This window comes from Boleophthalmus pectinirostris, unplaced genomic scaffold (genome assembly GCF_026225935.1).
Source record: "Boleophthalmus pectinirostris isolate CB_2022bp ecotype Guang Dong unplaced genomic scaffold, ASM2622593v1 HiC_scaffold_1, whole genome shotgun sequence".
Lineage (NCBI taxonomy): Eukaryota > Metazoa > Chordata > Actinopteri > Gobiiformes > Gobiidae > Boleophthalmus > Boleophthalmus pectinirostris.
Genome location: NW_026570970.1, coordinates 27,754,296 through 27,867,389, shown reverse-complemented (window position 1 = coordinate 27,867,389; position 113,094 = coordinate 27,754,296). Strand labels below are relative to the sequence as shown.

Sequence of the window (113,094 nt, the reverse complement as noted above, 5' to 3'; positions counted from 1 at the left end):
AGCGGTCAAGATGGATGTAGACGAAGACATACATTCTGTGTTGGCAACAATTCCTTAGATTGAGGATTTAAAGCCGGAACAAAGAGAATGTTTGGTAAATTTTATCAAGGGAAAAGACGTTATTGGTTAAATAAAAAAAGTACCCGCCTACCGTTGCCTACCGTCGGAGCGAACGAATCGTAATGCTGCGAGGTCAGACAGTTTCCACAAAGTGAAACCATCAGACTAATGTTTGACTACTTATACTTACATTTTATATGTATGTATGAAGTAGGATATATGGAACTGAATAGCAAAATAAAAAGGTAACTAACTCTACTCTACTACTATACTGTTTTAATATATTTTATATTCAAATCCTCAAAGCCTTTGCTTTGTTGAAACATATTTTGTAAACTTAATTGTTTGTCTTTACTGCAGAATTCAATAGATCTTACTTCATATATTTGATGTGTTCTGTATCTAAAATGTAGTAAAAATAAAGAAAAAGATGAGTGAGATGGTCTTTCTAGACTTTTGACTGGTACTGGATATTTGCATTATACATCACTTCTCAGTTGTGATTTTCAGATTTTTTTTTTCATTGTTATTATTTTATAACAGTTCTGCTCACTCATGTTGACAAAATACTTAACCCACTATTTTGAAAAAGTGCTATTTGAAACTGTATAACGAGACAGGGCTGAAGACCCCACTTGTGGTTTAATTCTCGCGGCTCTAGTGCTGCCCATAAAAGAGTCATTCATTTAGCCTGTATTCATTCACAAATGGGGAGGTTAACCTTGTGCTCCTCTGACAGGGCTCACCAGTAAAAGACACTGTCTGCTACAGGCTAAGTGAGGACAGGGACACTCTTTATCACGTCTGAGCTCTGGTCTATTTGAAGGTATAATCATGTTTCTTACAGGTTTATTTTTATTTCATTTGGGGACACATTCCGAATCAAATGAGGTTTTATTGCCATTGTCAGGGGTATCAAATTCACAAACCAGGAACTTGCATCAGCATTTGGGTTCAATATAAAACAATGAATAAAACTAGTAAAAATATGAATTATGATAAATTAAAGGGCCTATAGTATACTTTTTTCTGAACTGTGTTATAATTCTGTTTCCTCATCACAAACCTGGAGTTGTGTTTTTGTTTTGTTTTGTTTTGTTTTGTTTCTTAAGATGTTTAACACAAACTCTGCATATTGAGTTTTTCTCTCAAATGGAAAATATTTTGTTCTACCTGGTGATGTCATGTGGTAATACAGGAAGTGCACCACTTTGTTTTAAAACTTCATACACATTTACCGTATTTTCCGAGCTATTAGACATGCTTTTAAGCCTCTAACCCAATCAAAAAACAACCGCACGCCCCGCAAGCCAGAGCGCCCCATACACGAATCCACTCGGGTGTCCCAGCACGACTTCAGTAAACTACAAATCCGCACCACCCGCAGCGCACGCAAACACGCACGGAGCAGACAGTGACCGCACAGCAAAAAACACCCGCAGCCACACTCATCACTCCACGCGGACGAGGAATCGAAAGGACGAACGAACCAAAAAAGCGAGTCCAATGTGCCTTTCTGAGCCACAACTGAACAACTGAGTCACTGCGAACACGCCAACAATCCAGCGGTCCCAAACAGCACCCTCCCTACACGCCACAACTGAACAAAGCCTAGAGTCACCGTGAACGCGCCAAACAAAGTCCCACTGACCCACCTAACCATTGTGTTTCGTTTAAAGTCTGGTGTGGTTTATTTGTGAAAAAAGTTTGAAAACAGACCATTTAATGACAGTGCGTCTTATCATCCAGAGCACCTAATAGCCCGTAAAATAAGGTACTAGAATTATATGGTTCATTTCAGCCCTAATCTCTAATTGCTTTTGAACGGTAAAGGCAAAATGTAGCTTTATTCATATGTTGTATCTATACATTATTATAATTCTGGGTGGACTAAACAACACTCGTTTTGGGTTTTTTTTCCCCCTACTTTTTCTACATACCTTTACTAGCCATTCACTTTCCTGTTTACAGAAAATGTTGGGGCAATTTTCACCATTCAAATTATTCTTATCTTTATCTCAGTAAGAGTGCTAAAATTTCATCATTCTGAAAGTTACAGATGCCTTCCATGTGCCTTAACCTTGTTTTATTTTGCACTTGAAGTCTGGCTGATGCTTACACCAAACTTTTACAAAAATGCAGACCAGCTCGGCGCTCCTCCTTGACAGATGTGAAGCCTTGCTAATGACCCAGGCCTAGTTAGCGCCACGGAACAATAACTGTCCCAGTGTGACATTATTGTGGATGAGAAAACTCCCAAAAACCTCCAGTATAAAGCAGCCTGTTGTCCTCCTGCTGTCTATGTCCAATTGTGTCCCCTACGGTCTCATATATCCCCTCACACCCCATTGTCCCACGCCATTGTCCCGTATCCGGATAGCTTGTGATTGGCTTAATGGTGCATTTGGGAATAGAAAGCTTCCTGGTTTTTTAACATGGGGTGCCAAGGTTCAACTTCGGCCCAAATGACTTGATTAATGGGCAAGTCTGAGGACAGAATGAGAGGGAGGGGCGAGATTGGATGAGTGTTACTTACCAGGGTAAACACTGGGCGGGAGCTACAATGGGACACAGTTTTGGGTGGAGGGGGGTCAAGCTAATTAGTCCTAAAGAGGAGTCAGTGAATGAGAGGTGGAGACAGACACACGTAAGCCTGGTTAACCCACACAATGCAGTGACTGGTGGCTTCTCAGAGTGCTTAAACATCTGTTGCTCCTGTAGAATGGTCCATAAGCTACAGGCCACACGCTCAAAATACTAATTACTTAAAAGAAGGCTATGACCCGAATAAAGGCAAAATAGACTAACAGGTTTGAACTAGCAGGCGCAATAACAAAGAAAAGTCAAAAGTGAACTTGTTTGCTCAGTTCGGCAGTTGTAATGGGTTTTGGATACTCATTTTAAATTAGTGTTTGTTAATTAAGGCAGGCTTTCCCTAGCCTGATTTATCAGTCAGTTTCACTTCATGGAAGAAGCGCAATAATGTCTTTCCGCTTGATAAAATTCACCAAACATTCTCTTTGTTCTGGCTTTAAATCCTCGATCTCAGGAATCGTTGCCAACACAGAATATATGGCTTTGTCTACATCCATCTCGACCGCTGTGCTGTACCACAAAAAGGGACCTAATCATGGCTTCACAGCTCTTCGCTGATTGGCCGGTGTGCGGTCTACAACTTCCGGGGTTCTTGCAAACCATCTAGTGTATTCTGATTCCTGATCTAGTCGCTGGAGGGAAATGAAATTCAGCGGAGGCACTAGGTGGTGCCAGCCTGGCTACCTTTTCCCATGTATTTGAGCAAAATGTGTCTTATTCCAGCACAGATATATTGTATAAGCACTTGAGGTCAAAATTAGTCAGCTATCTGCACCTAATTATAAAGTGTCCTATTGTCTGATAATCAGGAAGTGCACTCTTATCATTACTGTGATGGCAAAACTCTCCTCTAGTCTTGCTGCAGTGAATAATTAAGATGCTTGAAATGGATAAGGTAAGTAAGGACCACTCCAAACACTGAATTTCTGTTTTTCATTTTTTTAAGACAGTAAAAGTCTGATGCAGCACCATTAAGTATATATTCTCTTCTGCACTCATGTGGTAAGGATGTAAGTCCCTCTGTTGCAAGGTTTAACTCTCTTCTCTGATTTCCAATGCACTTAAAATACACTGGTATTTATTCAATATTGTTAATAGGACCTGCTCTTGTCATAGAAGGTCTACAGTGGTCCAAAGGTATTCCTCACCTATCTTATGCATTTCTAGCCAGACTGGTGCCACCTAGTGCCTCCACTCAACTTAATTTCTCTCCAGCGACTAGGTCAGGAATCAGAATACACTGGACGGTTTGCAAGAACCCTGGAAGTGCAAGTTTGGGCACTAGCCAATCAGCGAAGAGCTATACATTCTGTATTGACAATGATTCCCGAGACTGAAGTTTTAAAGCTGCAATAAAGAGAATGTTAGCCCCGTTAGCGGCACATTGAATATGTCATGACCAAATAGCAGCGATTGGTTAAATGAAAAAAAGTACCTGCCTACCATAGAACGAATAAATTCTAATTCTACGAGGTCAGGCGGTTTCTACAAAGTGAAACCAGCTGATGAATCAGGCTAATGCATTTCATGCATCCTAATTATTCAAAACAATGAGTTTACAAGTGCCTTTCACAACCTCAGAGACCAGAGCAGAGTTTTGATGCACCATAAAGCTAACAACTAGCATGCTAACTGTGCACTTCCTGATTCTCAGACAATAAAACACAATGTAATTAAATGTGCACACAGCACACAGTGGATTTTTTCATACTGCAAGGGCTGCTTATACAATACAGATGTACTTGAGCTTAAATACATGGAACACAATTGACTACAGGGCCTGTCATTTCACACAACAGATTTGCCTATGTGGTTTTGGACAGACCCTCCCCTATCTCACTCTGACCCCACTCTGAGCCTTATCTTCTGTAGTTTTAATCTAGTCGTCATGATTCTCCTGTGTCACACAGGAGACAGCTCAATTAGCCTTGTGCCGAACAGATCCGCCCACCAATTCACACTATTCACTGTGGAGCTAATCAGATCAGGCCCTGCTGCTGCTGCTGCTGCTGTTGGTGGTTGTGGTGGTGGTGAAGGGGAGTGTGTTTTACATGTGCAGATATGTGTCTCCGGACATAAGTCTTCATGACACCCCTCTACCTCTCTACCTTCACTATGCCGCTCCCTAAAGTAATTGTGTTGTTGCATTCTCCAATACAGGCTGGGCTATTCAAATCCTGTGGTCATTACTTAAAAGGGAAGGTTTTGACTGAAGATTTACGATGCAGAATTTAAATATGCATAAGTAAAATGGAAAATACCCGACTAGTCTGTTTGGGGAGTCAGTTTTATTACAACGATATATTTGTGACACACTTTTTATTCAACCCAATTCCCATATTATTTTTCTGTATTATAAGGCTGCTTCAGTGAAAGGTCAATGTGCTTTTGTCAGTCCCAAGTTCAGTAAAATAAAGAATTTTGATCTGCATATTTTAAATAATTACTTAAAGACTTTAATGTATTTATTTATTTCTCCTCCTGGCCCTAAGGCTGACTATATCATATATATGTTTTTACTGATAACAGAAAGTAGAGGAACACGACAATGTCCAACCAGACACAAGGAGAACATGCAAACTCCATATAGAAAGACCCCATCCAGACAAGGAATCAACCGCTTCTTATTCTGACACTGAAGTGCAAACCACAATGCCCCAATCTCACACATATTAAGACAAAAATGATGCTACCTAAACACCTTTGTTACATTATTATTTTGGAATAGGACCCTTTGCCAGTGGTGGAACGTAATGAAGAAATAGTAGTAAAGTCCTGTACTTAAAGGGACAGTTCAGAGTTTTGGACATAGGGTCTCATTTTCCTAGTGAGACAGAGTGTTGGAGATGTGTGGAGACACTTTTTAAAATATTCATCCAGTCCTTGTATTTGCAGAGGTCGCTGGTGCTAGGCTAGTGCATGTCAATGGCCATAGTTAACCTGCCACTAAAAACAGTCTTACGCACTCCACAAAACACCCAAAGCAAATCTATTACTACACCAGACTATCGATGTAAATGTCTTTGTTGACAGAAAAATGTTTGAAATAAAACTAACCTTGCATCGCATGAATCTTCGCATGTTGAGGCACTATTTTCTCATATATCAGTCCACTGCTGCCAAGCTTTCTATCAGGAAGTACAACTCTGCCACTGCTCAGACATAAATCCTTCAAAGTTGGTTTTACTTCTAAAATTATTCAATCAACACAGACATTCACATCGATAGTCTGGCGTAATAATAGATTTGCTTTGGGTGCTTTGTGGAGTGGGTAAGACTTTTTAGTGGCAGGATAACTATGGCCATTGACATGCACTAGCCTAGTACCAGTGGCCTCTGAAAATACAATACTTAATGGAATATTAAACACTGTGGCTAACTAGGAAATGAGGTCCTATGTCCAAAATTCCGGACTGTCCCTTTAAGTATACATTTTAGATATCTGTCTTTTACTTTTTACTTCACTACATTTTACAGCAAAGTTTGGGAGTCCGTGCTTAGACTGCTGCCTCTGCGACCCGGCCCCGGATAAGTGGAAGAAAATGGATGGATGAGAGCAGGTATATGCACTTTCTAATCTACTACATTTTTAACATGACTGAAAAGTATAAATGTGTTTCATTAGTGTATAAAACTGCTTAAAGACATTTTATTTTTGATATGTACATAGTTTAAGCAAACAAAATATACAAATAAACACAACTAGGAAAAGATGATCGAAATTCAGCACAAATCTTTATCAAAATCATCACATTTGAAGCTTTATTAGACCACACGTTTACTACTTACTTTTATTAGATAACACTTTTACTTTTTACCCTTTAAGCACATTTTTAAACAAGTACTTTAATACTTTTACTTTGGTAGATTTTTCATGTGATACTTTTACTTATACAAGTATTTTTTGCTCTGGTATCTGTACTTTTACCTAAGTGCTGAAACTAAGTATTGCTTCTACCACTGCTCTTTAACCGTTACATTTGTCTAAAGTATAAGAATATTAACACATCAACTTTTATGGAAATTTGAAATCTCACTAACAAAATTGTACTAAAGATCTTGAAATGTATATTAAGTCTTTAAGTTTATAGTAAAGGCGATACAAGTGCTTGCGATGTCTCTATATGTACTGCTTCTTGTTTACATTTTACCAGTGTTGTAAAGGTTATAATAGGTTGAGGCTAACGTACAGATTAGCTCAGGTCTAACCCACTGAAAAGAGGCGGGGCTGACAGGCTGAGGGGCGGGGCTGTCACCGCTGATAGATGTCACAACACTAAACATCACGTTTCATTTCCCTAATTGAACCTCCGCTGCTTTATTTGAGCCCTCCAGCTTCTGTCGCTGCTGCCAGAGTCCTTCAGCGAACTGAGATTGCCATCAACAATCACTGGATTTTAATTAGTATCACAAACGTCTAATCAAAAACACTGGTAAGAGCTATTAGGCTGCAGAGGAGACACGGGGCACTTGTTAATCATGATAACACTGTCCCACTCAGAGACATAGACACAATCAAGTTTAAGAGAGATTAAAGGGTCCATATTACACTATTTTCTGTTCTATGTTATAATGTTTCCTCATCAAAAAATATTCCCAGAGTTATGTGTGTGTTTTTTTTTTTTTCATTCACACAAACCTTGCATATTTAGGCTCAGTTTTTCTCTCAAATCGAAAACACTGTGTCCCACCTTGTGATGTCATGTGGTAATACAGGAATTGCTCTATTGTGTTTCTAAATTCCATACACCTTCAGTATAATCATTTGGAAAATTTTAGCCCTGGAATTTTCCCATCTCTTCTATACTAAAAGTTAAGGTAGCGGTTACCCTTAAAATCTACCGTTTCATGATTATCACAAGGTGGAACAGAGCATTCAGAGATTAATAATGCAGCATTAGCTTTGATGAAGGCTCACAAGGGCTCACAATAGTTATAGTAGTAGTAATAGTAGTAGTAGTAGTAGTAGTAGTAGTAGTAGTAGTTTATTCGGTCATTTTGCAGCAGTACAAAACAAAACAAAACATAGACTACAACCCCATAGATCATGACCGAAAGGGTTTAGGCTGAAGTAAAAGGTACTTATAATGCCTAACCCTATTAAACAATGACATAATAGGACCTTTAAATATATAAACTACCAGTCAAAAGACACATTTTCCCATTTATGTTTCTTTTTTATATCCATTTGCATTGTAGATTCTCACTGAAGGCTTCAAAACTATGAATGGACATATTTGAAAAGTTGTAAACAAAAGATAAACTCAAAATTTGTTTAAGATAAAAACAAAGAAAAAAGAAAAGCCACTCATATTATTTTTTTGACAATGCACACCTGTCAAGTGAAAACCATTTCAGGAAACTTCATCAAGAAGATCACTGAGAGAAGGTCAAGAGTTTGAAGCCCTGCCAACCAACTTTTTTTTTTTAAATGATCAATGTATACTGCGTTATATATTTCATGTTTTCTGGATGTATCTAAATGTAGAAAACAAAAAGAAAAACTAAACAGCGGAGCGTGTCCAAACTTTTGACTGGTAGTGGAGTTTTCAAGAGTTTCTGGAAGTTACATAAATCAGTGTTTCCCAAACTTTTTTTCTGGGGACCCATATTTTAAAGTCACAAACCTTTGCGACCCAAGTCAATAGATATTATTTGTAAATCACAAAATAAAGGTGGATTTGGCCATTACTGAACATTAATGAGGATATTTTTTTGTTGACTGAGTGATCGTGTCTCTCTGAACAATTAGTATTACTCAAATTTTAAACAATGAAAAACTGTCATTGAAGCAGCAATAAAAGGATCTATAAGTTGCCTATTTGGACATTAAATGTAGACCATTTCTTTTTCTTTTCAACATTCAATTGAACCAGCAATAATGGAACAAAATAGTTAATAAAATAATTACAAAAAGATTAGAAATGATACAAAACAAGATTAAGATTGTAACATTTCTAATGAGATAGGTGGGTCTGTCTGCATTTTTATAGCACGTTCCAGTCCAGGGTGCGGGAGGAGAGCACAACAGCAGATCAAGTGCAACATTCAGTTTGTTTCTGTGCTCTGTCTTCATTTTTGTGAGCACAGAAAATCCCAATTCACACATATATGTAATAGTGAAAGGAATAAGCATAGAAGTACTGGCCCTACTGAGGACAGGATATTCTGACCAAATACTAATCTAGAATGACAATAAGGTCACAGACCCATGTTTACAATTGTATATCACAGACCTACATGCAGATCTTGACAAGGCAACCCCCCAAAAAAAATCTCTTGTAACCCACCTGACCCCATACTAACAAAAAAGATGCACTGTAAAATCTCACAAACCTCTGACTTTGTTACAAAACTGAGTTACAAAAAGTAATATGTGATGTGTAATTTTGACCAGGAGGTAGTTGTTATATATTTACTCAAGGACATTTGAGTAACTTTTTAAAGAAATAGTCCTGTATTGAATAATTTTCTGACACTTTCACTTCTACTTGCGTAATATACTGTATTTTACACTGTAACAGCACTCTTTTGGCTACTCTTCTCACTGTGAGTAGATTTACAAGTTACAACAGCTTTATTCTGATAATATTTGATGAATGTGAACATATAAATGAACATATATTTTTTCTGTTTTCCTAATTTTGTGGTCTGTTGTTTGAAAATGCCAGATTTGTGCATTATTCACAGCCAAATACACCAGCTTTGAATTAGAAATTGGATGTTATCCTTGTACGAAACATGTGGCCGTTGGTTTCACCTTTGTGTGCCGCCGTGAACAGTTTGTTGAGTCTAATGTGTGTAAATGGGCAGCTGATGATGTGTACAGATATTTGTGTTATCTGAAGTTCAGACACAGGTGCAGAGCTCACACCAAACCAGACCACATCCAAACAAACCAATCACTCTCTCACACCTGGGCACACACTGACACTGAACTGATAAAACTGGACTTTAGATCACGACAACTCCAAACTTTGTTGTTGTTTTTTTAACCTGTTATTATTAATCAGTTTTAGTAAAATTTCTGTCTAAAACTAGGACTCTATATCACTGGCTAAAACTCCAAAATTTTGGGTGAATGCTCAGTTAATTTGAATGCATTTTTTCAATAAATGGTGAAACTGAATTTTTTTAAATTGCAATTTGGAATGATACAAACTAAATATCCACTTTAATTATGCTATTTTCTTTTCTATGTTATAATGTTGTTTCCTCATCACAGATATACCTGGAGTTGTGTTTTGTTTCATTCACACGTTTAACACACAAACACAAACAGATAATACTCAGTTCCACCTTGTGATGTCATGTCATAATACAAGAGGGGCATTTGGATGATTTTAACTCTGAAATTATTTTCAATGTGCGCTGAACTGAAGGTAAAAAGTAACATGAAAACTTCTGCTTCATGACATCACAAGGTGGAACAGAGCATTTTGAGTGATTCAGAGTAACTCAAATGTGTGAATGGAACAAAACACATCTCTGGGTATGTTTTTGATGGGGTAACAACATTATAACATGGCTTACCGACGGTGACATTATAGTGGCAGTAATTCTGACATAAACCTATAATATAAATGACATTGGTTCACAAAATCCAAGCAGTCTACAATTCAGAAGCCTTCATATGTGCTTGTATATCCACAGATGGCTTTACTCCTCTCTCTCCCCTCCTGTCCCGGACCCCTTCATAGACCTATTGACGTGGTAATGGTTGCAAAGTGATGAAGCCATTGAGTGCCGCGGTGACACAGAGGGTGAGACAGAGGGTGACACAGGGCGACGCAGGGCGAGCGGGGACACCAGCTCTGAACCACCCACAAGCACCCATTAATCAGTGTCTGGACTTGCCCTCCTCAGTTCAAGACCTGGGACTATACAGCGAAGTCAAGCCCACGGAGGAAACCCAAGGCAATTTTATCTTTCATGGTGAATGTTGGTTAAAGGTCCACATCGTGCTATTTTCAGATCTATGTTATAATCTTGTTGCATCATTACAAACATACCTGGAGTTGTGTTTTGTTTCATCCACATGTTTAACATTCAAACCCTGCATATTTGGCTGTGTTTTTCTCTTAAACTGAAAACATTCTATTCCACCTTGTGATGTCATGTGGTAATACAGGAAGTGCTCCTTGATGTTTTTAAACTCCAGACACCTTCACTAGAATCATTTGTTTGAATATTTTTAGTCCTGGAAATGTCCATTTCTATTGAACTATGTGGAAAAGGTAGCTGTTAACTTGAAATTTACCACTACATGATATCACAAACATTTTGAGCTTTGGAGATATAGACAGTCTAATAATGCAGCTCAAATATGTATGAACAGGTATGTTTTTGATGCGATAACAACATTCTCACATGGTTTAAAGCTCACAAAAGTCAATTTTGCGTAATATAGAACCTTTAAACCAGGCTGTCGCCACCTAGTGCCTCTGCTCAATTTCATTTCTCTCCAGGGACTAGGTCAAGAATCAGAAAAAACTAGATGGTTTGCAAGAACTCTGGAAGTTGTAGACCACTCACAGGCCAATCAGCAAAGAGCTGTGACGCCATAATGTCAAACTCAGGCGTTTGTCTGGGTCTCTTTTGTGGTACAGCACAACAGTAAACAAAGCGGTCAAGATGGATGTAGACGAAGACATACACTCTGTGTTGGCATGTATTCCTGAGATCGAGGATTTAAAACTGGAAGAAAGAGAATGTTTGTTGAATTTTATCAAGGGGAAAGACATTATTGCCCTTTTTCCTACGGGATTTGGCGCATCACATACGTCATGACCAAATAGCAGCGATTAGTTAAATAAAAAAGTACCTGCCTACCGTCGAGCGAATGAATCCTAATGCTGCGAGGTCAGACTGTTTCCACGAAGTGAAACCGGCTGATGAATCAGACTACCTTTAAACAAGGTGTAAAAAAAAAAAAAAACTACAGCCACTACATTACAAATAGAAAATCTAATATGCATAAGTAGAGGATACCTGCAGGTAGTGCAGATGGCATTTTATTGTCTTTTTAGAATGTGAGAGATCCTGTAGTTCTAGAAGCATAAAGTTTGAACAAGATCAATTTAAATGGAGATAGATGCTATTTAAAAAGTCTCTCGTTCAAGTTCACTTTTATTTGTTTTGGATAATATACTTAAAAACAGTGTGTGTGCTGTGTGCCTAAAACTAGTACTGGAGATTTTTTTTAAATATATTGAAAGTTATGAAAGCTTATATTTTGTTTCCTGCTATTCTGTATTCCCAAGGCACATCTCCCCAAAACATCTCCTCCGACTGGCAGAATAAGCTGCTTATTTAAAAAGCCACAAAACCACAATTTTCAATTTCGAGGTTAATGGTTTAAAATGGAAGGTCAAAGGAATGAATTTTAAGCTAAAACCACTACAGCCCACCCACCTTCATTCAGTGATCAGGGATAGGGTAGAGCTTTCATTGAAATAAGCCATGGATTTATGCCAGAGTAAATCACAAGACTATAGCTGACACCTACATCCAGAGTCCATAATGAAATCAGGCCTGACGCTCAATACTCAGTCAATACGGTTAACTAACTCTCCGACAGCTCACCGAGTGCACACAGCGTGCTAATACAGCCAAGGAAAACCACAAGTCCAATAATCCATGATAAATTAAAGGTGTATTATGTAACTTTTCTGGTAGAGGAAACACCACCAGCTTGTCTCCGTGGAAGTGTATTATTATTATAATTATTTTTTTATTTAACTTTTATCTAATCTGGAGACTCCCATTGAGATCACTTATCTCTTATTCAAAGGAGGCAGCATCCATCCATTTTCTCTCACTTTATCCTGGGCTGTGTTGTGGAGGCAGCAGTCTAAGTAGAGAAGCCCAGACTTCTCTCTCCATACACACTTCCTCTGGCTCTTCCGGTGGGATCCAGAGGCGTTCCCAGGCCAGCCCAGAGACATAGGCCCGTCAGTGTGTTCTGGATCTTCCCCGGGACCCTAGGAGCAGCAACTCTAATCAGAGCTCCTTGTGACTTAGCTCCTCACCCTGTCTGTAAGGAAATGCCCAGCCACCCTGCGGAGGAAACTCACTTTGACCGCTCGTATCCATGATCTTGTCTTTTCTGTCATTACCCAAAGCTCATGACCAATGGTGAGAGTAGGAACGTATAGAGAAAAAGGAAAATCAAGAGCGCTGCCTTTCAACTGAGCTCCAGCAAAGACCAAAGAGAACACCAGCATACATTGAGAAAATCACAAGAGTTTGATGGACAGAGCTCATTTCCTTACCATTTCCAAACCTTTATACAATAAATTAAACAGACATCTTCCTTCTAAGGAACCAGTTCTTCCAGGCCGGTCAAATGTTTCACAGTTTCTCATTAAACTTATCTTTCACTTATTGACAGGAGTTTTAATTGCCCTAAGATACCCTAAAATAGTACATGCATATTTATTGAGTAGGGTAAACTCTCTATAAACCTTACCCGGAAATTATTGTGTTTCCTCTTGACTGATGATGAATGGGGTGAATTTAATACCTTACTGTGGGATATTCCAAGTAAAGCAAATGTTCCATACTGCACTTTTAATGAAATAAATGTACACATAATTTATTAGTCAAGATAAGCTTTAAAAAATCTAACCAGTGGGGATATTACTCCTTTGTTGGTGAAGAGTAAATAAAAGCTGTTGAATTTGATGGTGTGAACTCTGATCTTATTGACGGCAGTAAATCAAGGTGTTGGAAGCAGCGATGCTAAATGTCCAGCAGAGAAGAATAGCCACTTCCTGGTGCAATCATATTTACCTCATTTGGCTTTCCCCTCAGTGACCTTGAAGGGCACAATGTAGCAACTGTGTGAGAGGTTAATGTGGAACAAGAATCTTCTGAAGAGTAAAACATGTGTATTACATTGTACAGGTGTTTCTGAAACCTTCTGAAAGTTCATCATGCACCACTGATGATTGTCGGCTAATCTGTTGTGTGAGAAGATTTGATTTGGTTACAAAACTCATTTGAACTTGCAACTAAAAATGAAAGCAACAAAGAAGAAACAACCTTCCTTTGCACAAGTACTGATTCTTATTTTTGTTTTTACCATTTATTAAATAAATTTCTAATTTGAAAATCAGTCCATAAAGTGCACTCACATTGCTTTTGTACTCACGTTCAAATTTTACTCTTCACTGCCTCCAAGTGGTGGTGGCGTGTAATTACAGAGAAAAAGGTTGCTATTCAAAAAAAAAAAAAAAAAAAAAAAAAGGTGACATTGTCAGACTGGAAGATGTTTTCTAGATCTACGAATTAGATTATTATTTAATATATTAACTAGTGTAGTTGCTTTAACACTTTTATAGCTGATAAAAATACAAACGTGTATATTTTTCAAAACTACAAAACTAGCCTTGTTGTGGTATTTCTGCAAACCCATATACTCTGTGGAGTCTTTTTGCTCCATCATTATACTGTTCAAAATGTATAATTTTCTGTAGAAGGTAATGTGCTATTAATCCCACTAGATGTCGCCAGAGTTCACTTCATCGCCACTCAGAGAACGGTTCCCCTCCCCCTTGAGAGAAGTTCAAGAGGTGAAGATTTGATTTATTCATTGCAAGTTTATTTACAATGGATCAAAGAAAAAAATATACACGCCTAAATTTCCTTAGTCTAATTCCTCTGCAGCTGGCCACTACAATTGCTGAACCATTTTTTTTTTTCTATTTACTGCTTTACAGTGTTGATTTGCTAAATCGTGGCCCACCAGCGTTTTGTCCATCTATGTTATGCTGAAAACGATTTTGTTCCATGCACTCACTTTGCGCATTACGCACATACCCACCGGGGGAACCAAAGCCGGGCCCTCCTCTCTTTCCCAGCCTGCAAAGCGGTACGTGGGAACGGGCTTAGAAACTTGCGCTCCGTAAACGCGAGGCTATTTTTACCGCTCTGAGCTCAAACCGAGGCCCGGTCCCTGGAGACCTGTTGCCGGCAGCGCTCCCCAAACAGGCCGCGGAATTTAACCCGGGACAGCTCAATCCCCACACGTGATGGAAAACATCTGGAGCAGCTACAAGGCGCAAATGTCCGCTGATAAATGAAACCAACGAGGCGCAAACGAGAAGGAATGTGTGTGATGTGACTGTGAATTTACAAAATGTGTCCTTTATTTACTGTTAATGTAAAGAGATATGCAAAAGTTCCCACAGGGCATTGAAAACCTGAGTTGATTACACAAATGGGTCCACTGGGAAGAATTTATTCCCTGGACAAACGTGCAATTGGTCCAATTAGTTTATAGATTGGGAAGGAAAGGCTTGAAAACTCAAATAGCAAAAAAAAAAAAAAAAGAGAAAGTATAAAAGTGCATTGCCATGTAACTTTTCTGTTGTCTTGGAAGCTTGTCTGCATGCATATGTTATGGGTTTGTCTTGAATGTTCCACTGTATGGCATTATATGTTCAAGGATAGAAACAAGCAGGTGATGCCATCAGGCCGCGAAGAGTTAATTCTGGCTCAAAGTAAGAATGTATGTTTTTCAAATTTCAAATTTCTCTTCTCTCTCCATGTAGACATAGCCAGGCTGGCGCCACCTAGTGCCTCCACGCAATTTCATTTCTCTCCAGCAACTAGGTCAGGAATTAGAATACACTAGAATCTAGTGTATTCCATCTAGTGACTAGATGGTTTGCAAAAACCCTGGAAGTGCAAGTTCGGGCACCATTCAGTGTTGGCAATGATTCCCGAGATCGAGGATTTAAAGCCGGAACAAAGAGAATGTTTGGTGAATTTTATCAAGGGGAAAGACGTTATTGTCCTTCTTCCTACGGGATTTGGGAAAAAGATTAATATACCAGTTAGCCCCGTTAGCAGCGATTGGTTAAATAAAAAAAAAAGTACCCAACTACCGCCAAGCGAACAAATTCTAATGCTGCGAGGACAGTTTTTTCGAAGTGAAACCACTGATGAATCAGGCTAATGTAGACAAGCCTCTCACCAGAAAAGTTAGTCTATGCCCTTAGAACAGACATGACTTTTCTAATCTATGAACTAAATAGTCTATAGTTTACATAACTTTTAAATGTAAATCAGTGTCCGTAAATGAACCCTATCATAACTGCACAGCATATTTGGAGACTATAAGAAGAGAGACTTTTCACATCAATATATTTATTACATATTTAATTTAAAAAAGATTACTTGTAAATGTTACACTGAGTTCTACTGAAACAAGTCCATATCTGTCTTCAGCACAGGTTAACATTAGGCACACGAGAATGCAGACATCTTTGCAACTGCAGCACTTTCTCAAATACACAAGAAGAGATAGGAAAGAGAAATGGTCATTCTTAGCAAAAAACTGCAACTGTGCAGAGCTGTGGTACAAATATTCAAAAGTAGCATTCAGAAAGTAGTTTTTTTTTTTGTTTTTTTTTTTATCAAAGTGACTTGAAAACAAAACCCATTTAAAACCCTTTATACCTAATTTGACTGTGTTGATCCCTCGCCAAAAATGTTTTAGCAAAATGTAAATCTAAAATTGTTTGCCAATTGCACAAGAGCATTACTGGCAATAGATCATTATTGCTGGTGTTGCAATACTTATTTTAACTTAGAGCAGTTTCAATTCCATCTCAAATTGTGTTCTTTTTTAGTAAAATATCCCAAAATCAACACCCAATTTCAAGAATGTTTTGAAATGTACACTTTATCATATCCCATTTTTTCTCAGATGTACAAATCTGAAGTTGAAAACACTACAATTTCATCAAAAATCACCTGAATGATAACATATTTTGGCTTTTGCTTTGTATAAAGGTGCATTGTGTAACTCATGGTGGAGGGTCCATTAAATGCTTTTCCATGGAGGTTATTGCTTTGTCTGGAATGTTTCACAATATGGCATTAAACCTTTCTTTGTTCACATAGACCAAACCAAACCAAGTCATAGGTTAGATCTGTGGAGAGGCAATCCTGCTCACAGTCAGCTTGACAGATTTTCTAGGTAATTTTGAGCTATAAAACCACCTGTAATAGAATACATATACCAGTAAAGTAGAGTAGTTTAAAGGGACAGTTTGGAATTTTAGACATAGGGCCTCATTTCCTAGTGCGCCAGAGTGCTGTAGATGCGTGGAGACACTTTTTGAAATAATCCATTCAGTCCTTGTATTTGTAGAGGTCACTGGTGCTAGGCTAGTGCAAGTCAATGGCCATAGTTAGCCTGCCACTAAAAACAGTCTTACCCACTCCACAAAACACCCAAGGCAAATCTATTATTACACCAGACTGTCAATGTAAATGTCTGTGTTGACAGAATAATTTTAGAAGTAAAACCAGCCTTGCATTTGAAGGATTTATGTCTGAGCCGCAGCGAGTTGTACTTCCTGATAGAAAGCTCGGCAAGAGCGGACTGGTATCACCTAGCACCTATCTTACTGACTCTGTAATAGTTTACCTGCAGCTGCCATAGTAACACATAGAGCACATGAAGAAGCCTGTTCCAGATATGGCTACGTTCATATATCACAACTAACTAGAGCAGAGTAAAATTCTGCTGCTGCTGCTGAGAAAATAGTCCCTTAACATGTGGCGATTCATGCGATACAAGGTTAGTTTTAGCTCTAAAATTATTCTATCGACACAGACATTCACATCAACAGTCTGGCGTAATAACTGATTCGCCTCGGGTGCTTTGTCGAGTGGGTTAGAGTGGGTTTTTAGTGGCAGGCTAACTATGGCCATTGACATGCACTAGCTTAGCACCAGCGACCTCTGCAAATACAAGGACTGGATGGATTATTTCAAAAAGTGTCTCCACACATCTACAGCACTCTGGCTCACTATGAAATGAGGTCCTATGTCCAAAATTCTGAACTGTCCATTTAAGGTCATACTGGGGAACATTCCAGTGACATATCCATAGAAACAAGCAGGTGACGGCCCCCCAAACAAAAAGTTACATAGTACACATTTAAGCTAAGGTAAAGCAAATTTGTACACAAAAAATACCATGATTTGTCCAATTATCCATTTGGTCTTGCCTTCAGAAGCACACATAAAGGTCACATAGTCAAGCGTAACATAGTTAAGCTGCAATATTTATAGTTTCACAAACATAGCTATGGAAAGGTACATAACTTGCATCTTTGTCCATGCCAGATATACAGCCAATGTACAGCTAATGCACAGTGAGCGCTAAGGGTCGGTACTGCCTTGGTCTACTACAAAAGATATCAAAGTTTATTTATTGCACAAAAGAAATAGCCAGAGAAAAGTTCCTAACTGTGCACCAAAGTCTTCAATACAAAACTTGGAAGCTAATGATGTAATGGAAAAATCGGGTACCATTGCCTATTCTGGTCAACTTTCCACAATAATAATCCACTTAAGGAGATAGTTTGGCATTTTGAAAATGTGGGTCTTGCTTGGGTAGCTATTTAAGCAATGTCACGGAGGCAAAGGGTTTCTGGGTAATGGAATGACTAGAAAGTTATTTGTTTTTTTTTTTAGTTTGACAAATTGTGTTCATAGCTCTACGTACAAGGAATACAAGAAGCCTATGTCTGGGTTTATGTTGACTTTTCTAGGCACAGTTTTGAGGTCCATTCAAAAGATGGTGAAATGTTTTAAATTTTTAAATGCTATAATTTTCTGTAGGAATTTTTCATCGCTCTGAAACCCATGAAGAGTGCAAAATGTTGATCCAGTAGACCCAATTTAACAAAATACTGAACTGTCTCTTAAAGCATCTTACAAAGGTGTGTATAAAAATAATTTACAGTGATTAACTAATGTTTTCAATCTTGGCATTGTTGAGAAAGTGGAAGTTTGTCACGTGTAGTGTCAAAAACGTAAAAATCAGCTGTTTGAAAAGTCTTGGCAACAAAATAATTTATTACTCACCTACAGTATGTGGTCTATGTATCCTATATATTCCACTATACAGTCAAATGACACTTCACAATGGCACATACGTAGGAAGAGCAGGTACAAAAACTGGTGGCAAAATAACATTGGTGCTTTTCAATGGCCCACTGTGCTTTGTTTATATAGAAAATAGAACATACAATCATTTTTTTCCATGTCGTCCTCTTTTGGTTTAACCGATGTGAGAAACAAGTGCAGTGGACTTTATAGATATTGGACCTGACAGGCGTTGCCCCAAAAGCTGCTGGTTCATCTCATATTTGAGGGCGCCAAGTCTGAAATGCTAAATAATGCAATACTTGGGGCCAGTTGAGGCTGAAGTGTGTCCCATCTCTTCCTCAATACGAAGATAGTACAATTATTACAATATTTTTATAAGCACATCACCCATTTGAAGTTGCCTATACTGCAAAAAGGAAAATTTGTTTGTTAAAATGACTTGAATTCAGATTATTATATTTTATTAAATAACTTTTGAGAAATTTTGATGAGATTTTTTAGATTAATCATCTGAATATTGAATCTTTTATCATTTTTATAATTTTGAAAAATAAATGTTTACCCCCCCAAACCACCCTTCAGATAATTTTGACTGAAAAAGGGACCACATTATGTTGAAACTAGAGAAATATATTCATAGTAGTTAAAGATGCATTGTGCAAATTTTCTGGTGGAGGGTCACCAGCTTGTCTCTATGGAGATATTACTGCTTTGCCTGGTACCTCATAGTAGGACATTAAACACATCTATCTAGCATTTATTCATCCCAAGTGCTACTATTGCTCAAAAATACAATAATTCTCACTGTGACTAGTGGCAACTCTCCACAGGTCTGAACTGTACTTGAGCCTATAATTGCCTCGCTTGAGATATATAGGTTTAATCTCCACTGTGGAACATTCTAAACAAAGCAATAATATCTCCATGAAGACAATCAGGTGATGGACCCTCCACCAGAAAAGTTGTGCAGTGCACTTTTAAGCTTCTATGTCTAATAAAATAGTTGGTCCTTTCTTTCCGTGTAAAGCATCTCTGAGTGTCCATAAACATGCGATACAAGTTTGATGAATTAGTATAATTGCTATGACAAGAAATCACACTCTGTCATATCAACTCTTAAAAAATAATATTCTGAAGTCAAGTGAGTTGAAACTATTCTGAACCTTCCTTTTTATAGCAGTGTAGAAAACTAGTGGCATGCAACCTTATATCAGGGCCTCCTTTGCACATAGTGGCACATGGCAACAACTACAGTGGTGCCATCTGATAAGAAAAGACTCAAAGGGAAAAGCAGCTGGTCTATTATAAAGTTCTTGTTTGGCTTTTGGGCGCAGGGAGGTCGGCCAAAATACAAAGTGTGTATCGATTGTAATGGCCCCTATCTGTGGGACAGGGGGGAGGCGGCGTCTTTAAGCAGCTGTAGTCGGAACAGACACTTCCAGAAGTCTGTTATTTTTGCGTTTACATGAGACGCTGTTGCCGTTCTTTGGAGCTCCCTGAATGAATTTAACGCACACTTTGTCCTGTTTGAATTGCACCAAAAACCTGTAACAAACAAAGGAAAACAGATTAATATGAATCAATATTGGAAAAATATCCAGCATCCTATAATGTTGTTATGGGCAAAAATAATATGTATTTGGTTTGGGGAGACATTTCAAGACCAATTTTATGCAAATCTCAAAACAAAAACAAAAATGTAGAAAGTCTCTGTTTATCATAATTCCAATTCTTTTATCTAGACATTGTTTTAAACACACGGACACATTTTGACAGGGTACATGTCCTTTAGATAACTATAATATCAGTGTAATTCATATGACCTGCCTTTAGTGAAATAATCCTTAACTAAATAAACACATACTATGAAACTAAAACATTATGAAATGCATGGAAGTTATGAAAAATAAAAAAGGTGATTTAATGTAAAGTTTTAATGTGGATCTTACTCGTCTGAAATGTCGATATTGAGCTGCTCCATGTCTGCAGCTGTGGTTCCAACGCGGTGAAGTTTTGTGATGATTTCAATCAAGTGTTCACTGCTTAGTAAGAAATCACCTTTAACAGCTGATGCAGCACCCTGGGACAGAAATACACAGACATACATGCATTCACAGTGTTAAATGTGTTCTCTGGGGTTGAGTGAGGATAAAAGAACTCTTGCACTGAAGTCAACAGGTTGTATAACACAAGATTTCCTGTTTACCATCTATCCATTAGCTGTAATATGAACAAAAATAAAGCAGCGAAAAAAGTTACAGAACCAGGAAGTATCCAATTTGCTTCATAAAAGGAAAGTGCAGCTTAAATCCACATGTCAAAACACCACTTTACTGTTAACAGGGCCAACTCAAGCTAAAAAAAGACTTTCACCTCTTTAAGTTTGAGAGCAAAGAAGCCATCACTCTGTGTGCTGACGGAGACACTGGACACATCTGGTAATGGGACACTGGCTTTGACCTGTCCTGTTTTCTGATCGGCCAAAACCACATTCTTTTTGGTCAGGAGGAAGATCCGCGCTGTGCCCTGAAAATGGGTGACACAGAAATGTTAATAAAATAACATTTAATATGCATTAATTTAAATACCACTGAAGGTAGCACTAAGCCGACTGTAGTACTATTATCATATTAAATTGTACACACACAGTAATTCACAACATACAAAAACATACAATACTTGAAACAGCAACCTGAACCCTGGACGGTTGAGGGATTACACTGATATTTAAACTACCACAAAGAAATAAAATGCAATTCAAATATAAAACTATTTGTTTTCACTTTGCAGCCTCTTGGCAGAGTTGGCCACAACTGAATGGTTGTTAAGAAAAATTACATTTCTGTGCTGTACTGAGGGCACTCACTGCCAACTTGGTCCTTGTTATCTTGGCCTAGGTCAGAGGTATAATACTCCCTACAATAGAAGCCTAGGACTAAAATGTCTTGAGGGTTTATGTGTCTGGGTGCATGATCCTGTACAATGATAAATACAGTTCTGTGTTATAACTCCAGCAACATTCCTCATCGTTAACTCTTGTGCTACTTTATTTTATGCTTCAACAATGGTGACCTGGCACACTTTTTATGTCAGACGTCCTTCCTCATTTAGATTAAACGAAAATTAGAGACTGCAGTGAGCAATGTGGATAACTTAAACAGTATGTGCTTGGACAAATAACAGCTTTCTAGTCCTGAGAAAAGCAAAATCCCAAATGCTCCCCAATGTTGCAAACAATGCATGATACTTATATCAATGTTTGTAGATGTTTAGAATACCATAGGGACATGCAGAACATAATAAAATGCTTCATAAATCGATATGTTTGTATTAATACAAAAACGATGAACAAAAATTAACGCAAATTTCATCTTCAAAACCATCACTGATTCATTTCATTGTGGGAAATAACATATTAATATGATGCAGAAAGACATAAGCTTTGTGTTCCCAGTGTTTGATGTTTAAAACAGAAAAAGCCTAAATTATAAATGTCCCCTGTTCAACGCACGTCTGCTGCTTGCTGAACCAAAAACACGCTGTTGTTAAAATGTCAAACAGAGTTACTGCACTATTCTGTAACGTGGACTTAATAGACTTTGTGCTCAACTTGGTGGAAAAGATCATTGCTCCTGGTTCATTTAAAAGACATTTTAAAACTGTAATGTGTGGATCATTTGGTGGCATTACCTTCCCATTGGCCCGGTTGATCTTGTTGACCACATCAGCCAATAGGACTTTCTCTTCCACCGCGTTGCTGAGTTTCTGGTACTTGGGGTTCTTGGTGATCTCCAGGTAGTCTCCTTTGAATGGTTGGCTCACACTGAAATAAAGTGCACATACATTACTTGTTATGCACAAAAATATGGTTTGTCTAATTGTTGTGTTCTTTGGCCTTGCACACATAAGTCACATAGGGTGAAGGTTAAAGACTGTACTTGACTATTTGTGAAATAAGAGACTGAATGATATCACCTATCATTTTTTAAAAGGCATTTTGTTAGATGAGAAGCATAATAAAACAAACACCAGGTACAGACAATTTACCAAATCAGACACGATTGGATGAGAAACATGCAGAAACAAATGCTTATGACTATCCCAGACAGTTTCTTTCTCATAATTCAACGGGGACGTGAACTGGGCCAACAATTATTCCTCAGGTTCTTCACTAGTGTGCACATCCTTTAATAAAAATCAAATAAGAAGTTGCACTGATGTAATTTCAAAGAACTAGCATTTTCAATGTTGATAATTTATGTACGCTTTTAAATGAGAATATCAGTTTTGTTAGTCCATTTATCAGCAGTAGAGAAATAGTTGGACTTTATACATTATACTACAGGAAGAGCCAGAAGGCCATAATTTAAAGGTTTAAATAAGATCCAAATCCATTTGAAATGTACATAAATATAACTTATTCTGTTGACAAATTTCATTTCAGTTAAAATGCACTGTGTGATAAAATAATACAACTACAAATGCCCAAATGCCCAGGGAAACAGATTTTGTAGACACAACTTCTACCTCACCTGATTTCACCTTCCTGTGCTCCCAGCTACAACAGCATACACAGCATGACTGGGATCTTTAATATTGACTCATGAGCAAATATTTTTTAACTTTTGCACCATTCAACTTGACACAATCTTATAAAAGTACTCAATAGAGATGTTGATTTACCATTATGTATTTTGGCCCACACCCTTCCCCGTAGTTGCATACCTGCTTGGATACAGAGCTTTCTTATCCTTGAAGATCTCACTGGCCTCCAGTTTCTCCTCGTAAACCGCCCTCTTCTCCTCCGTGAACTGGCTCCTGTATTTCTTGCACTGAAAACAAAGACATGTAATTGAGATTTGGACTTTTTTTTTTTTTACATTTGGTAAGGTGCGTGAAGTCAAGGTTATGCTAAATCAAGAAACAATGGAAACAAGTAAATTAATACATATGCTTAATTATATTTAATCACATTCCAGGTGAAGGCAAAGGCCATAACAAGTGTGGCCAATCCACTAGAAAATGCACATTTAAGTGAAACTGTTGATGTGCTCAATATGGATTATGTTAATTTAAAATACATAGATGTTTATATTATGGAAATCAAATCGCAGTTTGTCTAAAAATGGTTCGAGTCATGTGTTGCTGACCCTCCAGAGGTGGAAGATGCGGCGCAGCTCTGTGTGGGTCTGGTCCAGGAAGAGGTAGGGTCTGCTGGGCCAGCTGCTGTCGATAGGAGACATGGAGGGCATGGAGCTCCTCAGGCCCAAGAAGTACTTCTGAATCTACAAACACACAGATTTCATCTCATTTACACCCTCTGCTTGACCTTTTGTTCCATTTTGTACAACTTATCTTAAAAAACTAGATGTTCTTGTTTCCTTTCAATACAATATCTTTCACAATGTACAGCTGGTTTTCAAATAATGTAGATTTAAAAAATCAAAACTCAAGTCAGATTTAGAATCAATATTTCTGCAATTATTGACTTGAGGTCTCCACTATACCAGAGATATGTATTTTTTCCTATTCATGGGCTTCAGCTTTCTGTTAAATGATGCCATTATGAGAAAGTACCATATTTGAATTGTTAATTACTATTTTATTTTATTACGATTTTCTGAAACCTATAGATAGGTTAGCTATATATAAATATAAATATTACAGTAATAACAGGTTCTAATAAAGTAGACTTGTTCTCTTAATTTTGATAATCCTTAAGACTGTCACAACAACACATTTTGAAGTGCAATATGTTGCTGAAGTGCTGAAGCTAAATGTACAATATTGTTAAAAATTATGATCTGCAATAAATAAATAAATAAATGCACAGCAGAATTAAACACTTCAGTAGTTAGTTTGTTTCTATAATGAGCCATAGAACTTATTTATTCAACCATCGACAGCTAAAATCCAATCAAATCATCTAATCAAAAGTTCTCTATTACTACAAACAAAATGTATCCTTGATAAATACTGTCTCCTAAAAGTTATTTTTCCATCCAACATATATTGAACAATAAGTCAATATAGTAATTATTGCGTCGGGCCCAATAACCCTTCTGAAAAATGTCAGACTATGGCTTTGGCACTTTAACATTTTAGAACAAAAAAACAAGTTATTGCACAGGTGAATCCTACTTACAATTCGCTGGATGACAAAGTCATAGATCTTCTTTCCTGCATTTGCCCTGAAGAATTTCCTGTACTCTCTGCGCACCTGTTACAGCAAAAACATTAAACAAAACACATTCAATCACCAGCTTATGCCAAGTACTGCAAGTTTATAAGAGGCCAAAAAGTTATAGAGCAACACTGAATGAAATATGGCGGTTTGGGAGACAGCTACAAAACGGACATGGGGTTAGTTAGTTACAAACATTGACCAACACCTGCAAGAAACAAGGCACACTCCATGCTGTGAGAAATAATTGTAATTAAAATGATTGCTGTCAAATTAATGAGCGAAAGGTCAATAGTGTTTATCATGTTGACCCAAATTGTAGAAATTGAGCTGTGAACAGGTGCAGTGGTTAACATGTTGTGGTCAATTATTATAATGAAAAGATTAACAAATAAGCAGGCACATAACAGATGATTACATAAAGCGGGACACACAACTCCTAAAAATACACAGAAATTAAAAAGAAATTAAAAGTGTTGCAACAATTACGAGTGGGCAAATACGTAAAACTGCTGGAAAATGGGTTAGTGGTTGAGCATTGAGACAATGCGAGCAGATATAAAGTTGAAGAGGTGAGACAGGTTGATTGACAAGGCACAGACTCACTCAAAATGGTAGAATTTATCTGACAAAAATATTGAAATGTAAGGCTAGACGTGTAGACAGTTTTGAAAGGTGTCAAACTATATTTAAATACATTCTTGCTTTCTATCAAAACCTAGAAAATGTGTGGTTGTCAGTCAAATAAATATCCAATAGTTGTGTTTCTGGCCCTTGTCTGTTGACCTGAAAATATTGAATGTTTTCTAATGGGCAGAAGCTGTAGATAGACAAATGAGTGAATAATATGACCGCATAAGAGGTTTCAGGAAGTATGTAGCTTTTATTATTATATGGAGAAGGTCTGAACGCTTAATTATAGATTAACTATATTTGATTGTGGCAATATTTACCCAATGGGCTGTAACTTTGTAATATATCAACTCATAACTGCATAATACATCAACCATTATGACAAGGTGACATCTTAACAACCTTTTTCAGTGGCACAATATGTTTTTTATACTTATAAATGGACAGTGGCCATTCAGCTGCAAGGTTTATGGGGGTATAACTAGTTTAGTCTGGTCTAGTTTACAGCCAACTATGAGTAGAGAGACCAACTCACTTCGTTACCACATGCATATTTTAAGTCTTATATATTCACTTTTCTTATATTTAACCTAAAACATGATAAGTCCTATAAAAAAGGTTGTTTGATTGAAAATGGCTTCATGGTGAGGTAGTTTGTATAAAGAGAGGAGAGAGAACAGATTATGCAGAGTCTGGGTGGGTGGCATGCTCTGTAATGGGCGAGCTGCAGATTTGGAGGGGGTACCTGGAGTCCCTGCCAATAGGCCCAAATGACAGCGACCGCATGCCTACGACGGGCTTCCTCCTTCAGCCGCCTCAGCTCCCTGCGTGCCTGTGCCGAGAAGGACCGGAGAAAGGCGGGGGGAAAGGATGAGGAGAGGGAGAGAGATTATATGTACTAAATGTACAAGTTCAAATCGAATTACAATACCAGGAATATGTAGTGTCATTGTGGTTTGTTCAATACTGAAGACTCGTTTATCAAAGCTACGTTATTTACAAGTGCACGTTTCTGGTGGAGGGTCCGCCATCTGCTTGTCTCCATGGAGATGTTGTTGCTTTGTCTAGAATGTCCTGGTATGACATTAAACGTATCCATCTTATATTTGCTCAAAACCATGAGTTTTTATTGATTAAAAAATAAAATGGGCTCACGTCACCATAGATCTGGCATGTAACTTGGCCCTGTGGCGTTACCCGTTGTTGCCGTAGAGATAAATAAGTTTAATGACATACTGTGGAACATTCGAGGCAACATCTTCATAGAGAAAAGTTGGAGACAGACCCTTCACCAGAAAAGCTACACAATGTTGGGTTTCCATATATTTGGGGACATCACATTCATTTCCTTGAGTGATTCTAAGCTTAAATCATAGTCCTTACTAGGGATGGGCATGATTAGTCAATTAATCAATAATTGATCATTAAGAATTTCGTCAATTACATTCATTCTTAATCGCCAAACCGAATGTAGGTTGCTAAGGAGACGAGGCTGCATCTGACAGCGCAAACACTGGAGTTGCAGCCTCACAGTCCCACATTTTGGCTCTGGCACACCTCCTTGGAGATCACTGTATCACTCAGTGAGTGCATTTCCATGCACATCAGTATCCTGGTTTCGTCATGGTGCATGTAAATGCAGTATCCCGGTTACTGCAACATAAAGAGCTGCACTAAACCTGCATACGTACGACCTCTAAAAACATGAACCATCTCCAACACGATATATGCAAAGAACAGACTCACCATTAGCATCAACATCCCTCTGTCAAAGAAAGAACACCTATATTCCACTGACTCGTGTCCTTTAGTCCGACAGAAGCTGACCGCATCACCGCACAAGAGTCGTTTTTTTTTTCTTCGCTTAGTTTATGCAAATCAGCCATGCGGTTTTAAGTTTTGTTTCTGTAAGACTTGTACAAATCTCAAACGGACTGATGTTGCTCTATAGTGGTTATGGATTATATGTCCTAAGGTTGAGTTTATTTATGCAGATTAGTAATAATAATTATGATAATTTTAATATAAAACATTAATGATGAATTGAAAAATCGATTGTTAATTCTCCCGACAATCAGTTAAGAAAATTTAATTGAATGCCCATCCCTAGTCCCTACTTGTCTAACCTTGACCTATTTTATCCCATATCTGAAGTTTAAACATTATAGTTGATATAATTATGTACGATTTACACCATGGGGGCTGATTTTTTCCACATAAGAGAGACAGGTCCCCACAATGTGAGGACAGAACGAGACCATAAATTAGGCGTTGTAATGATTAGCTGTTAGCACGGTTGTTCCTCTTTTAGCACTCCTCAGTCATTGCAAGTAGTTCCTGGCTGTGCTGCTTTTTCTCAGCTCTTGTGTGAATGTGTGAGAGAGTGGAGGTTATCTGACAAGAGTGCTCCATCATTCCCCTCAGTCGAATCACCCACACCGCCCCCTGGAGGTGTTACGGGTCACTGAACGTACAAAAACAAAGTTGGACCCAGTGACTGAAACATAGAGCATTTGTAGTGTTTTGGCTTGTGTGTGAGAATGGAGTGACACACTGGGTTAAATGTGGCTTGAATTTGAAAACCAGATAAGTGGTCCAAAGGATAAAAGACGGATTTGAGCCAAGCATATTCAAAAGTCTAAAAGTCATTGGCAGTATGTAACACTTTTTGGTGTAGGATTTAAATGCAATAGGCTTTGAGAAAATGTGTTCTGAAGGTCAAGATATAAACACTGTAAATTAATTCATATTTACTTTTAAAATAAAAAGTCTATTACACCCAGTCCTTTTCAACTACAAAATTGTACTTAAAATTGTATGCTTTGAGGGGTAATGTAGGACAGCTTTCTTACATGTTTCTCAATACTTATATACAGTGTTCCTTCGTTTATTGTGGGGTTATGTTCTAAAAATAACCTGCGATAGGTGAAATCCATGAAGTAGTCAACTTTATATTTTACACTGATTATATCTGTTTTAAGCCTGTAAAACCCCTCACCACACACTTTATACACTTTTTGCAGACAGGACAGTTACAACCATTTTTGCATCCTTCTTAAACTTATTGCTGTTCCGCACCTCACGGAGGTAAGCATGGCAATTGCCCACTCTAGCTTTGCGGACACCCTGCTCGAGGTTCTCTCTCCAAGTCCAAGATTAGTCCTGCTTTAGACCTGGTTTAGTCCTGACCCACCCGTGTGTAATTACTACCTGCCCACAATACAATTTCATACACTGTCAACAAAAGCATGCAAAATTGCACTAAAAAAATCTGCGAAACCGTGATAGAGCGGTCTCGCTGTATACACTACCACTTATTAAGATGTATAGAGATGCAAGATTTGAATGGTAACCACACATTTGGACAGAATTTCTTTTTTTTTTTTATCTTTATAGTCTTCAGTATTAATACTTTTACTACACAATGATCAATACATATTTTATTGGTCCTGTAAATGAACACTGCACACAAGCTTTGGCACGTCACTCCATTTACCTGGATAATCGCTGCAATAAAATAATAGTTAGTAGTGGTTAAAAATATGAACAAAAGTTACTCATGCTTATGTTACGAGATGCAAACTACTGAAATCCAAAACAAAAACATGCACTTATTTGGAGGAGAAAATAAATCATGCAGAGAAGAGTCATGCATGATGGATCCTGATAGCAAACCTGTGCGGGTCTAATGGCATTTTTACCTTTATATTATACAATGACTTCATTATTTAAAAGGTGCAGTATGTAACTTTTCACCTGCTGCTTGAAATGTTCCACAGTATGGTATTAAACTTATCATGTACTTATTCAATTATAGTTTCAAATATTCCTTCAAAAACAACCTCACCAGCTTGATTCCATGGAGATACACATGTTAAATGCCATACTTTGGAACTTTTCTAGCAAAACAATAAGCAAAACAGTTAGCACACCCTCCACGAGAAAAGTTACACAATGTACCTTTAAACCTGCAAGGGCAAGCTTGTAGTTATTATATAAAAAAAGTGTAAAATTTCACTTATGCATCAAGACTATAATGAATGAGCTACAAACTGGATGACTCATGGATCAGATGGGTGTTTCTGAATGGGTAAAAATGATGGGAATGGGGTTCGATGGAGGCGGCGAGGCACTACAATTCAAACCAGCAGCTCCTAAATACCTTGGTGCCCTGCCATCCGGCCCATATGACCGACACGGCATGCTTATTCCTGGCTTCCTCCTTCAGCTGACGGAGCTCTCGCCGGGCCTGATGGGAGCGCGGTGGAGGAGGTTAATTTCAGTGGCAATCAGCAGTAATTGTCAGGTTACTTAGTAGGAGCGGGTAGGTGTAAAATCATTGGACATTGATGAAAGGCGAAGAATATTGAACACAAGGTAATGGTTCAGATGGAGACTCATAACAGGGCTTGATGGGCAGGTATGATAATTAGGACCACATTTGTGCAGGGTTATGGAGATTTTCATTATAGATATTTTGCATGTAAAAGCATATTTACACAGCTTTTAACAAAACAGGAAAAAGTGTGCATTTTGCACAATTTTATATTTTCTATCCTCACTTATTATATCAGGAGCTCACCACAGAAATAAACATGTTAACAAGATAAAATGGAACTTAATAGATGCCACAGTGGGGAATTTCACTATTTAAAAGGTGCACTTTGCATCTCTTCTGATTATCTCATCTGCTAAATGCTAGTATCCAAGGAGAGGTTATGCTTTACCTGGAATGTTCCACAATATGGCATTAACCATATATTGTCTACATTGCATTTATTTTAATTTCACATATTTTCATTGCTTAATAATACCTTAAAAACATATGTTCTTACAATAATCTATTGTCTCTGAGTTTAAAGACATTTTGTGGAACATTCCAGATCAAGCGCTTATATATCACCATAGAAACAAGCAAGTAACAAACCCTCCACCAGGAAAGTTACATAGGGCACCTTTAAGGTAACTCCAAATACACAATTATGTGTGTTTTGTTTTGCTTTTTTGTTTTTAATGGCACATACCATACATATTTTTAACCTTAATGCTACCATCTGTAAGTCTATTTGATAGTTTTTACCAGTAGATGACCAATGTAAAACCTGTTCCCTCCTTCTCTCTCACCTGGCCTTTGTTCAGTCACCTGAACAAAACCTCACTCACTCACTCTTCTGTCAGGCCAAAGCTGGCACACTATCAGACAGAAGTAACATAGTCATATATAGTCAATATCTAGTGGAGAAGTGTGATAATACAATAAGGGTGGGTGGGTCAATCTAATCTAAACAGATGGTAGCTTGAAGTCTAAACAAGCATACCAATAGCATTATATTTAAAGATGGTTCAGATGTAAGGCACATACTGTTGTTGAATTTAGAAAAATACACTGATAGTACAATTATAATGACATACATACACACACAATATTGGGACTGTGGATAACAAAGGGGTCACTACTCTATTCAGATTGACAGACTGTTGGCACTGATCCGACAAAGGACAACAAGGTGGGATGGACTCACACTACAGACTACAAATACCTTGGTTCCCTGCCAGTACGCCCAAATAACTGTCACAGCACGTTTATTCCGCTTTTCCTGTTTAAGTCGTCTCAACTCCATTCGAGCCTGGCAGGAGGGAGTGGTAGCAGAGTGTGGAGGATTTGAGAAAGGATAAAGGATAAAGATGAGTTTTTAGAGTAAAGTCGAGTTACGTGATTAGAAAATAGAGTAAGACCATAGGAGAACAGTAGCATTGGTTGAGAATACACAGATGAGGCAAAATACTATGTCCACTGGGAGAAATGGAAAACACAACTAAAATATTTTCATGCACTGCAAAAAACAAATACCAGCATAAATTCAAATTAATAGAATGAATTAAAGAATTATTCAACCCCCAGACTTGTTTGTAAATAAGCCTGGTGGTTGTACGTTTTGTTCCTCTGGTAAATAGTCACATTTGTAGAGCACTTTTCTAATCATCGAGTCTCTTGCTCAAGTACACAATGGCAGTATTCATGTCAATGGGTGTGTGAATGAGGCACTAGCAACTTAGGCATTGCCACCTCCAATAGCAGTATTTATCAGTATAAATGCTGGGAGGTTTAGCCAATTTGTGTAACTTTAAACTGTTCAAGTAATTACTGGTTTTGCAATATAATTATTTGTTGCAAATGGGTTACAAAGTACCCAGGTGGTCAAAGTGTTATGCTCAATCTGTGTATAGTAATACTGTTGTGTTAGAAGAAGTGCATACCATAAAAAAGTAATATAGATACTTCAGGAACAGGCTTTCCACATTTGAGACCAGTATCAAAACTAAATTCTTCTTTTTCATGCATCCACCCTTCCCTCTGATATCGGATGTTTTTTCAGTACCTGTGTCCCATGCCAATATGCTGCAATTGTGGTCACCGCCTCTTCACACCTCTTTTGATACTTGAGCTCTCTCAGGAGTTTGCGAGCCTGTAGTAACAAACAAAGAACATGTTTTTTTTTTTTTTTCGTTTTAAAGTTGAATTTTAACATGCATAATTCATAGGAGCACATACCTGCCATCCTCTAGTGTAAGACTGAACCACTGTGGTAGCACTCTTGATCCTCTTGTACTTCTTTTGTTGCTGTGACACAAAATGAAAAATATAGATTGAACAAAACAGCACAATTGAATAACACTTCTTGCAATATGGGCAAATGGAAATTAGGTGGCACAGAAGTCTTATTTTACTGCTGATTTTGTCCTTGTACCAGTGGTTGTACTAGTTTATAAAATACAAGAACATCTTTTCCTTTAACACAGTTAAACAGTTTTTATCCTGATGCCGTGAGACAGATTAATTCTGTCAGAAAAAACACTACAAAACAGCACTGACTTGGAACGCACTTTAGAAAATGGGGGCGGGTTGACATACAATATTTTTAACAATTTTATTCTTGTTATAACTATTTATTCTTATTATAACTATTTGTTCTTATTGTTATCTGTGCTGCTGTTGACCTGGACCTGAGTGCATTGTTTCGTTTCTGTGTATTTTTTATACTGGAATGACAAATAAATTTGATTCTGATTCTGAACACTATAGACCTTTAACAGTGATTGTCCCTATAGAGAATGTTATTGCTTTGCTTGGCTGTTCCCACAATATAGTGTTATCCAGTCTTGACTTTATAGTTTAATGATTTTATTTTTAATCATGTTTTCTTTCTATGAGCAGGTCACCTCTCCACAGATCTGACTTGTAACTTGACCTGGTGGCATCACCTGCTTGTCTCGAAGAACAATACTTTTCAGCCAAAGCAAAACCATTTCCACAGCATTATATCTGCCTGAAGAGAGGAGATAACTACACTTAAACTACTCTGAAACTAACACCACTTGTTTGCAGTTTCTGTTTGTTAGCGAGCTCTATACTACACTAATTGGGGACTGTGCCTGAATCATATTAGCATAATCATTCAGGCCCCTGATGGGTGCTTTCACACCTGAGCCTGACCAGGGTATCACAACTGTTTTCTTTGTCTCGATTTAGGTCTGAGGATGGAGTTGAAAATGGAAGAAAGATGATGTCTGAGCCCTCCATTTCTTTTCAAAGTAAAATTCACAAGTAGGTGTATTGCCCTATATAACTGTACAAGGCAGTGTCCACCAGCAATCTGACCAAAACTGAAGAAGCAGCTTGGATGAGCTGCAAACATATTCAAAAAATAATAATAAATCATATGAGGGATTTTACAAACACCTGCACAGACCTGATAAGACTTGGTGTATTTCTTGTTTAGACACTAACCTCGTTAAGTTCCTGTTTGTCATTAGTTATTTATCCATGCATTTTAGACTTGGCAGTTAACTACTTGAAACTACATTCCTCTATCGTTTGAAAGGTCAAAAGTCCTTAAAATGGTGCCAGTAACAATAAACCCATGCAGTCCACTCACTGCGTATCTCCGGTACCAGGCAGCCACTGTGATCTGACTCTGTTTGAGAAGCAGGAAGTGTGTGCGACACTTCCATCCTCTGTAGATCTTCTGAATGAGTGTGGCCAGGTCCTCCAGGCACTGCTTCCTCCGCTCCTCCAAAAAGAAAAGCTACAGCACAAAACACAATAAAAGGACATTGTTTAGTTTTACAGCAGACAAAAAAGGACAACTACCAGGCACATATCTGTAAGCAATCTGCTACTGAGATTCCTGTTTTTTTGGAAACAATTGCTAATTAATCAGCACTCTTTCTAATCCATCTCTGAACTGCATTTTTTGGTTTGGACCAGTTAAGTCCTGATTATGTAACCAGGACTAGAACTGATTCTGGATACGTCCTGGTTAAGATCCTGTTGAGTCCAGGTCAAAGCTTAAAGTCTATGTTGATGTGGTGATGTGGGTTTAGTCCAGTTTTTGTGCCAAGTTTGGTTTTGTGCTGAATGTTCTATGTTTGATCATTTGTTTTATAATACAGTAGTTATTTCCCCTTTTCTCCACTTCTTGATAGTGTGATCATTATTTACACTTCTGGCATGAGGCTGAACTACTTTCTTCATTGGACAATACAACTTACATTGTTCATCTTTTGTTGGCTCTGAATGACTAGCTCTATACAGACCACATGGTATAGCAGCATAAATCAGTCTACCCTTCTATGGATTGTGATAAAAATACATGTTGGTTGGTAGTTAATCAAGAATGTGACTGCATTTCTGAACAGTGAGTGCCAAGCTATTTTCACATCACATACATAACCAAAACATTTTTCTCTTATGTTCTATAACTTTCCATATTAGGTGCCACTTCAAACTCTAGTGGCACTGTTACGTAAGACTTTCAATGAGTGTTATATCATTCAAGTCGGCTCCATCTATTCTTTCTCTGCACCACCTCCTGCTAAACTCATCACAGCGGTTTTCTAATGTACATGCATATGAATAGTGTACAGACGCCCTCCCTTCTGCAGTGCATTTATGTGACTTGCCTGTTACATCACTCCTGTTCACTCTGCTCATACTATACCAGCCTTTTCAAGAAATCTTGTCATTTAAAAACCAAATATCCTTACATAATACAGATATAGTATTTACAGTAGATTAGCCCATCAGATAGGACACATAATTACAAAACTCCTATGAGATCATGCTATTCTGGGTTTTGTTTTTGCTGGTTTTGTGCTGAAGTCCACTTAAATGCTGGAGGCCTCAAAAGTGAGTTATTTCCCATGTACAAGAAGGCACAGATAAGTGAAACCATGTGTTTTGTGAGTAGTGGTTGCATGCTAATTGCTGGAGTGGGGGCTCGGAGCATAGCCCACCCGGCTTCACAAACATCGTGAGAACAGTACCCAGCTGAGCACACTGGACAGGGCTTGATAAATAACAGTGAACAACAGATGTCAAGACAAGAAATGTATGTGGGATTTTGAGGTACTGAGAGGGTTGGTTGGATTAGTTTAGTCCTAGTTTAGTCATGGGTTTGTTTTAAGATCTTTATAATTTCTTTCAGTACTGACAAGTTAATACCTAGTTTATCAAATAGTATCTGAATATCTTTTTAAAACCCTATAATTAAATGATTATCTTGGTTTAGTTTTTAGACTGTATTGTCCTCATAGACTAAGTTTCCCTCTGCATTTGACTGCATTTATGCTTTTGCACTGATAAATTCAGTTTTAGACCACATTAGCGCCTAGATTATATTTGCTCCTTCTTCAGATCTGCTTTACAGAGTACTGGGTGCAGTTTACTCACAGTTCTGGGGTTCCTAATAAAGATTTTGGAGCGGCCGTAGGAAAACTCCTCTGGATTGACTTGGAGATCTGTCATTAACACCTCCACGCCTTCCCTATAAAAGGAAAGAAAAGCTGTTAACATAATGAGGCATATACAAAAAAGGTATCTCTTAAAAGTAAATACAATGCAATGATGAAGTTTATTAGGGCTGGGTGATATGACAGTAAAAACTGTATCATATTTCCCTCCTATTGGTCAGCTTCATGAGTGATAGGTGGATTTGAAAATACACACGATGATTTAGGCTCTAAAAAATAGTCTTGGCTTTTTTGGCACATCACAAACCCCTAACGCTATAATTTATTTATAAATTTAAAAAAATGAACTCAGCATGTCTAGATCCAATAACAAAGACAAAGCGCTTTCAAATGTGTTTCATTCATTCTCAAGTCATTATAGTGATTCCAGCAAGTCAGCGATGCCTCCAAGTCTACTGATATCTTGATCCAAACATTCATAATATTTGTTTTTTCAAGATCTGTTTTGTCTAAAAAAAAAAACCCCGAAAAAAAACAGTAACACAACATTTACTAATTGTTTGGTATAATAAGTATGTATTTGTCATGCATGATAAGCACAAAGGTCTCTAGCTGAATAAAGTACCCACATTGGAGCAGTAAAAGAGGGCAGGCAAAACAACAGTGCATGAATAAGGCTGATCTCAATCTCTAACCAGGACGGGATGAGACATACAAGTGGAGCCAATTCAGATCAAGTTTGAGATGAGGAAGAAAAGTCAAAACATGCCTTGTATAGGAAGGAGATGTGTCACTTTCCTAAATAATCGTATGCACTGAGAATTGTTTTTAAGAAGTTTCATTTAGACATGGGAAAGTAATGTAAAATATGTGCACACTGTTTAAGAAAAGATTGTTCTTATGTTAGCCCAGCCATACCCAGCCCTTTGCAAACTTTGGATGACTTGGTGGTAAATGAATTGCACAATTAATACCAAAAAGAACTAAGTAAACTAAAGCATTACACAATGTTATACTAAGGCCAAATTCATTTTTTTCATTGCATATTGAGACAGATTTCAAAATAGATGTCTAGACAATATTCTTTCCACTAATGTGTTTGAAATGAATCACAGACAAGCACCTCGATTACATGGTGCACCTCTTAAAAAAACAGATTCCACATGGCCGCTTTAGAAATACTAACACTTTCCCCTCACTATTGACAGTTGTATTTCTTCTCACACTGGTCTGGAGAGAGTTATATTGGAGGCTTCTTTCTGGAAACAGGCCTCCAGCTCCTCTCGGTCACACCTGGGACTGACCACTCCATTAGCCTCGGTCACTGTGTCAATCCTATGGGACCAACTGTGTTACACTTTACTGTTGTTAAAGGCAGCTGCCAGCCATTCACTTATTTTCACACACTTTTCCCCAAATGAAACCTCAGAGTTCAATGCATTTGTTTAGGAAATGGTACAACAAATACCACAACAAATCTCGGGGAGCAGGCCTAAGTCACGAAGAAGACAAACTTGCCTATATTTAATTTGGGAAAAACAAAATAACTTTCAAACTTAACACAAAATACCTTTCTGAAGTAACAGAGAGGAAGCAAGGTTTTACTCATGACAAAATGGTTCATCCATAATTAGAGGTGTGCCAATTCTCTCTGGAAGAGGGTTCACTATCTTCTTGTAAATATGGAGATGTTATTGCTTTGCCTGGAATGTCACTGCATGGCATTTAAGTTATCTCTCTAGGGAGACAAGCAAGGACAAGTTACAGATCAGATCTGTGGCATCCCCGTTTAGTTTTTTGAGCAATATGCACATGAAACTGTATAAATGCAAACTAGATAAGTTCAATGCCAAACTGCAGAACAATCTGGGTAAAGCAATAACATCTCAATGACAAGCAGGTGACAGACCCACTTCCAGAAAAAGTACATAGAGTACCTTTATGGAAAGTGTGTTTTGACATAATATGTCTTGAGTAACACATGAGCAGTGTTTATATAACCATGAAATAAGACTTGTTTTTAATTTGAGTACAAGTCTGGGTACTACATGTTTAATATTTGCATTTACCAGTGCCTTAGAGGGGGTAACACCTTCCAAATCTTTCTAGATAGGACATCAAATACAGGTACTGATTTGTAATACTGACAGTAAAAGCATTAAACATATACTAGTTAAGATTCTGGAGTATCTTGAAACTAAAACAGAAAATATGGGGACGCAAAAGTTAAATACAGCTACTTAAAACAGTTAATCAGGGTATACATGGCAGCTTCCTGTCATAGGTAATATTTTGAGGACTTTTCACCATTGAAAACATACCATATTTTGCTTTAAATAGTTAACTGCAATGTCAATGGTCCCATTTTTTCATCATCTGTCATACGGCAACATTTTGAGGACCATTCAGAAGATGGGATGTTATGTTTTACATTGTTAATTGCAATGCCAATTGAAGTACAAACATCTTACCTGGCGGGCCCTCTCCAGTGGGGCCACGTGCGTTTACAGAGCATCTTGTACCTCTCCAGACAGGGTTCATAAGGCTGTCTGAAAGCATAGCCCGCCCTCCGCACTCTCACGTTCTCCATCAGACCCAGGTAACGCACTTGATGACGAACCAGAGAGTCAGTGAAAATGTGAGACGCTTTTTTGTCATTGGGCTTGATACACCTGGACAGAAGAGGGTGAAATTACATAAGCATCCATACTGAAATGAGAACAAAATTAGATATCTACTGAATAGCTTTAGAAAGGTCCTGATCCATATTAATCAAGTCACATTTAACTGTATAGCATATTTAAAAACAACCCCAGTTGACCAAAGTGGTGAATATCCAACATTAAAGCCAAATACACAAAATAAAACAGTAAAGATTAATTTAGGCTAAACTAAAAATCTAAAATTTTAGAAATAGTTTAAGACTAATGGATCTGAAAAAATAAATTACATGTTTTTGTGGTGGAAATTCCAGTCATTCGTGCAGAAAAGTGCTTTTTTTTTTGACATCACTAAGATTTCAAGCCATTTCCTTAGTTTGAAATTGAGTTTTTAGTATTAGTAATTAGCAGCAATTATTTTTTGTATTAAGTGTTGAAGCAAATCATTCTGGAATGTCAATTAATTAACTATTACTAATTAATTAGTAAGTTGCAATTCTCACTAAAAGTAGCAATGAAATATTTCCTAAAAAGTTCAGTTTATTTTGGACTTTATATATAAAAATGTCAAAAAGGTCTACGGCATGGTATTGAATACAGAGTAACACAGAAATGTATACCTGATGTAGTTGGGGTTCTTGGTCAGTAGGTTCTTCATGAGCGTCCCGACTGAGTGTCTAAACTGGAATCCGGCGGTGGGGGGTCTCTTCAGGTTGACTTTGGCTGGGTTTCCCTCTGGAAACAGCTGCTTGATCAGGCTGTGGTTGGCCTTGTACATGGCCTGGGACAGATCGCGATACAGCAGGTCGTTGTTCTTGTCTACAAAGCCTTCGACTCTGTACAGCACCTAGAATAGAAGGGAAAAAAACAACAACAATAGACCACTTAAGCTTTTTGAATACAGGCATTAGCACAATATAATACAATAGCTCTAAGGTTATCACCCAATTACCTGAGAAATACAATGAGGCTTTGTGGCTCGAAAGTATTTCAAATTAAGCAGTTTTTTTTTTTTTTTCTTCCCCCCCCTCATTTTCGATTTTTCATTTTGAGTAGGTGCACTATATCATTGCGAGGCAGAACCAGTATATTGGTAGAAATCAATATCAAGGGCTTCTAGACAGTATTGGTTCATATTGGTTCATATGGTCTACTTTACGAACACAAACAGTGACTCATTGCACAGTTTCAAAGTGGACTGCAAGAGGAAAAGGAATACAGAAAAATCAGTGCTTTACAATAAATGAAAAAAATAGTTAACCCCCATAGTGTACTAAAAACAAGCTAAATAGTAAACTGGTATGACAAATTATACTTTCTGCTTATTGTGACATCAAAAACACATAAAATAAATTACAGTATTCAAACTGAAACAGGTTAAAGATTGAATAGAGGCAATAATAGATGTATAAATAAAGTGTATAACTAGTAATAATAATAATATAATAATAATAATGTACAACCACGCTTTTCACGATACTGCAAGATGCTAACCACAAGAACTGTAACTGCATTATTTAAAACTATTTTGTGTGTCTTTTCCAGTACCTTGCCAGCGTAGTGTTGGATCCTGAAGCAGTTGTGTGGCAGGCTGTGGTCAGTGAGGAACTTGGAGTTTTTGCTGAGGCGGCTCTCAAAGTGCTGGTGTTCTGCACAGACTGTGTTCAGTTTGTCCAAAAACGTCTCATCTGTCACTGTGCCGGGACGCAGACACTCCTCGTCAAGCATCGCCAAGATCCCATTCTGGTTCTGGGCAAAGGAAACAAAAATTATACAAATTTAGTTATCATCAAAAACGCAAAAAAGGGCTCACCGTTTTTTGAACATAAGGCAACAATAAACTCAATTTAGCATCTACGTCAATGCAAATGTGCAATATAAACAAATAGCAATACAGCATAGCAAACAATTTATTAATATTATTTTAACATTGACTGATTTTATGTCTGTGTCCTTTTTAACATTTTTTTTTTTACACCAGTCAAACACTAAAAGCATTTTGGATTGCTTAATTCTTGTGTGCAATAACAACAAATCTTCTTATGACTATGACTAGTATTAAAATGTGCAGAAAAAAAGAGGACTATTGTTGTTTATCTTTAATGCATGGGTTTGTCCATCAGATGACCTGTTCTGGAAATTTGTTTCATAATGCAGACAACATCAGCCATAACATTGTGACCACCTGCCTATTATTGATGGTTATATCTTGACTAGTTTCTATACACACAAACAGTAACTTCTTGAGCAACACCCAAAGCAGTAGCCTAAAAGGAACCAGTTGGACAAGCAAATGACAATTACTAAATTCATGCTTGACCGATAATCACAACGTATAATAACAACTCATATCCATTATAATTAATTATGTTACGCCAGAAAAAATAATTACACAATCACATTCTAATGCACTGAGTGGATACTAGAAGAATTGCTTTGTTTGTATCTGCAGATGTCAGGGCTGACTTACATTCTCAATGAGGTCGCAGATAATTGCATTGTTGAAGTATTCGATGTTGGTCCACTCAATGCCCTGTAACAAAAGAGAGAGGTCGTGTTTTCAGTGGTTTGCGATGCATCTTCAGAACTAACAAGAAAGCAGCATCAGGTCCATTAAAATGAAGTAGTACTTGTAAAATGCTTGAGGATTTATTTCAAGATGTTACACAAACCTTGATCAAATATTATCAGGAAAGAAAGACAGCAGGCTTTTGTTTATGAGTGGGTACAGTCAAGGCCTTAAGCAATCATGTTTTAGATTACAGTTTGATATGGTCGTAGCGCAATCAGTAATTCCTATCATTGCCAGTGTAGCCCATGAATGGGGCTCTGTGTCTTAAAACCATGCAGTGGCCACATGTTTACGACCTTTCAGGAATACTGTGGCACACTGTAATAAGATTAATTTTTAAAGAGCATGCAGTTTGGGTAAATCATTCAATCACTGACTTGCAATATATGACTCTACTAGTTTAAAACGTTCAAACCAGAACTGATTGTTGTTATTTCAAGTGAAAATTGAAAACTGCCAGTGTGGAAATATTCGACCCGGCAATCATCTAATTGCAGTCTTGTTGTGACCATTCAAATTGCTATTTAAGTCTGGTTTAATCTATCAAACCCATTTTGTCCAACTCAATAGTCTTTAGCCGTTTTAAAGGGAATTGCAGTTATTTTACAAATTGTACAGCTTTAACCCACTGATAACTGTCACATTTTGAGTCAGGGGTACAAATAAGCAGAGCCTGTCCTGATGGAGGGACCAGCCAAATTCCTGATTGGTGTCCCGGCCTGTTCTCTCAGGGCTGTGGTATTTTCCCATGCAGTGGACTGGACAGGGGCCAGAGGGGGGGCTGGATATCGTCGTGTGGTAGTGATGTTGAGAGGGGCGTGGGGGTCAGCTCGTGCACTTAAGATACATACACACATGCGGGGTCCATGTGTGTGGTGGGGACATTACATAGACTTGTTTTCATTACCGGGATCTAGCCCAAACCCAGCCTAAATCTAACCTAACCTAGAAAAGGCCAACATAATGATAATACAAAAAATGTTGTTCCCAAAACTGTTGTGCTGATCACTGGCATATGTGATATTAAGTATGTAATCTAATTTAGAAAGCAGTCAGAAAAAATATCTGCCACAAAATGTCTTTTAGTTGATTAGAATTTAGTTTGACATTTAAATGTTCTCATGGATTGTGTGTAAAATCCCTCAGTTGTCCAGATAGAATCATGGCAAAAGGAGAGATTCAATTTGTCAACTGGACAAAAGTTTATTGTGTCCAGCTGTAAGTATTGCTTTTGGGATAGTGAAATGATACGTCAATATCATCCATCCACCCCTACCTAATCTGTACTGGGCTGGATTACATATAAATATTAACAAAATCTCCAATATCATTCTTTATTCTTTATTCTTATTATACTCCATTCATTATTCAAAGTACAATTCTGACTGTTATACGAGAGTCCATTTTGGCTTTGTAACTAATTTACTTATCTGTTGCAACACTAAAATTTCCCCATATTGGAGAGATAAAACATTTTCTCGTATCTCATATATGCCTGCAGAAAGTTCAAGTCCCCACATTAGTTATTGACCTTGTACTGTCTCACACACACATAACTTTGAAAACAAACAGAAGTTAAAGGCCCAGGGACGGGACGGGACGGCTATTTAGGTTTGAGCCTCAATGAGGGGCCACTTCCATCCCTAAAGACCACAGAAGGGACAGACAGAAAGCAGAGAGGGGACATAGAGTGCAAGTGACACCAGCTCAGGGGCAAGAAGATGATTTTGGGTGAAAAAGTACAAAAGGTTAAATAGACGCCACATTATGGGTGGGTTGGCGTGATGGATACAAGTGGTGACATAAGAAACTGTTATGTACACATCTGGGTACAATAGAAAATGTGCAAAGAGTTACAGTGGGTCTGCCTCCCATTGTGTCAGATTTTAATTTAACTTTTGACTAAACTTAGTGACTTTGTATTGTGACATGTTTTGTATTTGCAAGTATCACCTCTAAATCAAGCATTTAACATGACTATTCCAGGTCTAATCTAGGGTTAAACCAGGTCTAACGGTGGACAACATCACTTCTGCTATAGCTCTAAACAAGAAATTACACAAAGGAGGACACAAATGTAAATAAATGTGGCCATGGAGTTATAATTTTGATAAGAATGTTCAACAGTGTGTCATTACAGTTTTCTATCACCAGGTCAAATCTGTGGAGAGGCCACCTGTTAAATGTAAGCATGCATGTTTTTCCAAGCCATTAAAATGCAATTACACCTACAATTTAATAAATGCAAGATATAATTTGCCTCCTCGAAGACAAACTGGTGGTGGACCTCCCACTAGAAAAAGTTACATAGTGCGCCTTTTAGTTATAAATCACTAACATAATCAGTAAAGAGTGGTTATGAGATGATAGCATTAATCATTAAACAATACTAAAGACAAAAGCTTCCTAAATTAGCTTAATACATGTTTTTAATACATGATTTTAGTTTATTATATTTGGCCATTAAAAATTGTAATAAAGGCTGGGCCATATTAAAGCAGTTATTCGCTTGCCCATAGCCAACAATGTAATATAAGCTTTCCCGTTTTTTATTTGTACCTCTCTGACGTACTCCTCCTGCTCCTCCCTCAGCGTGAGCTCGATGAAGATCTGCTGCAGTTTTTCGTTGCAGTAGTTTATGATGAACTGCTCAAAGCTGTTGTCCTGGAAACACCACCGAAAGGAAAAGCATTAGGCACTAAAAGTGATTTATAATTAAAAGTTACAAACATAATTAAACACCCAAATTATATTCAACTTCATAAATCAAATGATTTCCCTACCTTTACAATGAGAGGAATTTAAATTTAATTAGAGTTAATTGGAAATATATATTTTTAATTTTGCCCTCTGGATACAACTTTGATTCAATTATTTATGATTAAAATGTCTTCCCAAATGTTATACCATGAAAGTATTGCTTTGATTCTGTGAGGATTAAATATATGGCATCTTTATCTGTAGGGCTACATAACTATAGTCCTTGTTCAGTTTTGCATGATAGTTAGACTTAACTATGGATGCACTGATACAGCCTTTATACTTCCGATACCAATTTCGATACTGTAACCTTAAGTATCTGCCGATACCCAAATTGGCCCAAATCAAGATCCAAAAATTATGTAACTTATTTAATTCTAAACTAAGTACAGAACAACTGCATAAATAAAAGATAAAACATCATGCCACTTGTATATATACAATATTCAGTGTATGTAGTCAACCAGAATATCATATGAATGTATATAATATATGATATATTTCTAGGATCAGCAACGATATCCAATAGCAGTATCAGACGGGTGCAGTAACCATTTGATTTAAAGAACTTATCTAAAAGTAAACACTTTTACGGGGCCATGAGTATAATTAAACCATTTTAAATCTGCAATTCCAACACAATACCACAGTTAACCATTGTATCATTACAATCAGTGTATTTCTTTTATTTCATTGTTTCATTGTTAACATTGTGACCCATTATGGCCAGTGAGCTTCTAGTCTGATGAAAGCTGAATTGATGGGTTAGAAAAGCAAGTTAGGTTAGACACTCTTACACAGTGAAGAATATACAAGTGTATTTTTCAGATCAGGAAATAGATCAGGACATAAAGTTGTTAATGTTAAGGGCTTGCCCTCCATTTCCTTTTACTGAGAAATCGCTATGTCTTCTTCACTCACACACACACACAAAATAGCAAATTGACACGTCTACAGCCAGCTATAGATCCCAGTGGCAGCAAAGACCAAGCTAAAATACTGTCCAACCAACTCGAAGCGTCATAAAAGTACAGCAATAGCTTCACCTTTTTATGGCATACTGTTAATAATAATTTAAGGAAGTAACAAACAGGCTGCTGGCGTTTTTTCTGTAGCTCTGTTGACTCAGTGACTTTATGGAAAGAGGGTGAACCATAAAATATGATAGTCATATTTTAAATCCATGTTTTATGCATTGGGAGTGGGGGAAAGAAGAGACGAAGCGCTGACCATGCCTACATGCTCTTGTTGCGTTCATACAAGAATTTAAATGGGGCAAATCCTTGTCTTGTTATTATCATGTCAACACAAAACTGGTGTAGTTGGAGAAGCAACTACATGGAGAGGATAGCTTGAGACAGGCTGTTCTCATTCACATGCATTAGTCAAGTTTACAAAATAGCATCTACTTCATCTATAAAAAAAACTAAGGCTGGTCAATTTTGGAATCAGATTTTTTCTGACAAGTATTCATGCATTTGAGCTTCCTGTTGAACATTTTGAGGACTTTTGACTACATAAGTTGTTATATTTTGTTTTGGATTGTTAATCATTACGGAAACGATGCTAACTTTTAATCACTTTGAAACCCATGGGTCGTAACTGCTATTTGATTTACTATGTATTTCTCAAAATATCAATTTAATTAGGCAGTGCACATTTTAAACTAATGCAGGTAATACGAGAAGATTCTATTTGATATTTTTGTGTTTGTAGGCCATTCAAAGATAGTGAGGCTGGTGCTACCTAGTGGCTCCTCTCAATTTCATTTCCATTCAGTGACTAGGTCAGGAATTGAAATATACTGGAATTTTTGCAAGAACCCCGGAAGTTGTAGACTGCACACCGGCCAATCAGCTGTGAAACCAAGACGTCAAACTCAAATGCCTGTCAGGGTCCCTTTTGTGGTACAACACAACAGTAAACAAAGCGGTCGAGATGGATGTAGACGAAGCCATACATTCTGTGTTGGCAACGATTCCCGAGATCGAGGATTTAAAGCCAGAACAAAAAGAATGTTTGGTGAATTTTATCAAGGGGAAAGACGTTATCGCCCTTCTTCCTACAGGATTTGGTGCATTACATACACCATGACCAAATAGCAGCAATTGGTTAAATAAAAAAAGTACCCGCCTACCGTCGAGCAAACGAATCCTAATGCTGTGACGTCAAACGGTTTTCATGAAGTGAAACCGGCTCATAAATCGGGCTAATTCAAAAAGCAATTTCAATGAACTTTGATTAATCTTATAACCCTAATAAAACCCTTTCTCATATGCTGCACACCAGGAGTCCTACAATGACTTTACTACACAGCAAAATTAAACCGCAAAGCATGCACACTGCAAACAGGCTGGCCAGGTGTTACTTACTCCGTCCTGGTGACAGACACAAAACAACAGTTACAAAAGACTTAAGAGTGAGTGGGTGAACAAGCAGGCATGTCAAAAATACACAAATACATGAAGGGGAATATATAGAACAGGCAGTATATGTAATTCAAGTTTAATAGTAATGAGTGACTTTTAAAACATTCATAACATTACATATGGCCATGGTCAAATAATATAGCAGAAGATGTTGGTGAATTAAAAAGAGTGTAAAACTTTTTAGATGGAATAAAATCAGTTCAGTTGTTTCTACTGGACAAAATTCAACAACAATATTCATCACAATCACTACATTTGAAGCTTTATTAGACCTCCAAATCTGCAAAATGCTTTATACTCTTATTTCATACTTGTACATTTTTAAACAGGTACTTTACTACTTTTACTTAAGTAGATCATTTCATGTGATGCTTTTACTTTTTTGTCCTGGCATCTATAGTTTTGCTAAAGTACTTCTTCCACCACTGCAGGAAAGGGTAAACTAAACTGTAGAAAAGTGTACGTCCACATTTTGCTTCCAGAAAATAGTAATGATTATGCAATTTGTAATTTTGTTGTCCGTTTCCTGCATGTTTCTAATTCCTTTTATATACACTACCAGTCAAAAGTTTTTCTAGTTATTTATTGCATTTAAAGTTGTTCAAGTCCAATGAGTAACTTGAAATGGTACAGAGGTGAACTGAACAGCCAGAGGTTAAAAAAAGATGAAAGATAAAAAGTCCAAGCTCTGCCAAAACTGCCTCAGGAATAAAGAACAAGATGATAAGCTTGAAAACATGGAGTGTCCAGCACAGTGTCTAGACTTAAGCCCCATCGAGCTGGTTTGGAATGAACTGGACAGAAGAGAAAACCAAGCAACCTACAAGTGCCACACATTTATGGAAACTTCTGCAACAGACTTGGGAAGAACTTTCTGAAGAATATTTGATTTATGTTGTAAAAAGAAGGAGCCACGAGTGTGTTCAGCTGTTATATCTGCCAAAGGTGGACACGTTCATGAATCAAAAGTTTGGAATATGTTTTGGTCAACAGTAAACAGTAAACAGTAAAAAAAAAAAAAAAAAAAAAAAAAGTGTGGTGTTCTAAAACTTTTGACCGGCAGTGTATAATTTAAGATGTTTATGCCTCCCCATGCACTGTTTCAGATGTAATCTTTTTTGGAAGACTAACTTTATACAAAATACACACATTCTCCAATGAAGTCTGCATATTAGAAGGCCATAATTTTATGTCTGATTAGCAATCAGTGCTTATATATACGTACTATTATGCCTTACCTCAAATATCTCAAAGCCATAGATGTCAAGCACCCCCATTACTTTGTGTCTGGTTTTGGCCTGGGCCTAAAGAGAGAAATTATACTTCAATTATTCACCAAAGAAGAAACACATTTTGAAACCATTTTGAAAAGTAAAAAAAAAATCATGACTTACTTTGATGCTTTCATTGATTCTTGTAACCAGCCAGCTAAACAGGCGGCTGTACAGGTTTTTGGCAAGAGCATCACGGGCGTAATAAGCCTGTATGAGACAAATGAATATTAATAGAAGTACTACCTACATAAGAAGGTAGTCCATGAGTGCATCTTAAAGGTTCTATATTACCCTTTTTCTCTGATCAATTTTATAATACCGTTTCCCCATCAAAAAAAAATAAAATTTTGTATGTTTTATTTCTTTCACACTTCTGAGTTTTTCTCAACACTCTGTTCCATCTAGTGATGTCATGTGTGCTCCACTGTGTTTTTTAAGCTCCATACTTCACTAGAACAATTTGGATCATTTCAGTCCTGGAATTACCAAGCTCTACAAAAGGTAAAAGGTAGCTTGTAGACAGACTAATACAGGATTACTCAAACATGTGACTGAAAGAAACAATACAAAACAAAAACAAACAAACAAAAAACAGTTCCAGTTATGTTGAGGAGATAACAGCATAATAATATGTCTTAAAGCTTACAAGACTAAATTTTGTGTAATATAGGACCTTTAAGTTCATAAAAATAGTCAAATTAAAATTGTTCTTTCCATGATGTAAACAGTTTTAATCAAATTTAAATTGACAGACAAGAACCGGTCTGGCAAGTCAACCAAATTACGTTTTTTATTTCATGAGAAAAAATTAAGATGTTCCCAGTGGATTTCAGTTTGGTTTCTAAATGGCAAGGGGTAAACAGCAGTTTATTGAAATTTGACATATGACATCAGATTACTATCCAAAGAATGCAATATATTTTAGTTTACACGTTATTCTATTAAAAAAAAAACAGGCAACTAATGGTATTTTGAGGAAGAAAGTATGACTAAAACACATTTGAGACCAATTTTTTCTACAATACAAATACATCAAATCATTAAAATAGCCAACATTATGATGATAATTCTAATAGCCATTTTCTCATTATTGTTGTCAGATTATGAACCTTAAACCTATCAAGTGCACTGGGTAAAAACTATCAGCCCTTTTTAGTTTTAAATGACAGTCAAGAACAAAGGAATCTTCATGGAGACATTTCAACAAACAATACATTTATTTATACTAGATCAAATCAACCCATAAACATCTCTGTCTAAACAGGCTATAGTCTGTCACTTCTGTGTCTGAACCAACCTCTTAACCTACATTCGATTTCCAGGAGGAATGTTGCTCATTTATAATAGAGAGCTTTTCCTTTAGCACTGACTGGATGTGATTCGGCAGCCACTGAACCCAGCCAAGTGTAAGCAATGGCCCTTTATCTTTCCACTCTGTATGTGTGTAGCAATGCATGAACTGTATATATACTATGTGTGGGGGAAACAAGGTGTCATAAGTAGGGCAGAAATGCATTGGTCTTATGGTATTACTCTGCAAAAATGTATTTTCAGGTTAATGGTGTAAGGTAGAAGTTTCATCATCTGTCTAGTGCTCTGATGATGTGAACATGCCTGAATCAGCCATTGATGATGGGGATGCACTGATCCGATAATATAGCTTTAAGTATCTACCAATACTCAATAACTCAACTACAACTAGTCAACTGAACTGATATTTGGAAACAGATATATGATCCAGCAAATTCTGCGTTATCGATGCTGATATCCCTAATTGATGATACTAATAACAACAGGCACAAATTGTTCATTTTTACATTATTTGTTTCAGTTCAAGTCAATCGTCCAATCAAAAAGGTCCTTGTTTGGGGTTTCCAGATTCTGTGGCTGAATTGTAACATGGGATTGAAGTAATGTTTTTACATGCATGCACACTACTATTACTTATACTTTATTATTTGAGTAACTTTGAGGTACAGTTTTAAGTGGAAGAACACATTTTGCTTTTGTTTAGAGTGCAACAAGACTTATTCCTTTGGCTATTTTAATAACTTCTTATCTTTTAGAGTGTAGCTTAGTTGTGAAAAATGCTAGTTTGGGCTGACCTGTGCCACATTCAGAGTGGTGGACACTTTCTCCATTTTGGCCTCCACTGTGCGGTAGCTGAAGGCTCTCTCTAGAACAGACTGCTCGATCCCCAGCAACTCACACATCTCCTTCAAATCTGGAAAAAAGAATAGTGAAATTTGAAATACTGATTTAGAATTTTAAGGTTAGTGAGATGCTAAGAGAAGGAAGTCAAATGCAGTACTCAGCCACTCCATGTATTGGCTTAAAAGTTTCTTTTGTTACTTTGTACAATTGAGTTTTTGTTAAAGACTATAATTAGCAAATAGCAAAATTATATATTATGTTTTGCCTGTATTGATACAAAACATTATGATTTTCATTACAATGCTACACAAGTTTATACAGCGTGTACTTTTGGAAACTCTGATGCAATAAAAAACTTAAGCAATTAGCTTCAACTTTCATATAAAATGTATTAAATGACACTGACTAGGATGCTCTTAGGTCACAAATTAAACATGATTATACACTAACAGCTTCACGCTTGACCTGGTTTGGTTTACATTTGATCCCAGTTCAGTCTGGTTTTTCACTAAAAACAAAAATATTGGAAGACCAGATAAAAAAAACAATAATAGAGCATAGGAGTGGTTCTTTACATGGGACAGATCACTGTTTCTGTTATGGCAGGAAATATGGAAATGTTCCATTTGCCTAAAGAGAACAGCAGTGGGAGTGTTGGGGCAAACAACCCTTGTCAAACAAATCATAAAATCAAATGTGTTTCGTGACAAAAAGGCAGAAGGCAGTAGGACAGCCACCACCAACAGGGGGCAGTGCTATCTCCACATCAGTGTGACCACTGACTTGAAAGGAGGATTCAGGTTCAATGTTTTGTGTGTATGCTTAGTGTTAGATGAAGTTTGTAGGTTTTATTTTCAATACTGTTAAAGGTACAGGGTGGAACTTTATGGAGGTGGCAGGTCACCTGCATAATTCAAGGAAACAAAGTTAAAAGCATATTTAGGAAATTCGGTTTTATGGAGATAGATATGTTTTATGCCACACCGTGGAATATTATAGCAGAAAGAAGATTTCCATGGAAACAAGCAGGAGGAGGCCTATAGTGGCCTCATCCAGCCCAGCTATGAATCAGGTTTGTGGAGATGCAAGCCTGCTCACTTTAAGGATGCATGTTTTTCTGTTTTTCTGTGTAATGAGTACAAAAATAAATAAATACATAAATCAAGAAAGGTTTCTATTTCAGTCTACTCTTAAATTATTCTATTCTATGTGAGGTACAAAGTATGTCAGAAATGCAGACATTCCTATTATATCTATGCCTAAGCAAACATGGATTTCAGTCCAAAACTATGAAAAATCTCTTCTACATACTGGAAATAAACTGACCGTTTTTGTCCTTGATGCGACTCTCGTCGGTGCCATTACAGCGAGACTCTGGTTTGAACTCGATATTTCCTAGTTTTAAAACTGCAGCCACCAGCTCGAGAACAGACTGCATCTCATCCTCCATGAAGCCCACGATCTGCATGGCATTCTGGGAACAGGGAAATACACACGGAATAAATAAACAAAAAAATTATGTAGGGCTATCAATTTGTCACATTGTAAAACATTCAAGATCCAGTTATTTAAAGGGCCCATATTACACAATTTTCTGATCTAAGTTGTAATGTTGTTTCCTCATCAAAAACATGCAGTTGTATTTTTCCAGTTTCATTCACACATGTTTAACACACAAATGTTGTGTTCTTCTCTCAAACAGAAAACATTCTGGAATTGCCGATCTTTCTGAACTAAAGGTAAAAGTAGCTGATAACTTGAAAACTACCAATCCATGACATACAGGAATGTTTTTGATGAGGTAACAACATTATTACATGGCTTAAAGCTCACAAGAACCCATTTTGCATTAATTATTTGACAGAAATTCACCCATAATTATCTTTTGACTAAGGTTTACCAATATTACATTTAGCACAAGTTTTCTACATTGGAAGTTTAAAAATGTAGTTAAATGCACTTATTAGACCCTTGATAAGCACAAACATTACAAGTGACTTATACGTGCCACTGTTTGACCTGGCGGCACATATCGTTGCCAAAACCACCATTGTATAGTGGAAATGTTCCCTTGTTTAGTTTTTCCGGAGTGGAAAGACAGCTGTACAAGTGAATAGCCTAAAACCCGGTGGGGGTGACAGGATAAACAGGAAGTAGAGTTTATTGGGGAGAAAAATCCAGGAAATAGATGTGTTGTATTCAAGTGGTGTTACATAAGGACTCTATAGTTTAAAACTGAGTGGAGGGCAGGTCAGAATTCTATGATAGAAAATGTTTAATCCATAATAATCGTCTCTATCTGCATAAAGTAAGAAGTTTAAAATCTGTAGCATTATTCAATCATATATGCAACTGTAAAAGACAAAGGACTACACCACAACTTTAATATTGGAACATATTCACTGCAAAAAGTAAAATTTTGTTTAAAAAAAAAAAAAAAAAAAGTATATATATTAAATAAAAAATACTTGAAATAAGGCATTTTTTATTTTTATTTCATTTTTTTGTGGTTGGTTTTGTTTTGTTTTTTAAAATATGAAAATACATCAAGTTAAGCTTAAGTTCCAAAAAAATAAATAAAACTATTCCATTGGTAGGTCAAGTCGAATCTACTCAAATTCAGGAAAATATGCTTAATCAGAATAATCTGAATTTACCTAAATATATATATTTTTGCAGCATTGGAACTAAATTTACATAAAACATTAGTCTTTATTAGTCTGAGTTTTAGTATTACCTCACCCTTAGAATAACATTGACCTATATGCCCTCTATGTGTAATTTTGACAGCAAACGTTATAATGTAAATACGCCTCCTGGATGTAGTGTCATGTGACTGTGACTTGTGTCTGTTCCTCTCCCTCAGACACCACATGCTTTACTTTAGAGCATCAGGGAGGACACTCAGAGCACGTGGACTCAAAGAGACACAAAAAAGCCTTGTTTTAAAGCAGGAGGATGGAGTGAAGGAGGAAGCAGCTGCCTTTTCTCAAGTGGTTTTCCCCAAAGACGAGCTCCAGGCCTCTGTACACATGCCCCCTGGTTTGTTATATGTTGCAGATGTTTCCTTATTGCAATGTCAGCAAATACAATGTCTAAATTTGTGATAATATGATACAGCATTGGGACAAATATTTTCGTTTAGAATAGTTGTTTAGGTTTTGATCAAATAGTACACAAGTAGAGAAATATTTTGGGTGAAGCAAAGGTAGATAGAAAATGAAAAATGGTCCCAATTTAATAACAATAATGTGTTTGATATATATACTACTTTAAAAACTCACACAATACATTAATTCTAGGCAAAGTGTTTGAAGAGTCTTGCCTAAAGACACAACAACTGCAAGCACAAGGGCCTCTCCTGTCCCACTTTCCCTTTCGAATTCGTAAATATTAATAATTAGACATTTAATTATACACACATTTTATATAGCAGTTTTCAAGACACTTAGAGTTTCTAAAAGTAACTGTGTTCCAAATGTGTTCAATCCTATCAAATCATAATGCACAGTTTAATTGCCGATTAGGTTTCTCATTTCTTGCAGCTCCTCCATCTGTTTAATCAATACAAATCTGCCTCTTTGAGCTCAATTTTAACCTTACTTCCTGCGCAAAGTCCCCTGGTTTGGTAAACAGGTGTGAGGGAGTCTGTTTTCATAATAAAGAGGAGTGCTTTGTGAGATAAAAGAGGAAATTAAAGTGTATGGATTTAGATTAACCCAGCATGAGGCAGCAGCAGCTAACAGCTAAGCTCTGAGTGTGTGTGTGTGTGTGTGTGTGTGTGTGTGTGTGTGTGCGTAATGAGATTTGACTTTCTAACACACTGGCCGAGGTTTAGCACGTCTAGCTAAAACGATTTACTCAAACAATATGGGGTTAAGGCTGAATGCAGGTTAGTGGTACAAGGTGGGTTCAAAGCAAGAGCAAAAAGCACTGAATAAAGTTGCTTAAAACTGTTTACATATAGCAAGGGTAAATCTTTAAAGCTGTACTCACCAGATAAAGAAAAGCATTTAAACAAAGTGAATATTGAAGTAGTGGGACACTGCATTTTCAAATTAAAGTGCTGGAAGCCCTTGTGTCATTGACTGTAAAGACTGTAGTGCTGTATGTCTGCTGACTCAAATAAAGCAGTGACACAATATGGCAAATGATTTGATTTTCTCATTCTGATCTATCACAATTTTTTTATTTAAATGTACTAAAACAAATAAAATAGCTTCATCTCCTCAACTTAAACAATACAGACTTTTAATCATTACTATTTAATGCAATTAAGAGTCAACTTTCTTGTTCTGCCATCTGCAATTCTCTCCAAACCTCATGCTTTTACTAACAGAGGATTGGTTGTAGACCTTTGATTACCACTAATAAAAAAAAAAATCATAATTAGTGATTGGATGTTCATTTATTAAAATTCCAGCCCATCTGAAAAATGTGAGATTCACTGGTGACTAGACTCACATCTTCATAAAGTATTGAAGTAGTGCTCTGGATTCCATGCAACTGAGAGCGCAGAATGATTGGCAAATAAACTACAACATCTTATGTGTAAATCTGTGTATCATTCGTTCATTCATTTTTGAAAATAAAACCAGAAATAAGAAAATGAAAAAACAACTATTTTCTTCATTATTTGTCTCGAAAACAAATAAAGATTCATTTTTTTCAGTTATCAATTTTCCATTTAAATGATTAATTGAAAAAAAAAAAAAAAAAAAAAGCATAACGACCGTTTCCAGTTTCCATTAACTAAACTACGATGCCGGATTTTTGCATCGCATACGGACTGAACCAGGACCAAATTAGGACTAAACCAGGACTAAACCAAGTCCAGGACCAGACTGAAACCAGACCAGGACCAGACCAGGACTCAGACCAGGACTGAGACCGGGGCCAGAACTGAGACCGGGACTGAGACCGGGACCAGAACTGAGACCATGACTGAGACTGGGATCAGACCAGGACTGAAAATGGTTTAGTCCTGGTTCAGTCAATTTCGCGGTGCAAAAGTCCAGCATTGCAGTTCTTATTTTGGTTTTATATTGAAAAATGAATGAACGAATGATAAATATATTTGGGTACCATACAAAGAATTTGTTGCCAAGTCCTCAGACCAGATTTTTGAGGGCATGTAATGTAATGTAATCTTACTGCCTTTTGGTATAACTGCATGCTCGACTGTCTCTTCCATCTTAAGTTAGCAGGCTATTCTCCTTTACCTATATATAACACTTACTCTGACGGTCCTAAAGTTGGCTGCATCGTCCAGTCCATTGACCGCTGCAGAGTCCAGGCTCAGATAGTTGTATTTACTGAAGTCTCTCTCCAGCTTCAGTTTCTCTGCGACACAAAAACACACGGCATGTGGTTATCGTTTCAACTCAATTTGTGACAATTTAGGTGTCATTGACTTTACATGCACTACTGCTCGTGTGGGAATTCACTTTTACCTCAAAGTCTTTACAGATAAAACCCAACCTTGAACTTTTTTCAGATCTAAGTTGCTTTGCGCAAATAGCAGGCTTCTTTTAAATTGTGGTACAAATTTGTGTAACCTTGAGGGCATTGTCACTCCTAACCATTTCAGTATATGTAGTCATAAAGCTGTGGGTCTTTGAACATTATTGCGGTAGATCAAATGGCGTCCTTTAAAAGCACCTGATATAGCAGCTAAGAAATCCATTCTCCTCACGAATGCATGTGTCAGATTTCATTAGTGCTAGCATTAACTACAACTGAATCAAGTCTGTGTAATGTAGCAACGAGGAGTGAACAACCAAGGATAAGACACTAAAGGGTGTTAAGTGTCTTTTCCGTAACTATATCTTAAAATTTCTTTTCTTAACCATATTGGTCCTAAAAATGCAAATGTTTGTTTCAAAATGTCAAAATGTATAAATAATTGCAATATGCATTTGACTAAGTATGCACCTTTTATCGTCAATACATTATATGTTAATGGTGCGCAGTATAATATTTCAGGTGGAGGGTCCGCCACCTGCTTGTATCCATGGTGATGTTCTTGCATTACCTGGAAATGTTCCATATATGACTGAGGAGTGGACATTTATTCAATTCGAGGTATTTTTATTGCTCATAAATACCTGGAAAGACTTTCCAGGCAAAGCAGATAACATCCATGGAGACAAGTTGGACAAGTTTCAAATCCTCCCTCAGAAACCATACAAACAACATAGTCCTCCTTTAAGGGATTTTCTGTAAGAATTTTTAATGTCCCTTTGCCATCAAAATGATATTATTCAACTACATAGCTGTGAATGTAGACAAAGCAGAAGAACCCAAGACTAAAGTAAAAGTAAAAAAGTAAATGGTCACAAAATGTTTCATTTGATTTGGACTTGTTTTGTAATGAACAGAGTTTGTCACATGTGTTCATTCATAAATCCACAGTGTGTATATGGAGCATAGCAAACACAGCGAGGCAGGTTGAGCAATGTGCTCCTTTGTTCTGGCCTGTGTTTTTGAAGCAGGAAGAATGGCTCACTAATGCATGAGACATGTGCTGCTCCAGCTGCAGGAAAGCCCAGTGTACGGACAGAAGATAACATCAGGACAAAGAATGGCACGCTCACTCAGATGAATTATAGTAAAATGCTAAATGTTTCCAATAGACATAAAAGAGATTCAAATAATAAAATTGTGGCACATTTTACACAGTGGGTATTGCATCGAGTTGTTTTTACTTAAACCACTGTATTGATCTTATTAATTGGTGAAAATATAGTCGTTTTCATTTTTGCAAATCTTTGGATACTTTTTGTGTATTACATTAGTTCTATTGACATTTAAATGATTTCAGTTCAATGAGGTTAATTTCATAAAACCCAAAATCAAAACATGATGCCCATAAGACTTCACATATGTTTTATTTAACCATGAGAAAACCAAACAATGTAAGTACCCCAGCCCATCTTTTGAGAATTACTGATTAGGTGGGATTAGATCAATAGAATTTTATACTACATGTGTGCTGTTGTCTTGTGTTGTATTGTCTTACTGAGAGTGTCATCTGAGGCGCCAGACAGAAGCTGGTAGAAAATGTGGAAGTTCCTCTCTCCTCTTGGCTGCTTCACAACACGAGACTTCTCCAGTAAATCTAAATAAAGGAATGACAATATAATGAATACAGGACATAGAGTGAACACAATAAACAATACCAAGGAAAAAAGTACAGAAATCTATATTTAAAAGCAATGTGAGAAGATGCAAGGAACAGTCTCTATATATACAGTATATTAGGGCCCAAGCAGTCATTTATAGGCACTTTTATTTCAGGGCTAAATGCTCTATTGATTGAACCACAAATCCCATACACCTCAGTGAAAGAGGTACTAAAAATAAGCTTCTAAGTACTTAAAGATAGCTGGTCCCATTGTAAAGAGTCTTGACCAAAAATATATGGATTCTAACTTCCTGTATGCAACATTTTTTACCCCATTCAAAAAGATATACATTGTCTTAAACTGTTAATCGTTACGGGCGATGGTCCTAGATTCTCAGCATTCTAAAACCTATGGATATACAGATACAATTCCAGTATCCCATGCCAAAAATGATTGAAAATGTCACCATATTAGAAAGTGTCAATATGAAGAAAAGAATCCATGAAAATATAAGTGCTTAGAAATTAAAGTCAATTTGAATCTTAATCCATTTTTGTTGGATAATATTTCCATTCTTTAAATTACTCTTATCGGTTTCTCTAGTGAAGGGGCGAGTGCTTATATATATATATAGAGAGAGAGAGAGAGAGATACAGTAGGAAGGACACAAGACATAAAATGAACAGGATCTCCGATGTCAGCCCTTTTGTCTGGGCAGCTGACCAAGAGCAACAACTCACTGATTAAAACGGCAACCTTTTTTTTTTTAAACCACATTAGGGTAACTAGCATTAAATGATAGACCCAATATATGAAGTACTTTATTGGTTTGTAAAAATAACTGACTTCAATAAAATATGCTGTAGTGTATATGCAGCAATTTTATTAGCAATTCAACAATTTTTAAGTTAGAATTTGCAATCCAATTTTTTTCCCTTGTTGAAAAGTAAGGTCAGTGGATGCTCTGGGAATGCTGGTTAATCTGCGTGGATCATTTTCTAACTGTTTGTTGGTTCTTCAAGGCGACTGCTGTTTGTGATACCAAAAAAATAAATAAAAAAGCGCAAAAGCATGTCTAATCGTGCGTTGCAACTGCTTCCATATAGCACCGTGTCTGTAGTGGATAACACAAAGAGGGAGACCCCATCCTGTCAGGTTTACCACAAAGGTCCAGTCTGAAGGAGAGGCCCCACTGGCCCCTCGTCACATAAGTGGTCCCAGAGCATCAATAATAAAACAAGTATGACTTTAATACATTTATCCAAGAGGTGGAGGAGAGCGATGGAGGACAGTGGTCAAGAAGAAAGGGCGCTGAAAGATTTACAAGCATGTCTTAGTGCATTTGGACATTTCTAACAAAAGACACTTGAGGAAGATATATGTACGTTTGTAGGTGCCATAAAAGCATGATTTATTGGCTGAAACTTGTAGAACAGTGTTAGGGTATTTATGCATTTTTGTGTGTGAAGGTTATAAGCTGCAATGTTGATAAACTCTTAACAGAATTTTGTTCTCCAGAAACAAGACATCAATAAAATGTGTGAAATTTTTTTTGTTGTAGGCACTAAACCTGATCACTATTATTGAAAAACATTTGTGATTTTATCTACACTACACTAACAACAACATTCAAGCATATTGTCTTGCACATTGCCTTAATATAAAATGACTTGATCTCACATGTCTGGTAAATCCCTTTAGTCAAAACATCTCTATTTTTGGAGATGATTTATTCCATATAATCAAGGTACTTCCTGAAACAAGCAGAAACATCTTAATACATTATGAATAAGAGCCTTGTCAGCATAAAATCTCCATTGCATTTTTAAAGCTGCTGTGAAGACGCATAGCCACAATATTCTATTTGAACAGTACATACGTACATCTATAATCTGAGTTGAAAACTTAAAGGAAACCCCCAGGGCTTAAAGAAGATGTATGGTTTTTTCTTGTTCATAGCTTGACACATCATAATTTAAACTACAATATTAATCTTAAAACACTTCATAATCATATCTGGTCCATTGACTTTATGGTTAAACTGCTGAGCTGCTTTACCGGAAGTGCTTCCTGCCTATGGATACTTGCAATTTACGGGGTAGCAAACAATGGGTTTGTTTAACTTTTGCCAAAATTGCTACAATCAGGGAGAAAATGAAGCAATGATCGAATGCAGTACAATAAAGATAAACATAAACATCCATAAATAACTCAAAATACAACTTGAGTTAATGATGATAGATAAACTAATAAAACATAAAAGCTTAAAAGCTCTTAAAGATCAGGATTTAAGTCCGCTTTAATAATGAACTGAGCAGTGACATGGTGCTCTCCATCCATCCATCTGTCTGTGTGTCCCGGGGCAGTCAGTCACATGTCAGCGGTCACTCTTTACAGACTGGGGCTTGTGTCGGGACAAGCCAAAACACAGAGGTCCAGTTGTGTGGGACACTCTGCTCCTCTCTTTGTCTCTGTGACCTCTGGCACTGTCCAGCAAACACGCAACTATGTGAGTCAACACGAGACTACAACTGCATTCCACATACACACTGTTTACAGCCTTTTATCTGACTTTAAAGACATAAGTGATAAGAGTTCAATTGTGATAATCAGATAAGAGCACTTTAAAAATGTTAGACAATATAGTATTTGTGTAGCAGTATTTTCAAAAGCCAAATATTATTTTTTTAGTTTTATAATTATATTTCTATCCCTCCTTCATAACTTCCACTCAAGTATGTTTTCACTGATAAGGTGCAGAAGATGGTAGTGGAACTGTAAAAGTGACACTTTTTTTGCCAAGAATATATTCAAGGATAAATGATTCACACTCAAATGACGCCATAAATTCATAAATAGTCAATCATAAATAAAACAGACAGAAAAAAGGAAGCTGCAATTCTGCTATGAGAGTGTGCCACTAAATCCAATGTTAAACTGGCCCACAAAATATGTATATGAAAAATTATAACTAAATTGTAACTATGGGTCGTCTAGAGACCAGTTTTAGATATTGTGATTATCACTTTCTCATTCAAACTCCATAACAACCTCACAGAGTCAAAGGCCAAAAGATTTATCTTGATGGCATGTAAACAAAACCAAAAACGATGGCATAATCGTTTATCCTTAATCCTTAAGTTTTGAAAAGTTATTTCCAGGACAATGGGGCATTTTCAGCTCATCTCTTGGTAAACTCTGACCAACTACTGACCTCTTCCAGTAATTCCAGGATTTCCCAGGACATAAAGGGGATTACCATGAGTACATCAAATAGCCAACACTGTATTGTATTGCACTGGAGAGAGCAGACCAACATAGAAGCATATTTTGAATGGCAATGCAATTGCACTTACAGTTACTGATGACTCCGCCCAGAGGATCTCCCTTGAAGTCAAACTCGATGTCCATGTACTTCCCCTGTAAATGAAATCATACATTAGAAAACGCAAATAAATAATTAATCATTTTTAATTAAAAAGTTTGCAGCTCTGTCTAATATTGTTGTATCTGTTTCTTCTGAGAGTTCATGCTTCACTGTGATTGGTTAAATCCACTTGTCACTCACTTGCATCATGACAAAAGCTAGCCAGTAGGGGGAGTGGGCGGGTACATGTTTGAGCTAAACCTTAGTGGTTCTCTCTTATGAATTTAAAATGCCTTTATTGATTTTGGCATTTCTTAAAACAGACCTGAACTCCAATGGCCCATTCACCAAAAAAGCACCTCTTAACTATTTTTACTACTTCTCATCAGTGCCTGGAGGTCCATGCTCTTTGTTATTGTCTGTGCTTGATAAAAACAAATCTGTTCTTTTTAGCTTTTGACCAAAAATGTAATGTCTTCTTAAGTGTATTTTGGAGATCTGCATGTTATTTCATTACTTTTATAATTATTGTTGCATACTGCACTCTGATCAAGGGTTTTAAAAGTGAAATAGAAATAAAGTTGTAATGTACTGGATTGCAGCATCGACACAAGGATCAGATTACCATCAGACTTTTATTGTTGCATTGCCTGTTTCATATTCAAAGCAATCATATTAAGACAAGTTGGTATTTATGATAACATCGGAATTCAGTGATTCCCATCTTGCAGAGCCAAATAAGTGACCCATGATGCATACAACAACATGTGATGCTGAAATGGGGCGTCCAAATTGGGAAAGCCCCCGTCCGGCTGGTTTCCTTTTAGTGGAGTTTAATGTGGCAGCAGGAACAGAAAGTCCTGTTCTCTGATGTCACTAAACTATTCAGCCAAACTCAGTCCTCCTCCACCCTGCACAAGAGAGAGCTCAGTGCAGTGGGCCAGCATAGGTTCATTCTGAGTGGGTTGTGCTTCTTGGGAGGAACTGGTTCAGAGCACAGCAGCTTCTTCTAGTGTGTTTCAGTTTAATTATAGACCCGGTATAGACCCGGTATAGACCCGGTATAGACCCGGTATAGACCCAGTTTAGACCCAGTTTAGACCCAGTTTAGACCCAGTTTAGACCCAGTTTAGACCCAGTTTAGACCCAGTTTAGTCCCTTTAGTCCCATTTCAGTCCCATTTCAGTCCCGTTACAGACTTGGTTTAGACCTGGTTTTACAACAAGATTTAGTAGAACTCTTGAGGTGACCTGCAGTGAACTGGGTGGAAGCCATTTTTTTTAAACCATATCCAACAGAAAAAATAATGTAAATCTCATAGCGGTATAAAAGTTAGCTGAATACAGAAGTAAAATTTGAGTAGTAAAAACATCACAAATAAATAATAATTGTTAAACTGCAGTGCCCAATGGAAGCACACGTTGCAGTAAACATCACCACAACAAAAAGACGGGATCTTCGATGGATAACTGTAGATCACACGAGCAGAAGATTTTTATTCATTTGTACCAAAAATGAGTACACAACACTGCTGAATCCTAGAAAGAAGTTAAGTACAGAGCAATAGGCGTATTGCCTAAAAAAAAAAAAAAAAAAAAAAAGCAATATGGCGTCTTGAGAATAAGTGATTAAAGATTGCTCAAACATGCACAAATCACTTCAAAACAACTTTGAAAGGGTAAATGAGAAGTTATAACATAGCTGAAAGTCAATTTGCATACTAGGTCTACTTTAACTTGCGTTATTTTCATCACTCACAAAACCAGCATGATCATTTGTTTTCACTTTTCACCCTTATCTGTCAATGTTTGTTAACTTTGAAAAGGATGACACAGAAGAGGACAAAATGTGCTTTCTGTTCAGATTTTTGAGCACAAGTTGTTTAGTTTATGTTGGCACAGGGCCACGTCAGGCATGAACAGGAGCACAGAGTAAAGGTCCTGGACTCTAAACTGCATGTAAAGACTATTAACAAAGTCCACTTCATATGAGCTGCTCTCATTTATTACATACACGCAGTAATGAGAATACAGGCAAGGTATAGTGAGAAAGTATTGGAAAGAAAGAACAAGGAGTGTATTAAAAGTCTCCAAAAGTGTGTAGACTTCTGTAAAGGTCCTGATTTATAATGGTAAGGGATATAGTTGATGTCTAGACGTGGATTTACATTTTCTGAATGTATTCATTATTTGAGAACAAAGGATAACAAGGAACCCTTCATAGACTTCCAGGCAGTGATGAATAGTAGTAAAAATAGTTAAAGGTGCTCTTTGGTAAATGGGACTGTCAATATAGAGAAATATATATATGCGGCACCATTATAAGGCCACCATTATAAAATTTTAAAATGCCTTCAATTATAATATGTCTGAATAGACCTGTGCCCCTTCAACTTTCAACATACTGGCCTTCAGCAGGTTTATTCATTTATTTATTTTTTATTAATTATTTAAATGTTCGAAATAGAAAATAGTCTTAACAACTTTTACACTTTAAATGCTTGTCAATTTACTAAATATTTCTTTTTATTTGTTCAGATTATGCATTACTAAATTTATAAGTCATAATATTACTTGTCAATATTTAGTTTAGTTTAGTTATTTATTTGAATAGGACAGTGTGAACATGCATTATGGACCAAGAAGTGTTGTAAATGCTTAAGACTTAAAAAAAAAAAGCTCTTTGAATGAATAAATCAATAAATACAAAAACAAACATAAAACTTTTAAAAAACAAAGATCACTTACACTTGAATGCAACTTGATTCAAACTTTATTGTCTATTTGCTATATCTGAAAACATTATCTTCTTTTTTCTTTGTGTGTAAAGTTTTAATACGACAAGCTCAAACTCGTGCATAAGTTGAGCACACAGGAAACTGAGTCTAGACTTACATAAAAAAAGTGGTTTTATGTCAAAATACCTCCAAGTCTCTTCTAACTGACATGAGAGGTGGTGCTCCCAGACCGCAGCAAAGGAAAGCCAAATATCCCACCATAACATTATATGGGAATTATATGTCTTAGTCTATAAAGTATGTGTAGATAAGAGCCAAAAGCAGAAAGGGAAGAGCAGGTTGGTTTGTATTACTATAATCTAGTGAAGTGCATCAGATGACAACTTACAAATCTGGAAGAGTTGTCGTTCCTGACGGTTTTAGCGTTTCCAAAAGCTGGAAAAAGAAAGAACAAAAAGAGATCATTAGGGGATTCATAATGTTTTTAAATGTTGAAGATTTGTAGATACAACTTGAGGCACAGGAGTCGCAAAACAAAAGAACAACGTATTTACCTGTATTTACATCAATACATAGAATTCACAAATAATTAAATGCAGAAATACACTAATGGGACTTTTCCTTGAGCGTGCTAGTACTTTAGATACGGTAAATTGCCCGCATACCACATCAAACTTGAGACAAAACTGACACCAACCCCCGTAACTAAACCTGGACTAAGACAGAACTAAAATAGAACTAGGACATGGCCAAATCAAGTCTACATTGTTTAAACCCTGGATTTCATTTGGTTCAGCAAGTTCGGTCACCACTATATAACGACCTCCTGAGCTGTCGTTTTGCGCCGCTTGTCAAAACCACTCGTCGTGATGAGGCTCCATAATTCTGTGTGGATTAGCACTAAGGCTCTTCTGGCTTAAGGGTGAACTGAACCTAAGTGCCACAACATGTCCAAGTGACGGGATCAATACTTTCCAACCATAAACAATAACAGACAGCACATGTGAATACACTGAATATACTGCTACGTCACTATGTTACTGTGGGCCGTATGCATGTACACTATGGTGAAGGTCATTTTCAAAAGAGGCAAATCTCTTGACAATATTTATTTAAAATTACAGAACAGATCCTTCTTATCTAGTACCATTTTGAAATGACTGTTCATCATTGCAGCATTTGTTACCTTGCACTATTTGTTACAAACAGGAAAATCCGGGATATTTTAACCTAATCTGAATTTTGAGACCCATTTGAAATCAAAATGCTTTCAGTGCCACATACAACACCGCTTTGTATTAAGACTAAGCTTTATTACAGGTATCAGCTGTTCACGGTAAGTTGAAGCCACTCTGTGTTCAGACAAGTGTGTGGGCTGCAGTTAGGCGGTGCAGCCACAGCCTCAGGGCCTGAGCGGCTATAAGAGAAAGTGAAGCACATAAAGAAAGGAAACAATAAAGATGAGCAAGAAAGTGAAAGCCCTGAGCAGCTGTGACATACATTTACTTTGTATATGAGGTAAGACGAATTTTTGAACAAAACTTTTTATGGAGTTTTTATGGCTGTACATGGAAACATTTAAACTGGGGCAACAGGTAAACGCATACGGTTAGAATAGCAGATGACTTGACTGGATCTAACCTAAACAACCATCACTACAGGACCTGGGACCTGGAGATATGAACCATCACGACATTGGGATGGTGTTGTCCATTTCATTCAAGTACAGTCCAGTCTGGCTTCACTTCTCTTGTAGGGAGTATTATACCTCTGATATCATAGGACTGAGCTGGCAATGAGTGCCCGAGTTACAGCACAGAAATGGAATTTTTCTAACAGGAAGTAACCAGAACTAAAGCAGGTCTTACATTTGCTGTGTTTAGACCAGGACTCTACACCAGGTGCAAATTAGGTCTGACATAGAAATGAATTAGGTCTAAGCCAAGTCTAAGCAAGTCTAAACCAGGTCTAAACCAGGTCTAAGTCAGGTCTAAGCCAGGTCTGAGCCAAGTATAAACAAGGTCTGAACCAGGTCTAAACCAGGTCTTAGCCAAGTCTAAACCAGGTCTGAACCTTGTATCTCTTCCAGTTTATAAAGAGGTTTGAATGTTTAACTCTGAGCAGATACATGAATTATGATACTTAGTTTGTGCTATAGTACTTTGTTGTATTGTTACTGATTTGTTTGTTTCCTCTTGCTGTATTTATGAAGACGAACTGGTGTCAAGATGATGCTCAGACAAAGGAATAAAGGGTAGGCATAATAATCTCAAGCTTCAGCCTACACCTTTTCGGTCTGTGTATGTTAAATATGACTGTCTGTGAAATAACATCAGACTATACCTGTGATCGAAATAAATCAATCAATCACTCAGTCTGAACTAGGTCTGAACCAGGTCTGCACCAGATCTGCACCAGGTCCATACAAGGACACAACTTGCCCAAAACCAGAACCAAAAACTGTCTAAACCAGGAATACCTCAACAATTACAGTGCAAAACTAGACACAACAGACTTAAAACAATACAACAAAACCCAAAGGAAAACTAAACTAACTTCACCATACAAAAGTCATGTACCATTGTGTGAGAATCCAACTGGCTGAAACTTAAACTTTCGCAGATGTCCCATTTCTCTGCAGAAGCCTGGCCTCTGTGTAACTCTTCATCATCGGTGGGTATTTCCTGTGTACTGCCTCCAATTAAACTACAGCTGCTTGTGTGCCAGCTCGTAGCTCGATGTCGTAGTAGGAAACACAGAAATACTCTTACACATGTGAAGGGAGGTGTGATGGGAAAATAAGAGCGGGTTTTAGGAGTTTGGGAATTTGTCCGACTGCTGAAAGTGCTTTTACTGCCAATTTATTCCAGGGCAGCCAATACATACTAAAATGGTTTATGTGCAACGTTTGACACTAAAAAGCATTACAGCATACAGGGTTATTGCATGAACTTTACATGAACATGACTGGGGTTTAATTTTAACTCAATCTGACCAAAATGAACTTGTGTGTGTGTGAACTAATATGTGCTTTGTGTCTCCATGTCGAAGAACCCCCAGTGTGATGTCACTGCAAAGTATAAACACATTATGGAGTGACTGAATAAGACACCAGTGCAGCAAATGTTGGATTAAACAACATTAAAACTGTCATTCATGCAAGATTACTGTATGAAATTAATATATTTTAGCCACAAGGAATAACTGCTCAGTGCCATTTTAGTTCCAGTTCCAAGGCTGGAAAATAGGCACCCAGTACAAAGCTGGACAATGTTATTACTTTTGGAAATGAATTTTGCAGTAAAAACATCAAGTGCAATGTTGTCTGCTCCTTTGCTAGAAAGTCTTTTTGGCTACAACTATATAGAAAAGGTTGGGAAAGAGTCATACAAAAATAGTTATGGAAGAAAAGTACATGTTTTTGGCTAACAGGAAATAATATCCATAAAGATGCATAAGCCAGAAGTGTAGATTACAGACTGTTGCATACTAAACCAGTTAGAAAGTGAAAAAAGTGTTATTATAGGCCTTGTCCACACTACGTATTCGAGTCATTTTCGTTGTGGATGCAGTGTTCGTCCACACTAATCCGGTTGAAAACGGCTCCAGAGACAAAACATTCTGGTGCCGCCAGCTCCCACAAATTCATCTGAGTACAGATCTGATCCGGCACTGTGTGGATGCCTGAAAACGCTGATGTAGTTCTATGTACCGTGAAGTAGCCAATTCACTGCCAAAACGCTAAGAGACTATCATATATTCATATATACAGTCTATGCGTATGACCTGCAGAGGTATAATCTCTGAAAACTTTCACATGAACCATCTCCAATGCGATGGAAGCACAGAACAGACTCACCATTAGCTGAACATCCCTCTGTCACAGAAAGAACACATATATTTCACTGAGTCGTGTCCTTTAGTCCGACCGAAGCTGAACCGCATCAACGCACAATAGTGAGCTGTTTGAGCGCTAAGTTTATGCAAATTAGCCATGCAGTTTTAAGTTTCGTTTCAGTAAAACGTAAACACATATGCTCAAAGCTGTGTGGATAAGGAAGGATTGCAGACACAGAAACGACTTGTGTGGACACAGATCGTTTCCGATACGGTGATACGCGGATTCGTTTCAGCGTAAACAGGGTCATAGAGTTCACCTCAACAGAATTATAGGCTTCTATCTGACATTTTATCCGAAGCTGAAAGTGAGTTATTCATATATTTTCATTCTTTTAAACAAATATTGTGTGACTTTTTTTTGGCTTATTTGGACAAAAGCGTATTTCCCCGTTGTTGTGCTCTGAGCGGTCAGAACTTTGAACCACAATATCTCAGAATTACCCAGGACACACACAGAATCCAATGTCTTACCAAAAAGGTCATGCCATCCTTGCCTTTGTAGTAGTATGTTACATTACATTAGCTTTGAGTGTCACCTTTTTATCTGCAAATCAAGCTTGAATTTAGTTCAGTTTGGGTCTACTCACCTTCTAGTACTGGATTGGACTGGAGCAGCTGTTCCTTGACCTTGTTGACCTCTTGACCCTTCCCACACACCGCAGCCACATATGACATCACCAGTTTACTGGCCTCTGAAATTGACACAAGAAAAAGACACAAAAGATAAATAATCAAACCCAAAGTTTCACACAAACAGTGACAGAGATGTTGGTACTGCCTGTGAAAAAGCCCCTGACATCACCTCTGACTCTACACACATGATTTCAGGGTGTGGGTGAGGTGTAGCGGTTCGAGCAGCTGAGTAGACAGACAGTAGACTTGACAAAACCACATCTTAATGACTATATACTTTACTACTGTTGCATCATACTTTCATCACCAAGCTAGCTCACAGGGAAATAAAGAAAATTGACGTAATTTCAAAGAATGTATATTTGGCCAACAATGGATTTTTTTTGTGGGTGTGAAGAATGTCTGGAACTCCTCCCTTATACATTCACATTTGTACATTTCTAGAAAAAATCTGCTAACCCTTTTGGGAATTTGGGTGTGATATCGTATGTAATTCAATGAAAGTATTGCATTTGCTGTGTGGGCACAAATTGAATCCTATTAGAAAAAAAAGAATAATCCTAAACATCTGTGATTTCGACAATTAAACCTAGCCTCTGCAAGGTTATTTGACGGCAGATGTGAAAGCTGTTCCCCCTTCCCCTCACCTGGCCTTTGTGCAGACTCACCTATGCTCTTTGCTTTTCTTTTGGCGGACTATCAAACGGCAGTAACATGTGGAATGAGTGAGTCTCCTGTGATGTTATATTGGAGGGGTCACACATTGTTTTCTTGTAAAGATTAACTGAATACTACTTATACTGATAACTGCCATAATAAAAGTACTTTATCAATTGTTTATTAAAATACTGTCGGCTGAGGTTTAGATCTCGTTTCGGACAATTGAACAGACACATACATTATTGAAATAAATAGGCATACAGCATAAGTCTACAAGCACAAACTGCTACATATCCCAAAAAATACACTTCACATAAAGACAAAGTGACAAACACATCAAAAACATGTTTCTGATTTCTTCTTAGTATCTTAACTCCTGGCATCACATTCGGGTCCGGTCAGATGACAGCCGCTCTGCTCTGATGCTCTGATGTAGTTAAGAATGTGCCAAAAAGGATGAAGAAAAGCTTTTGACAGAGGAGCAGAAATCATCCCGGCACGTTCACGGGTACATGCAGACGTTTTACAAGTGCGGAGGTGGGGTGTTCTGCGGAGTAATCTTGCTTTCATCTATCAGATTAGCAAAATAAACCTACCAAGATGTCTCACTCAGACAATAAAATGTTATGACTCTGGAAAGCTATGGTGCCGACTGATAGCATAAGTCACAGTCATGCATTTCTTAGTGAATGAGCCAAAGTTGCACAGAAATGTTGTGTATTTACAACGGAGCTAAAAAGTCAAATAACTTATGTAAAAACCTTACGTGAAATATCCAAATTCTCAGTGTTGTACGAAACACTACAAAACACAATTTGAATGATTTCCGACATGAAAAAAAAAAAAAATGCTCTCTGCTTTTACACTGCTATTACACAAAATGAATTCTTGTGGAGATTTTAGGAGATAATTTGATGATAGAGTATCGATATTTTTTTTATTTGTGTAAGAGCTACAAAAGTTTGACCTTTTCACCGTTTTGATGAGTAAAATGTGTGTTTTTCATATTAACTTTGCACAAAGTCAGTGGACTTAGTCGACTTTTAATATCACAGCCATGATTTAGCCATTTTTTCACTGAACTGTTCCGAATCAATGTGCAATATATTGTTTCAAATTGTATCGAATCAAAAGCTCACTGTATCAAAAAGCATATCGTAACATGACCTATTTATCGAGGTATCGTATCAGCAACTTCTTAATGATACCCAGCCCTAGTTGTTACCTCAAAAAAAAAACATACCTGGAGTTACGTTTTGTTTCATTCACACATTTTTGAGTAAACCTGGCTTATTAGTCCGTCTACATCTCCAAAGCTCAAAATGCTCTGTTCCACCTTGTGCTCTCAAGAGGATTCTAGTGAACGTGTATGAAGTTTACAAACACCAGAGAGCACTGACACAGGACATCATAAGGTGGATCAAAAAGTTTTCAGTTTGAGAGAAGAACTCATTTTAAATACGCAACATTTGTGTGTTAAACATGTGTGAAACTAAACAACACGCCAGGTATGTTTCTGATGATGAACATTATAACAGACCAGAAAATAGCATAATATGGGGCAACATGTAACTTTTCTGCTACCCGCTTGTCTCATTGAGTATGTTAATGCCCGGAATGTTCTATATTAAAGGCATTAAACTTACTAACTTGATGTGGTGGCGACAAACGAGATAGATAACATGGACAATAAACCAGTTACATATGCACCTTTAATAAACTACCATAAAATGCAGCTCAAGTTATCCAAAGTAACAAGTAACAAGTTTACTGCATATAATAATTTAACTAGTGACATTATCAGTACTGTCAAAACACTGCTTGTAAGGCAGTCCTACAATGTTTCATAGTAATATTTTAATACCTTTTCAGCTCTAAGAATGAAATAAGATCATTACTCCAATACGCCACTCCTTACTTTCATATCGTGCAGCTCAAGGGCGTCTGGTATTGATAAAGCACACTATATGAAAATATGAAAGCTCATTTTTGCGCAATACCGTCCACATGTTATTTCCCCCATCATGCTGGTTTACTCATAAGGCCTTCAAAGGAAATTCCATTCATTATTACAGCAGTAAGGTATGTAATATTCTTCCACAGTGTAAAGCAGTAGCTGGACAATAAAAGAATTTAGCAGTGATGTGTACATACGGAGAGGTTCTTTCATGTGCAACTGTAATTTTTTCAAGAAAGCCGTTATCAGCGACCTTTAGAGCTTATCTGTATGAAATCCCAGCAGTGGTTTAGTCAAGCAAGTTATGTCTACACTTTGAACAAACCTTTGTAAAGGACAGTGTGAGATAAGAAAGCATGACTGTAGCTACCTGGTGCAGGGTTTTCCACACATCTGATGCTTTTCTTTTTCGTAGCTTTTATCAAAAGAGCAACATAAATATACCTTAAAGGAACTGTAACTATGATTTTAAATTCTACAAACATGACCTTACTGTGTCCCCAGGTATGAGATAAATATGTTCGAATCAGAAGTAGCTTGAGTGCTGATTTATTCTTGATGATAAAAACATTGAAGATGGTGATCAAGCTATTTATGTTATAATTTGGAGTTTTGGTTCTGAAGATGATACCCCAGTCAGAAAGCAGAATGAGTTTTGCCCGTTTAAATGCTGAACTTGAGTTGTTTAAAACCTGAAAAGGATCTCTCTGCTGTACATAATGATCGTATACAGAGAATGAGAAAAACTATGTATGTTTCTTTTACTGGTTAAACTGTGATTGTAGTATCCGTTTTAAAAAATTGTAGAGGCAAATGCTGCATGCACTTCCTTTAAAATCATTTGAAAAGAGTCTTATAATAAAACATTCGTCTTGTGAATATGAGTATGTGACTATATTTTCCAGAATTGAAGATGGTAAAAATTATAATTTTGTTTAGCAATAAGTAGTGAGGTCAATAATGGGTAAATAATGATATGACAAAACTATAACAACTGCTAGTGTTGTCTATCCAGACACAAACGGCAAACGGCAGCTTCCAATCCCATATATTCATGCAAATCATTTTCTGTATCAAAGCGGAAGATTACTGCAGGAACAGATGCCCAAACCCATATGGTCCTCAATTGTGATAATTTATAATTTATTACGTAATTATAACCCTATTTAATTTAATTACCTGTTTTCCCTGCTCCACTCTCTCCTGTGATGAGAATGCATTGATCCTTGTCTTGGTCTCGTAGTGATCGGTAGGCTTCATCTGCCAGGGCATATCTGCAACACACAAAAACACAAAGTTTAGTAACTACTCATCTCCAAGTGGACTTTATTTAGACTTGGCTATTTTTGGTGACAAAACTCCATCGTCTGGTCCTGCCACATGGCGTCTGCTCTAATCAATAGCATGTGGTTTTATAGGAAATTAGGTTTCGAGTGTAGGACAACCAGTGAATCGTAGCCTTATTTTGCTCTGCTGGCCGCGTTAGCGTTTGGCTTACAGAAATGGAATAATGACAACTTCCTTTCCACGCTTGAACTCTTAACCCAATGTGATCAAAAGTACTGAAAACTACTTATTACTGCTTAAGGGGTACTTAGCTTTTAATCTGTTTACCTTGTCACTGCACAGTTAAAGATTATTTATTGCTAAGTACATTACAAGTACAGTTAAAAATATGTTTTCAGTAGGTAAAGGCAAGTAAGGATAGTTACTCCATCGAAGTTTGCAGTAGTGATGGACGATAACAGTGATATTTGTTTTGTTCTGATACCAAGTAATACTATGTTAAATATTGTAATATTAATCAGATAAAGTTACCAATGAGTTTTGTATTAAAAAGCATTAAAAATCACACTACTATAAATAACTTTACCTGTCATCTTTGCTCCACTCCAGTTAAGCTGACCTAGTAATTAAATATGTGTGCATATAAACTAATGTATAAGCACTGTTTTACAAAAATGTTATTGCAATTTTTACAGTACTGATATTTTGGAAAGAAGAAGCAATACTTTGATACTTAATAAATCAATCCATCCACCTATCATTATTTTGCAGTAATCAATATCTATCAATAATAAAATTCTTCAAATTGGTGTTAAGTTTATTCTCTTTTACAGCTGAACTTGCCTTGTGTTTCCCAATTAACAAATGTCTTGTAAAATATGTCACGGTGTGTTTGTGAATGATAATAGAGTTTGGGCCAGTCTTTAATAAAATGAAGGCTATTGTTGTACATTCCAGGACGCTGACACAATAGGGAAGTTGACCTGATAATGCGAGCCCTGTCCCACTGAAATCCCAAACAATATATTATTTGTTCTCTATATTCACTTTATCCTTTCTTTGGGTTTCAAAGTAGGGCGTGGGCAAGGTCAGCTGCTTTTAAAAGACATGTAGGGTGGAGTGAATTTATTATGATTTTTTAATTTTATTTACAATATTTGGCACATGAATAAAGTTCTGCAGTTTTCATATTGCACTGTCTCATTTATGCACCACATCTGGTAATACTGTGCACAAATCGCTTCCCCTTGCTAACTACCCTGCCTTGCCAGTAAAACATTGGTCACTAATCGCTTACAATTACCACCTTAATTCCACCAGTTCCACCTTAAAAAAACTAAGAAAATATAAATTAGCTTGAGGTCATGTGGGAGGAATGCATCAAATAGCATCTCCCAAGTGTCTTATTGAGAGTAATGGTTAGCCCTGGGTCTTGGTTGAACTTGTGTCTATGAGTAATGCCATTAATCAGGTATTCAAATGCAGTATTAGCTGGTATAAAGGCTACAGGAGTGTCAGGCATATACTTCACACTAAGTTGGCACTTATGGGACTATAAACGTGGCAGAAATAACATTAACTTTAAGAGACAGGGCTTAGTCATACCAACTAAATGGTTTATATGGTAAAATATTCAGTCCAAAATACACAGTTCCAAAAGTTTTTCTCTCATCGGCTGCTCTCTTATATTGATACTAGGGATGTAACGATATCCAAATCTCTCTGTACAATATTATCACGATACACATCTCACATTATGATATTTTTTGCTTTTAAAATAACATGACAGGATTCTGGTGTGAATTATTTCCATCATAATCCAAAGAATTCAAGTAAAAAGCATTTATCTTCATGTTGTTTGCACTGAAATGAAGTTCCCTATGTTTATAAGCTGTTGCTACTTTAAGACCCTGCATTTAAGCAAAGGAACTTGTAATTCTATATATTGTGACAGCCCATGATATTATTGTGAGACTTTTGACGATACAATATCACGGTATTTCGGTTATTGTTACATCCCTAATCGATACACTTTTATGTCACATGCCATTGCTAAGTAGAATTGTGGTTGAAATGTTTGACCTGCTGCACGCTGTCCTTGTTCCAATGAGTAGGAAATCAACAATCAGAAAGTGTGCTAGTGGGTGAAAATATTCTTCAAAATGTCTGTTATGTATGTAGAGATGTAAAATGGATATCCTGAGGTATAGATAACTGATATGACTTGGTGAGAGCTTGTACCACATTGTTTCCATTAAAATCAAGTCTTCTCAGCACATGCCGTCTGCAAATAGCTCATAAAACACCTGATACCTTGGCTATTTATACCTTGATATCATCAACATTCCCTGGGGATATGATGCTAACTGTAGGAATACTCTGCCTGAGGCTTTGTTAGACTAAATTTGAGCTTTGTTTTAAGACAGTCTGACCATAAAGAAGTGATTTAGCTGGAACTACAACAGTGGAGCTAATTTGTGTCCCAAATACCTTTACAGTCACAACCTAGCCAGCATTAGCCAGTTTTTCAGTTTGAAAATCAAACACATTGATTGTACTGTTCAGAGTCCTGAAAATTAGTTGTTTAAATCCATTTTGTACTTTTTCTTGAGTTTTCAGACTACCTTGACACTTTTTTTTGGCTCTGTGGCTCTTTTTTAGTCACTGTGGTGACTACAGAAACATTCTACCACAAAAATAAATATAAACACCCCCAGCATGATGCCACTGCAAAATATCAATAGAATTTCATATAATGTCATTGTTGATTCGTTTAATACATCTTTAACAATTTAAGCTAAAATCTCAAAGAAAAAGATCAATGCATTGCCCATAATACCACGTGTGGTTTGGCTGTAGCCTGAAGTCCATAAGCAGCATTGAACTCTGATAGTAAAAGCAGCTGGTTATTGGTATAAAAGAGCCAATAAAAAGACCAGGGGCAGTGTGGACAACCAGATGAGAGCATTTCAGTCCACAGTATAACATTTAGACCTAATGGTAGCCTGTTTTTTCCACCATCAAACAACCTCTGGACCAAAGCCTGACCATGCAGCAATGCCATTACTATCCTCCCCGTTTTAAACCTCAAAATGGGCTCCACACCAACCCAACTCTGCAAAATGCTAATTCAAACACATGGTAGAGATGTCTGTGCTAACTTACAGAGGTATTATCACTATATTATATGACTACTGGGAAGTTAGCTTTGAAGGTTGTCAGAAAAAAAGGAGTTCTGGCAGCTATAGGCTAAGGTTGGACGGTACAGTAAAGAGCAGAGTGGACTAATGGCTGGTCGAATGGATTCTGTGGTGTATGGAGACCCTCTGGGGAAAAACTTGGATTTCAGTTGAAGCTGAAGTCATAGTTGGAAAGAGTTAGTGCTAAAATTACAACAAAAGTAAAGTGGCAAGAATATGGTCAAGGCAAAGCTTAATTTAACATTAAACTAGCAAACCTTGCAGAAGCATATTTCCAATAACTCAGTCTTAAAATGACAATACCAAACCAAATATTGGGTGTTGAATATTTCTGGGTTTGTCGTGACATCAACAAATTATAAAAGTCCTAGGTTTTATTTTTAATTGCAGGAGCTACTAAAATGATTTTGTGAGATCCCAAATAGAAGGATCATGTTACCTAGAATAATACTTGTCCATACTCTCCATCCTCATTAATACAGCATTACATAAAATATCAAATATCAAAAAATATAATGGGGTGTGGGGGATTGGTACCTTAAAATCTTTGTAAAACACTTGCTCAGACCAATCTTGTATCCAAAATTTCCAATACTTCAACATGAATATAAAAACCTCTCAAAACCAGAGCAGAGATTACCAAGCAAAGAAAGAAAAAGCAAAGAAAGGAGATGAATTTGTTTTTTTTCTATAACAGGAAACGTCTGTTATGCATAAGAATCATAAATAAACTGTATTCAAACCAAACACTGAATTTCCCCAGCTACCCTCTAACATATTTCTCCATTCAAACAACTCCCCCACCCCCACAATTTCTGACAGCCCCTAAACGCCTCACGCACCCACCAGCCCACCGGCCCACCAGCACTTTATTGAGGGGCGAGCCTTGCCACGGGACATTACGTCACTGCTGAAAAGAGGCAGCTCAGCGCGGCAGATGTCGTCTTTGTCCAAACACTGCAGTCGGCTGACCTGATCCTGACAATGAGCAAACCATCATACAATTATGTCGCCCCCGTGAAAGACCGGAGCAGCCCAAGAGTGGAGAGGGGAGAGAGGGGGGAGAGGGGCGGCGCTACGAGGGGTGTGAAAAGGCTAGTGGGAGGTCCTCTACTTTGAATGTTTCAAATGGGACTTGCTAAACTAACCTTCATTGAAAAACTGGTCGTGTATAAAACAAATAAACGTCAAATTGTTGCATTTATCACTGTTTAAGGACATTCATAGCGCTTTAAATAAATTCATACTCAAACGCACTCAAGTCTTGTCTTTAATATGCAAAATGTGTACAAAGACAACAGAGCTAAAGCTGGTAACGTGTCTTGCTTATGGATACAAAGGCAATATGCAATGAGTAGATTACAGATAAAAATGACAACTTAAATATCATCTCCTAGAACTTGTGGTGCACTAACTTTTTTGGAGAGGGGGCTTGTACTTGCTTATCTGCATGAAGATCCTATTGCTTTGCCTGAAATGTTCCACAGTACAGCATTAAACTATTCTAATTTTGTATTTTGTATACCTTAAAAACATAAATCCTCACTATAAGCTGAGTCACTTCACTCCACAGTTCTGACCTGTAACGTAATATGGCATTACACAAACAGGAGGTGCTTGTGTTATACTGAGTAATATTTCAGGCAAAGCATTTACATCACCGTGGAAACAAGAAGGAGGCAGACCCATCACAGTGCACCTTTAACTTATTGCATAATGTCAATGAAACTGCAAAAAGTTCAACATAAAGGCATTCTCGGCAGGATCTATGGCAGCTGTCAACTTTGTGTATGTGAACTCTCTAACACGCAGATTAGGCTTGATATTTCCCCTGCGGTGCACAGTGATATAATGTTAACAGAAACTGGGTGTACCACTTCACAAATGCTGTAATTACAAAGACGACGAAGCCTCAAGGTCACCATCAAAGGGCCTTGGTCTCCGTGTGGGGTTTGGGCAGCCTTGGTTCTGGCCCCGCCCCTCACAGCTGCCACCAGGCTGTAATTTGGCGTTTGCACGTGGCAGCGGTGAGTGCCCCGTGAGACACTCGGGACAGGGGCAAGGGTGAGGTAAATGAGGCAGATTTGGTCATTTTTAGATTGGAGAATGTGATGTCATGTTCTCATATGGGTACTTATAAAACACTGTCTTAACATGTGCAAAAGGAAAAGCTGTAAAGGTTGAACCTGAATCCTTCAACTACCCATTTTTTTCAGTTCCAATAACGATTCTGATACTACAGCGTTAAGTATTTGCTGATGGCTGCAGACTGAAAACAGCATTTATTTCCTTTAAAGAAAAATAAAATAAGGCAATAAGACAAATCTCTACAGACAGACAAATAAAAGTTCAGACGTTATGAAACATTCTTGGCCAACTATGACCAGTAAATAGTCTTAGTGAGGACTTTTGTGTATGCACTCAGGGCAAATAAATATCTTGAATCTTGAATCTATTACATTAATGTATATGTCCAACCAGGATATCAGCTGATCCAATATTTGGAAGCCGATATCGATACAGCAAATATTTCTATATCAGCACAGATGTCGGATACCAGTATCAGATTTGTGCATCCCTAATTCTTTAAATATATCCAACCAATAGAGCGGAAAGACAAAACTATATCAATCTGAATCATCTCAATTGGGCAGTCAAAAACAATGATACACAGACAGATCAAAAATCAAAAGAGACAACATTTTTCTCAATTAGCGGATCACAAAGTGTAGTGATTTAGAATGACAAACATAATATACCCTGTTGTCTATGTATACACTATAATCTAATAGAAAATCTAATATAATTATGTAATTTATACCTCAAAATGCATGTTCTAATATGCATGCACTTCTTGTAAAATGTTAATGTTAAATCCAAAATTGAATCTTACAACTACAAGCTCTACTTTCTGCATGAGGGCAAATCTTAATTGCTCTATCCCCAAATGGACAGGTCTTCAGAGTGTTGAGGCATCTAAAAACCAGAAACCGTCCAGTCAGTCTTTTTAAACTGGCCCCCCTCTGCAGTTGAGGCACATGATGAGATGATGGTGCCTGCTGCGTGTGACCTGAATCTGTAAACAGGGCGGGTGCTGCCAGGACACACTGTAAAGCTGTGGTTGTGGAGGCTAATGACGTTGTTAAGTGTAAAATTGTGGTTTAGGACACAACACTGGTGGTTGCACAAGCTTGTTTGATCGTGCACTCTACCGCACCAGAGCACACAAATAGTCTTTTGAAGTTCAATTTGTGGATTATTCTTATCATTTATTATTTCCTGGTTTAGTCCTGGTTTGAACTTGTCTTAGTGTTAGTTTTGACCCGGTTTAGTCCTAGTTTATCAGTCTCCTTGGCTCCATCTTGATTTAGTTCTTAGTTTCTCCTCTTCAGTTAGTTTCAAGAGGCTAAACCCTAGAGACATGTTTCAGACCTGGTTTTAATCCTGGTTTAGTCATTTTTTCATCTAGTTTTAATCTTTGCTTAGTCATGTCTTTTCTGACCCAGTTTAGACCTACTTGATTGGTGTTGATGTGATTTAAATTGCTTGTGTAGAAACTTATATTGAGGCCATGCCAGGTCTTTTACAAACAATATTAATCTTTCTGGAGGCTGTTTGTGATGCTTTCATGCTGAGTTTAGCGCATTAGCATTGGATTTTGAAGCTTTGAGTTTTGATCTTTTTATAGAAATCGCTTGACTTTGTTCTGCACTTTTTGCACTAAACTTACTTGTGTTGCTGTTAGCGTACAGTAGCCTGTGATCTCAGTGGGATCAGGCTTCTCAAGAGGCCCTCAGGAAATCCGCCTGGCAACACGAACAGCTAAGGAAGCAACTTTTTTTTCTGCTGCTGTCAGACCAGGTGGAAAAAAAGACATAGGGGAGACAGGGAGAGAGAGAGACTGAGCTAGAGACGGAGAAAGACACTTGCACTGCAAAAAATGGTTATCTAGTTTTGTATGAGGTTATATGCTTACATGGGTAGATTATTCCTTTGTCACAAATGTCCCACAGTACATTTAAAATTTTCCATTTACAAGTATTTTAATTGCAAAAAAAAAAAAAAAAAAAGAAAAGAAAAAACAAACATTCTCACTGTCAGCAGGCTCACATCTCCACAGATCTGACTTGCATACAGGCACTGCAAGCTTGTGTCCATGGAGATTATAAATTAAACACCATTATTGTGGAACATAACAGGCAGAGCAATATCATCTCCATAGCATCTCCATCCCCAATTTGACTTAAAAAAAAAATAAAACATAAAAATATGTTGGGAAAAAAATGTGCACCTAAAACAAAGTAAGATTTGGATTGCAGCTTTGAGTAATTTTAACCAGCTTAGCCATTCATTTTTTACAGTGCACATACTGTATAAAGGCCTAAAGTTGAGCCAGATGTTGGCTATCTGTAAACGGGACAGGATCGTGGTGATGTCTGGGAAACATGTGCTAATGAGAGGGGTTCAGTCTTTACCCCGGGCAGGAATCTAACACATATCTGACACTCAGAGCTTTCACGGTTTGATTAGAAACTATGTAGTCTATAAAGTAACTTGTTTGACTGAAGCTATTCATGGGGATGATAAAAAATATATACAATGAACAACAAAGCCTCTAATTTGCAAGTTTCTGTAAGTATCACATTTGGACTCAGTATAAATAAACAAAGTTAATAATCAGATTTGGAAAACAACTAATATCTTTCCTTGACACGTTCCAGACTCTTCCAATCTTGGCAATTACATTTTCTTACCACTATCAGCTCTACAACTACAAAAATAAATCATCTAATTTGTTCCTACGATAAACTAGAATAACGTTGCTTATATGCCTCTTCAAATCCCACTTTTAATTAGACCACGGAAGGACTTTGAATCACACGATCTCCCCAAACGCAAGTAAAAAGGTCCTAAAAGCTTACCTCTACTTTCTCAAATTAGAAGCTGACTCAAGAGCTTCATGCTGTCACTAATCTTTAATTTATCCAACTCTCACTTAAGCTTGTCTGGGACTCCTTCCTAATTGCCCATTGATACTGCACCACCCATGCACTGAGCTCAGAGGGGGTCCAAGGCTTTCATTTACAGCAATTTTCTGTGTCTCGGCAGGCGAACACTCAAGAAGACCGTATCCTTAGAAAAGCAGGAAGTAAGCACGCAGAGAAAGGTAGAATAACATCCTCGGATACTGAAACAATGACGGCTCTTAGCTACTTTTAGACACTGAGAATGCAATGGCTTTGAGTGTTGTTTTAAACTACTGACACCAAGTACCATCATAGAAAATGTTTGGGTCATCTAAACTATATCATAAAATAAAACAGCTGAAAAGGGAAAACAAGATCTGATTTATAATTAAGCAAAACGCAAACTACAACTATGGCCTGTCTGAACTGGAACTAAAGTGCAGCTAAACCAGGACTAGCCCAGGACTTCAAAAGGACTAAAGTGGAGCTGTTGACTAGAGATGTAACAATAACTGAAATATCGTGATATCGTACCGTCAGAGTTCTCACAATAATATCGTGGACCGTCAAAATATATCGAATCACAAGTCTCTTTGCTTAAATTAAGAGTTCTGGTGCAGCAATAGCTAAAAAAAGACAGAGGGAACTACATAGACCATGATCCTTTGCTCAATTTCAGTGTAGATTACATGAAGAAATAACAGTTCTAAACACTTTTAAGTCTTAATTCTTTGGATAAAATCTTGTCAAGGCATTTTAAGATTTTCTAGCTTCTACAAAATATAGCAATAAATATCCTGTGAGATGTATATCATGAAAATATCGTACTAAGAGATTTGAATATTGGTACATCTCTAATCGTGAGCTTCCCCACCATATCGTGAGCTTTCCCACGATATCCCAATAAATATCGTACCGTGAGCTTCATACTGTGACGATATCGTATTGTGAGACTTGAATATCATTACACCCCTACTGCTTACCTTTCCAAAACAAAGTCAGAGTAACTGCAACTATCTGCTTCTGAGATTTAATGGTTCACTGTGATTGGTTAAATCCACCTGTCAATCACGTAGAGCAGGTTGAACAATAGAAGTGAGTCGAGGAAAAGTGTTTGAGCAGAGAGCAGCATTACACAGAGAAACATTGAATCACACAATGACAATATCACCAAAATAGCATAAATTTCAATCCAAAATTAAGGAAGACCTCGGTAATTATTTGCTAAATTATGTGAAATTAATATTTAAGCAAGGTGTGGACAGAAATGGCTCAAATTGTACCTAAATAAGAAGAGTTAAAGACCACTCAGTAGCCCATGACCTCTACCATAGTTTGATAATCGGTAGCAATGAATTCTTTGTCTGTAAGTTCAAGTAAGTTATGTCTTTTTCCCCAAACAATATTTTCAGTTTTGAGTCACTTCCACTTCAACTCTTCAAGGCCTTTGAGACTGCAGTTCAGTGCTGCTGGCTCACAACAAGCGACCGTCTGACCTCATATAAAACCAATTATACTGCACTGACTGCCATGTGAAAAGCCCACAGCTGAAGGACGGCAGATAGCTTCCCTGTGCTTCAATTTCCCATCCTTGGACAAATAAGATTCAAAAACACCACGATACAGATTCAAGGATCAGTAAACAAAATACAGAAATGATGTTAAAAGTTTCTCAAATGTATACATGGATTGGTTATGTATAGTCCTGGTTTAGTCGAAATTTAGTCCAAGAAAAGACATGGGTTAGATGAGAATTAACTTTTCCACATTTAACTAAACTCGCAGTAATAATTTATGCTTGGGAATAATAAGAATAAAATGATGCTTCATGTTTAATGCAGCTGTATTCAAAACAGAAACCAAGTACAGTATTACGAAATGTGTTTGAACATTACCCAAGCTGTGTACACTGATAACATGATCTTGTGCCATTGTTGAGTCAAAGGCAGAATGACGCACACATCTACACAAAGGGTCAGAATTATGACAATAACTGACAGCAGAGGTAAATGTTTAAACTGTGCTTGACTTAACAATGGAAGTGGACAATTGCTTTAAATCAATGAGGGGGGTTCATAACCTTATCCTCATCACAAACATGCCTGGAGTTGTGTTTTGTTTCATTCACTTATATACAGGCCGAGTTCTTCTTTCAATCTGAAGGCACTCTGTTCCACGTTGTGATGCCATGCTGTAATACAGGAAGTGCTCCACTATGTTTTTAAACTCTATTCACGTTCACTAGAATCATTTGGATAATTTCAGCCTTGGAATTGCTAAGCTCTACTAAACAGAAGACATCAGGTAGAACAGAGCAGTGTGACTAATACTGCTTTATTAATCTGTCTCCATCTCCAAAACTCAAACATGTGTGAATGAAACAAAACAACAACTCTCGATATGTTTTTGATGAGTTAACAGCATAACATGGTTAAGAGTCAATTGTGCATAATGGGAAGTTTAACAGCTCCCCCATATGACCTTTCCAAAATCAAAAATAATTCATGAATCATTTTGTTTGTTTGAGAAATTCTGAGATAAGTAAATTACCAACATAACTTCCTAGAAACTTGTAATAGTACCAAAAAGATCTTTACCCTAGAAATATAACATCTTAAGAGAGTCTAACTAAACTGACATTTTGGGTTTTAAGAATTTTTTCACCTCATCAAACTGTAATCACTACCTGACTGTCTCCATGGAGCTGTTGCTTTTTGCATTCATTCAGTTGGTTGTTTTTAATCCCCAAAATCAAAAAATATGCATCCATACTGTAAGCAGGAATGCCACAGATTTAATGTGTATGAAAATGCGTAACTTTAATGCCAAACTTTGACACATTCAAGGCACAGAGACAAGCAATGTGTAAATCCACCACCAGAAAAGTTACATTGTGCATCTTGAAAAAAAAAACTGATTACATATAGAGTCCAAATCACCACCAACTGCATCTCCTCTCAGCGCAGAGGTGTGAACAGAACAGTTTTGCCCACTCATCTGGCTTACATTACACTGCCCACTGGAGTCACACTCAAGTACCCACTCACAGCCACCTACCTGCAGGTCCAGCTCATCTCAAGCGCAACAGTTATATAACGGCAAATCGCAGGAGGCACGTGTGAGATAGGAGCTACTGTTTTGGCAGCGGCAATTCATATCATGATTTTTAACTGAGATGTTTTCATACATGGCAGAATAGATACAGTGTTTTGGGTAGAAATGGAGAAACCACCTGTTGCTATACTTGATGATGATGTAAATTGTATAGTTTTGACCTGAAATTTCAGACAGACAACATTTTATTCACTGGATAAATATGTACAGGCTATTGCAGGGTTTCAGATGACAGCACAACATTTTATAGTGGCAGCTAAAATAAATATTGTTAAAATGCTGATTTTTGTTGTAATACAGTGAGTTCTTGGGTCTAGCCACTTATAAAAATGATCAGGTTCAACATTTGTGAATTTACCTTTTGGAGATTTCAAGGCAAAGTACAATGTAATCAGAAAAGGAAAAAACAGTCTCTTGCCCCTCATCTGAGAGTATGACATCATCACATTGTAAAATCTGAAAACCACCAATAAGGACCTTATAGTTAGTATATTCTGCTGCACAGGTTATGTTAGTATTAGGGCTGCGTCAAAAAAAAAAACAGAAAACGTACACCAAATTTCTTGTAGAGGTGCAATTGCAAGAAGCAGCAAGACAAAAGTGAAAAAATGAAAATCTTGCTTTGGACCAGAGCAAGAAACATATCTGAAGAAGGCTTTTTTTTTTTTTTGCCGAAGCGTTATTTTAAAAATAAAAAAAGCTTTTGAACATCACCCATCTGAGTGTGCTATGTATTTTTTTCACTTTAGTATTAGGGCTGGGTATCATTAACAAGTTGCCGATATGATACATAGGCCACGATATGAGATGATACACTCGATACAGTGAGCTTTCGATTCGATATGATGCATTTCAAATCGAGTTGATACGTTTCAATAAAAAATAGCTTGGCTGTGATACTGAAATGACTTCTTGTGCAAAGTTAATATGAAACACACACATTTTAAACATCAAAACAGTAAAAATGTGAAATGTGTCAGATAAATTAGTATTTTCTTCTAAACAAACAACAAAACTGTAGTGCTGTAACAAATTAATTCAGTAAAATATACCAAAAAATTCTCAGCAATCTACAATATCGATACTGCATCATCACATTTAACTATACAATATATTGACATTTTTCAATATTTTTGCACACCCCTAGTTATATTAGCAGATTTCCCCAAAACTACAATGCCTATACTAAACTAACTACAGAGTGACTGCACCATTTTATATTGTTCTAAGCAAATTTCAACAATAAAAGTGCCAAGCTTATGCAAATCTATGTTACTATGGTGCTTTGGCCTGCTGTTTGCTTGATCAGAACAGGAAATGTAAGATAAATTGATTTTATGGGCAGTGTTGGGCATCTCATCAGTTCAATCAAAAGAGTTGGCAGTAGTTGACATGAAGAGTGCTGGGGTGGTGCCAGGGCTGTGTGACAGACCCAGAGTGGGCTGGCCAAATGGTGAATTCATTTCGATAATTAACGCCTGTCTATAATTTTGAATGGCAAACAAAACAAGAGCAGCAAAAGATTATGGAAATATCCGAGGCTTATTTTTAGTGATTCTGTCTTGATTTTGGGGAACTTACAGGAAATTAATTTGTATGTAAATAGTGCAACAGCTTGTTCCTATTAAATATATTTGGACTTTGGACTCCAACATTGGTCTACCTAATCTGACCAATAGACAATTATTACTATATGATCCTGTTTAAATTTGTGTTGAGCCACCTTGGTAACATTTTCAGTCATTCATATTTCTCCAGAGCCAGAAAACTGTTTACTTTCACACTAACTGAAAATGGCACAGGTTATATTGATATTGAAATATCAGCAGCAGCCTTCTTTATGAATAGAAAAACACTGCTATTGACATTCTATAAAAAGTAGTTTGGATGGAGGTGGAAATTTTGTCATTTTGTTTACATCAAACTCATCTGTACGGACCTTATTTAGTATTTTATCATGGCTTGTATTTACTATAATTACTCATTGTTTTATGTTGCAGCATAACGATGAAGCAATTTCCTGTTTGAGAATTCTCTTCACTAAAAATAGCAATTCAAATTGTTCTGATTCTGATTAATAAAACCACAAAGCGTGTTGTATGAGACTTAAGACATAATTTTTTTAACATATTATTCGTTCTCTCATTAGATTGCAACCATTAACATTAACATAAATATTAGTAGCAGTTACAATCAGTTTTCAGTTAAGTTAATGCTACAAGTTGAAAGACCAATGTATGTATGTATGTATGTATGTATGTATTGCCTGGATAAAGTGTACAGCATACAAACTATTTCAAATGTAATAAAATAAAATACAATAGTCGACTAAGGAAAGTGCCACAAATAAATCATAATGCAAAATTTGAGGTGGAAGCTATTTAAAAATGCATAATATCTACTGTTCTGGAGTTGAGTAGTCAAAAGTATTGAACATCAGATTCTAATCAATACTAAATCTAGTATAGAAAAGTGGATATCAAAGGGAAAAATAGCAAAAAAAAGTCACATTTATAGGACAGAGATGTATCTTTCCTGAACAGAACTATCTTGAGCTGTATCTGTATACTTGCCTACATACGCCCATGTACAGCTGGACGACTGGAGGAGTACACAAATAAGACCACATGGTAATATAAAAGAAAGTACTAGGATTTAATGTTGAAATCACACTGGAAGTGTCTGGGGTGAAGGAAGTCTGGGAGTCCCTGCCTAGACTGCTGCCCTCGTGACCCGGCCCCGGAAAAAAATGGATGGATGGATCACATTATATTGTCTAAAGAAAGATCTTTTTGTTTGTTGTTGTTATTTTCATCATGGTATAGGAATTGGTATTGAGCATTGTGCCTATTCCTTACTATCGAAATAGAGTTTGAAATTTTAGCGCCGTGGCAACATTATTCTGGAGCTATGGAACATTAGGATTTAGTCTTAAAATGATTAAAACAGACTTATTAAAATAGGATATAAAAAGTGATATTGCTGCCCTTTTGTGTTTAATATTAGGCTGCATTCAAATTATGCACAATTACTGTACTCAGACAATTACAGGCACACATTAGCACATTCCTGCTGCAATGTTAAAATATTGTCTGAAAAAAAAAAAAAAATCTTTTCATTTTTGTCAATATGATCCAACACTAGTTTTTTGGATTCATTTTCTCTGAACTGTAATACCATACAGCTTCAATGCCTTGGCAAGATTTGAGCTACTACAATGCTACACTTAACATGCAGCGCAAACCAATCACTCAAAATGGCAACTACAAAGGAACAAATCACTCATAGCAACAGTAGCACAATACTCTGTGTCAGGGCTCAGCAGCGGAGCCATTACATCCTCGCGTCCCGGGCTGAAAGGTGTCCCCCTCTTCCCCCCCTCTCCCCTTCGCATACTGGGCCTCTCTGCTCCATTAGCCTGCCCCCCCACCAGCCCAAACCCTCTACGGGCAAACGTTGTAGAGCTCTCACACCATCGGGGGACTCGCTACCTCATTAAACATTGGGGAAATACGATCCCACCCCCGAGGCACGAGTCTATCCTACACAGTACACCCACACATATGCACAACACTGTAGTCAATCTGTGGAGCTAAATTCAAGTAGCAGAGGCCATCTGTAAGTCTGAAAAGCACTGATTAGTTTATCTAAATGGGCTTGGGATGTGCATTGAAGAGGAGCGTGGCACCTGCTGGTTAATTATAAGGTCTGATCAGGGTGGGGTTTCACTAAATTGGCCAGTAAAGAAATGATGGATGACTAGAAGACACACCATTGTATAAAGATATTTGGAAAAGAGAAAATAACGCTGTTAAATTGACAGACAGGACAGACTTTCTTTGAAATTGTGTCATTTCTGTTTAAAAATCATCTGTACAGCCCTTATTTAATTTTAACATGGCTTGTATTTACTATCATTACTCATTGTTTTATGTTGCACCATAACGATGACGCAAGTTCCTGTTTGAGAATTAGCTTCACTGACAATAGCAATAAAACTTGTCTTAAGTCTCATACAAGACACTTTGGTTTTATTAATCAGAATCAGAACAAGTGATAATTTGTTAAAATATTATTCATACTCTCATTAGATTGCAGCCATTATCATTAACATAATTATTAGGGGTGTAACGATATCCAAGTCTCACGATACAATATCGTCATTATACGAACCTCACGGTACGATATTTATTGCAGTATCCTTGGAAAGCTCATGATATGGTGGGAAGGCTCACAATTAGGGATGTAACAATATCCAAATCTCTCCGTACGATATTTTCATTATATACATCTCACAGTACGATAGCTGCTAAAACTGTTAATATGCTGCTTTTTCATCTTTAATGCCTTGACAAGACTTAATCCAAAGAACTAAGAATCAAAAGTGCTTAGAACTGTTAATTTTTCATGTAGTCTATACTGAAATGGAGCAAAGGATCATGGTCTGTCTTTTTTAGTAATTGCTACACCATGACCATTTAAGCAAAGAAACTTGTAATTCGTTATAATGTAACGGTTCACAATACTGTGAGAACTTTAGCAATACAATATCACAATACTTCAGTTATTGTTACATCCCTAATAATTATTAGTAACAGTTAAAATCAGTTTTCAGTTAAGTTAATGCTACAAGTTGAAAGGCCACTGTACTGTCTGGAGAAAGTACACAACATACACACCCTTTCAAATATAATAAAATACATTTTAAAAATGCAGACTAAGAGGAAACTGCCACAAATAAATCACAATGTATAAAACATAGCATCTATCAAAAACACTGCCTGTCTAACTCTGTGACCCTTCAGACATAGATGAAATATTGTCATGTTTATGCAGCAAAGGAGTCAGCTCAGAGGCCCACCTTACCCATTCATAACCAGTCTAACAGTAGCTATTCCCACTTGGGCTTGTTGCTGTGAATACATTTGAAATCCTCCAATAAAAACAATAGAGCTCTGACAAGATTGAGAGATAGGAAACCAGCTGTAGTCCACTCTGAGCCAGGGCCTGTCCGGGACGATAAATGGGCACACTTCTCTATTCTGCCCAACACCTGCCCACACAAGTGTTTCATAATGACAACAACACTGTTACTGTGAAAGAAAACAGGCTTTAGCTGTTTAAAACTAAGGCTACAGAGGACTGAGAAGTACAGCATATGAGCAGACAATGTAATAAACAGGCTTAGTAGATAGAAATACAAAATCAAATCTATTTTTTCAGGAAATTAAAGGCATTAGAGTCAGAAAAAACACCTGGTCCATTAAAATCATTATAGAGTCCTTATAAACCATTATTCAGTCATGGTCTACTTTGGGTCAGTAGTAATTTTTCAGTTGTTGGACGAAAACAGAGGTCTACATCAGGCTCAAACCATTCCGAACGCAACCAAGTTGGAAAATGTTTCATTAGATTGTTAGGAAAAATAATTTGTATAAAAGAAAATTAATATATTGGTTATCAAATTAAGAGGAATATCATGCTTAATACTTGTGGTCATTAGGGATGTAACAATAACCGAAATATCGTGATACCGTATCGTCAAAGTTCTCACAATAATATCGTGGACCATCACAATATATTGAATTACAAGTCTCTTTGCTTAAATTAAGAGTTATGGTGCAGCAACAGCTAAAAAAAATAAAAAGACAGAGGGAACTACATAGACCATGATCCTTTGGTCCATTTCAGTGTAGACTACAAGATGAAATAACAGTTCTAAGCACTTTTAAGGCATTTTAAGAGGAAAAATATACACAGTTTTGTTTGCCTCCACAAAATATCACAATAAATACCAAACAGTGAGATGTATATCATGATAATATTGTAATGAGAGATTTGGATATTGTTACATTCCTAATCGTGAGCCTCCCCACCATATCGTGAGCTTTCCCACGATATCATAATAAATATCGTGCAGTGAGGTTCAAACTGTGACGATGTCATATCATGAGACTTGTACATCATTATACCCCTAATGGTCACACAGTACATATACTTGTACATAATATATATATATATATATATATATATATATATATATATATATATATATATATATATATATATATATATATATATATATATATATATATATATATATATAGTATATATAGTATATAGTATATATAATAGTTTTTCAGTTGGATTTTTTGTAGTCAAGTTGACTGGGGCAGTGTCAGATTTGGATCAAGAAGCCAGAGACCCCCCGTTGTTCATTTAATTAAAGTCACCCCCTGATCCGTCTCAACAACTGAACCAGAGCTGAAAACCTGATGTCACGGGTCAAATGACAGGAAGTAGTTTGTGAGGAGGGTCACTGTCGATCGCCGTCTGTTACTGATGATTCCAGTTTGATTTCTGGTTTCCCAATTTTTTTTTTCACAGTAATGTAAGGAAACATGTTTGTTGACTGACTAGATGGCAAAACGACTAGTACTTGAAATATTAGCATTTGTTGTCGTAGTAGAGCTAGTCAAAACTTATCTACTCATTTTGTATAAAGTACTTTTTCAACAGATAAGGAGTACACCTATCTGACCATCTGTTTCCATAAATATTCTAACATTCTACTGAACATAGAGTCTTTGCATTTTGTTTTAAGTGAACCTTTTCCATTTCCATTTTCCAAACCACAAATTTACTGACATGTTCAGACTCACTGCTTGCTGCTAGTTTGAATACCAGTCAAGTCAAATGTATTCAAATGCACAAATATCAGATTTTCCAGCTCAACGGCCCCTCGCTGGCTATCCATGAGTTTTGGAAGCGAGGAAAATGTATACACTGTTGCCAAAGCAATTAACAATTCAAAACCAACTGCTCCTTCATTTGAACGGTGAGGTGAGTCCTTAAAAAATGGCATCTATAAATAGGAAATTTAAACACATGAAAACAGCAAATATCCTTGACTTTAGACGTATAGATTTAACAGCATTGACTTAACTTGTGTAATTCCCACCAATAAGACTGGCTCCAGATGGCCACACCACTAGAGGATTAAGATCAATTTATTAAGCATGTTGAAATAATCTGCCTTTGACTGACAGTTCAACCATTTTACAGGAATGTGTCTCATTACTGTGGGCTTAAACACCAGCACTTAAGGCAACAAATAAATGGATGTTTGGTATTTTTTAGCACATTTTTAAACAGTGCAACACGTGAGTTAAAGCAGACACAAGACCTGTCAATCAAAATGGTTGTTGTGGTTGTTTCTAGGTCACCGTGTCTCCAACTTATCATTTAAACTTGACAGCGGAGTATCTTTCTCTCGACCCTGTAAAGATGAATGCTCAGGTATTTGGCCTCTAAACCCCGAGAGCTCTCAAGGGTAAGTTGACGTCTCATTTAGGACTCCATCAAAAAAGACAGACTGCAAGAGTTAAGAATCCATTTGCAAAATCTGTTAACCATTTTATTTTATTTTTCAAACAACAATATTTTCTTCTGTTAGTAGTGAAAGCAAAGTAGATTTGAACAAGTATGATGTAAATTGATATGTATTGAAGTTCAATATTAAATTCAATTGTAATCAAAAGTTACAAGTCTCAAGTCGTCATCAAATATCAATTTAAAATTTTCTATTTTGGGTAACAAATTTATGCCAGATATCCTACCTGACACACCGCTTTAGAGATATAAAAGATATCTTGGCAGTTAACTTAGCAGATCACAATAAGATTTAGGGATATAACAATAACCAAAATATCGTGATATTGTATCGTCAAAGTTCTCTCAATAATATCGTGGACCATCACAATATATCGAATTACAAGTCTCTTTGCTTAAATTAAGAGTTATGGTGCAGCAATAGCTAAAAAAAGACAGAGGGAACTACATAGACCATGATCCTTTGCTCCATTTAAGTGCAGACTACATAAAGAAATAACAGTTCTAAGCACTTTTAAGTCTTAATTCTTTGGATTAAGTCATGTCAAGGCATTTCAAGAGGAAAAAGTAGCATATTAACAGTTTTAGCTGTTTAGCCTCCACAAAATATCTCAATAAATATCATACTGTGAGATGTATATCGTGAAAATATCGTACAGAGAGATTTGGATATTGTTACATCCCTTAATCGCGAGCCTCCCCACCCTGGCGTGAGCTTTCCCACAATATCGCAATAAATATTGTACTGTGAGGTTCATCCCGTGACAATATCATATCGTGAGACTTGGATATCACCCCTAATAAGATTTCATTTCCATATCTCCCTATCCTAAGTACACACTATTGCAAGCAGTGTACTTCAAATTCTGTCTTGTCACACAGCAAAATAAGGTCAACACAGTACAGACAGTGAGCCGCAAAGAAGAGTAAAAGTGCCATGTCAGGACTTTGACTGGAAACTGAAGCCCAGATCCTGCTTTTGTCAGAGAGGAGTGTGACCCAGGACTGGCACACCGCTCCTCCCGTCATTATGAATGGGACGGGACCAGACCAGGCCTAATTGACGGCTGCTGGGGCTTTGTTTGGTCTCTGGCTGCCTCTGAACTAACACAAGCTAACATGGGCTAATGCTGCTGAGTGGACAGATGGCGGCGCGGCAAAGAAAGACCACCAGGCTCTGGGTTTATGATCCCAGGTCCTCTCTGACTAGAATAGAACTAGAAATGTGAAAGATTATCTGTTGTCAATGAAAACAAATTTGACAAAATATATACTTGGACCCATTTTGAATAGGGCGATCAGATTTTCAAAATTAAAAACTGGGACACCTGGTTGGGATGTTTGGTATAAGTAAAATTGTGAAAAGGAGGCGCAACATTTTCCATTCTCCTCTCTTGGCAGGTATCAACTGGACCAAAATGGGGATACCTGGGACATTTCTTGTATAAAACTGGGACAATTCACTGGTTTTGGATAAATCTGCTGGGACAGGGAACACAGGGTTCAAAACTGTCCCAGGTAAATAGGACAGGACAATTATATTTTTTGTCTATTTTCTGAGACTTACTTGAGTCTTACAGTTTATCAATAGGCCTACAGCAGTTTGTTTTTGATGGTAATGTTTGGCTGTGAACTAAGATGACAATGAAGGATCATCATCAAGTACAGTATAACTCTTTTTACTAATGTTAAAATCGACCAACACACTAAACCAGGACCAAAAAAAGACATATTACAGATGTAAGAATAGCATGGCTTTTTAAATCACAACCTTATCTTCTGTTTTGGATTGAAAGAAACAAAATGATAAATCTTGTAATACAGATGTTGCATCAATTGACATTACAAAGGCAATCATTTTGTAATATTTGTGACCAGGGACATGACTCACTGTCCATCTGTAGAGGGCTGTACTGTATCTGCAGCTCACAGAGGACTCATAAAACTAGACAATCACTCTTGAGGCTCTGACCCTTCTCTCTTTGTCACGGTGAAAGGAGGTTTTACAGAAAGGACAACGAGATGGGGCCAATCTCAGCCTATTTTCCTTCTTGAGTAGCTAAAGGGATAAACAGAAACCTTTCAACCAAATACAAGTTAAAATATGTTATATGTTATCAAATATTTAGGGATAAATCTGCCAAATTTGCCGTCAGAGGGCAACCATGTGCAGTAATGTAAGCGAAAGAAAAGAGAAAGAAAAAACAAACGAGTATAAAAAAATAAAAAATAAAAAATAAAAGATGCTGTGGCAACTCTTGCATCCTAAAGTCTATATTATCTATATTATCTATATTATCTATATTATTATTAACACATTACCAAATTTTTTTAAATAAGTTCTTGGGCTTACAAGCAGTTTTATTTTATCTCCACAACAAGCCACAGCTCTGCATATGATCTGCTTTAAATGTGCCATTTTAAATGAGAAAAAGTGCCACACTGCATTGCATTAGACAAAACACATGTATGAAAAGTACCCACATGTGTGGACTGAGCTCATAGAAGTTCCTGTTCCTGTACTCCTCCACTTTGTCTGGCGTGAAGATGGGCAGTGACCTGTACGGGTTTATGGAGATCACCACACTGCCGATGTATGTCTGTAGAAACAAAACAAAAACAAATAATTAGAAAATGAAATCATACATTTTTAAACTGACTGCATTTTTCCCATAGCATAAATTTTTGGTTATTGCTTGAATTTCTCCGTGTGTCAGCAATACTTAGCGGGTTATATGGTTCATGTATTGTTGAGACCTGCACTGCCTGAAGGAACATACTTAAATAAAAAAATAATACAACAGGAGCCAGACTGGAGACAGAGAGGTCATGTTGTTAGAGGCACATTCTTACTGCTATAAGTGTCCAGTCCAGAAACAATAATACAAAAAGAGTAGACAAATGACATTTTGGGAGATTTTTTTCTTACATCTTATTTGTGGAAAAGATGTAGGATTTCCAATTAGATTTCTCTAAACTTGGCCATGTCCTAATATCCTATACCCTTATATAAATAAACACAGTTGTTTGTCATTGTGGAGTAGAATGGTATGTTGTCATCATACAGTATAGCCGTTATATTAATAGACAAGAGCATCACCAGTGAAAAGTCCCTCCTATGTCCATAAACAAAGTATTTATGTGGGAAAATAAAGGAAGAAGCTGTGTTTACATGTGGGACATTCACTACATTGTTCTGGACTGGATGAGATAAAGGGAATTTCCAAACCATCAGGATTGGCTTTGAATCATCTTCAACAGAAAGAACAGAAGTCTGTATGTAACATGTAATGTGTTTAACATAAAAGAAAAAAAAGTAGTTTTTAACATGTTTCTGGGCAGAATGTAGAATATGTGCTAATAGCTAAATGACAATTGGACAATTCAAAAGACAATTCAAATGTTCTATATACACTGTGACCATCCAGTCATAATTTGGAGTGACACATATAGCAATCTGGTGTGAGCCAGGTTTGTGAGGTGACGTTCATTCTGGATAGAGTTCTACACATCATGACAATTCTTTGAATCTGATTGGTCAAAGCGTCACAACAGCAGAACAAGTCGAAAAATCAAACCTTTGTTGCATCCAGTTCAGAGAAAAGCATCTGCCCTGTCCAAAAAGGCACAAAACTCAATGCTGCTGATTGGTCCACCTACCCAATCAACCTTACAGCAGGCACATGCCAAGATGGATTCTTGTGAGTTTGTGAACTCCCAAATATCACGAGAAACCATCTTGCTGTGAAAGGGTAATCTCACTCACCCTTACATGACCCCTAACAGAAATATCAACAACACATATTTGTCAATAGTCAAGTAATTTCCCTTGTGGGCAGAAAGATGTCTCTAAATCTAAGTCCACTGAATGCAAGAGTTACAAAGAATTATTGAGAATATTGAAAAATGTATACTTATTTCACTGAAATACTGTAAATCACATAGGACAAAACTGAACTTGAAAGAGGTTTATGAATGGTCTTGATAACACTGGTGTTTAAAATGATCTTAATTAATCAATTAAATGTGTTCTCTTCATTTTGATTGTGGTATCAAAAACTGTATCAAGCCATCTCCCAAAAAGAAATCAAGAATTTAGTATTGTAACATCAATACTATACATTTTGTCTGTATTTTCAACCATTTCACACTAGTGTTAGTATATGCATATTCACCCAGTATCTTATATAACATTCCTATACACGTTGCTGATCACATTGTCCAACTCAGCAGCCTCCTCTTGTCAGGTGTATATCTGCAGGGGACAGTCATCATCCTCCCACTCCACACACTGAACCTCACAGCACTTTACAGACACACAGGCCGTTCGATCGCCTCTAATGCTCGTTGCATAAGACACTTTGACGATATCGGATCACGGCCTTCTCTGTGGCGCTTCCTCTGCCTCCCACAGACTCCCAGCATTCAGCGGGGCCGACATTTAAAGTGAAACTCCAGAGAATGGGGGTTGTGCAGGATAAATAAACGCAGGTTAACCAAAAGGACAAAGTAAGAAAGGAAAGTACACAGGGTACGCAGGCCATTGTTGTTGAAGTTTACAATGATAAGCAAATTAGCAGATGATTTATGCAAATAGAAACTGAAGATTAAATTGTGGGTATATTTGCAATAGAAAAAGAAGAAATTTGTAAATCATGACTTGACATTAGCTGCAAAGTATCAATAGCATAGTCTGAAGTGTACTGTGGGGCTCTCTCAAATGTACATCATCTTTGAGAAGGACAGGTAATGACACTAGTTAATAGGGGCATTATTTTTGCTATATTTTAACCACAGTTGATGTACTGTCCTTCTGCTAAACAAAGCCATGTGTCTTCAGTGCTAAGTTGTCATGTGATAGTTTAGGATGGAGGGTGAAGGGGGGCAAGGGGAGGTAAGAGGGGGTATAAGTTACCCGCAGGGGATGATGCCACATGAGGGAAAGTACATTCACACCACAGACAAGTACACCACAGATTTATTGGATAAGTGTAGGGTTCTTTACTCGTTAATAGTCCGCAGTCTGAGGAAATGGTTACTGAAATAGGCTTTTTAGCATAAAGCAGCCCCTGAGATCATCTCATTGTTTTAGACGCATTTGATCATTGCAAATCACCACTTTAAAAGAAACCCACTATTACCATGTTTTGTCTTGTAAAGTGGGGCTAAATGTTTAATCACAATTGAAGCTAAATTTGCAATGATTTAAATAATATATAAACACACCCTAAACTCAAACAGAATATCCAGTCTCCATGAGGTTCCATAATTTTTCTCATAGATTCCGAGAAGACTATGGTGGCACAAATAATGTCCTTGAATCTCTTTTTTTTTTTATTATCATTTTGTCCATATAGTTACATTTAAATGCTTATGATAATACAACAACAACAAAAAGTGTGTTTCTGTGATGCCAATATAGTCCATCTTGTTTTGAGACTGTGGGAAGTATTTTAGACTAAATGGAGCCAACTGGATTACACTTGTCTTAACTCATTTTAGTGTCCTAAGATGTTAACACTACTCATTGCCAATTTTGGTTTTAGCCAGTGGTATTTGTAAGACATTGCAAACGCACTTCTATAACACAAATATGTCTGACCCATTTAGCGAGGTATTTAAAATTGATTAAGCGCATATGTTATGTAGCATATAGTCAATTTATGATAAATATTTCCAGAAGTGTGAAGTCAACTGGGGCTAATGCACTCAAATGGGCTGTACCAGGAACATCTACATAAATAAACCAAAGTTCTTCTGATGTAGAAAACATATTTAGCGGAGTGACACACAGCCTCAGCTTAGACCAATAATCAGTGAAGTTTTAAACAAATGGCTCCTGGTAGTGGGCAACCACAGCCTGGAAAACGCTTCAGAAAAAGACAAGTCAGCTATTCTCAGCTTTTGGAAATAAATTGAATTAACCAAAGCTGGAAACTTTGTTCATAATATTTTGAAGAACAGTACACAAGTCATTTTAGGTCAGGCTACCATATGTGGAACATCAGTGACTTCAAACATGTCAGACAAGGCAAGAACTAGGGCATCCAAAATAAAGTATAATCTTTAGTTTAATTATCTAAACAAGGGAAATGGACTTAACCAGGACTTAACTAGGTTTCATTGGAGACAAATCAATGTTTAAACCTTGTCCAAACAAAAAAAAAAACTATATCTAGGTCAGAACTGAAAATGGAAATCCAGATATCTAGGTCTAAACCAGGTCCAAACCAGGTCCATTATTGATTGGTACTAAACCAGCTTTATTATGGTACTAACCAAGCCGAACTTCTGGAACTTTATGGGTTATGGAGTGGTGAAAAAAACAAAACAAAATATTCCATCTTTTGAATGGCAAAAAGTCTTCAAAAAGGCATCCACAACAGAAAACAAATCATAAGGCTGAAACTATACCTAAAATGTCACCAATAACACCTTCCACCAACATCTGAAAACCTCTCTCAAACAAAGAGAGTATTCTTCCCGAGTCCTTTTCAGCCACAGTCAGGCAGCTGTTGGAGTTTAACTTTACATTTAGGTCAGAGCTTATGGAAAGTGAGGCCATGCGAAATGAGAAAAACCTATTCCAACATCTCAGCAGGAAGTGGCTCCATCTAAAGTGAATGTCAAAAACATGTTTCTATGGCGATGGTGGCTATGTGAGATGACATCACCCTCTCGGCTCTGATCCCGGTGAGCCAAACCAGGACTGTAATCATCTCGGCTCTAGACCTGCCGAGCAACGCCAATTGTGGGGTGTCACAGTCTATAAAGGCCTCATCCATACTGTGGGCTTTTGAAATTTTACTAAGTTCAATTGTGAATCATAAAACATACTTTGATATTACTGGAATGTTCAAGAGAATGTGCATAATGCAACTTTTTAGATGTGTGTTTCCATGGAAATGTTGCTTTGCATGGAATGTTCCAGTATGGTATTTAACTTATCCATCAGTTGCATAATTTAAATACTTTGAAAGATATGCATTCTTACAAGGTGGCCTCTCCACAGATCTGACTCGTAATTTGGTCGTGGCCTGGTCGTGCAACCTGCTTGTCTCCAGGGGGGCAGAGAGGTTTAATGGAGGCTAAGCAATATTCTCACCATGGAGACAAGCAACTGGAGGTCACACCATCAGAACATTTTTATAGCAAACCTTTAAAAAAGCATATTAATTTTTATTTCCTAGCCAAATTAAGACAAAAGCAAAGTAAGCAAGATGTTTTGCTGATATCAACAACATGGTTTTTGCCACACATTCAGTTAGCACTAGTTCTGTTCCTTGATCGCAGGGCAGTGGATTTCATGGTTGGTTAAAAAGGCATCATCTACATTCCAGAGCAATGTGATTTATTGATTGTCTGGTTACTGTGGCCTCTGTATCTGTGCCATGTCTGTGGTCAGGACTAAATTACTGAGTGAGAAGAGGAACAATGACAATACGAAAACTATCCCAGATTTCCCCTTGGGAGTCCTCACGCAGGAGGTTGGGGTGAATACTGCTGTGTAAAGACTTGTTCCAGACTAGCACTAACTACATGTTATGGCAGTGGACCATCAAAATAAGTCAACTGCTAAGCTGCAAATGTGAAGGGCATGACACCAAAACACATTCTGGAACTATCAAAACAGGGCTTGAGCACTGTCAACATAAATGTCATTCCTTAAAAGAAAATAACACTAACCACATGGAAGACTTTTAACAAGACATAGTTTGTAACTGTTGACATTATGAAAACCGTATGTTGTTCTATTGTTTCTTTTAAAGTTGTAAAAATCTTGTTACATATTATCTGAACACAGTTGCTTAAGTAAAGTGATATCAGTTAAAGTGTATCACTTGGTTTCAATTTCATGGAAACAATAAATAAAAAGTTTATAAGAAACTTTTTGTTAGAGGCAACATTAAACGCATCTTTATCCACTGTCATTTGCATGGCCAGTTTTGACTTTGACCTTTTGAATGCGGCAACAAAAATAAAACTAGCAAAAGGACCTTTGACATCAGTAGGACCTTACAATGTTACTCACATGGAAGATGCATGAAGATAGGTGTTTTATGCACTAAAAGGCTTTTGTGATCTATCATTTCAGCATGGCCGATGGTCTATTAACTGAGACGTGCCTGGTACAGTTGATCATAGTTAAACATCAGTAAATTATTATCACCTCATTTGGTTCCCTTTCCATGTAAAACGATGTGTGATGTGGCATTGTCAGTATCATTACTTACATAGATTTCGTTGTGGTCGAAGCGTTTCCTCAGGTTGTCTAAAAAGGAGTCCTCAGACAGGGGCTCGAGGAGGACCATGTCCCCGACCCCGATCATGTTGTCCAGAAGTGACGTCTTCACCTCCATGTTGGCTCACTCTGCCCTCTCTGCATCACAAAACACAAAGAAAGGTGGTTTATATTCATTCTTCAATAAAGAAAATATTAACTGCTGGTTATGTAGAAGAGGTTAGATATGGTACCATTTGAGAACCTTAATTAGGGCAAAAACAACAAAACCATGGTTATTTGGGCCATATTTGAAATCACAATTATTTGAAACAAGAATGTAGTGTCAAAAGTTGAACTGGTATGTCTAACCAAACACTGGCTACTAATACTAATGAATTAAATTGAAACTCCATCATCAACACTGTCACCACAAACATGAAATGCAGTAAAGATATGTTGTATTATATCTTAACTGTATGCCTTCTTTTATGCATATTATTGTAACTATTGTGGAAAACAATCAGGAGCAATGGATGTCCACACTGGCGTCCACAATGCAGCACCCCGGGACCCATCTCAGATCTTTAGTTAGGCTTCATCAGGAGTACCTAGGAGTAGAGTAGGATAATGTTGTTGTTTTTTTTGTGCCTGTTTAGGTTGTGCAACCTGTTGCGCATGCCATCACCTTAAGTGCAAAATAAAAGCCCATTATCTATTTGCTCTCAATCATTTGTGAGATCTGCACTTTTGAAGAGTTTTCTGTGATCGGTAAACAAACAGGCCTGAAGTTAGCGGTGTGCAAATAAACTGTGGGGCAGACATGTTTGCTCAGCAGTGCTATGGCTCCAGGGGGAAATCGAGCCCTCTGATTGGCTGCTTTGCTCTCCTCTGGCATTTTCAACAGTCCCAAAGGTGATTACATAACAGTTACCCCCCCGACCCCTGTGTGCTTGCGCTGTGTGAATCGACTAATGTTTAGGAGTGCCTTATAAATCATATCGACGGCAGGAAAAAGAGACACTCAACTGCATGATAGCATGGTTGGCTGGGGTGCTATTCAGCCATGGTTAGAAATAGGTTAAAATAAACTAAATAAATAAAAATAGAATGATCAGATATTATGTTAAAAATTCTAACAGAAGTTAAACAAAACACAAATGAACTGGCAAAAAGGTGAAGTAACAAAAAACGATTCTCACTTTTAGTTTCTTATTAATAACAAGTCAAACTTATTCCTCCAATGTCTGAACTCTGCTACAACAAATCACTTTTACTGGCAGATGATTGGATCTAGATGCCTAGATTAAAAAGACCCAAGCTGGTTATTGAAGATTTGAAACTATTCCATTTCAATTCAACTCAAATTTGATTCAGTGCAACCCTAAAAGCAAATCCATCCACAAAAACGTAGTAGAAAGTAGTAGCAGTAGTTAGAAGCTTTCAGACGCACATTTTACATAAAGAGTGTGCCAGGCAAAAAAGTCCCATCTGAGCATTTGGCAATTATTAAGCTACATTATGTTTTTTTTTTTGGTTTTTTTTTTACATTTACATTTAATCAGTATGAACGTTTTCGAAATCGTGACAGTAATACAGGCTGGTGGTTGTGATGGTGGACAGAGACAAAGCCCTTGCTGTCAGTGGCAGTTTTCAGAGCAGTCTCCTGTGGCCTTTCGGTCAGTAATCCCGAAGCTTTGGGCCTGAGATAAAAGAGAGGACTAAAGCTCATTCAGAGAGGGGATGCAGGGCTTTGCTGTACCAAACATGTCTGCTACTACTGCTGCTGCTCCTGCTGCTCGGACAGTCCAAACCAGGCCAGATCAATCAAAAAAGTAGTATCATGAAAGAGATGAAACAAGGCTGTGCAATGATTTTAGTTTTAATAGAAATCCAGTTGTTTCAAATCATCTTGTTCACACACACACACACACACACCAAAATCTGATTATTTGATTAGTTTGATTTCTGGGCCTTTTTGATTACTTGAGGCAAAATCTGACGCAAGTAATCAAAGAGACCATGATCAGAAAGAAATAACTCCAAAAAGTTGCTATAAATCAGATTTTGAGTGTGAATGTAAGCACAGCCAGTGATACTCTTGAGTCTTTTTAATCAACAGGTCTGCACTCAGACATCAAATATATGTCTGGAGTTCAGACTGGAGGAATAAATTGGACTGTATGTTTTTATTTATTTTTATTTTTTTCCCAGTGGCACTGATTCAAAATGTGTCTTGTTTATTTTCATAAAATTAAGCTTAAACACCACTGCTATTTTTAATACGAAAACAATAAAATCTATAATCATGTTCTATATGTAAAAATCAAAACAACATATTGCCATATTGCCAAGCCCTATTAAAACCACATGAGTTTAAACTTATGGTCCGGATGCAGTTACCATAAATCTGCTACAGTAACTCACAACATCTGCTACTTTAAAGCAATAAAATTTAAACTAATATTTGTGATACACCCATAAACAGAACTGAAACCTTTCATACAACTTCTATTGATAGTGGGCACTGCAAGTTAATTCATCATGTGATCTGAAACATGACATATTATGACCACATGATTTCAATAAGGGAACCCTGTTTGAACGCCAAGTCAATAACGCTCCAATCAGCTTTTAGGAGTAATTTGGGAACAGCATGGTCCCTTGGAAGAAAGATACCCCACTATGAAGTGTAGTTCACAAGTTCTTCGAGAAACTCAGTGTTCCTGCAGGGTACAGTGTTATAAGGCCATAAAAAAGTTGCCTGGCTAAGACGCTAACAGCACTAATGAAAGCAAGCTTGTTTGAAAAGGTAGTGTGGGACAGATGGACGAAATGATTAATGTTAGTTGCAATCCAAGTGCACTGAGGAGTCGGTAGTGTTGTAAAGTTGCCAGCGCACTAATTTGGTCTCAGAGGACTCCAAACAAGAGGAAGATATTTGGACACAAGACTTAGTCCATATAACTATACAACAACTCACCCTTATGTAATGGATAATCATATATGTTATGGCAAATCACAAATTCACCTGTACATATCCTTACTACAGCACTTCTTGTATGCAAAAATATCCAAACTGCTAAATCTCGTGATACTAAATTTGGAAATTTGGTGATACAGAATTGTTAATGCTGTATCACCATGAGTATTTCTTGGTATCTTTTACTAAACAATTTTGAGATTGTGCCACTTGTTTAATAGAAGGGAACTTATTTATGCAATACATTTTACTACGGAAGCACCAGTCTATCTTTTTTAGATATTGAAAATACAGCTTTTAGTATCTGCCAGTATCCAATATTAATCGTAGGAGCTGATTTTATTCATTTTTTTCTCTCAAGACATAATTAACAAATTTGATTGATTTATGTTATGTAACAATTTATCCTGCAAATAATTACTGAGGAGCTTTGAAGGAATTAAAGTTCAATCACTATGAGACATCCTCATCCAATCACAGGCCCGACCAGGATATCGACTGAACCGATATCATGGAATCAATACTCAATCTAGCCAATTTTTCTGGATCGGCGCATCCCCTACATTTGACATGTTCATGACATGTTTTGATGAAAAATGGGTGTATTCGTAATAACAAAGTGAAAATAGTGGTTTAACAAAGAACTATTGTTGTTAAAATGTATCTGGCTATTTAAAAATACTGACATACTGCACAGTGTAAATAGAAATGATTGCATGTATTGTCATATTGTATTGTGAGCCATGTATACAGTATCATATCAAATCATCAGGGACTTTAATTTTGTATTCTACTATAGTATTATTAATATTACTGTGATTTATATATTTTGTATTTTGTTTTATGATATACTTGTGTGTCCGAGTAAGTCCCCTTGTAGATTGATTTAGTTTGTCCAAGTTTAAATTCGTTAAGCCATAGTTCTCCAACAAAAATAGTGGCTTAAAATAACACAAAGCCAAAACATAACAGCTGCTTATGTTGTCTGGTATGCCGCTTTAAATCAAGTTTGTTCCCTCTAAATGTCATCTGTGCATCTCTAGAGGAATGAATAGACTTCGCTCCCATCCCATTACATAGAATATCATCTCTGTGTAATGGTCTTTAACTAAAATGGATGTCTTTCTTTGTGACACTGCTGGGCATTACATGAATCCTGCTGCTTAAGACAGATTGTTCAAAGGGACATTTGCCTGATGCTGGATAAACTGGATGTGAGTTGTGGTAATAAATGTATAGCAGAGTTCATTTTAGGATTGCGGATGTTCAAAAAGCAGGGGATTTGTTACATGCAACACCAGGGTAATGTTGTTACAAAACTATAATTTCAGGCTCGATACACAATAAAGATGTTGATACCACACGCATTTTTTAGGCAATAGTAGTAATATTCAACACAATATAAAAGTAGCTCCTTTAGAATTACTAGAATTACTACACATTCTATAATACATTTGTGCTTTATTTCAGTTTTGACTTGTTTAAACGAGTAACTACTTTCAATACTAATGTTTGTATTGATTTAGTATCCTGGTTCAATATGACAATTAGGGATACACTGATCTAAGAGTGGTATCGGATATTGGCATCAAGACTACAAAAAATTGCTGGATCGGATATCGGCTTCCAAATACTAGTTTGGTCAATATCCTGGGCATATAATTTGATGTAATAAAAGGCTATACAAAGATGTTTTGCAATTACTTAGCGATAAATAATCATTTTATCTGTTTAATCAGTTTTATTTTAGTTGATATGGGTTGATATTGAGCAGATAGTTAGATTACTTAGCTACAGTATCGGAATCAGTATCGGTAGAAGCTGCATCAGTGTATCCCTAATGACAATTGCGAGACAGGGACAGTTCGGATGGAGGGGTGGGGGATATTTGCTTCATCTGAATTCACTTTACACTTCAACTGATAACAACTTTGTAATTTATGCATCATCTGGTGTAAACTTTTACATGATAAAAGTTAATGCGTTATCCTCCTCTGATCTGTTTCTGTTGGCTGCTTTGTTATCTTGACTCATTCATGAAACCACTTGGATCATTACTTACTTTGGCAGGTCAGATGTTTTGTGGGAGTACGCGTTCACTCCCCAAAGCTACTGTAGGCTAATCTGCTGCTATGGAGTGAATTACAGAAGGGGCTGTCTCTAGCACTTGGCATAAACAAACACTCAGAACTGTGCCTCCCTGTGCGAGAGGGATCACATGTTCAGGACTCTTACAGCCTATGGGGCAACACTGCAATGAAGCTTCAATACACTGAGAATAACTTACATTTTTCTCTAAAGGCCTTACTGGAATTCAAGGCAAGATTTTACAATGTTGCATCATAGTTCAGCTGCAGATTGCACCTATACTTAGTATTCAGTTTAATGTGCACATTTTAAACTAAACATCATCAAAAAGACTGAACTATACTATGTAGAATCATGCATTTCAGAACATGTTAGGGGGCTATACCTGCCATACATGCCAGAGATTTGAGACTACATTTATTCGACGTGTAGTTTCAGATATTATCACTGCTGTTTCCATTAGAGATCGACCAAGACTTTTTCATGGCCAGTGCCAGTACTGATTGTACAGATTAGGGGTGTGCAAAAATATTGAAATATTGATATATCATATTGTTTAATGTGAGGATACAGCATCAGTATCATGGGCTGCTGTAGCAATGTAGGGCAAGAGTATTTTTTTCTTATATTTTACTAAATTATTTTGTTACAGCCCTACAGTTTTGTTGCTTGTTCAGAGGAAGGAAACTTGTTTATGAGACACATTTGACATTTTCACTGTTTTGATTATTAAAATGGGCATGTTTCATATTAACTTTGCACAAGAAGTGGTTTAACAAAGACATTTAGTATTACAGCCATGATTTTTTACTGAACTGTATCAAATCAATTTTAAACATATCGTATCGAATTGGAAGTGCACTGTATCGTCATATGTATCGTATCGTGGCCTATGTATCGAGGTATGTATGGTATTGGCAACTTCTTAATGATAACCAGCCCTAGTACCAATGCCAAATAAGCTCTGCCGATATTTTTGAGCAGATATGTGGGGCAGATTTTGATTAATTTAAATTTACTACAAACTCACCCTCAACCCTTTTGGTTTTACCACAAACGAAAGTGTGTGTATTCTTTATGCATCTGGGTAATAAGTCCAAATATTGGCCTGATATATCAACTAATATATCGATCCATCTCCAATTTGTATAGTGACAAGGGTTTGAAAAAGGAGAAATCCAAACATGATTTTTATTTTACACTAGTTCCCATCCAAGAAAAAGCTGTTAGTTAAAATTTTGTTGCAATTTATTGCAGTAATCTTTCTGAGGTAAATACATACCATAATCCATGTTATAATATCCAACACATGTAATCAAATATTGCATGCATTTTCTCATATATATTGTCTTTTTTTCTACCGCTGTGATAACCTACTAGCCCAGATTTTCTCCGGGTTCCATGCAGCGCCACGCAGCGAATGACACAATCCCATTAGTGAAGTGTTGCCGCCTGCCGTTAACTGTTGTACGGCATCCAAGAGAAGAAAATGAGAAAAAGACCGAAAACCTGACAGCGTTGATTAAACTCTACAGATTATCCTCACTGAGTGGAAAATAAACCAGGCCGCTATTGAGATATTGACCGCGGTTGCAGTTTTTGCCACTTCTTATAATGAAAATATGAATTTGATCAAAATGACAGGCCGTATATGGATTGACAGTAGATTAAACCGGCCCAGCTTTATCAATCTCTCTGATGCGTTTTACATCTGATGAAATCCCGCCGGTGGTCATTACCCACGAGGCTTAGCAGCCATTAATCTCACGTCAGAATCGCACAAATCGCCAATGTTTCAAAACCTCAGTCCGATGCCCTTAGCGGGATGTGTGTCACCTCGCAGAGTGCACCGTCAGGACAGAGACTGGGAGATAAAGATGAGTTAGGGATTTAAAAGTACTGAAAATACAACGCAAACATACAGCAGTAGATTAAAAGTTCTACCTTACAATAAGTAACCATAGTCTTGCCGTCCTGTGACTATTATTGATTAAACTGATAAGTACAGCTCTTTCTGATGCATGCTACATTTATTCAGGCTTGCTGCAATAACCAGTGTTTCCTACAATAAAAGATGTGCTACATAAGTTTCCTTTTACACATTTTATTAAGTTGTTAACATGTTAATAATATGTAAGTTTTCTGGTATAAAGACTCCGCATCCTCCTCTACATCGAAAGGTTATTGCATTGCATGGATTTTCCACAGTATGGCATTTTATATCTCCATGGATGCAAGTAGTAACTCCACTATAGGCCAAGTTACAGGACAGATCTTTGGAGAGGCAAGCCTGCTCATAGTAAAAATGCAGTAAAAATGTAATGCCTTACTACAGAACATTTCATGCAAAGCAATAGCATCTCCATGGAGGTCAAGCACGTGGTTCCTTCCCAAAAAGTTACATAAAGTGACCCTAAAGTGACCTTATCTAATTAATTATAGTAAAATTAAAGGAGTGTTGAAAAACTATAAACAATGGCAGAAACGTTATAAAATATTTTTGTACCAATATTTTGTTTGTTGATCTATTAGTCTATTACGGCACAATAAAATGAAGTCAAAATAGGGGCATGTCAAATTGAGCCTTACAGTTTCCATCCCTACAAAATCATACCTACACCCTTTTGTAATGTAAAGCCTATTAGAGCATAGAGACTGACAGAAAAAAAATTGTTTTGCGACCTAATACTGAACCTTATATTTGCATAAGAGGATATGGATTTATGATTTGTGAAATGTCTGGTACAAACAACAAATATGAGATGAGCTATTTTAGTCATCCAAATCAGCATTTTAGATTTGTCTGAAAATCCCTTGTTGGCTCACCTCCGCCTTATCTCTATCCTCCTTGGCAAACGCTGTAGGCGCCAGGCACGTGCTGGTAAGATCAAATGGAGCTTGCCCCCAATGTTAGAAAATAGGAGATTCTGGGTCACCGTTTTGATCCTACACATAGAAAATACATCACAAGTCACCAAATCAAATACTGTGTAAGACTTTTTCCATCTATAATTCCTATAGATTAGAAGACTGTCATCTCAAAAAGGGACATATGGATTTTATTATTTATTTTTTAATATAAGGAGTGGGCTGGGCTTACGGTAATGTCGGCGAACAGTATTACCGGACGTGCTAAGTCGCCTGTATCTTTCTGACCTAGATTGAGACGATGGTGAACAAGAACCATATGGAAAGGGGGAAAAAATGCCATTAAAAGCAAATTAATTATTTAAAGATTAAGACAGCATGATGCACATTTGTCCTTTGGCTCAAGTCTCCGCCACAAAGGTCATTGGCCCTCATGCAAGAAGTGACTGTAATCAGAGTAACCAGATTAAAATGTAAACAATCTCCAAACAACGAAAAAGCTATAGGAGGAATATAAACGGCTTAATCCAACCCAGGACCAACCAAGACTAAAACCAGGACAAAGAATGGGAATAAACTAGGGGTGAACTAGGACTGAACCTGGACAAAAACCATGATTAAACCAGGGCTAAACCAGGGCTAAACTAGGGCTAAACTAGGGCTAAACTAGGACTAAACCAGGGCTAAACCAGGGCTAAACCAGGACTAAACCAGGACTAAACCAGGACTAAACCAGGACTAAACCAGGGCTAAACCAGGGCTAAACCAGGGCTAAACTAGGGCTAAATCAGGACTAAACCAGGACTAAACCAGGACTAAACCAGGACTGAACCAAGGCTAAACCAGAACTAAACCAGGCCTATAACTAGACCAGTATGGACCTAGAACTAAACCAGGGCTAAACCAGGATTAAACCAGGTCTAAACCAGGACTAAACCAGGACTAAACCAGGGCGAAACCAGGACTAAAACAGGATAAGAACAGGTCCAAACCAACTCTGCATCAGCCTAAACTAGGCTCATAGCAGTAGCAAACAAGGACAAGGATATTAACACACCCCATGTCTAGTTTTCTAAATCAGTGTAATTGCGGTACATTATTGTCCATTACATCAGAGAATGACAGCAACAGTCAATGTTGCAGCTCGAACATTACAACTTAAGTAAGAAAACAACCTCCGGCCCTTATATTTACCTTCAGTTTAGATGTTGACTGTGGCTCACTTCAGTGCTGTGAGTTTGAACTGCTCTTAACCCTGTCCTCTCTGCCCTCTGCCCCGCACTGTTCACTGCTGCTCCATTAAGGACCTCTAATCTTCAATCCCTTCTCTCTCTCTCTCTCCAAGTCTGAGATACTGCTCGCCCATCTCCTGTCTCCCTCTATGGGGACTTCACACACAATTACGCAGCATAATGCATCTAATATTATCATTTGTTTGCACAGACATTCATGCAAACAAACCCTCCCAAGGTAAAATGACGCCACAGTATTTTACACAATGGGCTGTCTCATGGACTACATTATAGCAATTGCCTGGGAAGGTTGCATTGTCATTGACAGCAAGAAGCTAGTTAGCACCACTTGAATAACAAATATCTTAGTGTATTGGGCATTGTTTTTGGACCACATGAGTATTTGCTCTAGGGCCGGGCTATTAATCAAATTTTAATCGAGTCAAGAGTCATATATCAGTCATATTTCAGTGTCAGTGTCTGGTTTCTCAGCCAATTCTGTCATTAAAAGCATGTGTTTGGAGTAGAGTGTGGACAATGGAGGAATAAATTGGGTTCCGTTTGTGAAAAGAAAAGTAAAAAAATAATAGATTTTATAAAGTCTATTCTATTTGTGTGTGCGTGTGTGTGTAGGTTTAATAGATAAATAGTTTTTAAAAAATCGCATTATATTTCACAACACACATGCCTTTGGAAACAGCTTTTAAATCCCAGTTTATACTGCCATGGTGCCCTTGAGCACGACACTTCACCCACCTTGCTTTATTGTGAATCTAATGTGAGTGATTGCTGGTTCTTGGTGCAGAATAGCAGCCACATTAATCATGAGGGTTTTGCAAAAATATTGAAATATCAATATATCGTATCATTTAAATTGTTGATACAGTACTGATATCATGGGCTGCTGTATCGATATATGGCAAGGTATTTTTTTGTATATTTTACTAAATTATTTTGTTACAGCGATACAGTTTTGTTGCTTGTTCATTTATGTGACAGATTTGAATTTTCACTGTTTTAATGAATAAAATGTTTGTGTTTCATATTAACTTTGCAAAAGAAATGGTTTAACAAAGACTTTTAGTATCACAGCCAAGATTTAACCTTTACTTTTTATTGAACAGTATCGAATCAATTTGAAATATATCACATTGAATTGAAAGCTATGCATCGTACCGTGGCACATGTATCAAGGTATGTATCGTATCGGTAACTTCTTAATGATACCCAGCCCAGGACAACTGTAGCAACATGCAAAAATAGTACTATATTTGCCTATACTGCACAACCATACTGAACAATTTGGGGGGAAAAGAGAAAAAAAAAAACAAGAATCACATTTCAGTGCATGCATTTTCTTGTTAGCGGAGAAATATGGTACTTAAAACTTGCAGCTTTTGATTTGCCAATTCCATCCATTCAAATTGTGATTTCAGTTCTATTGTGATTAATCTGGCAGCCCTGAGCCAGCTCTAGTGAACACATGCTTAAACAACCTCCTGTACATTTACTTTATAAAACATAGTGTGAATAAAGCCGCGAGCAGTGCATAAATTGGGCCCTGTTGGTAGCTTGCCAGTCCAGTAAAATATAAAACTAGTTCCAAGTCGTTTAGAGCTAATGACGGAGGCAATTATTCCTTGTGGTCATCTGCTCCATTCTCACTCACCCTTTTATTTGCCCAGTGGATTAATTAAACCGGGTCTGCTGCTGAAACCTTTGTCATGTTGATTGCCAGCTGCACAGTCATGTTTCTTAATTTTATGAGCTTCGTTGTAAATACAAGCATTGTCGTAATGTTTAGGCTCATATTTAACCAGGATAAATAGCATTGTTGTTCATGGGAAACCTGAGTGGACTTGCGTGATACAGACCCATGTGTTTGAAATATAGGATTTATGGTAGTTTTGTGTAAAACAGACAAGGCATCAGGTGTTGCTGTTCTACCTCTAATATCCCTTTTACATTATGTAAGCTGTGTATATGGTAGTGTTTGAAGAAGTTGGAGTTAGATAGGATTTATACTGCAAAAGAGTACCTTACAAACCCCGATGTAGTCTTGCAGTATTCATTCATTATTATTTTAGTGATCAGCATCTTTAGTCTTCTGCAATCTTAAGAGAAACAAGCACGGCAATCTGCATTCTGCACCAAGAGCCCCTCTGAACAGAATCAATCACACAATCCCACTGATAAATTAAACATTCAAGGTGGGAGAAGTGTATTGCCAAAGGACATAATGACTGAGTGAACTAGGTAGTGTTGCCTGTGGGATACAAACCACCAACTTCCATGTTAAAGGATGACAAGTTCAACAAGTGAGCTCTAATGGTTTACAAATTGCGTCAGTTTACTAGTGCTTACATTTTTAAGTTTAAGGGATAAAAAGTAAAAAGATTGTTGGAAGTCAGTGCTCGCTCCTTGGGCGCTCCTTGGTAGCCAGGCTGGCACCACCTTGTGCCTCCACTCAGTTTCATTTCTCTCCAGCAACTAGGTCAAGAATCGTAATACACTAGACAGTCTGCAAGAACCCCGGAAGTTGTAGACCGCACACCGGCCAATCAGCGAAGAGCTGTGAAGCCGGCCATAACTAGGACACCACTGTGCGTTCTGGCAGCGATTGGTTTAATAAAAAAAGTACCTGCCTACCGTCGAGCGAACAAATCCTAATGCTGTGTGGTCAGACGAAGTGAAACCGGCTGATGAATCAGGCTAGATCTTTGATTCTCTTTGGTTCTGTGCCATTGGTAACAGCAACAACATTACAGAGGTAATTTCAGTTATAGGAAATAGGTTGCAAGATATCGCAATGAAAACTAAATTGTAAATTGAATGGCCACAATTAGCAAATTTTAAAGACTGCAAAACAAAACAAAATATCTAGTCTTGTATAAATCCTGTTAACCCTGTAGTTCAGACCTTTACAAACATGTTCTAAACTGCATGCAAGTCTTGTATTAGTTTAGCAGTTCACATTTCAGTCTTCTCCAATGCTCCTGTACAAAACAATACCTAAATGCTAGTCTTCAGTGGTGTACATAAACTGATCTCCAGACAGTTTTTCATTAGTTGCTCTTTGAATGGTCTGTGCTATAGCAGTCAAATACAGCACGACTTAAGCCAATGGAGAAAACAGCTGCCTTGGACTTAAAGCAACATTGAACTTAATCAAAATGTGAAGATTTATTACTTGAGCTATACGAAATGTGGAAAGTGTTCGAGTCGGACCGCATTGGGGAAAATCGTAAAACCACAAGCACGAGCTGGTTCAGTTGTAAGAGTATTACTGACAATGTAACAAGTAAGCCCGTAAAACAATATTAAACATAATATGAGAATACAACTAAGGTCGTCGCTATAACAATATGGCAATATTTGGATTCACTGATAATATTCACGTTAGAGATGTGTTCAAACTTACTGGGAGTGGTTCCAGTATCCACAACTTCTATGGTGTGGAAAAAGATGAAATATTTATTGCAGCTCATATTATTTCAATTAAGTATACTTTGAAAACTTTTGTCTTGAAATTAATAATTGGTCAGGTCAATGAAATCATGGTCTCAATATTTCTTGCAGCAGTGTATCTCAGTTCAAATTTGAGTGTGTTATTGTGACAAGCTTGCCTGGAAATCCAGAATGATAATCTATTATCATTTTTTTTATACCGATCAATATCAGTTTGGTCCCCACACCCTCCGCCGAATCTCCAACTTAGCTAAACGTGACTGCACAATCAGATTTGTATTTTCAGTGACGCATGTGAAGCGATGGCGCTCATTGGTCTCCGATGATTTGCAAAGAAAATCAACATTATCTCACGTCAGTTTATAAGAGTTTAGTGCTTCACTCTCTAATTCTGCAGAAATCGACAATGTTTTTACTTTATTTTTTCCAATATGGATGGACCATGTGTGTCTCTGATTAACTAATCTACCTGTCAATAATGCACATTTGAAAACTGAAAGATTCACCCGTGACCAGACTCACATCTTTGTAAAGTATTGAAGAAGTGTGGATCCCAGGAAGCCTAATACAACTCAGATCTAAAAATGATGACTTTGACTACACACTAATATCTTTGCCAGTACATGATCTGTCTCCTAGTGCCATAATTTGTGCAGGCTTAGAACTACCATAAAGAAGTTAGCTGGCTCCCACTTATGACTGAATAGATTGTTACACCATGTGGCCTTGCACCTGGGAATCAACATGACATAGACTTAGCAGCTGGTTGGAGTTGTAAGTTTATAAATGAACAGCCTTTCTGACACTTTAGGGCTTACTGGCTTTCTTTGGACAGCCCATGTCTCCGCCCCTCTGTGCTGATACAGGGCTAGCAGCCGACGCACGCCTCACTAGACTAAGCCAGACCAGAGCAAACACCATTCATCACCATAGCACCGGGGCAGGGGGACTTTGGTCCTGTCTGTACACATTACACATACACGACAGCAGCATCACCCCATAGCGCTCCTTTAAGGCCTCTCTGACACATTAAAACAGACCAGATAAAAGGCATCAAAGGTTAAGTGTCTCTCCTCTTAACCATCAAAAGAAGGTGTTCAGATTTGATTCTAATTATTATTTTAGAAATCTTTTAGTCAATAATGAATTTTCTAATTAGTCAGCAAGTCACAAGATTATTTCTGTTGAGATTTTTTATTACATTTTTACCCAAATAAAAGGTTGGAACATGCTGACTGAAGGTTTCTAAATAAAGAATATTTACAAATGTGTGCATTAATGAAATTATGCAACATCTCTCTTAAAATGTTTATTTAACTTTACTTCAGTACAAGATCAATCCCAAACCAGGATTAATGTAGGGCATAGTTCAGGTTAACTTTCTAAAATGTAACTATTTTGACTAAAGATTTATCCATATAGGGATTTGAACCGCAACATTACCGCAGTGTTCCACATATTTACCAAACCCACAGGTTGAGAAGCACTTGATGTTAGCAATATTATAACATGGCAACAAAAAGGTACCATGTTAAAATCCTCATGATACCTACTAGTATTCCGTTTGCACTGTGCAGAAATATTAGTACATCGATATAGCTGAACTGACTTGTAATGTAATGCATTGGATAGCTGTACTACATGACTCAAAACAAGACAACCACAAGCTGGTTCTTCCAAGACTGGCTTAAATGGCTGTGACTTTTTCCAGAAGTCTAGGCAACTTCCACTGGCTGGCTTACATCACTGTTTGTTTGATCACTGCGGGTAATAAAGTTCACCTAGACATTCCCGGTAACATGGAACAACTGTGTGTACAAAATCCACAGAGGTCAGCAGATTCTATAAGCTGCAATGTATGCAATGTAAAGAAAGGATATGATGTAATGTTCAATATCCAAAAGTAAGTATAAAGAGCGTATGCATGTAATATGAATCGTGACAGTATTCTTTTTGTTATTGGTTCACAACAGCAAACATCTGTCTATGAGCGATTTGCATGGCATTTTCACCAGATGTCTTTCCTGAAGCAACATTAATTTATCCAAGTTTCGAGTCATCCTAAAAAGTAACCTACATTCAGTCAAGTCCGAGTATAAAGAATGTAAAAATACAACTTTAGATCTCATGACAAGCCAATAGGGAAAACTACTGTTTACTAAGTGCAAATGCTATGCTCCATTACTTTGAGTGACAGCATAACATTTCATGGGAACACAAACCTTGCCAAAACAACTTCAAATAAATCAGAACGAAAGTATATAAAATTATTAATATTGTTGCTGCCAAGATTTCAAAGCAATTGGATAAGTTGGGCTCTAGAGAAAAGCTTACAAGGAGGAACATTTGGCAAACCCTTCACTCTGTCACAAATCACATTTTGCTATACATATCCCCAGTATAATGTTTACTGCATGTCTAATGTAAAACAATAATGCATGTCTCCCATACATGTATAATATTTCATGGTCAGGACAACATTTCAAGCCAATTTACTCTGACTTCATCAAGTTCAAAACAAATAATCAGTTAGTCACAATAGGGTTGACCTATGTGTTTAGTCTGACACATTTTCCCCTGTCTACAACTCCCTTCCTTTATTGTTCACCGACTTTGTCTCTCCGTAACTCCAGTCACTGCAGATGTATGTAATTTTCCACCTTATAATTCTCATTTGATCAAAAAAAAAAAAAAGTTAGTTAGCAAGCAGCCGTACGTGTCCAACTAACCATTACACAAATATTAGCGGTTTAGGAAAGTTAAACATACCCCAACCCCCTCTTGTATAGAGTCAAAGGGAATGAATGAAGTTGCTGGAGACAGAATTGGAAAATCTGCAACAACGTGTTCAGTGATGAATGGGGAAAATGGAACGCTAGCAAAAAGTTTCATTGCGCGTAAAGT

At 37.2% G+C, this 113,094-nt stretch overlaps 1 protein-coding gene across 3 annotated transcripts; it reads right to left on the bottom strand.

The window, feature by feature from the left end:
* Nucleotides 1-17,450: 17,450 nt before the first annotated feature.
* Nucleotides 17,451-105,519, bottom strand: myo1b (myosin IB). Of its 3 annotated transcripts, XM_055149191.1 has the most exons (32): nt 105,449-105,519; nt 97,565-97,710; nt 91,815-91,930; nt 70,550-70,644; nt 66,708-66,812; nt 62,609-62,655; nt 59,473-59,536; nt 56,011-56,109; nt 54,229-54,332; nt 50,316-50,463; nt 48,941-49,059; nt 46,956-47,042; nt 46,800-46,865; nt 42,932-43,036; nt 40,271-40,333; nt 39,349-39,549; nt 38,421-38,647; nt 37,612-37,812; nt 35,121-35,214; nt 33,325-33,474; nt 31,941-32,009; nt 31,768-31,854; nt 30,928-31,014; nt 29,550-29,636; nt 26,133-26,219; nt 24,716-24,790; nt 23,721-23,855; nt 23,296-23,402; nt 22,261-22,393; nt 20,944-21,096; nt 20,520-20,650; nt 17,451-20,115 (listed from the first exon to the last, which is right to left on the bottom strand). In XM_055149191.1, exons 2-32 carry the CDS (start codon nt 97,688-97,690, stop codon nt 19,980-19,982), a joined length of 3,504 nt encoding a protein of 1,167 aa, XP_055005166.1. In that variant the 5' UTR covers nt 97,691-97,710; nt 105,449-105,519; the 3' UTR covers nt 17,451-19,979. The 3 variants fall into 3 exon arrangements, with proteins under 3 accessions (XP_055005166.1, XP_055005157.1, XP_055005162.1); XM_055149182.1 differs by lacking the exons at nt 29,550-29,636; nt 30,928-31,014 and having other exon boundaries at nt 105,449-105,511; XM_055149187.1 differs by lacking the exons at nt 26,133-26,219; nt 29,550-29,636; nt 30,928-31,014 and having other exon boundaries at nt 105,449-105,512.
* Nucleotides 105,520-113,094: the final 7,575 nt, after the last annotated feature.

Excerpts from the sequence above, each read along its gene's own strand:
- myo1b (XM_055149191.1), bottom strand. The coding sequence starts at position 97,690 with ATGGAGGTGAAGACGTCACTTCTGGACAACATGATCGGGGTCGGGGAC. Across the intron at positions 38,648-39,348 it reads TCCAACACTACGCTGGCAAG|GTGCTGTACAGAGTCGAAGG; the intron begins GTACTGGAAAAG and ends CTTCTATTCTAG. Across the intron at positions 37,813-38,420 it reads AAGAACCCCAACTACATCAG|GTGTATCAAGCCCAATGACA; the intron begins GTATACATTTCT and ends TCTTCTGTCCAG.